The sequence below is a fragment of the Typopeltis vanoorti genome, chromosome 11 (genome assembly GCF_054136105.1).
Source record: "Typopeltis vanoorti isolate ZY-2024b chromosome 11, IOZ_Tvanoo_1.0, whole genome shotgun sequence".
NCBI classification, from domain to species: Eukaryota; Metazoa; Arthropoda; class Arachnida; order Uropygi; family Thelyphonidae; genus Typopeltis; species Typopeltis vanoorti.
The window spans coordinates 139,742,501-139,872,193 of record NC_143559.1 but is presented as its reverse complement, the minus strand read 5'-3'; the positions used below and the strand labels follow the sequence as shown (position 1 = coordinate 139,872,193).

The following is a 129,693-nucleotide window of genomic DNA, read 5'->3' as shown; positions in this document are numbered from 1 at the left end:
TGATCGGAAAAGATAGGAACTAAAGATATACAAATAACGAAACTAGTTAGTAAAATTATATGAAATTTCATACCTTGAACTTCATTCAATGCAGATTTTAATTATCAAATTTCAATATGGCTGCCATCATTGCCGACAAATTTTTGAAGTCATTTGTAGAACTCCGGGAACGCCTCGCATAATGATCCTCTGATATTGCTTGAGTTGGATTTGTTATTCTGAACTATTCAAACTAAATGCCATCAGTTTACAAAAGTGAACACACAACCTACTGAAATTCTCATCTCACAATTTCAAATATCAGAAATATAAAAAAGAATCAAGAATTTTCATCGAAGCTGTACATTGAGACCACATTTCAAGGCAAATGTAATGGATGTTATCAGAACTGCACAAATAGTACATACAAACAGAAAACCAGAAAAAACCTTCAGTTTACTGCTGTACCTGTGGAACATTGCTAGTTTGTGCTGTGACATTTCGTGGCACCGCTAGTGTCGAATCCCAGGTCTGCAGGAGTTATACATTTTGTGAAAGCAGACCGAACTTGACATACGTTAATCTTGACTTTTGTTTCATTGTGTGAGGATCACTAGCATTTTGCAAGGTTTTCTTCAACTTTCTTGTTTTCTTGTAATCGAGCGCAATTGTTTTCTTGTAAAACAATTGCGCTCGATATTGATAAACAATTGAGTTTTTGTTTGGTTCCAAACTACTTGATGTCCTGTGGTAGTTACCATACATATCGTTTTACCACACATATCCTGCTAACTACCACAGGACATCAAGTAGTTACCACACTACCACACATATCGTTTATTTTGTTGTTCCCTTTTGTAATTGGATTTGTTTCCTTTCAGAAGGCCATCTTATAAAATTGCCGGAAAAATTTGTCATAGCTATTGTCGATGTAACTTTTTAAGCTAATTTCTTCTTCTTTCATAGTATGACTGGCTTGCAGCACACCCATTTTGCAGCAGACACCTATTCTCCTTGGTAGGTACAACCGGTCAACATCATTTCGTGGATGTAATGCATGATATATAGTCATTACTTTTCTAGTTGTGCGGTCCAATTTGTCCAGGTCAACTTTTGTCACCTATTATGCCAGCTGTGTATCGGATCACTGGCATAGCCCAAGAATTCATTGCTCTAATTGGTTTAGTCCATTTATTTTTGTTTTGAAAATATTTCTAACTCTTTTGATGCATTCTGATGCTGCCTGTTGTTTAACTTTCGAGTGACGAATATCATTGCTTTTAATATTCCTAGGTATAATTAGATTTATTCAGTTCACATTGCTTTTATATGCACGTATTTCTCTTGAGCAGAATTAAAATTGCTAGTGTCATTAAGTTTTCAACGTTTAATAGATAAAATTGCACATTTATCAAAGCCAAATTCCATTTTGATGTCCTGACTGAAAATACGAACTGTGCTCAGTAAAGAGTCTATTTTCTGGACCGATTTTCCATATAACTTCACGTCATCTTATACAATAGATGGGAAATATTAATATTATATTTAGGAATTTCATATCCAAGTTTTGTTTGCTTCAAAATCATAAAAAAGTTATCAAAGAAATGTTGAAGAGGTAATGGTAACACGGAATCACCTTGGAAAATTCCACGTTTAATGCCATTACCTCTGAATCGGGCCTATTAACGTTGTTTCCATGATTTCATAGCAGCAGCCAGAAATGAACGTATGTGTTTGCTAATTCCAAATATTTGTAGTGATTTTAGGATCCAAGCGTGAGGGAGTGAAGCGAATTCTTCCTTATAGTCTATCCATGCCATGTTTATGTTAGGGTTTTGCATATTCAATTTCTGAGAATCATTTTATTAATAAGGATCTCGTCTTATTGTTCTTCTAGATTTTTGAAAATTGTCCGCGCGGTTAGCCGAGTGGTTACGCTTTCCGCAACCACATGCCTGGGAAAGGAGTGTCCTGCGTTCGATTCTCGTCGCTGACGTTAGGAGCAAAGGATCTTTCTCAGAAATCGCCAAGTTAGCCGGACGTGGACTGCAGGGTTTTTCTTCCCAATTTATCTGTGGTTTTTCCTCCCGCAAAGCAGGCAAAGGCAACCGGTCTCAAGAACAGAACACTTCACAGACAATCACAGATGGTTGAGCGCGGGGGTAAGGACCCCGCCTCGTAGTGAGTTATGAAACCACAAATGGGAGGCTAAAGCCCTACATGGGGTTGTACTGCAGAAGAAGACGAAAAAGAAGAAGAAGCTTTTTGAAAATTGCCTTTTTTGTTCAGTAGGATAAATCTGAAAAGTAGTGGGATATGGAATTTGCTCGGATTGCAGTGAACAGCTTAAGCATAGTTGTAGACATGTTACTGGACGATAGTTATTTGGGTCTGCACCCTTATCCTTCTCTTTCATGAAGATAAATGTGACCCAGATATCATCTATTCTTCCACTGAGCCTGACTGCGACAAATAATTTAATTGCTTTGCCATTCGATCATGTAGACTAGTTCCATGCTTTAACCAAAATCCATGTAGTTCGTCTTTGCCTGGTGCACTCCAGTTTTTTTTAATTTTCTAGCTTGTGCACAGACCACTTCTTCAGTGATAATGACATTTTGAATTTGTTTTTGTTTCATTTCTGATTCTATTTCCTTAATCCATGAGGCATCTTTATTCTGTTCAATAAGATTATCCCAGATTGATTGTCTTCCACATTTTGAGTGTTTCTTCTTTTTCTGGTGAACGACTGCTTGTGTTTGTATTTCTTCAGCGAGACTCTGAAAGTATTGACGTTGGTTCTGTCGAAATTGCACATTTTGTACACATCGGTTTATTCTTGCTTCGTATCTTTTAGTTTTCTGTGCAGTCGCTGTAATTCTTTGTTTTTGCTCTTCGGTAACGTCAGCAATTGTTTTGTTGGCCAAATTGCATGTGTTAATCAGTTTGTTTTAGATGCTATTATTTTTCAGCCGTCCTTCTTTAAAACTCTTTAAGTTGCTCGAATCGGTTCGAAGTTTGCTGACGTTTCGTTCCAACTGGATTTTGCATGGTGCAGATTGTTTCATCCTCGGCTTTTGCTGTTGCGGTTTGTAACCAAGCTTCACTGTAATGATACACGCTGTGCTGTATTGGAGCTGATCTCCTTTCCATTATGCTTACCTGTTTCCTTTATGCTGTGGTTGTGATGGTTTTAATCATAGCATTTGCTATTAACTATTAACTATTAACTATTAACATTACTGGCTTAACGGGTGAAGCAAAAGCTTTTCATATTCCCGGGTATCTTAATAGAGACTGTGAGTTGAGAGAGTTTATGAGCTAATTGCTCGCCCTGACTGGGCTAGGAGATTAATCCTCAGTGCTGGGGTTGAGGATCGCTTTAGGTCTTTTGTGCTTAGAATAGTCCATTGCATCATAGTCAGCAGCCAGTTGGATCAGTCTGTTAGGGTGCACAGTTGCTTTTGAGAAGAATTTGGTTGCTATAGTCTGCATGAAAAAAAAAAAAAAAAAAAAAAATTTTGATTTTTTATAGTCTGCATGAAAGTATAAATATAGGGGATCTCCGTGTCCCAGTGCAGTTGGACAGTTCGGATGAACTATGGAGCGCCCAGGATCATTCTAAGACACTTGTTCGGAATGCGTTGTAATTTGATAATATTCGAGTTTGAAGTATGACTCCAGGCCGGTGAGGCGTAGGTGAGTATTGGACGAACCATGTATATGAGAAGCTTGATTCTGGTGCTCAGCTGGCTGTTTCTGTTAATTAACGGGTAGAGCTGAGCTATGGTTTTTGATGTGCTTGCACAGAGAGTCTTGATATGGTAGTTGAAAATCAGTTTTCTGTCCAGTACTACACCAAGACATTTGATCTCTGTTTTCCACTGAATTTTTTTGTTAAATAGGAGAATATCTTCTTTAGGAAGCACTGATCTTCTAGAGAAGAGGACGGCTACGCTCTTCAGAGGATTCACCAGGAGTCGCCATTTGGCAAAATATTGTTCAATTTGCAGTAGGTTTTCTTGCAGTTTCTAGATGGCTAGGTGAAGCTTTAATGATCTGGCCAATATCGCTGTGTCATCAGCGTAAAGAGCTTTAATTGAAGATAATGGGTTGTGTGGTATATCATGCAAGTATAAGGAGAATAGGATTTGTGCTAGTAAGGACCCTTGTGGAACTCCAGCCAAGATGTGTTTCTGTGTAGAGACTGCTCCACTTAATTTCACTTGCATGTGCCTATCGTAGAGGTATGCCTTGATGAGTTGAATGATTCCGATTGGTACACCGGATGATATTAGTTCATATAGCAAACCATAATGCCAAACCTTGTCAAATGCACTGGCTAAGTCTAGGAAAACAGCCCCAGTGCATTGACGCCAGTTAAAACCTGTGATGATATGCTCCACCAATCTGTATATTTGTTGTGTGGTGCAACTGTCGGAAGCCAAACTGCTCCTCAGGCAAGATTTAAATGGAGTACTGAATCTTGAAGCCTAGTAAGAATTACCTTCTCGGCAATTTTTCCGAGATTAGAGATGAGGCTGATTGGTCTGTAATTTTGAGGCAAAGTGGGATCTTTTCCAGGTTTATGAATTGGTATTATATACGCCAATTTCCAGTAGGAAGGGAAATATTTGTAGTGAAGGATGGAGTTGATTATATTTGCTAGATGAACAATAGCTTTACATGGTAGAAGTTTTATAACTTTGTTAGAGATACCATCGGGTCCAGGAGCCTTTATATTCTTGAATTTCTGAATGATAGCATATATTTCAGCAGGTGAGGTGGGTGCAATTTGAGTGGAATGTGTGAGAGCTGAATTGAGCGAATATCTGACGTTACGGTGGATCTTGTAGATATGACTAATATCAAGGTGGTCGTATGCGGGTTTTCATTGTTTTTCAAGATGATGATTTGCTATTGCCTCAGCTTTATCAGCATCAGTTTGGATGAGACCTGAATCTGTTTGAAGAGGGGGGAAGAGGTTTATTTCTGTTTTTAATCTTTCGGATAAGATTCTATACAGAGTGATTGTCAGTGGAGATGGAGGTCAGTTTTTCTTCCCAGAGTTAAGTTCTATGAGGTGCGAGTGCATCTATCACTGCAGAATTGAACCCGTTTAAGATCCGCTTGTCTTGTGGCGCCCTGGTGTTGCGGTATCTTTTTCTAGCCTTATATTTTTCTCTAATCAGATTCATAATATCTTCAGGCAAGTGGTTGGATTTGTGGGTAGTTGCAGGGGTAGTAACTGCTGCACAGGCCGCTGTAATCTGTTCTGTTAGATTTTTGACAGCTGTTTCAATTTCCTCTTTTGATTTAATGATGGGAACAGGACCAATATATTTTGGAAGCACCTTGGAGAGCCTTTCCCAAGGAATAAATGAGTGAGGGAGTGGGAATAATTTTTCAAGATTTCCTAATTTTAACCGTACTGGGTTATGATCTGATGATAGATCATTGATTGTCATTAAATTGTATTGGAGTCTGATGTGCTGCAGTATGGCTATGTCCAATACATCAGCCCTACCATAAGTGTTGTGATGGGTGGAATCAGCAGGACCTATTACATGAAGGTTGTTGAAATCAGCATAGTTCTGTAGTATCTGTCCATTTTTGTTGGTGGAATGGCTATTCCAGGTAGAATGCTTGGCATTTAAATCACCTGCCACAATGGTAGGCTCTTCAGTATCAAATAAGGCGTTCAAATCCGAAAATAATAATGATTTTTGTGGGGGATGGTATGCTGCAAAAATTTTTAATTTGCCGACAGAACTCGTGAGAATCTCAATGCCAGTGACCTCAAGATTGGAGGCAGGAGGGATGTTTGTGGAGTGATGAGAGATAAAATTCTTGATGAAAATTGCCGTGCCTCCACCTCTGTGGGTTGATCTGTCAGTTCTGTACGATTGATATCCATAAATTTTGGGATTGTCTGCAGGTCTTAGGTGCGTTTCGTTTAGTAAAAGGACATCTGGCTGATGTCTGTGGACAAAATTTTGAAGTTCTAGGATCTTATTTCTCAAGCCGTTTGCATTCCAGGCTATTATCTCTAGGGAGTCTGGTTTTAATTTTTTACTGTTCATTAGTGAGCGCTGAAATGATGACTTGGGTGTCTTTTAGAAATCTATTAGTAGAACTTTGTGAAGGATTAGATCTGCTAAAATCTAATAGCATATTTCCCAAGATAGCGGTAATGATAGCTGTCAAATTTGGGCGTGATGCTGACTGTTCTAGGGATGTCTGTTTAGGGCGGGTTACATCCGCATATGTCCTAGACTGCTGTTTTTGAGTTGTTTTTTTGGGGGGCCTCAGTTTTCAGCAGATGGGCTTCTGAGTCTTTATTCTGAACTTTAGGAGGATGAGAAGTAGTCGCTGATGTAGGTGAGCTAATAGAAGAAGAGAATGTTCCTTCTTCAGATTTTCTATTACGTGGATTATGCAAACATCCTCTGTAGTTGGCAGTGTGAGGACCGCCACAGTTGGCCGGGGTAGATTTTGGCTTAGAGCATGTGTTCGTTGGGTGACCGACCCCACACTTCAAGAATTTAAATTCGGTCCTACACATTTTCTGGGCATACCCAAACTTTTGACATCTATGGCATTGCCCAGTTGAAGCTCTCTTCCTTAACGGTTCTACTGAGATTTTCAATCCACAGATGGTCGTCAAGTCATATATGTGTTTTGTAGGTTTGACTGATCTCAATCAACACTAGTGGCATTGGAGTCTTGTCCCCCCTGGTCATTCTGCTGACCTTTATTGGTGGTAAATCATTCAGCTGCAGATCTGTAGTGATTTCGTCTGTGAATACATCCTCAGGTACACCTCTGATCACTACCTTGAGGTTTTTTTCAGAACCAAGCGAGAATGTGTGATACTGAATTCCTCTGGTATTTAATTCGGATGTTAATCGACGATAGTCCATAACAGTCTTGGGGTGAATTTTAACACGATTTGTGACATTCTTTGCATTGTGGTATTGAGATCTTTAAGTTGTTCATTGTATTCCTTAGTGACATCCGTTTATTCTTTTCACGCAGAATAATCCGGGGGATCTTTTCCCTTGAGGAGGTAGGAGAGTCTGGGACAGAACCATCTTCTTCCATTACATCCACATTTGGTGGTTCGGAGGTCGCAGTTTTGCGCTTTTTGCGTGCGCGAACCTCCTGATAATCAGTGTGGTCAGTAAGGGAATGATCTTCAGCCGTTGTTGCTTTTTCAGTAGCGCTGTCTTGAAGTAGTTCTAAAAGTTGAGCGTCGTCTGTATCAACTTCTTGTATTTTGTGGGAAGCAGATTTCCTACATGCTTGAAAATTGCCAGGAGATGTTTGAAATTAAGTTCCTCATACGGTGCATCTATGGTTGGACCCACGTTTTGTTCTGTGGAACAGGACACGACTTTCCTTTTCCACAGTATTGTAATAATAGACAGTTTCTAATGCAGTAACTGACGCAATGAAACAATGGCGATGCTGATGGCAGTAGGCCTAGCGTATCGCCGTTGTTTTGAAAATAAGGTTGACTTACCTACTAAGTTGATTATTTGAACTTGTTTGAGAAAAAAACCGGTTGACTATACCAGTAGGACCATTCACTGCCAATAAATATACTTGTTGATTTCCTTGAATCACATTTTATATCAAATGTCAGAATCGCGGATCATATACAGGGTGTTCGGGATAAATTTGACATATTTATAATTAATTATATTTTTCCGTAAGTTACATGTATTAACACACACTTCTCTTCATTTAAAAGTTTGGACCCTTCTTCATTCATATACAAGATGTCAGAAAGGATGGATAGCTGGAACCCACCTGAATCATGGAAGAGAATAACTTGTATCATGATGATTCGTGCCCGCCATCAAAATAAGGATATTACGACTGCTGCCCAATGCTCCCTGAATACAGTAAAAACAATCAGGCATGAACTAGAGACTTGCAATGGTGACTACGAGGATGTAGCAAGAAGAAAGATCCCTAGCAGACGATCTGATTGCGTTCGTACAGCAGAATTCCTCGCAAATCTGCAGGAACAGGTGTTAAAGAACCCTGGCATTGGAATTCGGGCTTTGTTCGTGGAGTTGCTAACTGTAGTCAAGCCCTGGATAACAAGGGTAGCCAATGGTAGGCCGTATGTATGGCAGCAGGATTCGGCCCCTTGCCACACCTCTGGGAAAAGTCAAAAATGGTTGTCTGAAAATTTCTACGACTTCACCAGTCCAAATGTTTGGCCTCCAAACTCCCCAGACCTTAACCCCATGGATTATTTTGTATGGGGCGCAGTTGAAAAAGACACCAATCGCACTTCCAGTAATACAAAAGCCCAGTTAATGGATAAAATTAAAACAGTTTTTGCGGCCCTTCCCAGGGAGACTGTAGCATCAGCTTGTTCGAGGTTCCGAAGCAGAATTGAAGCTGTGATCGATGCTAATGGTGGTTATTTTGAGTAAATCTTGTTGATAGTATTGTAATTAACTCTGCCTGTAATGTTTTTTTGTCAATTCATTAAATTTAATAGATACAAAGAAGATTTTCTTTTTCCTTACGAAACTATCAAATTTATCCCGAACACCCTGTATATAAGCACTTGGCAACCGCCATCTTTTTTCTCATCATAGCATTTGCAGGACGCAGGACGCAGGACATATATAGCGCAGAGGGTGAAGCTTGACGCTTTCTATATTCCCTGTTGTCTGTTTCGGGAGCAGTGATGGGAGAGATTTGTGAGCTATATTAGCTCGCCCTGAGTGGGCAGAAGTGGTTATTCGTCGTTGGGTGTTAGGATGGCTTTCGGTCTTTTATGTTTCCAGTAGTCATTACCGTCATAGTTTCTGGCTTGTTGTATCAGTTGGTTTGGATGGATGCTTGAAAATTGCCTAGGGAGCGTAGTAGTGGAGAGATGTAGGGGATATTTATGTCCCGGTGGATCTGGGCGTTCCTGATGAACTACGGGGCGTCCAGAATCATTCGCAGGCATTTGTTCTGTAGTCTTTGTAGCTTGAGGATGTTTGTCTTGGAGGTATGGCTCCAGGCTGGGGAGGCGTATATGACTGTGGGACGTATAAGCATATAGGCATATAAGCATATATTTGAAATATTCAAATATATGCTTATATGCTTACCTGAGCTGGATCTCAAGGATTTCCGTATAGCGTATAAGCACAAAATATAACACACTAAAGGACTATCGCGAGACCGCAATCACTAATTAACAACACAATCATCAGCTACTTGATTACCTTTGCTTTCCGCTTATATCAAAAATCTGAATCAACACTCCGAATTATTCATAACAACTATTTAAATCACTGATCACATATATAAACACTTGACAACCGCCATCACGCACCAGCGCCATTCCATAGCATTTGCGTCTAAGAGGAGCTGCTTTAGCATACTTTTATGTGAAGTTTTTAATGGTGGTAGTCTTATAGGGTCATTTATGGAGTTCTTATGTTCCCATATCCCTGATTTCATTTTACACTGCACTTCTGTCAAAACATTCCGAGGTATGTCTTTAGCTTGATGCTTACTGAGTTGAATTCCAAAGTTAGATATAGCTACTTCCTGACGATTTTACTGGGATTGTGGTTTATTATGTAACTCTTGCAGCTCAAGTTCAGTAAATAATTTCTTACGAAAATGAAACTGATTTGGTCCATAAGTCTTTGTTCTGTTATTACAGATTCTGGGAATTTTTGTTTCCAAATTAAATGCATAGCTTTCTGAAACCTCGTTTTCCTGGTGTTGTTCTGTAAAAACATTTCTTAACCGTTTTCTTCAACAGTCCATTTCTTAGGTTTGGTTTTTTCCAGTTGCTTTTCAGCTTCCTGCCCTGATTGCCCAGCAAATAGAGCTGGGTCCTGTAGCCCACTTGTCACTTGATGCCCGTTCTCTTCTTACTTTTCACCATTAAAATGGGGGATGGAACACACTTAGTCTGGCTTCTTAGTTTAGACCTGTCAGATAAGGTTGTCCCTACTGGCAGATATGCTGCTGCCAGAATAGCTCCAAACATCACTGAAGTCGCGAGCTCCACCACCACGACAAGGCCGTGTTTCTTGGCGGGGGAGACATCACGGCCTTGTCGTGGTATAATAATAATTATTATTATGTGAGACCTCCAGTGTGTCAAGTACTCATCTAGAAAGGTTATAAATTACCCAATCCAGGTCTATCCTAACTTCCCTTAATTCTTTCACATTAGATGCACTCACTTCCCCGAAGGACAAATTATTCCACTCACTCACTTCTCTCTGCGAGCAAAATCTAGCTCTCCTGACTGAATAAACGTAACTTCCATGGATGCCTTCGTGTTCTCTCGCCACCTTCCATACAACGAAAAAACAAAAAAATTGATATCCTGTAACACCCATTCAAAAGTTTATAGACCTCTATGATATCACCACTCTTTCGCCTGTTAACCAGAGTCATACTGTCAATCTCTCCTCATAATCTAAATCCGATAATCCGGATATAATCTTCGTAACTCTTCTTTGCACTCTTTCCACAGCTGCTTTATCTCCATGGAACTTGGGAGACAAAATCTGTCAAAATATTTGACTTTAAATTCCTATTCACCAATACGCCAAGATCCCTTGCCTCTTCAGTTTCTTGTAGTGTATTCCCCGTAATATAATAACTGCTGGAGCCCTATTCACTCCAAAATGCGTACCTTTACACTTACTAATATTAAACTGATAACCATTTCGTTTGCCCACATTTGCAGTCTATTCAAATCATTTTTTCTTTTTGCTGAATATCAATAGCGTCGCTGATTCCCTGCGTATCTTCCCATCATCGGCAAAAAATAGAACATCTGATGTTAGATCCTTCCTGATGTCTTTAATACATGGATTGAATAATAACAGCCCATGAATTGAACCCTAAAGTTCACCACTGTTCTTTTATTATTATTATTATTATTATTATTATTATTATTATTATTATTATTATTATTATTATTATTATTATTATTATTATTATTAATATGAGGAAGAGGGCGCTTTAGCCGCAAGCAGTCACAAGCACGCTATTTCGATGCTCCCATACTTTAAGTTGCAAAGTAGATCTTTTCCTGTGAATTAAAATTTAAAGTATATCAGTGAACCCCGTTCTTCAAGACGAACATATAGCTGTAAAAACTGTAAGTATCTGTTAAGTAATAAGTAAATTATAAGCATTCAAATTTCTAAGTATACGTTGGTCAACTACGCGAGAAGAGAACAAAGGAAGTCGCCATATTAGAAAATTCAGCAAGATCGTCAAACAAGAAATATGAAGTGCTACAAATGCCAAGAAGACCTAACGGGGGAAGAAAACCATGTAACATGTAGGAACTGCCAAAGAAACATGCATATTTTATGGTCAGGATTGTCCGAGACTACTTGGCAGCGAAAATCAAACAAGAATCGTGACGAGTGGAAGTGTCCCCATTGCAGAGACAACAAAAGAACGTCGCCTTCGACCGCAGGCGTAAAACAGCCAACGCAGAAAACAACCGCAGGCAGTAAACTGCTATCAACAACAGAGGGAATTAAAAACAAAGAAAACAACAACGGAAACCCAGGTGAGCAATCGTTAAATGCATTACTTGAAAATAGATTACAAAACCCAAAAGACTGTTTAATCGATTTTGTTGGAGAACTATTTAAAAAAAATACCGCACAAATTACAGAAAAATTCAACCAATATGAGGAATTTATTAAATTTAATAATAACTCGATAGAAGGTATGTTATAGACCGTTAGAGAAATTAAAAACTACGTCAAAGAGTTAACTGAAGACAGCATAATTTAATTAAAGAGACAACGGACCTACGGCAAGAACTAAACTCTCTAAAGCAACAGTACGAGCTCTCAAACCAACAGCAGCACAAAAATGACCTCCTCATAAATGGTCTCCCAGAAATAGCTACGGAACATCTAAGAGACACTGTAATACAACTAAGCCAAAAAATCGGCTCTCCCATTGAATCAAGAGACATCCAGTCAGTGCATCGGTTACCACAAAAAAGGAAAAGAGAAAATAATACCCGTCCTTCTCCCGTCGTAGTGCGACTCACCAACAGCCTAACAAAAACTACACTCATAAAAGCTAGCAGGATTAAAAATCCAGTAGTAAAGGATCTGAAAGGAGACCACGACAACACCCCAATATACTTGTCTGAATACCTTACTCCACACTATCAGAAAATATTCTACCAAGCAAAGAAAGTAAAAACAGAAAACAAATACCAGTTTATATGGATAAGAGACAGCAAAATATTCCTTAGAAAGACACAAGACGCAAAACCAATCGAAATAAAATCCGTAGATGACCTCAATAGGCTGTCACATTGAAAGGAATATATGACAACTCGTAAAGAAGGAACAGCACACCAACCAACATGAATGCACACCATCAAGCGGACGTAATCAACCCGGAACATGATAATTGCCACATTCTGAAATCAATATCAGAATGGAAACAACTGACAATCCCCAAAAAAGGACTATCTATTCTCCACATCAACATCAGAAGCAATCCAAAATACTGGCTGACCCTGCAAGCTTATCTGAAGGAAGATATAGACGAAATAGACATTTTAATACTGACTGAGGTATCTACGACAAACGAAGAGGCAACCTCCTACCAAATGCCACACTTCCAACAACACAAACACTGCAGACAAACAAAACGAGGCGGTGGTATAATAATATTTACCAAACATAAACTAGAAGTAACAGAAATAAACTATAAATTAGAATACGCAGAAAACATATGCATCGAAATTAAAAACATCAAACAAGAAAACTCCCTGATATTAAACGCAATATACAGACCACCCAACTTAAGCACCACAAAATTCCTAGAAGAACTAAACAGATGACTTTCAGCCACGAAAGTAGGCACCTCAAAATACTTGATAATAATAGGAGACATTAATATAAACATTAAGAACATAAATAACAACACAGAACAATACCTAGACCTATTATCGGCATATAACATAACCCCATCCATACAGTCGTATACACGAGAAGAGATAGTCGGAAACACAACAACATCAACCTGCATTGATCATATAAATATAAGGGCCCCTCCAAACAGCCATACAGCAGCCGTCATAACATGCAAACTAGCAGACCATTATTTCACAGCATTGCAGTTACACACTGAACCAGAACCCATAAAAATCACAGAGACTACAAAACAGTATCAGAGCATTGTAAACGAAGCAATAGTGAACGATGAAATCAGAAAAACAGACTGGATGCAGATAGCATCTTTAGACTCTGCTGAAGCTGTATATAATAATCTTAAACTTGCATTTAACAAAATATATAACAAAGCATTAACAAAAATAAAAATACGCCCCCAAACGAAACAAAATCCATGGATAACAGACAACATACTAACAGACATACAAAGAAAAGATGCCCTATGGAAACAACTTAAGAAGTCGCCAAACAATATCGCTTTAAAAGCTGAATACAAAAGAAAACGGAATCTCCTAAAACCCAGATTAGAACGGCCAAAAGAAACTATTACAGCAACAAATTAACAACAGCGCAGAATGACATAAAGGAAACCTGGCACCTGATTAATGAAATGCTGGACAATATACACAGAACCACTGCCTCAGAAACAATAAAACACAGCTTTGCCTGCGACCCCAAATCCCTCAAACAGTTGGCAAACAACTTTAATCAGCACTTCGAGAACTCTGTCCAAAAGCTACAAGAAACAACCTTTCCTCACACATACGAACATTCCCCACTAGGTCCACGAGCAACCCAGTCGATGTGGTTCCCTACAGTAACAAAAGAAGAACTATCACTGGCAATTCACCAAATTAATCCTAACAAAGCACCGGGGATAGACGGAATCAGACCAAAAGACATCAAGAAACACTCAACCGACCTACTTCCAGTTATACAAAAACTGTTAAATAAAATCTTCGAAACGGGACACATACCTGAAACACTGAAGACTGCATTAATCACACCCATACACAAACAGGGAAAAAGAAACAATATAAGTAATTACAGACCTATCTCCACGCTGCCTGTAATCAACCAAATCATGGAGCGCATTGTACATCAGAAACTCTCCACATACGTTAAAAAATTTCAAATCATACCCAAAACACAATATGGCTTTCAAAAAAATAAAGGAACAGCAACACTCCTAGAAGATTTCATAGATCTAATAAATGCTGCATTGGATAAAAACAGAATAACATTAGTGGACTTCATCGACCTAACAAAAGCATTTGACACATTGACACATAAAACCTTGTTAACGAAACTTACCCATATCGGAATTGGAGGTCGTCTACTCCAGTGGTTTAAAGCATACACGAAATACAGAAAGCACATCACACGTAGAGGATCAGCACACAGCAAAGAGGTACATGTAACCTGTGGAGTACCGCAAGGAGCTGTCCTATCTCCCATTCTGTTTAACATATACACACACATGACATAAGCCAACTCCCCCTAAAAAAGTAAAATCTTCCAGTATGCAGATGACACGGCCACAGTATCCATTCACAACAATGCAAATATCGCTTACAAAAATATGCAACACGACATCAATCAAATCACTAACTGGTTAACCGAAAATGGCATATATATAAATCCTGGAAAAACAAAGCTAATGATATTCAAAAACCCCCAAACCCTGCCCATAGAAACTAAATATCTCACAATCAAACATTCATCATCCTATACACAAAGTGCAGAACCTAAAATCACAACCATCACACAGGTGAAAACAACATGCTATCTTGGACTTCACTTCGATGCTGATCAAAGTTGGAATAGCCATACAAACTACCTACATACCAAGCTTAGGATAATAGCAAGCAAACTATACAGATTAAAAGACATTGCCCCAACCCACATAAAAATACTAATCTATAAAGCATTATGTGAAAACATTTTAAGATATGCAATCACATCATACGCATTCTGCGCAGACTACAGACTTAACAGGCTACAATGGTTGCAAGATAAAATGATAAAACTGATATTCTGGGAACAACCCACTCTTATACAGGAAGCATGGACAAAACACAAAATATTTAAGGTGAAACACTTATGCCACTACACAGTCATGTTAAAACATTACTACAACCCAACATATTGAGTAACCAGAACAACATATCAAATAACAAGACCACAGTCAACAAACTACATAACATATAAGTACAACAATCAGTTCGGCAAAGCCACCCGAAACTTCTACGTACCTGACATGATAAACAAACTCCGTTCGACAACAGAAACCTAGGAACATACAGAGAGCTGAAACAGGCACTATATAAATATTATAGCGAGAATGAAAATTAGAGCAATTCCTGTTTCTCTCTCTCCCCCATCACACATGCGCACGTACACACACACACAAACCTATGACAACTCCCCCCCTCCCAAAACCTATCACTACAAGAACACAAAGAAACAAACACACCACGTTTAAATTTAACCCTATTTGCACAAAAATAAAATAAAAAAAAAGTTAAACTGTAATAGCAGTCGAAGTCTTACAAGCACGTACCAACAAACAGTAAAATCAACACCTGGCTTGTGACCAGTATAGGAACAACCATGAAACCACCACCCTCTGTCATCTTCCTCAGATAAGCTCTGCTAAGCTTCGAGGAAGAAAATTACCAACCTGCAAGAATCTGTTATACACATTTGTAATGCGTTATAAATATTATATATATATATATAATTACTACAGCAACTATGTATGCAATTCATCTGAGACATAAAAAATAAATAAATAAATAAATAAATAAATAAATAATGATAATAATAAATAAAAAAATAATGATAATAATAAATAAAAAAATAATGATAATAATAAATAAAAAAATAATGATAATAATAAATAAATGAATAAAATAAATTATTATTATTATTATTATTATTATTATATTCTAAAATCAAAAATTCTGTATAATCCTTATAGTAATTAGTGTAAATATTATTATTGTAACTTATACTGAGACATAATAAATTGTTTTTTTTTTGTTTTTTTTTAAATAAAAAAAATTATTACTTATTATATATATAAACAACAATAGTTTATATATAAACTTATATATATAAACTATTGTTGTATCTATGTATGTAATTTATCTGAGACAATAAAATGTTTAAAAAAAATTATTATTATTATTATTATATCATCCTCGAAGCTTATATGTAAGCTAATTTGAGGATGACACCAGTTGGTTATTATTTATTTATTTATTTATTTATTTATTTATTTGCTGTGTAGGGAAGCTACGAAATCTATGATTGAGAAATTCGCACGCACGCACACACACACACACACACACACACACACATTGTATGGTAATTTGGGTGCGTGTTTCATGTTCATAGTATGTCCTTAGAGCTCTTTTCAGGTTATTGTAGTTTGTAAGGTTTCTGTATTCAAAAGGTAATTTGTTTATCATGTCTGGGATATAGAAGTTTCGCGTGGCCTTTCCGTAGTGATTATTATATTTATATGTGATATAATTAGTAGTCTGAGGTCTTGTTATACGGTATGTATTTCTAGCTGTCCTGTAGTTGACATCGAAATAATGTTTTAGCAAGGCTGCATAGTGACATAAATGTTTTGCTGTCAGTATTTTGTGTTCTGCCATTGCAATGTTTATAAGGTCGCGATTTTCTCTTTGTTCCCAAAAGATCAGTTTTGTCATTTTGTACTGTAGCGCCATTAATCTATTTAATTTGTGGGGTGCACAGAAAGCATACGTTGTTATAGCGTAACTTACTATATTTTGGCATAGTGCTTTGTATATTAGCGACGTCCACGTGATATCGCGTGGACGTCGCTAACTAAATAAAAAAATTTTTAAAAAAATGGCCACCACACGAAATTCCAATTTTCAGCTTGGCAATGAAAGTGTTAACCTGTAGAGTTTGCCACTTATTCTTCGGAGTTTGTTGTGTAGATGGTGTATGTAGCTATTCCAGTTCATATCTGCATCGAGGTAAATTCCGAGGTATCGTATTGTTTCAATCTGAGTGATTGTAGTGGTTTTGCTGTTCTGTGTGTTTTTTTATGTTGGAAAGTGGATGTTGGATGTTTACATATTTGTTATCAACTGGTCGAGTCAGTGGATTTCTGAATATCGTTAATTTTGTCTTTTCTGAGTTTAGGTGTATGGAGGTTTTCGTGAGCCAGTCTATGATCAGATTTTTATCATGTTGCATATTTGTTTGGGCTATGCTTGCGTTATTATGGATGGATATTATTGCTGTGTCGTCTGCGTATTGGAATATCTTACCTTTGATTGGTAGCTGATTAATATCGTGTGTGTAAATGTTGAATAGAGTTGGGGAGAGTACAGCTCCCTGTGGCACTCCACAGGTTACTGGTAGCTCTCTGCTTCGATATGACCCGATACGTGTGATATGCTTTCTATTTTGAAGGTAGTTTGTAAACCACCTGTGAAGAGGTCATTGTACCACCACTGTAGTCATTCTCTAGTGGCAACGCCATGCCACCAGTGTGCCCTGTAGGGCCCTCAAGGAAAGAAATTTTATATCCTTCTGAGTAAGCAGGAGCTGTTTTAAGTCCTTATAAATATCTGCACTCCATACGCCATATTAAGAGATGGTGGCGCTGGTAAACCTCGGAGTTTCCCCATGCTCCTCCTGTATCTTACTAACTAGATCTTGGTTATTCTTGTAATAATTTACCTTATTAATATGGCTATTGGCTAGTTGGCGCTCTGTTCCCACTACCTGAGCATCAACTACCCAAACGTCACCATCTCTTTTAATCAATAAGTCTGGCCTACGCAAACCCTCGGAGGTCCTATAATGTGGTTCCACCGCGGTCGCGCAACTTTTGTTCTTAAAGCTGTTGTTCAGAATGGAGACCACGGCTTCATGCCTCCGCACGCGTACCCCATAGGTGTGGAAGCAACACTGGGCTATATGAGACAATGTCCCATTGGAGTGGCTGCCAGCCCTACAGTTTGAGTCGTCACTACCCCATCTAGCTGTGCAGGCTCGAGTAGGCAGGGCATTGATCCTCGTCCTGATAAGGTCAATATACTCGAACCCAGAGAGGAGTCTGGTGCCCTCCTTTACCCAGTCATGCTGAGGAGGCACCAGATATGACTCGTTTAAAGGAGCACTATCTACAGAACAGTGCAAAAGAGATGGCCAACTCTTGTGTTCTGCGGGTGCTGACTCAATTAAGGTACCTGATAATGATAATGATAATGGGACAAGCCCGCCTAAAGTCTTCTTGTTCTAATGTGCTATAGAAAGCCTCTCTGCAGATAGGGGAAGAAGATAGTTCTAACTTCGCGATTCTTGACAGCCGTAGCGGTGGGATCAGCCATCTAAGTGATGAAAATCTGGCAAATTCATACCCGCTGTTTACCACTTTTTGATATCTGTCTGTCAACCATCCCCTGATCCATGTCAAGAGTTTATATTCCATTCCCATATTCTCCAGTTTATCCATCAGCCTTTCGTGTGGTATCCTATCGAATGCCTTAGAAAAAACCAACATTATCATAGTGAATCCATTCCCTTTATTCAATTCGGCTGTAACATTGTTATAAAATATGATCAAATTGCTAAAATATAACCTTCCTTTAGTAAACCCATGCTTGAGTTTACTTGCAGAGTAAAGGATGTTTTCTATCCATTTCTATATGCGAATTCTTACTCTAAAATCTTCACTACCATGCCAGAGATATTGATCGGGCTGTAGTTAGACACATTAATTTTTGCACCAACCTTGCACAATGGAGGCGGTATCTGAATGCATCCCCAATTTAGCAATTTTTCAAAGATTCCCATGCATTGCTAACAGTTTTCCCATTCAGTAACTTATACCTTGGGACCAAAGTTAGTATTATGCTAAGTTGAACATAATTTCCAGCTTTATGGAAGCACACTAGATACATTCTAACCTGTTTTAATCGGAGTATCAATAGAATTAGATACTTCCCAAGAAAGAACACCATGATCACTGTCACCAATTGGTGTTAAATCCAGTGTAATAGTATACCCGTTACACGCGAGCCCACTTGCTATATCTGATAGCCAGGTTTCACTAATGCCCAAAATCTTAGGGCACATCGTATTCAATAAAGCAACGAACTCAACCCCTTTCTTTCTTACTAATTATACGAAGAGCCAAAGGCTTTTCTTTCTTTCCTGGCAGTTGTGTATACATCATAAATTACCATCTAGCGTATTCTTCTAATTATGTATGCAATCTATTTGGTCTTGTTCTAGAATTTTCTCTTTTCCCTCCACAGACATACTTAAATCGTCCAAACATGAAGCATATTTTCCACTCCTTCACCACATTCATAACCATGTTCGAAGACATTCATATCTTTATCACGTTTGCATACCATAACTGGACTTTCACACACACACACACACATTTTCCCCATTTCTCCCTTGGTGATCTAGTTTCCATTAGTGATCTAGATGGCATCAGTGTTACGTAACCAAGGTTGGTCATAGGCTGGAGATTGGACAAAACCATTGCAATTCTTTCTTTTTGTTTTCGATGTATGTCCTGAAATATAAAATACGTTTTCCATACAGTTTTTGAATAGTATGAATGTGCCCAGTGGGAAAAGGTTCAGAAGCAGATCCACTGTGTTATCATTAGGAACATTAGCGAAAAGACTGGTGGGTCCGTGTAAATCGGATATCTGAAAGCTCAATATTCAAATCGCCTGTTGTTCTGAAACATTCGTGGGACTAATTGGTATTTCAATGATAAAGATTTTTTTTTTAATTCTTGTGACTAATCCGGTAACGTTTTGATCAAGTCAGTTTTATTATGTGTATGCCATGTAGGATCCTGGTCTATGAATAAATAGCTGTTGGAAACTTCAAATATGGTGATCCTTATTCTTACGTATTTGTCTCTATTCGTAACTGCTGTTGAATTTCCTTTGCCTACTTTAACTACTCCTGTGTTTTGTCTCATCGCAGTTCTTTATGAACTGCTAACTTCAACTTCTGCATGCTTCTAGTGGTGATTTAGTTTTCGGTCATAAACCTGAAATGTGAATGCGGATGAGGTTTGCAGATTCTCTTAGAAGAAGGCCTATATTCCTTTTCTATGAGCGCTATGATGTCTACTAACGGAAAATTAGAACCTCTCGCTAAGAGATTATTTTGGGTGTCAGATAAGAATTTGGACGAAATAGTAATGACAATTTTGAGTGCCCCAGATGTTTATCTTGGTTGTCGTTATTTGGTGAAGCAAGTTAAATTTTTTAATAAAATTATATTTATTTTTATTGGAAGCAGTTATATCTTTGTTACGTGTAAGTCCATCAATAATATCCCATAAGTCTGCTGGTAGTGGCATTGCTAGTTCACTGTGTACAGTAAGCGCATGCTGATCTAAGTTTAATACCATGGTCCCTAAATCTCATCAGGAAAGTTAATCTGTTGATGTAGTTCTTGTATTGAATGCGAGTTGCTTTACATGTTGAACTTAAGACCATAAGCACTTACTTAAACTTCTATATGAACACGACTTTCAATTATTTATCAGTTTTGTGGAAAGTGTTCGGTATTTAGTTCACATGATTTTAGATAAATATCGGATTTAATAAGAAAAATCAATTATAACCCTTCAAGTTTCAAAAAAGACAATCATTTTATTAAACGTGAACCACATTATCCGAACTTCACAGTTGGTACAAGTAACCAGAATTTAAAAACATTAAATTAGTTACGTGTTACAACAATGCTAGTTGTTCTAACCATACGAAACCTCGAAGGAGATCCTCATGTCTCAACAAGTACAATACGTCCAAATTCAAGAAGTAAGCATAAATCAAGTTTGCCAACCCAAACAACCGCCACAGGAAGCTATCAAGTAGTTTGGCAACAAACAAAAAATGCCGTATATTGATCTTAATTGTTTCACAAGAGAGTTTAAGGAAGCTTCGCAAATGCTGCGGTTCCCACAATATAACAAAAATCAAGGCATAATCTTGATCATAATCAAGGCATAAGCTTACATAACAAATCTAACTGCTATGGACCTAGGATACGACACGCGATTTCACCGGTAACAACAGCAAACAGGAGAGTTCCAACACGCCTACAGTAATGAATCTCACGATTTCATTCTAGACACTTATAAGTGTTTACCAGTTGTGAAGTTCTGGTAACATTTATTACGTTTAACTGTTTCTAGTCTCTCTCTCTCTCTCTCTCTCTCTCTCTCTCTCTCTCTCGTATAACTTTTTCTAATATCCTGACGATCTGTGAATCTGACAACTTACGAAACTGATGGGTTTATATTTCTTCATTTTTATAAAACACGTTATTTATCAAAACCAAGTGTGTTCTCAATACCCTAAGCTTTTACAAAAGAGGCCTTCTTTAAAAAAGGGTGATACGCAGTCGAAATAATTAACCAAAGTCGAACGTGTTGTAATATTAATGTTGCGAATCTGCAGAAAATAACCAAAACCGAAAGGACATTTTCTACACACAAAGAGCGCTGTTTTCTTAGAGAATTTCAAACCACTATGTACACTACGCACGTCGTTATAAACGGTATCATCACGTGCACAGTGGACTTTCTCCTCTTAATTGGGAATCGCAGTATACGTGGGTGGTCTGTATGGTTCTCGGCTTCGACCATAATTGGCAACACTGTCGAGAGATTTTTTTCTAATTTGGTACATCTGTGATAAGCATCCATGTGAAATTCCAAGTCATTCTATCAAGTAGTTTGTCTTACACAGCTGTCTGAGGTCAAAACCGTGTCATGTCTGTATCCCTTGAAATGGATAAAATTGAGTAATTGTGTGGTTAAAAAAAGTCTTTGTAAAAGAAGGTTTAGGGCCAATAGAAATTGATTCGAAGTTCATAAAATTTTATAGGAAATCTTCTCCTCTCCTTTCGACAATTAAGAAATGGGCTGCGAGATTAAAAGTGACCGTACCAGCCTTGAAGATGATCCACGTGAAGGACTTCCAAAAAGTCACTGATCAAATGCACGGTATGATATTGGATGACCGGCCGGTCAAAGTACGTGAAATTGCTGAGACTACAGGCATTTCCAAAGAACGAGTTGGATATATTTTGCATGAAGAATTGCAAATGAAAAACTTTTGCGCAAGATGGGGTGCCTCGGTTGCTCACACCAGATCAAAAACGCACTCGCATGAAAATCTCTCACCAGAGCTTGGAGCGTTTGAACAAGAATAAAACTGATTTTGTGCTTCGATTTATTACTATGGATGAGACTTCGATTCACCATTACACACCAGAGTCCAAAAGCAGTCAAAACAGTAGACAGAAGCCGGTTTTTCAGCGCAAGAACACAAAGTTGGGTCCATGAGCAGGAAAGGTCACGGCATCTGTGTTTTGGGATGCTAAAGGCATTTTGTTTATTTATTAATTACACTGAAGAGGATAAAACCATATCCGAGGAATATTATTCCAATTTTTTTTATCAGACTACACGAAAACTTTTGTAAGAAAGGACCCTGTTTGCAGAAGAAAAAAATCATCATTCATGAGGACAATCCAACTTCCCACAAAACGTGTTTTGGCAATGGGAAAATTAAGGGATCTGCACTATGAATTGTTGGAACATCCACCCTTTCCCCAGATTTGACTTCCTCTGTCTGACTTCTGTCTCTTTCGAAATTAAACTCTTCCTCGCTGGTCAGCATTTTTCTTCCAATCAAAAAGTCATTGCAGCTGTAGAGGGTATTTTGCAAAAATTACTGAGAACCACCACAGGGACGGGATAATGACGCTGGAGCAACGCTGGAATAAATTTATTCGTCTTAAGGGAGATTATGTTGAAAAGTAAAAATAATTTTGAAATTATAAATTCGTTTTTTCATTCTTAGGCCGAGAACCTTTCAAACCATCCACGTAAATAAGCTACAGGTTAGCGCTAACAGTAGCGCATACTTGAAATCATTTACAAAATTATGAAACGATCACATACAGAAGAACTCCTCCCAACTTTTACACATCACCAGTAAAGCAATCGCAGTTGAGGATCATTTCAACAACATAAAAAAAGAAACGAAACAAATTAATTTCGATGCGATCGCTGAGAGAATGTTAAACACTTCGGTCGGACTCTTTAGGGTCATTCCTGTTCGTCGCTTCCTGAGAACCAATTAGATGACAACTTAAATTCGGTGCCCAAAACCAAGATTAATTAAATAAATCCAAATCTCGATCTGGGAGAAATTCAGATCACCCAATGAAGTTAAGTCTTCCACTTTAATTAAAACTCAAAAAGAAGGCATAAAATTCTTACAAAGCCTTGAAAGGAAAACTTACCTTCATCCAAATCGGAAACAGTTCTAACAGAATACTGCAACGCGCTGCCGTGGCTTCAGCTGTGATGATTTTTCCATCAATATTGCGTCGTAAACATTACTTATGCAAATATGGAAGACTACTCTACTTTTCGCAATACTCCTAGCAAAAGAATCAATCATAACTGGATCTGACCTAATTATGCCGCGCAAAGAATTATTCTAACAACAATTGGCAGTTGAAGAGCATTGCGAGCAAGCAGAAAGTATGTCGTCACTATTGTAATAAGTTTTACAAAATATATTAGCATACAGAACGCATTAAGTACAGAATAAGCAGCAATAATTCATTTTATGGCACCTTTCTGTACTGAATATTGCATGAATTTGCATTGTGTACGTAGCCACTCTTGAGGGGATCGATTGCGAGAGTAAACAGGAAACGAGGAATGGATTCTTTCAAATGGCAAATTTACAGAACGAAAACGAATCAATATCATGTGGAATGAATAAAATCTGGTTGGACGACTAAGAAAATATATACATATATTTTTCTTTCTTAGGCCACAAACACAAAAATATGTACATAAATGTAGTTTATGTAAATGTACCACGCTTAGCACTCTAAGTGATTCGGGAGATCTTGAGGCAAACTCACCCTCTCTTCCTTCAGAGCAAGGTTAGAGCGTTGTTTGCTCTCTGGACGGAATTTCGAGTAGCAGCAGTGCGTCTCTCTCTCTCTCTCTCTCTCTCTCTCTCTCTCTCCCTCTCTCGTGTCCCAAACGTGTCATATGGGGCGCATGGTGGCCGTTCGATTAGATTAATACCTTCGGCCTGCCTAGTGTCTGGATGCAACGCTATGTGACGTTGATGCTCTCTGGCAATATCAGTAATTGTGCAGCCTTCTTCAAGCTTTCTAATAATTCTTCCCCGCGGGAAATCATCCGGATGATGTGTTAGACACACTACAAAACATCCAAGTAAGCAAGTTCATTCCTTCACGAAAAGAGTTTCCATTTAAACACAATTCGCTTACCGCAGATTTTTGAGTTTTATCCTGTCGAGTGCTGCCACGCGATGCCTTTCCACAGGACTGGAAATCTGAATGAGTAGCTGCTTTCTACTCGAAATCGTTAGTCATACAAATTGCCACGAGCTCATTTGTCCGAATTTGAGGTTGAAATCTTCAGAAATAGTTTGTTTATGTGCATGTTAAGCCAATTGAAACATAGAAGAGGATGGATATACGGCAGCTGATATGAATACGAGGGTAACCGATGGACTGATACCAAAGAGTAATAGCATATGAAGAAGAAGAATCCTGAAGAAAGCAACTGAGTCGCGTTGACCCACAGAATTCTGTGCTTAGACCACTATTGTGTGATTAGTACATACATGATGTAGGAACATTTCTAGGAACATGATGTAGGAATTTATTTAGTAGTTTAGTGAATACCTATCTTATTATACCGTATACACGAATACCTGACAATTGCGTACTATATTAGTTAATCGGGCGATGTGAAATTTGGGAATGGAAAATTGACGAGCTGAGTGTCAAATTGGGGCTTAATTTATCAATTTGCTGGAGCTAGCTGTACTCCGGGAAATTTTAATTTTGCGATTTGTGAGTGTGGAGCTATAGAGTGTTTGGGTTCAGAGGTCATATTGCTAAGGTGCCCAGAATAGTAACAGAATCTTGCTTATTGAAAAATATGCTAAGAAACGAAGATAAGTCATTATTACTCTTCTCTATAAGTTCTTAATACTGCCACATTGGAATTACTATGCTCCAGTTCGGTTTCCTGGGTTTGTTGGGAATAAGGTAGTAGTGAAGAAGATCCAGAAGTGAGTGACCTGTCAAATGAGAACAAAATGAGCGTTTTTCAGTTGCACCACTCAGTTGAGAGGACATAAATAATAGAAACAATACATTACATGATTGCTTTCGAGGAAATATTTCAGCATTTTGTTGGAGGGGTAACAGTCAATAGGATCATCCTTAGGAATTCAGCAATGTGTTGTTAACAAGGGTCAGAGGGCTAGCTGTTTCGTTTGCAGAGTGGTGAATGGGTAGAATTCAATACATGCGTGTGTTCCGAGTACTTTTACAGGTCAATGACTTCAAGGAGAGGTATAACAGATATTGTTTGAAAGTGTGGGTATCTCGCGATGACCCTTCGGATTCCTTGGTGGTGTCCTTGTAATAATAATAATAATAATAATAATAATAATAATAATAATAATAATAATAATAATAATAATTTTTATTGATCTCAAAATATTTTAATACTGTATGCCATAATTCTCATAAGTGACATTTCAACATGTTATTTTGCAAAGTGCGACAGATATGGTCGAATTTCCACATTACATTTTTATTCAAAATTTCAATAATTATATTATTAAATTTATGATTGTATATTATGCGTTTACAAAACACATCGTTCTGTTTTTTAAGAATGAAATTCATACAAATATTTCGGTAGAATAGGATTACATTTTTACAGTGTTCATATGAAACAATAAATTATATATATTTACAATTTTTGCTTTAATGCATGTATCTAATCACGATATTTACAGCAGTGGAATGTGATAAATGGATTATTTTCTTTGTGTTGATCTCGGTCAAGATGTAATGTTTCGACCAAGATCAACCTTGCATCCTCGAAGCTTCCAAGTAAGCTTATACTGTATGAGGAAATTGGCTTGCTATCTCCTTACTATAATATTATCTTATTATCATCATCAAATTCCTGCCATGTACCCACAAGGGGTGTACAGGATAAAACTACATGAAATATTTACATCATTATTAACTTCCTATCTAAAATTTTCCTCCAAATCAGTCTGTTACTTGTCAACACTCCAACATTATCAGATCTTATATTTCTGTCATCTAAGGCACTTTTTATCGTATCAATCCACCTAAATCATGGTCTTCCTCTGGGTATTTTTACTGCCCACCTGGCATAGAACATTTGTATTGCTAATCCTTCCTCTCCCATTCTGTTTAAGTAACCAAACCACGTGAGATTAGCTCTGCTAACACCTTCCTGGATGCTGACAATATCAAATTCTTTCCTGTTTTCTTCGTTTTTAAAATAATTTTGCCATTGATGCTATCTGTTCACACCTATAATCTTTCTCAGGACCCTCATATCTGTGGTCTCTAGTCTTTGGTCAAGTGTTTTACTTCTGACCCAGCAGTTAGATCCATAAGTTAAAACTGGTTTGAACACTGTCTTGTATACAGCTAATTTAGCGTTTTGGCTAATTTCTTTCTTATGCCATATACATTATTCAGTTGACTTCCTACCATACCAGCTTTGTTGATTCTGTTGTCTATTTCAATATTTAATTTACCATCTTCACTAAAAATTGTGCCTAAGTAGCTGAAATGTTTTACTTGTTCTATAGGTTCAACATTCACAATGTAGTTGATATTTTCAATGCTTTTGCCTATTTTCACTGTCTTTGTCTTGACAGTGCTGATCTTCATACCATATTTATTCCAAGAATTATTCAATTTAGTCAGGAAATCTTGCAGACTTAGCAGATTTATTTAGAACAGTGGTTCCCAACATTTTTCCACTTGTGTACCCCTTTTAAACCAATTTCTATAAATTGTACCCCTTGTTTTTAAAATGTCGGTGATTCAAACTTAACATTTATTGTTCCATAACTAACGTTTTGCAATTTGTTTGCTTTATTTGTTTTCTGCCATTATTAATTAATTTTCATGTACTCCTGAATGGCCCAGCACATACTTCCGGAGGTATGCATACCACTAGACGTTGAACCGAAAACAGCATCATTCTAAGTTGACTGTTTCTTCAAAAATGTAATATTTGCACAGATGATTCATGAAAATGTTTTATGCATGCTGGTGGATATGATGTTGAGGTGATTTTATCTTACTTTGTGACATCATAGAGCAAAGATTGTCTGGCTCAAATGCTTTTCTACATGTATTATTTATCCTTATTATGTTAGGTCACATGTTTTTAAACTTTTATCATGTACAAATGTGTGAAAATAAAAGAAAAATATACCTTCTCTTTATTTTTGAAAGCAGCATAAAAGTTTTCATTCTATTTCTTCTTGTTACATTGTGCGAATATTAATTTATCCTTTCTTCTCACTCCCAAAATTTGTATTTGTGTTATCTGCACAGTACAATACCTTTTTATTTTCTACACCAAACTTTTTAAGAGTTTTAGTAACATGATGGGTTAAATTATCTACTGTCTCTCTGTAAAATAACCAAATTCTAACAGTCATAGTGATAGAATTTGGTACGACTGTTTTTTTCTAGCCGGGTCTACAGATATAGTAACAAAATTGTCACTTTTCAGCTCATTATGTTCTAATGACACCAACATTCTATTTGAGATTATCAGTTCGGGTTTTCAATTATGTGAACAAAATGTTTACAGATAACTCAAACAATGTCAATAGGTAGCATTAGACAATTTTTTAAATTAATTAATTACAGGATATTAGTTTCCCCATTTTCCCCCATTCCTGCCATTAATTTCACAGTAGTGATATTTTTTTACAATAAACAGAATTTCGTTAAGGTATAAAGCGATGGATTTAAATATCAAATTCTAAACAGAATAACTGAATAAAAATTTCACTGTGTAAAACACAAACAACAACAATGCACATCTTTGTTTATTTAAGTTTACAAATGCGTATTTTATTTTGCTGAAATACTATTTACAAATATATTCACCGAGGAAAACTCGAAATGTAATTACCTAAAAATATTTCACAATATTTAGTTTATACTCTTAATGGTTTCCAAAGAGTTCAATAAAGAAAATATTCATTACTCGCTGTTTCTTGGTTACATTACATCAAAATAGTTGGTCACACAAAAGAGTTTTTAAACCAGCTACCATGATAAGCACAGCTCCATACATTTGATATTGCATCAGTCTGGAAATGACACCATGCCTCCCTAAACATTCTGTGTATTCTTTTGTCATCAAATATACACAAACAGTTTTTGTAAAATGTTCGTAAATGTCCCAAAATAAAGAATCTTTATCTAATTGGATAAAATCTTACCAATGATGAATTTAGATGGTTAGCCATAATTCTTCCCCTGATACAAATTGCTGGTAATTCAGTTTCCAAAAATAGTAAATGCTTATCAGTGTCATATATTTTTGGTGAAAATCTCTCAGCTTCTTCACAACTAATAGAGAAAACTTTACTTCCACCAGCTCCTGTATCATTGAGCATTAGTTCCCCATCTTGGCATTTCAGAATATAACATGCATCGAGGTCCATTTCATAGTCAATTCTTCTTTGCAAGTAGGCGAGGATATCAGACCACTTTCTGCATAACTTTTACCAAGTGGCCCTGGATAACCACATTACAGTGTATGTATCTTCTAAAATAATAACAGATAACATAATAACAGCTTTTAGAGCTCTGTCAAAAGTTTTGTCTCATGCTATTTTCCTGAAGAAAGAAAATTTTAAAAATGTTTGTGGCACGAATCACAGCACGAATCCATATCTTATCTTGACCTGCTTCATAATGTCAGACCAATGATGGCACGGTTCCTTTGTCACAGCCCCCAACATTTACCATACCCCTATTTGGTTCATAGTGCCCCAACAGTCACGTCATCTGTATGAAATGCCTTGAAATTTCCCAGGGAACAGCTGGCAGTGAAGTCAAGTTTCCCGTGTCACTTCCACCACCATTTACCTTACCCCTATTTCGTTATTAGTGCCCGGTATATTACTCTGGTGCCTTCCAACCTGAACACACAAGCTTCGTGATGATATTATTCCTAGTTTTTAGCTTTTGGCAGATATTTCCCAGGTATTTGTATTTCCTGAAGGTTAAAGAGCAATCTAAAGTGACTCCGAGATATTTTGGGTTGGGGTTGTGCTTCAAAGTTTCTCCTTTGAATGAGACCTTCAGCCACTTATCAGCTTGATGATTGTTCAAGAGAAATGTGCAAACTTCATTTTTAGAGGGATTTGGGCAGAGGCGCCATCTGGTGTAATAGTTGTACAGAACTTCAAGGTCAGAAGTGAGCATAGTCTTAGGCTCTTTCAGGTGTTTAGTCTGAGTTGCCAATGCCAGATCGTCTGCGTATGCGAACTTTTTGGATAAGGTTTGTGGCATGTCACTAATGTATAAATTAAAGAGGAGCAGAGCTAGCACAGAGCCCTGTGGTAGTCCATTTTTAGTACTTTAAAGGGACTATTTTCATCATTCAGTTGTACCTTGAATTTGCACTTTGATGTCATGCTCTTTAGGATGTTAATCATCTTTGGGTCTTATACGACATTTTCAAATTTCAGTATGAGTGCATTCACCCAGACTGTGTTGTATGCAGTGGACAAATCTATGAATGATACTGAGTTTTTAAGGCCTTTTTGAAAAGCAGCTTCTATATGTGTAGTAAGGGCAAGTAGTTGATCACAGCAGCTGCGAGAGTCTCTGAATCCGACTTGTTCGTTTGGCACTATGGCATTAATCAATGGCTAAATTCTATCATAGGCTAATCATTCAAAATGCTTATAGGGAATATTTAGTAAAGATATTGGTCGATAGTTTGCTGCATCAGTGTGCTCTTTTCCAGGTTTTAGGATGTCAATAACTTTGCTCCTCAGGAATTCCTTTGGGATGCTCCCACTTTCTAGAATTTTACAGAAAAACTGCAAGAGCCACTTATGAGCGTTACTTCCAAGATTTTTAATGATCTCAGGGTATATACCGTCCAGGTCTGCTGATTTGTTATTTTTCAGTGATTCCATTGCTTAAATCAGTTCGTTTCGGTGAATGGTATTGTGAGGTTTTTATTTTGTTTGACACTTCTATAAACATAGATATATTTGGTCCTAATTTCTTTAGAATTGGACGCACTAATCTTTACGTTGTTAGATGTTTGCTGGATTCTAGTTGCTATATCTTTAGGAGTGATTTCCGTGACTTCTCTCTGCTTAGAAACTGATGCAGTTCAGAGTTTTCGTAGTGAGGCCTAAGCCTTGCGGCTAGAGTGGGTGAAGTCTAAATTTTCGGTTCTGGTTTTCCAACGTTGGCGTCGTTGTTCGTTAAGCATTTCTAAAATTCTTGTTCCAGTTTCAGGATCTGGATCTTTTTTGCATTTATGAATAGTTCCTCAGTTTCAGGAGTCCAGCATGGGGTGTACTCTTTCCGAAAACCTCTTGGTATACATCGTTTTGTAGCACTTATCAGTACTCATACACAAAGCGTTTGTAATTTTAAACTTCCTGTTGGACACAATGGATGTTAGATTCAATTTGTTTAGAGTACTGTTCCCAGTTAGCTTTGCCAAAATTCCACCTTGATCTTTCCATAGATTGTATAATCGGGATTTGTTCCATCTGTGAGTAAAGGATTATCCTCATCATTACAAGTGACAAAGCAGAGGTCAGAGGTTGAGTCCTGATCTAAAATTTCCAGAGTCTTTTGCGTCAAAAACCAGTGATAGCCCAAGGCTTTCAGCCCATTCCATCAGTCTGGTACAGTTGATATCATTTGTACAATAGCGCCAGAAGTAATGTTGACTGTTAAAATCTCCTATGTAGACTGCTGGATGTTATGATTGAATGCAGTTTGGTCAGTAGTATATCATATTCAAATGTCTCAAAAGCGTTGGTTAAGTTAATAAGTATAAGGAGAGCGAACTTCTTTTTATCGAGAGCTAAGTTTATGGCGTCGGTAAATGGGTAAATTCCGTAACTTCTAATAAGGTGATGGTGCTTTTTCTTTCCTGAAAGCTTTATTGATTTTGCGAGATAATGATGCATTTCAGTAATTGGTTCTCTAGTCAAGTGTGCTATTTTTTCTAGACTTTTTTGAGACGACTGGTAGTGTAGCTATTGGTCTGTAGTTCTGTGTATAATTTCTTTTACCATGTTTGTAAATTGGAGTAATCATTGCAGTTTTTAGTTGTTGTTGAATAATGCCTGTGTCGAATATTATGTTCGCGAGTTAAAAGTATTGGATTTATTTGTTCAAAGTGTGTTAAAAGGTCTGTGAGTCTTATTTTGTCTATTCCTGGAGTGGTCTTTGGTTTTAGTTGTAGGAGTGCTTCTTTCAGTTCCTGTTTTATTACGCGTGGAAAATGCATAGTTTATTCTTGTTGACTTTGTGTTGGTAATCTTTTGTTGATCGTTGGTAGATAATCTTTTTTGAGTTGTGTGATATTGTTTGTGAATTCATGGTTGAATGAGTCTGCTAGTTCCTCTTGGTTTCTGTACTCACCGAAACCTTTTGCAAAAAAATATTGTGCTGAAGTTTTCTTTTTTCGGGTTACCAATTCGTTGAGTGTAGCCCATGTTTCCTTAATGTTGTCGTTATATTCCATGAATTTTTCGAAGTAGTAGTAGTAGTATCTTTTTGCCCTACGAATTTCTGTTGTTAGTTGATTTCTTGTGTTTTTGTACAAGGTTTGTAAATGAGTGTTACTGGGTGAATTTTTTAGTCTTTTCCATAGATTGTCTTTTACAGTATTACCATTTAGAATATCATCATTTACCCATCTCCTGTTCGTTATCTCGTATGTGTAGGCTTTGTTTCTGTTTTTTTTTGTTGTTGTTTTTGTTTTTTGTATATTTCTGTGAACATTAGTTCGAAGTTTTCGTATAAAGTTATAGGGTCACTTATTTTGAGGACACAATACCTCGTATTTTTTTTTTTAAATTAAAAGTTGAGACAATGTATTGATCTGCGATTTTGGTATTAATTACTGATGAGGTATATGTATTGACCAGAACGTTCATGTTGATATGATCAATGCATTATCGTGGTAGCGACCTGTTGAATATATCTTCTCTTGTTGGGGAGTTAATGGTAGGGTTTATGTTGTACTGACTTAGTATATCGAGGGGTGTGTTAGTTGTTGAAGAAGAAGAGTCTGCTCTATTTATGTTAATGTCTCCTATTTGAACGAGGGCATGTGTTGCACAGGGTTCAATGCTGCATAGCCATGCTTCTACTTCGTGCAGAAAGCAGAGTGGATTTTTATATGAGGGATCTGTATATTATGTTTGTTGTGTATTTGATGATGTGTTTGTCGTTGTTTGTTATTTCCAATATTAGTGTTACCACATGTACGAAACGAGTTTGTTTTTCCTTCGCGTATTTTTCTTTGACATGATCCACCTCCTCTTTTGTTTGGTCTACATAAGGTGAAGGACTGATAGTTATTCATGTTGTATGTATAAGTTTCTGTGTCGTTTACAACTTCGGTCAGGATTAATAAGTCTATGTTTGTCAAGGTGTAGTTGAGCAGTGTTATCACACTTTTTTTAAAATTTATTAAAAAAAAAATTCAAACCAGCGATGCTTTTAACTTGTCATGCTTTTGTGTATGATGCTAAAGTCGGTCTGTGGAAATGTTGTTTCTTCAAAGAGACAAAGACTTTGAAATATAAAACATAAAATATTAGAAGTAGATGTCGTTCATTCGCAGCGCTTTCTCACACTTTTCATTTTCTTTAATTTTGTTGTTGTTTTCCAAAACTTGGAAGCTTCTGGATCGATAAACCTTCCGGCGAAAATTGTTGTTGCCGAACAAAGGAAGTCTTTCTATTGCAGAACAGAGCAAACGTCGATTTTATTTTGCTATCCCTTTGCATACACCAGGATTGAATGAAAGAAAGCTTCAAGTCTTGTTTTATTGATTCGGTAGGAGCACAGAATAGCCGAAAGTCGTTGATGTCGAGAATAAGTGGTGACACTCAGTGGATAGCCACAACCAATAAACAAGTAGCCGGAGTGGCCACACATCAATTATTTCTGACTTCTTCATTATTCATAATTCAAATTCAAATTAATGGTAGGGTTTATGTTGTACTGACTTAGTATATCGAGGGGTGTGTTAGTTGTTGAAGAAGAATAGTCTGCTCTATTTATGTTGATGTCTCCTATTTGAACGAGGGCATGTGTTGCACAGGGTAGCCGGAGTGGCCACACATCGATTATTTCTGACTTCTTCATTATTCATAATTAAAATTCAAATTCAAATTCATAATTCAAATTCAGTTATTGCACTTCTTAAAGAGATTTAAAAGAATAACACGGGAGAATGTCCTGTTTTTGCAGGAATAAAACAAGTGCACGGAATAAATCTTATTTCGGGAAAACTAATTCCAAACAACATCAGAGCAGCATCCTTCTTACTCTGAGCAGGATAAACTTTGCAACACGAGGGTGGTCGGCAAAGTTCTCGCCCTCGAACATAGATGGAAACACTATCGAAAAGATTTTTTTTTTCTAAGTTAAGAAGTCTGTCATAAGCAGCCGTGTAAAATTGCAAGTCATTGTATCAAGTAGTTTGTTTTATGTAGCTGTCTGAAGCAAACGTGTTGTCTGTATCCCTTGAAATAGATAAAATTGAGTAACGTGCTGTTTTAAAATTCTTTGTAAAAGAAAGTTTAACGTCAAACGAAATTCATTTGAAGTTCATAGAGGTTTATGCCCACACTTCTCCTTCGTTTTTCGACAATTAAGAAATGGGCTGCCGAGTTTAAACGTGGCCTTACCAGCCTTCAAGATGATCTACTTGAATGACGGCCGAAAAGTGTAGCAACACCAGAAATCATTGATTAAGTGCACGATATGGGATTGGATGACCGACGAGTCAAAGTGAGTGAAATTGTTGAGACTATAGGCATTTCAAAATAACGTGTAGGATATATTTTACATGAAGAATTGCAAATGGAAAAGCTTTGCGCGAGATGAGTGACGCGCTTGCTCACAGCAGATCAAAAACGCACTCACATGAAAATTTCTGGACAGTGCTTGGAGCGTTTTAACAAAACCAAAACTGATTTTGTGCATCGATTTTTTACTATGGATGAGACTTGGATTCACCATTACACACCAGAATCCAAACAGCAGTCAAAACAGTGGACAGAAGCCGGTTTTTCAGCGCCGAAGAAGACAAAGTCGGCTCCATCAGCAGGAAAGACAAGGAATCGGTGTTTTGGGATGCTCTTTTGTTTATTAATTATCTTGAAAAGGGTAAAACAATAACCGAAGAATATTATTCCGATATTTTAACCAGACTAGACGAAAAAATTCGTGAGAAAAGACATGGTTTGTAGCAGAAAAAATCATCTTTCATCAGGACAATGCACCAGCTCACAAAGATGTTTTGGTTGCAATGAGAAAAGTAAGGGATCTTCCAGATGACTTGTTGGAACATCCACCCTATTCCCCAGATTTGGCTCCCTCTGATTTCTATCTTTTCCCAAAACTAAAACTCTTCCTCGCTGGTCAGCGTTTTTGTTCGAATCAAGAGGAGATTGCAGCTGTAGAGGGGTATTTTGCGGATTTTCCTGAGAAGCACTGCAGGGACGTGCTAATGGCGCTCGAATAAATGCATTAGTCTTAAGGGAGATTATGTTGAAAAATAAAAATAATTTTGAAATTATAAATTCGTGTTATTCAGTTTTAGGCCAAGAACCTTTTAAGATCAACCGTAGTGTATCACTTCATTCATTTAAAATTTTCCTTCATATGGCTGTTTCCTCTTGAGACAAAACGTTGGAATAATGAGACTGGATAAAAAATATTTCTGATCAGTCAGCTTTTATTACAGAAAATGCTTCGATGAGACAGTAGTAGATCTGTTTTTCTATGAAATAAACACGTTTGCTTTCTATAGCAGCGCAGATTCTTTGGATTAACAAAATAGTACGCAATGACATTTATTGGAAAGTAATAAACTGCATAATAAACTTCATTTCATTCAAAAATAATAAATTAAGTAATGTTCAGCGTCACCTTCAAAATATGTGCTGTGTTCTGTTTATTTATTTCTACCTAAAGTGCGTGATACTTTGGTAAAAATTACCTTGAAGTTTTCTTGTCTCCCTGTGCACTTATATATCGAACGAAGTACACCGCAGTTCTATCCCGAAAGCACGAACAGCAGCGATGGTGACGATGACAGAACACGGTGATGTCCGATGGCTTGTAGCACAAATTCTGTGTTTTTTATTCATCAGAATTTGGTCATCGGAAAATCCTCATGTCCGAGAGATCGATTCTAGTATTGACACCACATGTTTATTAAATACGAACAGGATACGTGAAAACCCGAGAATTTTTGTAAGTTGTGCGACTTACATCATCATGGGCACTGGTGTATAAAAACGTTAAACCCAATTAACAAAGATTAAATTCACAGTCCATTGGATGTTTCCATAACATTGAAAAAATTGAAACATTCGTTACTGAATGTCTGTTGTAACGTTCTGTGCTTCACCTGTTTTATGTACGAGATCTGAGGAAGTTAGATTTTTTATGAATGCCGACATCACTTGGTGTAATATCAAACCTTGGTTTTGGTTGCACTGTGTAGGAATTCTAAGCATTTTTGCCGCTTCCTTGAATTTCCTTGTGAAACAGGTTTTATCAATTATGACCTGATCGTTTTTTCCCAAAGTGCTTTATGGCCAGTGTAAGTTGTGTGGAAAGCTGGCCTGGTTTGTGTTCTCTTAATTTTTCTACTTCTTTTTTATGTTCTGTCATAAGGATATCTCCTGACCTTCCCATCTAGCCTACGTAACAAATGCCACAAGAACAAATTTGATAAGAATAGATTTGATAGCCCTCTGGTCTATCAAATCTATTCTTATCAAATGGATCGATGTCGCTAATCTGCCTGTGACAGTTTTCATGTATGGTAGTGAGATTGCGTTCTTGAAATCTCGTTTTTCTAAGTTGGTTGTGGGAGCTGTGTTCAGGATTTTCTTGATTGTTTTTGACTCAAATCCATTAAGCGTGAGGTTCTGTGTTAAGTAGCGTAATTCCTCATTTCGTTTTTTTTCCGTGCTGGATATCTTTCATGCTCTGTGTCTCAAGGTTTTTATTATACCTATTTTTTGTGAGGGGTGGTGGTGTGATGCTGCATTAAGAAATCTTTCTGTAGTTGTCGATTTTCTGTAGACGGAAAAGGTGAAACTTTTTTTTCTTCATTCTTTTCTATGGGGATATCCAGGAAAGGTAATTTTGTATGTTCTTCTATTTCCAAAGTGAATTTTATATTTGGCTGTATTCTGTTAAGCTATTCTTTAAAAACAATTAATTCATCCGTCGTTCCTGGCCAAATGACAAAAATGTCCTTTTGTTTCTTTTGATAAAAATATCCTTGGGTTTCTTTTGATAGTTTTTTGGAACGTTAGTTTCATAGTTTTCCATGAAGAGGTTGGCTAAAGCTGGGGAGGGTGGGGAGGAAGCCCATTGCTAGTCCTTCCTTTTGTTCCCAAAAGTGTCCTGGAATGTAAAACACGTATTATTCATGCAGTGTTTGTATAGTTCTACAACGTCTGGGGGGAAAATATTTTCAAGGAGAGTCACTGTATCATTCCTCGGCATATTAGTGAAAAGGCTTACTATATGCAAGCTTGCTAAAACGTCTTAAGGTTCTATGTTTACATCCTTGACCTTCTCGATAAAATGTAAACTGTTCCTTATGAATGATTCTGTTTTTCCTATGCGTGGAGCTAACATGTTTTTCAGATATTTCGCCAGATTTGATGTCGGGAAATCTCTTCCATCTGCAATCGGCCTTAACGGGATATCTATTTATGTATTTTTGGCACTCAATAAATTCTTGGGACTAATGGGTGTTTCGATGAATAGAGTTCTCTTTAGTTCTTCAGGTCAGTTAGGTATCTTCTTGATTAAGTCATTAGTTTTATTATGTGCTCGCCATGTGGGATCTCTGGTAATAGGCTCATAGGTGGTAGAATCCTTTAAGAGGGTGTTCATCTTTCTTGTATAATCTTTGGAAAAGATGTAATGTACCGAGGAATGATACAGTGACTCTTCTTGAAAATATTTTTCCGCCAGGCGTTGTAGAACTCTACAAGCACTGCATCAATAATACGTTTCCACATTTCAGAACAAATTTTGGGAACAAAAGGAAGGACTAACAATGGGCCCCCCCCCCCTCACCAGCTTTAGCCAACCTCTTCATGGAAAACTTTGAAACTAATGCTCTAAAAACTATCAAAAGAAACCTAAGAGATGGCTACGGTATGTGGATGACATTTTTATCATTTGGCCAGGAACGACAGATGAATTAATTGTTTTTAAAGAATATTTTAACAAATTACCTTGCTAGAGAGCACCCAACTTTGACCTTCTTTGGTTGAAAAACTTCCTTCTCCACTCAGTCAAATTCATTTGCTGTGTCTATCGCTTCCTTAATGTCACCAACTACTCAGAGCACTTTAATTTCTTTTCCTTAAAATTGATTTTATGATGTCCCACTTCACTAACAGCAAAATCATCCTCCTAGGAGATTTAATGTGCACAACACTAACTGACTCCTCCTCCACTTGTACAGATCTAACAGGCAGAGATACTGAAACATTTGTCATCACCAACGATCTCACACAAATTGTTCACATGCCAACCAGAATACCAGATAGCCAATACCACTCCTCAAGAATTTTGGATCTCGTCCTCACAATGCCCCTTCCAAATACACAGTGAATGTTGGCCCACTAGCTTTATTCCGACCACAATCTAGTGCTCATCTTATCCCACACAGCCACTACTCCCATACAAGAGTAGTTTGGCATTATTACAGAACCAAGTGGGACAGCCTCCGCGACTTCTATGCCACATTCACCTGGTTGGACTATTGCTTCCGGCCTTCCAACCCAAACATATGCACTGAACGTTTGAACAAAGTAATTCTTTTTGGCACGGATACCTACATTCCCCACATTACTTTAAACTGCCGTCCTCTAGCTAAAAAATGTTCTTCAAAAGATGTGCCAATGCTGTACAAATAAAAAATTAAGGATACCACAATTGGCTCACATCAAGAACTCCATCTTTCTTTACTGCTTATACTCAAGCCCGAAATAGATGCAAGAAAACAGTTAATGCTTCCAAAATATGAATTTGAACGGGCATAAAGGAGGAAACCTTCAGCCTGTCCAAATGGCAGCCGAGCCTTTTGGTCTCTTGCCAAAGGAATTGGTCGTCGCTTTTGCCCAACAGTTTCCCCACCCCTATCATACCCACATGGCTCTATTGCATCATAACTCACTGAAAGATCCAATCTTCTGGCTTTACACTTTGTTTCAATGCACGCATAACTGACAATGGTAAATGCTCTCCAACCATTCCAGATGCCAAATATACAATGTCCCCCTATATCCTTTTGCTAGAAGAGATCAGAAAAATATCATTTCTGGAAATTTTCCATGTTACTCCTCTAACGTTATATTGATATGTGATAATCAAATCCAATCTTATCCCAAGAAGACGTGCTTGCTTCATTAGATGCAATGCGCCATACACCAACGTGGACGTCTCCAATGCGTTAATCATCGTTCATACATTACTCCTGTACATCGTTCATACATTACTCCTTGAAGACTACACCTTGGAATTACGTACAAATTAACACCCAGTGATACTCTAACCCTGATAAAATTAATACTTTCAGCATTTTTTTAAAATTTAACAATAATATCTACATCCGAAGTTTCGGACTCCCATCGGGTCAAAATATTAGTGGACAGTTAGCCGAATTATTTTTTTATCATATTTAGAATCAAATATATGAATCCCTCTCTTCCCCCCCCCCCCCCCCTGCATTGCATTTTACGACCAATATGTGGACGATGTTTTATGCAATGGGGGAACCAACACGCATTACCTCTTTACAAAGCCTCCCTTAACGACTTCACTATACAAACATAACACTAAAAATCCAAATATTTTCTAAACTTAACATTAATTAGAACCAACAACAAAATAGCAACAAAAATAGTCCACAAACCTACACACATCGGCAATTACCTCCATTTAAATCATATTCTATTAAAAACCGTTTATTCTTTCACAATTTGTAAACGTATGCAAAATTTCGACTACAAATAATTATCTTAACGTGGAGGTTAGAAAATTGATATTTAAAAACCGAACTTGCCCAATGCAATCAACGAATTTCGCCAACCGAACAGCGAAAACTCGTCTAATCAATCCTATAATCAAAGAAAACTTTCCAACATAAAACATCATTAAACTGTGATGTATCCAGAATACATACAAAGCTTATAAATATACATTCAAGCATACCGACTATAAAATATTTTAATCTCTATTTCACCCCTTCTAGAAAAAATGTTTTAATGCTAACTTATAGAACTCAAGTGGATATGAAATCCAGCATTATTTCAAAGCCCAATATAGAAACTAAAAACGATTCGTACGAAATTTGTGCGACGTTTTAATGCATTTATTCGAAGGATAGTCCTAAATGGTTCATAGTTCGAAGTTCTTTACATATTTATTTAACACAAAAAATATATATTTACATATATATTTTTTGTGTAAATATATTTTGATGCCATCCGATAAAAGATTAATCTTGAGGATTCTACAAAGGTATGTCAAAATTATAAGAAGTATAATACAGATGGTTTTAATGGCTAGATGAAATCTAACGGCAATCAGCTTTTGAAACCGTGTCTAAAAGTGTAGATGTCAATTAACACGGATCAGGTTCGCTCGTCTAAAGAACAACAAGAATAAGGTATCATCTGCTATTCTCGCGTGCTCTTCTCTATCCTTTATTGCTTCTTTTGCATAATAAAAACTAGCAGTTTCTGACAGTAAAACCTCATCCACCCTTCCCGTTGAAGAAAATATGTGGTATTAAAATGGCCAATTTTGGTCAGAATGAGCAACTGCCATTCTGGTGTTATAGATACACTATGTTCACAAAATGCATTAGGACACCTAGTTGTTGCCAAAAATGCATTTTAATTACATTTCTAGTACTAAGTGGGACCACGTTCGGCCTGAACAACAGCAACTACCGCGGGGTGTGTTTTCAACCGGCTTCTGATACACAGCAACAGGAATATTCTTCTGTTCCTCGCACAAAGCTACCCCCCCCCATTCCATATTGCTAATGATGGCCGCTGTGGTCCGAAGCAAATTGGCTTCATAATTCCTTCCAAAGGTGTTGCAATGGGGATCTGAACTATGAGTCGGCTAGTTCAATACTTCGACGTTGCTTTGTGGAAACCAGTTTCGACTGATTCCCACAAACCCATGTAGTAAATCCATGCTGCTGCATGCAGAGTATAGCTTGTTGTCTACCCATTTCTGTATGTGAGTTCTTACCAACTTCTCTAAAATCTTCACTACCACACCAGAGATATTGATAGGTCGGTAGTTAGACACATCAGTTTTTGCACCACCCTTGGACAATGGAACTATCACACATTTCTTCCATTCCTGTGGTATCATTCTTAAGCTGACAATCGAGTTTTAAATTTCTTTCGTTCAACGAAGGTAAATAATATTCTACTATAGATTTCAATTTCTATCTCTGGAAGACTGGAAGAAACAGTGCAGTAGTTGGCCATTGCCAATTGTAAACTGTCCTTCCCAGAACTTTCTTGCAACCCTGTGTCAGTCATCTCAGCTTCTGTGCACCACTTACGTCGAGGCCATTCACTCTTCCCTCTTCATCGTGGTGAGCTATTCATCACTCTCAGGAACATCGATTGAAATTGGCCATGCCACTATAGAACTGCAATTCAAGACCTGACCACATTTTATTTCAAATTCAAGCTCTCCATATGGTCTTTTTCTTGACTCTAGGAGGCGATTTATAGATATATTCCTTCGCTCCTCCTTATCCACAGTGTGTGTGTGTGTGTGTGTGTGTGTGTGTGTGTGTGTGTGTGTGTGTGTGTGTGTGTGTGTGTGTGTGTGTGTGTGTGTGTGTGTGTGTGTGTGTGTGTGTGTGTGTGTGTGTGTGTGTGTGTGTGTTTAATTTAGTTCTTGCCTTTGAGTCTGTGTTGCATTTCAGATTCTGTTTTGAGTGTCATGTGCGATACCACTTCATTCCTGACTCTTATTTGAGTACTAGGAATGCTTTAGCATGTCTTTTTCGCTCAAATTATGGGACTTGATTGAGTTGATCGTGACTGAGAGATACTAGATAGAATACTCACGTCTGATATTATCGAACGTTTCAATGCCATGTGTACGCCAAAGATTACATCAAGGCTGAATCAGTCATTATCGGTATAGCATTATTGCATTAGCACTCGGATCACGAATAAGGTTGTACGCTCCACGTAGAACCAGACTATGTCCGAGCATGCGGCACCCATAATAATGGGAAACTTCATGAATTCCTTGATTTTCACAACGCATTAAACTTGTTTTGAAGACAGAAAATTACTGAGGAAAAAGTTGCGAGGTCGAATTGAATGCATCACCTTATTTAGTAATCACCCAGGCACGGATGAGAGTTCCTCAGAAAGCTAGGGCAATCAAACATGAGCCAAGACGCGGTCACAAGCTGCGAGGAACGTCATGAAGTTCTCATGGACCAAGATATTTATGTAGCAGTGAGATATTTATGTATCAAGACGGTATGCGACTTGATTTTCAGTCCTGAACCTCTTCCTCAAAAAGTATCAATAAGTCAATACTTTCAAGGATAGAAATTTGGTCATGAGCAACGCAGCTGTAAAATGGAATTCCGTTGTGTAAAATCCGTGTTCTGTCCTGAATGCTTTTTTGCGTGGAAAGAATCAAGTGCAAAATCTAAGTTTGCTACAGTGGAAATCTCTCCACCTCTCTATGGGACAGATTAATTCAACTTCAAATGAAAAATCTTTATAATTATTCTTCATATCCTAGAAGACACTCGAACACATCTTTCTAAACAATGAGCATCGGTGATACAGACTGCTATATGGAGGCTCCACTTTGGAGGGATATCAGTCAACATCAAAGCCATGCAGATTCATATTTAGAGCGTTTACATTCATATATACTGCTGCCACTTGGGCAAAAAGGTGTTTCACCAGTCTTAGCACTGTCCGATAATGATGCAGCAGATACCTTCGATGTCCGATGCCATTCCATCGATTTCCGTTTCTTCTTGAGGAGATTGCAAAGAAGCATTTTACCATATCAATGTGAAATCTCAGTTTTGATCTAGGAATGCTGTTCCCTCTTCCAGAACATGAATTACTGTGATATGTTATGGGACGCTTTAACTGCAACACAACAACATTATGACTCATCACTACTTTATCATTCATTAACCAGCTGAAATGAAGTCTATTAAGAATAGTGCATTGTTATATCTCGAAGAACGTATTCATTCTCCGCAATAATGTTGCCAATATTATTGTAGCCTTGATATTTCTTTTCCAAAAAATACATAGAATGCACCGTGTGGAAAATAAAGCACATATCTGCATATAAAGTTTACATTTTTTTCTTCAAAGTACGATCGTCTCAGTTGCATACAAGGAATTCAAAGCTCCTTCCACTATTCATCTTTAGTGGAAGTGTGTGAAATGGCCATCAGATGCTGGCTGTTGTGTGATAATTAATTGTGTATCCAAGCTTTATACCAGACACATATACTGTATCGAATTAATATCTACAGTGCCTGTTTTGCGTAATCTATTAAATTGGTGTATCTCCCCTATTTAGAAGTCAAATGAATACAAAACATTAACATGTATTCATATTTATATTTGGAAATATAATGCAAGAACCCCCAGAGAAAGAATAATAAATTTCGATAACTTAGATCACACTATTCAATTTACTAACTAAATCTGAATACCATAGTTTGCATTATCGATCCAGTATGAATACGCACTCACGTTAGTAGACACATCCTAAAATTACACAATAAACAAAGACAGCGATAAGCTTCACATATGAGATGCATAATAGCTAATATGCGCTGTTTGTAGTGACAGAGCATAAAAATATAATTTGTATGTCTGGAAGGAATAGAAGTTAAAGTTCAGGCTGTTTGATAAATAAAGAGCACACGAAGCAGATTTTAAACCAATTATTAAACAAGAGAGTCATAGTCGGAATTCAGAGAAGTTGATGCACAGATGACGAATGAATTTCCAGTGTCAAATTAAATAGTATTTTAAATAAAACACATGAGTCATATACTGTTCAGAGAGCTGCAATATGTTTCCCCGGCTATTTCTGGCTGGATTATAATTTATGAAGTTCACATCAGTTTCCGTATACGTGGCCAATCCAGGTATAAAATCTCCACGCATAACTTGGAATGAGTGTCGAGCTGTTTAGCCAATCACTTGCCAAACGGCTCGACGCTCATTCCGGGTTCGAAGCTGTTTGGGATACATTCCTTCACCATTATCACATATTTGAATGCATACACAATTAACTGTCCATATAGGATGGCTCTCATTTAGCGTGCAGATTTTCTCATATTTTGGTCATCCACTACAGCGCAAGAACGAAACCTTTTTCTGCAAAAAATCCCTATTGTGGAAGCATCAGACTGTCACGAATTATAATAACAGTTACTGGTATTAATAAGGATCCCATAATAACTCGTCACGGACAAAGCTAAGAACAATATCTTTCTCGGTCATTCGCTAAAGCAATATACTTTTTTTCTATGGAAGGTCAGCAGGTAGGTAAAAGTTTTGTAAACGATGAAACGGAAGATAGAGGGATTTGTCGGGGGGAAAAAGAAGACAGGAGAAAATAGAAGTTTGTTCTTAATTGTCGTTAGTTTGTCCTTATCGAAATGAGATTATCATATTGACAACAAACTTGCAGTTTCGTTTAAATTCAAAGGTCTACTGAACTCAAAAACATCAGTATTATACATGGATCTTCAATTGTTTTAACACCTGTATCTTTTTGTTAAAGAAATATTATTATTATTATTATTATTATTATTATTAGAGAAAGAGAGAACGTTGTGTAGCCATACAAAGGCTGCACTGTGGTATCGCTGGCCTGTTTTTAATTTAAAAGTGTCACAAAGTAATTCTACTTGTCACGCTGAAGACAGTGATGTATAAATCACCGAAATCGGCCACGTAAAATCTTGGATGCTTAGAATTGAACAGAGTTCACCGTGGTCACCAACGAGCAAAGAACAAAGGACGTCGCCATCTTTATAGTTGCTCAAGGAAAGAAAGGTGAGTCATGAAGTGCAACAAGTGCCTGGAGGAATTATCGTCCCACGGAAATCATGTGAACTGCAGGAAATGCCTCAGGAATCTTCACTTTACATGTTCCGGAATTTCAGAAACATCATGGCAACACAAATCCAATGCCAAACGAGAGGAATGGAAGTGCCTACACTGCAGAGAGAACAAAGAAACGCCGCCACCCACGGCCCAACCGATTAGACCGGAGGCAGAATCAGACGATGAACTGAACAGACAAAAAATACAGATGAGTCTTATAATTTGAATTCCATAAATTTATTACCAGAAAAAGGTTTAGAGAATATAAAAGCCAGCTTAGTAGATCTTGTCCAAGAACTCTTTGATAAACGGAATAAACAAATAACAAAATTAATTAGCGAATATGAGGATTTTGTTAAATATAATAATTCAACAGTCGAAGAGGCAAACGGTAAAAGACATTAAAATCAGCATTAACGTACTAACTGACAGGCAACACAAATTGATGGAAGACACATCCGAACTACGTCAAGAACTTAATATCTACAATATCTACAATACGAACTTTTTAAATCAACAACAACATAAAGAAGTTCTTGTCATGAACGGTCTTCCTGAAACTGCATCCACAAAAAATCTCAGAGATGTAGTTTTAAAGTTAGGCCATGCAATTAACATCCCACTACGGCATAATGACATTGAGACCGTAAATCGGATTCCCAGGAAGAACAAAAAGCAAGGCTTTCCACGACCAACACCAGTTATAGTTCGTCTGACAAGTCCACAAGAGAAAATCTCATAAAATCCAGCAGACAGAAAAACCAGTTGCCAGGACATCAACGCAACTTAAGATAATACACCACTCTTTCTATCTGAGTATTTAACACCTTTCAATCAGAATCTGTTGTACCAAGCAAGAAAAGTAAAAACAGAAAAAAAAAATTATCAACTTTTGTGGATCAGAGACGAAAGATATTCTTGAGAAAGTCACAAACATCAAAGTCGATACAAATAAAAAGCTCAGAAGACACAGTTGGGCTGCTAGAGTGGAACGAAAGAATCCAAATTAGTTCAAAAAGAAGATTTCAACACAACAAAAATGAATGTGAACCATCAGATAGATGAAATTATACCAGAATACATCAGCAACTGTATTTTTGACTGTACTTTAGACAAAAACAAAATTGGCATGGTAGTCTTTATCGATTTAACTAAAGCATTTGTCACACTCACCCATCAATTTTAGTAGAAAAGCTGAGGCATCTTGGAATAGATGGGCATCTGCACAGGTGGTTTACAAACTACCTTCAAAATAGAAAGCATATCACACGTATCGGGTCAAACCGAAGCAGAGAGCGACCAGTAACCTGTGGAGTGCCACACGGAGCTGTACTCTCCCCAACTCTATTCAACATTTACAAGCACGATATTAATCAGTTACCACTCAAAGTAAGATATTCCAATACGCAGACGATACAGCAATAATATCCATCCATGATAACACAAGAATAGCCAAAAAGCAAATATGCAACATGACATAAATCTGATCATAGACTGGCTCACGAAAAATTCCATACACCTAAACTCAGAAAAGACAAAATTAATGATATTCAGAAATCCACTGACTCGACCAGTTGATAGCAAATGTATAACCATCCAACATCCACTTTCCAACATAAAAAACACACAGAACGGCAAAACCACTATAATCACTCAGGTTGAAACAATACGATACCTTGCAATTTACTTCGATGCAGATATGAACTGGAATAGCCACATAAACCATCTACACAACAAACTCCCAACCAGGTCCGCATTTACCATTAGGTGCATGAGGCGCAAGCTGTGGGCTTCACTCTCTATGGGGGGCCACACTTTTAATGTCATTTGCGATAAACTAATTTTGGAAATTAATGAAAGAACAGAAAGCTATTTCGACATATTAGACATGTTTGACATTTTTTGAAGGAAGATATAGCTCAAGACAAGTACAAGACTAGTATTAATAAAAGTTTACAAACTTATGGGACTGATATTGATCCAGAAATATTTACTGATGGAGTTAAGAAATTTTTAATAATGATAAAGGAAGAAAATTCTTCAATTAAAAATATGTACAGATTTATAAACGATGGATTAAGGTCTACTTTTCCGAACGTAGAAACAATTTTAAAAATATTTTTGATGATGCCTATTTCAAATGCAAGTGCTGAACGCTCATTTCAAACGAATAAAAAATCATTTAAGAAGCAACTTGCACCAAAATAAAATAAATGACCTGTCGTTATTATGCATTGAATCATATGTAATGGACTCGATTAATTATGATAACATTATAGATATATTTGCTAAAACCGAAGCCATAAATTTTTTTTTTAGTTAGTAATTTTGTTTTATTTAAATTTGAACTGATTTATTTTTATACTTTTTTAAAATGCAAATATATGTCCAATGTTGTATTGTGTTATTAAAATGAGTTATTATGGAAATGTTGACTTTTATTTTCAATAAACTAAAAAAGTTCTTATTTTGAGGCTTCATAATGATGTTGCGTCTAGGGCCACCAAAAGTATAAATGCCATCCTGCTCCCAAAAATAACTGGCAAGCTTAAAAGACATAGTTCCTGTACGCCTAAAAACACTAATATACAAAGCATTATGCCAAAATATACTAAGATACGCTATAACAACGTATGCTTTCTGTGCACTCTACAAATTAAATAGATTAATGTCGCTACAGTACAAAATGACAAAACTGATCTTTTGGGAACAAAGAGACTTATATCGACTTTATATACACTGCAATGGCAAAACACAAAATACTGACAGAAAACATTTATGTCACTATGCAGCTTTGCTAAAACATTATTTCGATGCCAACTACAGGACAGTCAGAAATACATACCGTATAACAAGACCTCAGACTACTAATTATATCGCATATAAATACAATAATCACTACGGAAAGGCCACGCGAAAAACTTCTACATTTCAGAAATGATAAACAAATTACCTTTTGAATACAGAAATCTTACAAACTACAACAGCCTGAAAAGAGCTCTAAGGACTACTATGAACTAGAAACACGCACTCAAAATACCATTCAAACTTAATGAAACACAATATATTCGCTCAGGCTTCCAGTTCAGCGACGCATCAATACATTCCAAATTATCGTGTAACTGTGTGCGTGTGTGCGTGCGTGCGTGTGCGCGTGCGTGCGTGCGCGCGCGTGTGTGCGTATGCGCGTGCGTGCGTGTTACAATGATAATAAGAATAAGAATAATTAAACTAAAAGAACTTGCGAGAGACACAGAAATTAGTGTAGCGATTGAACTCACAGGAAATAATGTTTTATTGATCAGAATCAGGGTCCCCTGGACCACATACACGATTTTCAATGTACTGACCATTCTTGTATACAACAATTTGCATCTGCTGCGCGACATGCTCTACAGCTGTGCATAAGGAGTCGGATTGGTTGTTCCTAACAGCCCGTTTTATGTTCTCTTTCAAGATATGCAAGTTGGGAATGCTACGAACATACACAACGGATTTCAAATACTCCCACCGCCAAAAGTCACATGGAGTGATGTCCAGGGATCGAGGTGACCATGCCGTCGGAAAGCACTGACCGATAACCCTCTAATTACTGAAATGCTGGCGTAAAAGGCGCTGTACTGAATGTGTGGTCGTGCTCCCTCCTGCCTAAAAATTATGGAGTCCAAACATTGTATTTGCTGCAATTCAGGAATAACAAAATTTTCCAGCATTCGTCGATAAATCTCTCCAGCAATGGAGCAGGTTACATGATTACATGTAGGGGTAATACGCTCAAAAAAAGTATGGTCCTATTACGAAATCGGCCGTAAAGCGACACTACACGGTTACTTTCCAGCGCCAAAATTTCCCTCATTGGCGACTTTTGGTACTGAACATTTTTTCGGGAAATTCATCTCCCCACGCCTTCCAAAATCTCATTATAAAATGTGGTCTCATTCCGCGTATTAAGTTTAGTTACAGATACCTCCAAAGAGGAAAAGTTAATTTATGGCCACCCATATATTATATATTTTTATAAAATATATATACTATATATTTTACAGTATTTATACATTTAGCATATAAATATATATTTTACAGTATAAATACTGTAAAATATATATATTAATTCATAAATATCAATATTATTGAACCGGAGAAACAATAAATGACCAACTACAATAACTATCGGTAATACATTATACAGAAGAAAAAAAAAGAAAAAAAAATCTGTACGAATTTCGTTGTTTAAAAAAAAAAATACAGAACTAAACCTTTTGTAAATATCTAGTCATATGTGTTGTAAGTACCTTTTGTTTTATTGTCCAGATTTCGCTTCCATACATTAAGACTGGTCAATACATATTATCATTATTTTGATATAAGCGCTCTGCATTTAAGGATTTTTTTTTCTCGAGATCACAAACATGAAGACTTAATATTCACTAATGCAGCATATGTGTGTGTATGACGTCACGTTGTTTGTTTTCTTCGCGTATGGAATTATGGGTGATGATTAGAGATAAGGGTTCGTGTCATGATTGGTGGTGCACTTCTGACAAGATCAAGATCAAGATAAGATAAGGAATAATGACGTGGGTGTGTGTTGTTATGAGATGTACATAATTGACGTCATTTGTTAGTTGTAAATAAGTGACGTTATTGTTTTGAATGGAAAAGGGAGATATATTAGTGGATAAGGAAACGTGTCGTGATTGGTGGGACACTTCTGACAAGATCAAGATCAGATAAGGAATCGTGACGTGAATGTTTGTTGTTACAGATTTTGGAATGTTTCGAATTTCGCTGGGCCCTCGTCTGTCAGTGACATTATGTGGTGTGTTTGGTCCACTTATTGACTTGTGGCTGTTATTTAGAGATAAGAGAAGTGACGTTATGTGTTTGGAAATTTCTGGGGAACATATGTCCCTCTGTGATATCACATGGTGTTTTGGTTTGGCTATGGAATTGTGGGCGATGTTTTTGAGATAAGATATCTTGGAATTTTCCCAGGGTGACACACATCCGTCATTGTCATCATGTTTTGTGTTTGGTTGTCTATAAATGGGTGTGCTAATTTTCGAATACATTTTGGGGTATTTCTTTCCTGTTAAAGGGTGGGAATTCTTAGAGTAGAGTAGAGTCTAGTGGCGGCTGTGTTTCGAGATTTTCTGAATAATTTAATTATATGCTGATGTCACTCAAACATACACTTTTTTTTTCTTTTATAGATGGCTGTGCTAATTTTCCAATACATTTTGGGGTATTTCTTTCCTGTTAAAAGACTATGGAATTCTTAGAGTAGAGTCGTGACGGTGCTCATGATTAGGCTTTTCTGAATAATTTAATTATATGCTGGTGTCCCTCAAAGACATCCACACACACACACACACACATTAGACATGAAAAGTCGATAATGTATCCAAGTTACTCTAATATATACCCTATGATTATTCTTATGAAAAAAAGAATTACGCTTACCAAAAAAAAATTTTGGTAAGCGTAATTCTAATATTCAATATTAGAATTACGCTTACCAAAACATACGATCAGTGATTATTGATATTTCAATTATCAATTGTTATGCTTAAGTTTAAAAAAAGTAACTTCCATTTCTTTCCAGAATGGGAACATCTTGGTACTATGTAGGTTTTCTGAATATTCCAAATTGTTGATTTTTAACACATATTCACAGCACAGAACACAAACACAAGTCTGAAAATGCAGTCGACTTTTTCATTATAGGTTACCGGGGCTAACATATATTCACAGCACCTGTCTTTTGCTGACCAAAATATATCCGCCAGCGATCGGTAATTGTTGTGTTTACTTGTGAACTTTTCTGACTGCATTTTGTACTTCCCACATAACATTCCAAACGTCATCTTTTGCATGACTCATATTCTCCCTTTGATATTTTGCGTGGTATTATCAGTTCGGGGCAGTACGACTGTTTTTCTAGTGTAGAATTCTTACGACACATATCCTAAAATTATTCATTCTTGATTAAGGATTTTACACACTTATTGTTTTCAAGTAGATGGCTTGTTTGTTCGATTGCATTTTGTGTAGCTAGGAAACTGGAATTTATTTCAAATGAATATTAGCTCTGCAATATATATACTTTGTTAATTTCTATGTTACCTTTTATTTGACTGCAGTATTATTAACAAATTGTATTTACCGAATCTAACATACTGAAAGTAAATAAAGTGAAAAAGACAATATTTGTTTTCTTATTCTTCTGACTTAACATTTGCACTGATGTTCACAATCAGCGCAAATGTATGATTTCCCACTGGTGCTTACGTGTAATCCATGTGATTTTCTTCATGTGACATTTCAAAACAAGTTGAACTATGGTTTTTCCATAGTTCAAATATATAAAACTCGTTTCTGTTAGTCCCTATTGAGTGTTGTCCTCTCAGCCCGACATATATATATATATATATATATTAACACAATTATTATATTAGATATTCTTTCCAATACAAATATTTATGATCACAACAAACAAGAAATTCATCAGCTTTTTCAAAGTTTTGAAATTCATGCAAATTTGGTTTTCATTATTTGGTATCATTTAAATGAAGAACGGGTATGGATATTAAGTTACTTAATGTTTTTTGATTTTTCTCTTCCAATGGCGAGTATTTTTTGATATATATACATGTTGATTCACTTGTTATCTGTATGCTACGATACCTTTTTATTTATACAACAAACTTTTAAGAGTTTAATAACTTGATGGGTTAAAATATCTAATGTCCCTTTGTAAATATCCAAATTCTAACAGTCGCTTTAAGTACGATTGTTTTTTTCTAGTCTATTGGAGGTATTTACATGTACAATAAATAAATTGTCACTTTTCAGGTGAAAAATCCTCCACTAAAATTCTGCCGATTAATTTAATACCCATTTCCTTTTGCTTCCAAGAGTTAACACAGTTTCACTGAGTGGATTTTCAAAAAAAAAATTCTCTGGTTAGTTTGTGGCATGAAATTTTACAAGGAGAAAAAAATGTTATTGTCTTACTTAAATTTGTATAACACATCAACAACACCCAATTTGTTCATTTAAATTTACGCATTTTATTTAAGTGAAATATTATTTATAAATTGTATTTACTGAATCTAACATAAAGAAAATAAACAAATTGAAAAATACAATCTATTTTTGTTTTTTGATTTTTCAATATTGTTCCTTACTCTTCTTATTGTTAAATTTGCACTGTTGTTCAAAGGTTCTTCCCATGCTTGTGGAATTGCCATCACGTGGTTTTTGACAATCTGACTCTCATTTTAAAGTAAATTTTCATTTGGGGATCATTGGGAATTTATTACTGTAGTAAACTTAAGTGTTGCATATTTATTTTTTGAAACCAATACATATACTTCTGAGAATTATTAAAAGCACAGAATATTTCGTTATGTTTCCAAACGCATTTAAAAGTACACATTATGTTTTCACATTTTGGGCATCCAATTTTATTTAAATCAAGAACAGGCCTCCCTATTAATCCCGTTAATGTTTTTGATTTTTCTCATCCTTTGGCGAGTAATATTTGATATTTGCATGTTGATTCTATCATCCAATTTCTTAGTTTGTCCAGAGATAGTGAACCAATTTCCCACTTCAGCTGACGGTTATATTTTGTTAACCAAGAATTCTGTTTTTTAACTCTTTCAGGTAATTCTTTCCAACTACAAGGTGATTTTGTCAATGCATATCCTACAACAATTCCATCAGAAATACAAATTTCTTTAGGAAATAAATGTGAAGTCTTATTTAAAAGAAATTGACAATCAATTAAAGCAATGATAACCGAAAATTCGTATTTTTCACCCACTGTCGATATTTCAGATTCGTTTTCCTTCAGTCTTCTTCTTAGATTACTTCATATGGCACCACAAATAAATAGTTATTTATTATTATTATTATTATTATTATTAGCTCTGATCTTATATTTTATGTTCACTTTCTGTTACAAAATTCTAAACAATTAGAACTTTTCATAAAGAAACTTTCAAAGAATTTTGTGGCTCATCCATTAATTTTACATTACCAAACACAAAACACCACAACACAAACCAGCAGCTGCAGTGGATGAACGATTACTTTAAGTCCAAAGTCACTCAACTCTATGGTATTTTCTTATAGTACTGTTTACCCTTACTATATGCCCTACCCTGACCGTTCCTTCAAAAATGAACCTTTTACAAAGATGACTCAATGACATGTTTTCTGTTGTTTGGTGTGTTTTAATCTTACTTTTTGACAGAATTGCATTAAGATATAAGGTTGTGGATTTAAATATCAAGTTCTAATCAGAATAATTGAGTAAAAAATTCCCTGTTGAAAAACACAACAACAAAAGCACACATCTTTGTTCATTTAAGTTTACAAATGCACATTTTATTTTGCTGAAATACTATTTACAAGTATATTCACTGAGAAAAATTCGAAACATGTAATTACCTAAAAATATTTCACAATATTTAGTTTAGACTCTTAACATTTTCCAAAGAGTTCAATGAATAAGATTTTTGTTACTCGCTGTTTCTTGGTTATGTTACATCAAAATAGCTGGTTACACAAAAGAGTTTTTAAATCAGATACTATGGTAACCACACTTCCATACATTTGATATTGTGTCAGTCTGGAAATGACACCATGCTTTCCTAAACATTCTGTGTATTCTTTTGTCAGCAAATATACACAAACAGTTTTCGTAAAATGTTCGTCAATGTCCCAAAATAAAGAATCTTTATCGAAAAAAAAAATCGGCTAACACCTTTTTTTCCCGTATATACAGGGGGTAGGTGAGGCCACTTTTAGCCCTATCTAACTTTTTGGAGACTGAGTGGGCAGTTCAATCTCCACTGGTACCCAATCAGAGACAGCTGGCCCAAGTCTATCACCAATTAAGTGGCATGCAGAGAAGAGAGATGGCTCTACAAATGCTGCCATCTCGTGGTCCCTAACACTAACACATGTATTTAATCTCTGAGAGAATGTGGGTTCTACAGTAGATTTTCTTGGGTTTACGGGATGAAAAATTCTAGTTTCCAAGGGAAAAAACCCGCTTGCCCATGCCAGAGATCGACTAACTCGGGAACCGGTCGAAAAAAGCTTAGAAAAATTTCCTCTAGTCGCCGACTAGATGCGAAACCTTCCAACATGCGGCCAAGTGCTGTGGTATGCAAATGCCACATCCACTGAGCTACACAGGCCTTATCAAATTGGATAAAATCTTGAATGTCTAATTTTACCATTGATAAATTTAAATGATTAGCGATAATTTTCTCCATGATACAAATAGCTTGTAATTCATTTTCCAAAAATAGTAAATGATTATCAATGCCGTACGTTTTTGGTGAATATCTCTCAGCTTCTTCACAACTAATAGAAAACATTTTCCTTCCATCAGCTACTGTATCATCAAATATTAGTTCCCCATCTTCGCATTTCAGGAAATGCGATACACCGGGGCTAATGCTGACCACCCTATCCTGTGAACGGTTTGAGGTCCGATGATTAATAAACCCTCGACACCCAAAGGTAAAAGAGAGTAAAAAGATGATGAGATGAGGTGAACATCTGTGTAGTGCCGTTGATTGCAAGTGAGGTTTGGTAGAAGTATGTTATAATTTCATTCAGGTGTTGTGCTTTGGCGAAAGCCGTGTTGATGTCTATGTGAACTACTGGTGGCGAGGTATCAGCGTACTGAAATATTTGAAATACTGAAATTCTTTTACTTCGTGTGGGCAGGTTATGAACATCGTTAATGTATATGTTAAATAAAGTAGGTGATAATATTGTGCCTTGTGGGACAACGTGTTTTAATTGTATACTAGGCTGTAACATGAGCCAATTTTTGTTACTTGTGCTCTGAACCAGGTTTCTCTTATCCCGATTGAGCATAGTTTAGTCAGTAGTATGTCATGTTGAAGTGTATCAAAGGCTTTGGTTAATTCAAGCAGTATAAGGACAGTGTACTTGTTATTATCGAGGGCTTTGTTCATCGCGTCGGCGATGTCTTCCAATAAAGTGATGATGCTTTTTATTTTCTGAAAGCCGTATTGGTTTTGTGAGATGATGTTGTACTTCTGTAAATTGTTCTGTAGTCTGGTGTGTGTTATTTTTTCTAGAATTTTTGAGATGACTGGTAGGGCAGCTATTGGTCTGTAGTTCTGAGTATCGTTTCTTTTGCCGTGTTTGTATATTGGCGTAATTATCGCAGTTTTTAGTAGTTGTGGAATAATGCTCGTGTCGAATATTATGTTTACGAGTCTCAAATGTATTGCATTTATTTGTTCAAAGTGTGTTATAAAGTCTGTGAGTCTTATTTTGTCTATTCCTGGAGTGGTCTTTGGTTTTTGTTGTAAGAGTGATTCTTTCAGTTCCTGTTTGGTTACGGGTGGAAAATACATCGTTTTTTGTTGACTTCGTGTCAGTAGGTTTTTGTTGATCTTTGGTAGTTTGATTTTTTTGAACTGTGTGATGTTATTTGTGAATGCGTTGTTGAACGAGTCTGTTAGTTCCTCTTGCTTTATATCCTGATCGAAGCTTTTTGCAATAAAATCTTCTTTTTTCGAGTCGGTAATTCGTTAAGTGTAGCCCTTGTTTCCTTCATATTGTGATTAAAGTAAATGTTTGGAAGTAGTAGTGTTTTTTTGACCTACGCATTTTTGTTTGTAGTTGAGTGTTACTCTGTGGCTTTTTTAGTCTTTTCCATAGATTTTCTTCTACGGTAATACTGTTTAGAATGTCATCATTTATCCATTGATTATTGTCTGTTTATCGCCTCGTTTGTGTAGGCTTTGTTGCTTTTTGTACATTTCTGTGAACATCAGTTGGAAGTTCTCATATAAAGTTCTCATATAAAGTCATTTATTTTCAGCAGCCACTAGGCTAACCGTCCGCGCGGTTAGCCTAGTGGCTGTGCGCTTCGCAACCATATGACTGTGAAAGGAGTGTCCTGGATTCGATTCCCGTCGAAGACGTGAGGAATTTGAGGATCTTCTTCAGCCATAGCCAAGTTAGCCGGTCTTTGGCATGACCAATAGGATTTTTTCCTGCTAGTTTATCTGGCGTTTTTCATCCCGCAAGCAGGCAAACCGGCCCCGTGAACACACACGGATCTACAGCCATAAATACTTAACCCTCTATGAGGGGGCTCAACTCATCCCAATAGGGACGGGGGAGAGAAGGCAGGAAACTCCATACGAATAAATACAAAAGTAGGCAATTCCAGTCTGCATTTTTTACAGCATTGTCGACAATGCTCTTTAATATAATCGTGTTTTGTCGACTTTTGTAGTGGTGGGAGGCACGGTAATAAAACGAAGTTGAGACAAAGTAGTGATCGGCAATTTTGCCGTTAATTACTGATGATGTATATGTATGGATGGGAGCCCGTATGTTGATATGATCAATGCATGATTGTGTTAGTGAGTTATTGAGTACTTCTTCTCTTGTAGGGGAGTTAATGGGTGGGTTTATGTTGTAGTGACTTAGTATATCAAGATATGTGTTAGTGGTTGAAGAAGCGTGGTCAAGAGTATTTATGTTAATGTCTCCTATTAGGATGAGCCTGTGTGTTGTACGGGGTTGGATGCCGTTTAGCCATGTTTCTAACTCATGAAGAAAGCTCAGTGGATTATTATCTGGGGGTCTGTATATCATATTTATTGTGTATTTGATGCTTTGTTTGTCGCTATTTGTAATTTCCAAAATTAGTGTTTCCGCACTTTCGAAATGAGTTTGTTTTTCTGTCACATTGTATTTTCCTTTGATAAATACAACGATGCCATCTCCGGTTTTGTTTGGTCTAATAAGTTGTAGGTTTGATAATTATTTATGTTGTATGCGTAAATTTCTGTGTCGTTTATTGCAATTTCGGTCAGTATTAGCGCATCTATGTTTATCATGTATAATTGAGCTGTGTTATCAATGTAAGCCAGTGTTTTTTTTATGCTTTTTATGTTCGTGTGTATGATAGTGAAGTCGTTATTGGTGCAAATGTTGTCTGTCGATTTCTTCGAAGACTCAAAGACCTTGAAGTTTATATTGTCTGATTGAATGTGTGGCTAGATTTCAGATCTCCAATATATAGTTTTTAAGGTGATTTTCAATCTTTTTCTTGAGGATGTGGAGAGTTACTGTTTTATAATGTGGGCTGTTTGGTCGGATTCACTTGTAATTATGTATATTCGAGTGTTTTCATTCTTTCTCATAAATACCTGTGAATCCTTAGTCCACAAGAACCCATAGTTTTTCTCTGTTTTTGGCTTCCTTGCTTGGAATAAAAGATTTTTAGAGTATGGAGTCCAGGATTCAGATATATAAATTGGTGTTGGGAGTTTCTTGTCAGTTAGGATCGTTGTTGTCTTGCTTGCTGCAAGAATGGAGCCTCTCAGACATCTGTTGGTAAAACGATCGATGATTGGCGGTCTCTCTTTGTTGTTGTTTTTTTTTTTTTTTGTGGGCCTCGGTGAATAGAGACAATGTCTGTGGTTGTGACGAATGCCAATTTTGGTGCCGATCAGTAGCACTATGTTGCTTAAATCTTCTGGCTTTTCTTTTCTTTTGGTATATTCCCTATATTTGAAGATTTTTTTTCGTTCTTTTTTGTAGTATGTGTTTGATTTGGCATTTCAGGATGTTTACCTCTTTCCGCAATTCTTCATTTTCGCGATTAAGGTTTTCTCGTGTTTCTATCGCTACGGTTAATTTCGTCTTTAGGTCTCGCACAGTTCCTAACATTTCTTCAATGGTCATGTTATTTAACTGTATGTAATGTTCATACTCCTGGAATTTTTGTTAATTTGTTTCTTTGCTTTCCATGTGTTTTCTGAGATCCCAGAGGATTGGTAGTGTTGTATTCGTCCACATCCAGAGCAATGCAACCCACCCCATCGTCGCTTAATGGCTTATTGCACTTGTTACAGTTCATTATGCTTGACCTTCGATGTCTCAGTGACCTTTGGACTTTCTTCCCTTTAGCAACTGTAGCGTGACTTTTAAAATGGCGACGTCCTTAGTTCTTTGTTGGTTCGTGACAGCAGTTCACTCTATCCATGACTATCAGCACACAATATTTGGTTAAGACTTAGCCGATTTCGATGAATTAAACGTCCCTACCTTCAGCGTAATAAGTAGAATTAAGCAGCAGCACTTTCAAATTAAAAATATCAGTTAAAACCACTTTAAACCAATAAAAACGGAACAGCGATAACAGCGTGCGTGCATTCGTTTGCCTATATAATAATATAATATAATAGTAATATATATATATTGATATAATAATACTAATAATAGGAAGAAGAATATAATAATAAATTATAATATAATAATAAATATAATAAAATAAGGTAAGGAACGCTTCTTACCTGGTTAGTACTAGTCTTTGGGCCAATAAATACTTTTCATGTTATTGTTGTATTAAAATATAATCACTGAAGCTTAATGGTTACATCAATTTAAAAAAAAAAAAAAAATTCGTAAATAACATTTTCGGCATAATGGCTTTCTCGCAAGAAAAAAAAAAAAGTTAGCTGCTAGAGGATTCCTAAAGAAAGGAGAAATATTAATCAGAACAAACTCTAAAGAAAAACAGGAGTTTCACTTGAATATAAATATCCAAGTCTGTTTTTAATGGAAAGCCCTTGTTTTCTTGAAATTGTTTATTACCGTAATTCCGATCAGTCAAGTGGAGAACAATAATTCCTCTCCCAACCAAAATAAAAAAAATCATTTCTTTTGTACTGTTCCCAAAATAAAATGTATTATTAATTAATTGATATTTTTAAAGTGCACTTTAAAGTTCAGTGCAATTTTGCATTTATCACTCAAAATGCAGAATGCTCATAATTAAAAAAAAAAAATACAGTCAACAGTTTCCGCTCTACTATTAAAATTTCACTTAACTGCTTTGTTAGCTTCTAAAGAGTTAGAGGAGAAATTAGTAAAAGATAACTAAATGATAAGATGAATGATGGTCAATGAATTGCTGGAGTATCGGCGATTGTTACGTTAGAGCTACCCGAATTCTTGTTCTTTTTTTTTGTGTCAACAGTTAACTGTGGTTTTCCTCTCTTTCTCTCCCCTCCCCTCCCCCAGCACTCGGTTTGAACAAACACTCTTTGAGAATTCTACTTTTATAAAAGCACTTTCATGACACTTCAAATTGGAAAACCAAACTTCCTTCAAGGTGGTAATTCATTCGCTTCAGCAAATGGAATGAGAGTGTGAATAGATTACGATAGAGGTGTTGATGAATGGCTTTATCCAATCCATCATGTTGACTTAAGCACTGTTCTTTGCCGATCTTTTTATAAACGAACTGCTAGTTTCACAATAATAATGTTCTTAATATGTATTGCTCAGCTGAACTGTGTGTACACCTGTTAAGTCAGCCCACTGCAAACAAATCATGTTCATCCTCTCTTCCAAATTATTTCACTAACTTGCGTTACATCACACGTAATACAATCAAAAACTTCGCCTATTATCATAGAAACGCTTTCTTGTAAAGGCTTACGATATATCGATACGCAGAGGCAGGAACGCTATGGTTGGGTCGTTGACAGAATGTCATCAGTGAAATCACATTTTATGAAATTTGCCACACTGAAAGAAGGCGCTTAGCCAATTGGAGAAGGGCGGCAGTAACCAAACTATGCTACTATCCATATGCACTTCGTCTCTATAATATCTTAATTTGTATATTGCATCGGGGGGGGGGGGGTAATGACCCTTCAAATATTACTGATTTTAGGTAAGTTGCTTAAAAGCATGCCAATAGGCGCACTCAAATTAATAATAACCACGCAGATTATTTTCATTAATCACTCTAGGAAAATAAAAGTGTCATTTTTAGCTCAAATGACCGCGAGTGATCCGAAATGCCAGCACTTTAACGAATCCAAATGATCTGTCATACTTTGATAGGGGTAGCGGAGGGGATGACAAATTTATGATTGTGGCTCTTTTATAAGAACAACGAAAAATGTCGCAAGCCAAGAAATTGTGTAATCAATGTTTCCTTACTATTAGAATTAGAGCCTCCGTAGCTCGGTCAGAATAAACGAAGTCTTTGATCGGAACGTTTAACCAGATAAAAGTATTGAACGTTTATCTGGTCTCTTTTGACGAAAGGTGAGTTAGCTGATCTCATACTGAGGTAGAAGGAACTTCATATGTTAAAGTTCGTTTCAGTTGCAATGGTCTTTTCAGTTGGGTTTGCAATCTTTGTCACATGGTGTTTGAACTTCAACTTCCCCTCTATTAACACTTCAAGATTCCTAGCCTCATCCCACCAATATAATACGACATCGGATATCTAATCACGCCGAAGCGTATGACTTTACATTTACTGACATTGAACTGACATCCACTTTCCCATGCCCATAATTTCAGCCTCTTCAAATCCTTCTGCAAAGATTGCATATCAGCAGCATTCCTGATTACCCTAGTTATCTTTGCTTCACCAGCAAATAACTGTATGTCGCTTGTCAAATCCTTCCCAGTATCATTAATGCACTGATTGAATAAAACTGGACCAAGGACTGATCCTTTTTGTACACCACTGGTTAAACTTAAATTTTGCAGATCAGATCCCACGTACACCACTTTTGAATATCTGTCAGCCAGCCATCCTTTTCATCACTAATATTTTATAATCCAAACCTATATTCCTCAATTTATGCAACAGGCTACCATGCTGTGTTCTGTCAAAAGCCTGAGGCAAAACGAAAAAGAAAGAAAATACTACGAGAAAATGAACACCTTTACAGGCTTCAGCATCGTCCTGGAATCAGACGCACATTAAATTGAGGAGAGTAGCAATTATCGGATTTCGAGGCTGCAAAAGAGATTTTATGAAAGCATTCCAAGAAACTCTTCATAGTAAGTACGAGGATTGTAAATAAAGTAGAGGCAACATGTACACAAAATGTAAAATAACTTCTTTATCAAGTCAATACAATTATATATTCCTTCAATGTAATCACCTGCTATGCTCTGCAGCTGGACACCATCGGCAAAGTGTTGCCTGTTGATATCATTGAGAGAGCGACCTGCTGCTGGGAGAACCTCATGCACATCACGAAACCGAAGACCTCTGAGTGGTTCTTTCATTTTGGGGAACAAGTCCAAGTTGCAAGGATATCCGGTGAATACGGAGGTTGTTCCAATACTTCCCTTGTCACTTGTCCAATGTCTCTATCACCAATTGCGACACACGACTTTGTGCATTGTCACCCAAAAAACACGGTGGAGTGCCCGTGAAAAAATGTGGTTGCATTCTTCTCATGCAAATGGCGCTCCAGTAATCGTCGACCGAATGTGCGTTAACAGTTTACCCACGGGGAACAACATGAAGAATGACACTGAGCATCGTAAGCGACTATCAGCATGAATTTAACTCTGCTGCTTTCCTGGCAAAGTTTTTTCCGGAAGGGGTGATCCTGAATGGCGCCATTTGTTAGGATGTCGCTTCAGTTCAGGCTCATAAGCCCTTGCCCAAGGGCTTATCCCCTTTGCGATTGCTGGCTTCCATCAGATGGAAGCCAGCAATCGCGTACCTGTGCCATGTTTGCAGCTCTGTTTAGTGACGTGGAAGTAAGCGAGCTGAAACGCTTTGGTGGTTTAGGCCAGTTTCCTGGACCAACTGTTGTACAGTCCATCGCCAATCAACCGCGAGGAGTCCACGAACAAGCTCAACATGTTCATGTGAAATGGCGGGTCGTCTTGCACGGCGATTATCATTCAGGTGATTTCTCCCCGCACGAAATGCACCCATCTTGCTCCATTCCAGTACGATAGGGCACTGGCAACAGTCCAGGATCATTGTTCTAATCCTGTGAACATACCTTAGTGCATTGCACACTGAGACGTTAACTTTAACCTCTTCTCTCCACACAAGGACACTTGTTAGAATGCACGGTGTCGCGTTATGTGCATCTACAGTTCATACAACTAGCGCGCCTCCATCTATAAAGAGTTACCAACTAGGCCTCCTGATAGTGTTGCCACTACTTTATTTACACCCTCGTATATGCTCAAGTGTGGACCACATCAACTATGGTGCAGAGCAGCAAACTAGACTCTTCAGTCACATATATAATATAAAGAAAGTAAAGAGCGTGTTTGTTTTGCGTTGTGCCAATGCTGCTAGAGCAACAAATGCAAACACCTTATGATTTCAAAACGCTGTCATCCGAGCACTTGCTGGAGTATCTTTCGGTCATCTTGAGAGAGAGACCAGGAAAACGAATGGATGACGAACCAGATATCCAGTAATGTTTCATAAATAATTCTATACCCAAAGTAATGAGCTATAACAACAACGACAAAACATAAAAACTTTTATTTCTAGCAGCCACTCCTGTGGTCTTATTAGATAACAGATCGGGTATTAGTGTACAAAAAATTGGTTCTCTTTGTTATTATATTATTATACAGTTAAACACTGAAGATAATTTCAATGAAAACAATTATACCAAAAACTATCAATGATAACGATATGTTGGAGAACGTTGTGATTGCATTTTAATCTAAGTGATATTAATATCAATTTGAGAAAAGATTACAACTTGCGAAATTTTTCAGTACAGAATTTGCTTTACAATTGGCCCACTTCGGTCGCCCAAAAGAAATAGCTTGTCGTCGAATTATCGACAAATGCGAAAACAAGTCAACCACCGAAAGGAAGGAGTATCAGTACTCGCTACTTAACCCCAAATATATGAATTACACTGTATCACACTTGTTACGTTTTGTCCCTGACTAGGATTTTGTCCTATTCAGGGACAAAATCTTATGCCATCGCTATCTTACTCTTCCACTTCTTCTTTTTCCATCTATTTTATATCCCTATAGTATTTTGGGCAGTCTGCGATTGTCCGTTTGACTTAATTGTTCTAATCATATTTGTTTAGATCTACTTTTATAGTAGGTAAATTGTTTTATATTCAGGGACTGTAAAATTTCTTCAATGTCATAGTCCCACTTGGTATATCGAGCTGATCTTTATTCCTGAGGATTTCATACGTGTTTTCAATCATCTTTTTTTATGAACCCATTCACTTCCATATAATATAATATAATTTGCCGAGGATATTTTTGTATGATCTCCTGAGCTACAAATTCCACACCGAATTCTTTAGGATACCTGTAGATAATACACTCTGGAGTTTAATATTACGCGTTTTACATACGTGTACAGACCTTAGTTTGTTTATAATTTGGATATGGGTTTTCCATTTTAGATTATGATCTACGTGTTTGTGCAGACTTTGCTTCCCCGTTTTGATTTCACTGAACCATGCAGGCAGGCTTAATAAATCAGATTTCCTGTTATGTTTTAGGGTTGGCATGTCGCCTGATGAGAAAACTATTTCCATATTATCAGCATAGCTGATAAGGATCCCTTTCAATTCCATTGAACAGAGGTCGTTTGTACCGATAATAAAAAAAAAGTTCCAAGGCTTTTACTTTTATCTAGAACTGAGTGTTGAGGTGAAAAGCCAAACGGCCATATTTTCTGGCGAAGTTAGGATAGCGAGGGAGCTTGCTCCACCTTTGCTTGGAGTTGTACTACCAGGAGGTCACTTACGCTTGGATTCGCCGATAGTTTTTCGGCATGAAACTCGTAGATCGTAGTTTTCGATCCCAGAGTTTCGCATACTGGCTGTAAAATAATAAGGGATTTTTTCCCCTTAATGAGTCTTGAGGAGTTTTGATGAATTGGTATTCATTCAATCTGCCGTTCCTTTGAACTGCTTGTTATTAGGTTTCTAATGAAAAGTAGTTCAAATAAAATTTAATTAAAACGGGGATCCCCTTTTCCTCCCCGTCCCTTAGGATGGGTTGAACCCTCCTAATGAGGGATGTATTTTATGACCGTAGATCCGTGTGTATTCACGGGGAAGGTTTGCCTGTTCTGAGGGACGAAAAACCCGAGTTTTCGTAAGGAAAAAACCCTACCTACGTATGAGACCGGCTAACTCACTTTTAGTCGAAAGAGACCAGATACCACCATAATGGACGGGAATCGAACCCAGGTCTTTCCAACCAAAGGGCTTCGTCTATACCGACTGAGTTGGGAGGATCCATTATTATTATAATTGTTAGTAGTAGTAGTATTCTGGCCCATCAGTCAAGCAATTAGGAGATGAATTTTACTCAGATTCGGTATTTGAAACTTTTGCAAAATGTTGGCGAACCTTTCCAGTTTTCGCTTCAACTAATTCGGGGCTACAAAGAAACAACGTGTCCAAATTATTACAATAACTCTCTGGCTTAGCGGAATTGGCAGAAGTTGTGGGTACAAGAAGAGGTCTGCACGGTTTAGTTTTATTTAAAAAATGGATCCGTTTTATTATAACATTTTCGTAAAGACTTTCGGAACGATAGCAATTTCGCTCTCTGGCTGAATGAAATTTAACAACTAAGATATATATTACATTGAAGTTTTAATTTCAATCTTACTAGTGGTTGTCGGGACAAAATTAGGTAGAACGAAACTTTTCCAGAGAAAAATCGCTATCTGAACAATTAAGCCGTATGTACACTTACATAAAATGTTCTAAAATCAACAAAATAATTATTACGATTCTGTGACCTTTCCATTTGTTGTCTGTATCCTGAGTAACGTTAGGTATTGTTACCTAACACTTAAAAAAAGTGTGCAAAAAATAATAATAATAACCACTTGGGCTGGCTGAGTGCACTCAGATTATTCCGCAAACTTCTTTTTCACAGTTTTTTCCAAGTATGCTTGCATAAAAATTTACCCGGAAAACTGAGTAGGAAAATTGCTCTGCAATTCTCGTTGAAATTGATTTCTATCTTTCTTTATAGATTAGGGACTCGGCGAGTGTAATGTAACCACTGCAGAACACTCGCATCTCAATATTTGAGCATTTCTGGTCAAATATCATCCAGGTTTAGGAATGTCTAATCACTCCGATTTACTAAATCGTCAGTAACATTTATCACTCCTGTTACAGATCTCCTTTCTAACCCGTCTCCAATAGCTTCCAGAACATTCTAGATAAAAAACGCTTATACAAATTTTTGTTTTGAATATAATTTCGTTCATTTTTGTTATAAGCGATCACCGTTAAAACATAAGGGTGCTCGCTTTCTGTTTCTGATTTTCTCTTGTATCGTGAAGATATTGCTATCAATGATAAGACGGGTTCTCCTCCTTGAGAATTTATGCATTTCTTTCAATTTAGAAATACAAATTCACGTCCTGAACAGAAAAACAGTACTTACAGTTATGATTTAGCCTTTGCTTTCTTCTCCAAATTTTTCCCAATGTTTCTGTGCCTGTATTAACAGGCTAATTGCATACTCTGCTGTAAAAAGTCCTTCCGGGAGCTATTTCTCTCTCTCTCTCTCTCTCTTTCCCCCATCTAGTGACTGAACATACTCCTGTATTTTTTTTCCCTTAGCAGAGCTTTCTGTGTCCAATTCCTTATTCTGTTGTTTGCGCACACCATTACTTGATATCGCCTGCCATTCAAAACGTTTGTTTCCACAGGTAAATTCTAAAGCTATTCCTTCCTTTCCCTAATCACTATTTCCAGAATATCTTCGTCATTGTTTTCAGCAGTGTGTGTCTATATATAATGAGGAATTGGACAATGACACAGAAAGCTCTGCTAAGGAAAAAAATACAGGGGTATGTTCAGTCACTAGAAGGGGGGGGGGGGAATAGCTCCAGGAAGGACTTTTTACAGCAGAGTATGCTAGCCTGTTAATACAGGCACAGAAACATTTTGGGAAAAATTTTGGAGAAAAAAGCAAAGGCTAAATCATATACTGTATATCACTTGTTTCAGATGATGAATTGCGTAGATTCTCCACTCTCTCCCCCCCCCTTTTTTTTTTAATCATAAGAGAATATAAAACTTATTTCGTGTGGTCATTTTAAAATGAAAGGAATAAATTACATCAAAAATTAAAGATGAAAAATTGCATCGTTAAAAATGCTCATTATCTAATGGAATTTCTCAAATGTCGTAATAACCATTTTCTTTTTCCTGAAAGAATGTTAATATTTAAAATGAAAGAAGTAACTGCTATAAAGTATTTAACAAAAATCATTTTATTCCATTTCTTCCCGCACTCATGACTGCAGGGATCGTTACGTTTTATATTTAATGACAAAAATTACTCTTCGGGGCTATGTTATCTGTTTGTTTTTCCTGCAGAAACTAGCATTTTAGTTACGCTTTACTACACCAGATGGCGATGCAGTATAAGTCAGGAGAAAGTAATCGTAACCAACACACAAGGAAAACATTTTATTAGACTTTTATTAAGTTAATAGCAATTAAATATGAAAATAAATTAGTTGTGCACGAACGCGCGCGCACACACGCATGCACACACACATCCTAATTGCAGTAATAAAATGGTAAAACTTTGAAATCTTGGCAAAATTTCCGACTGTCATCGTTTCTACTCGTTACATTTGCTTCAAAGTCCGCTATCTGTGGTGACATCTAGTGGCCCTGAAGTCAATAATCCAGTATTTACAGCGTGAGAATGACTTTCATGCACTGTAGTGAACGTATCTGTTCACGGGAGATTGCGGGGGAGTTGCTCGCCTGTCGCTTCGCACTCCGAGAGTTAACGCCAGATCTTTCACCTCTCTGACAAAACATGACACGAGCAGATCCGGCCGCTGGAGGACGCTACATCTGGTCATAGCAGCGAGCGTGATGGTCTCGTCATAGTGGATTAAAGAAAGAGAGATTCCTGCAACAAAAACAGAAGAAAAAACGTCAAAGCAACAGAGAAAATACCGAACATTAGTTAATCATTGGCAACAACAAGCCAGGATTTCATATATTGAAAGTTTTTCCACTTGGTTATACTATAAGCTAAAGATGCCAAGAAATTCTATTCTTCGTTTCATCCTTTATCCCAGTGCAAGCAAACAAAGTTTGCGCCTGAAGCATTTCAGGACAGAGCACCTCGCATATATAGAAGCTAATGATTTCACATCGCTTGCCTTAGTATCCCATAATGCCAAGCACACAGCCTAATGGACAACGCTATGCATTACGGGAAGAGCCACTACTACCCAGACCGGTTTCGACCTTTGAGGTCTCATCAGTGGGAGCCTTCTGCACTATTTCAACCTTGGTATCACCTCTGCTTCTGGCTCGCACCGATGAGACCCGAATAAAGATCGAAACCGGTCAGGGTAGTGGCCCTTCCCATAATGCAAACTTTGTTTGCTAACACTTCGATAAAGGATGAAATCAAGAATCTATTGTTTTGGCATCTTTAATTAGAATTTCAGATGATTTGATTACACACCCACCCCTCGCTATTAATGCTTCGGGATTCTATTCTTTTCCCCTCGTTTTAGTAGAGTTAAAGTGGAGCCATTTGAAGCAAACTCAAACTACTTGTGCAGTAGTAGTAAACTTTAAAATTATCTCGTGCGACCAATTCCTTTTATGGGTTTTTCCTCATTGCGTTATCCGAAAATCGTAGTTACCACGATTATCAATTTCCCTCTTTTTTTTTTTCATTGAGAAATAAAAAAAAAATCGAGTTTGTTCTAACCAACAGATGCTCAGGAAAATCTTGGAATGCGTTACAAAACGTGTAGTCTTGACAAAAATCCGAAAAATCGTGGATGTTACAAAATCAAGAACTCGCCAACACAAGAAAAATCAACTAATAAAGGAAAAACAGTTATTTGAGAAAAGTTCTCTTAAGGAATAAACGCTGAGCAAACAGCCGGGACGGTAGAATACATTAACAGATATATCGAGATATTAATAATGGTTCAATATAGTATGGAGTAGGGTTTTATGAGAAGAACCGATAGAAATCAATCTCTCGATTTGTATTCAGTCAATAAGCTAACGCAAGTATTATGAATATCGAGTACAGCAACTCGACTTTCTGCATGCTCAGCTGGTTGGACTCCTCACTCCCTGGGATCGAAATCCACCTTTGACATCGATGTTTGTGAATGTGTTTAGGAGGGTTGGGAAAACTAATCGGAAGCTAAAGCGCAGGCTGCGAAAAGAGTGTGAAAGTGCAGCCTATCAACAGCGAGGGGCGAATTTCACTCCTGAAGGCAAAGTGCGCGCAGAAGGACCCTCTCGCTTTAATCAGAGGTTGGAATTGCGATCAAAATAATTCTCAAGCAAACCGACACACCTTGTGTATTTGGCGACAAGGCAGCGACGTCTATGAAACGTCTGTTATACCACTGACCTCCTGCGAGCAGGGGGGGGGGTGAGGACCCTCCTCCCTCGGCCGAAGTGGATTAATTAAGCGAACCACCGTACAAAACTGGTGGATGAAAACGTGAGTACCATTCTGTGACGGCCGTTGTCTGCTGTCAATCCGTTACTATCGTTAACGGATCGCGACCTTCGAGTCCACTTGACGTAAAGCAAACTGATGGATCGCTTGCAATTTCTTCCATCGGAAGCATCCCATATTTTAACGTTCTGCTTCACGTTGCGTTTACTTCGTTTGCTCGTGAGGATTCCAAATTAAAATAAAAATTTCCTCTTCATTGGAAATCGAATAGAATTTTGATATTTCAACATCCGAATCTCTTCGTTCATTTTGTCGTTTCAAGAAAATAAATCTTCTTCCTTTTTTTTTTTTTTTTTTTTGTACTGGGCCTATTGGCCTCTTACGGAGCTATCCTACGCCCTTTCGAGCCGTCCCAGTCCCGAGGATGACGTGGTTTGCCGTATGCCTCCCAGCGTGTCCTATGTCTGTAGATGATGTTTTCAAGGGGCCAGTTTGACTGATTGCGGAAGAAAAGTGACGGGAATCGAACACTCCTATCCCAGGCAAAGCCACTCGCTGACAAGAAAAGAAATCAATTAAGAAAACTTGCTTGTGCTGAAAGATGTTTCTAAAACTGGATTATTGCTTCGCCATTCCAATATTTATTTCGAAGCCCAAATTTACGCATAAGCTGGAGCTTAGCCTCCCCTTAGTATAGATTACGTAAAAGTTGCATCGTAGAAATCGTACGTCGAACCCACAACTATCTTCAATCCGCCACTGTGTTGTTTTCTCTCTGGTCTTCGCATTATCGTTTTAAGGAGATCGTGAACATTTCTAATTATTCTAATCTTCGCAAATACATTTCTTATATTTTACGCATTTTTCAGGAATAAAAATGCGTTTATTCCTCAAAAAGTTCGCTTTGGTGGTTCTTTAATGGGAGCTTCCGAAATTGCTGGTTGCCACTTCTGAACAGACCACGTTTTAGATGCGCTACTTACTAATTCTTTCTAGCATAGCAACTGTCAGGCTGAAAACTAACATGTTACTCATCATTAAAGAAAACAAAAAAATCTCAGAAGGCACACTAAAGAGCTTCAACAATAGCCGGTATATATCAACACTTTCCTCTTTTCATCCTTTGATTTTAAACAAAAAAAAATGCTGATATTTCTTTGTCAAAATGATCAGAAAAATGATTCCCTTGGATTTAATCACAACTTCAGTTTTATTATCGAGAAGTCCCAAATTTATGATACAATTACGTTTCGACTTTTTGATCTGATGCAATCACCCTTTTGTGGAAGGGGGGATGCAACTTGAGAGAGAGATTTAGTCAATTATTCAACTACAGATATTTCTAACCATTTTAAAAAACTGTTTACAAGTGAATTAACATATTTCACTTTCCAAGCATGCATCGATACATTTTCTTGTAAAAATCTGTCGTAAAAACAAATACAGGCAGTCAGTCCTCGGTTTACGACGGTTCAATTTACGCCGGCCTGCGCGTGCTTTCTTACTGTAGTATAGTCTGACTGAGAAACGACGCTAGCAGGCACTCTAATGTTTGAGTGTTTACCGAGCTACTATGACGTATATGTATCAAATCTAATTTTACTGTTCAATCTACCTAACTGTTCTATTTAATGTTTTTTAAATACATACGTATTTAAATTGATAAAGTACATAATTACGCACCATGTCATAAAAGAAGTGCAGAAAAGTTAGCAGAACTCGGTGTTAAGAAGGCGCGGAAATCAATCACACTTGAAAAGATGATGGAGGTGATTCGAAGAATGGAAGATGGGCAGACACGTGCTAATGTCTGTAGAAGTATGAACTTACCTCCATCGACTGTTACTACAATTATGAAAAATGCAAATAGAATAAAACAGTCTGCGCAACAATCCACGGCAGCACTAAATGCAAAGCATGTAAGTTATAGCAAGGATCAATTTCATGAAAAAATCGAAAAATTATTATCATTATGGGTGGATGACTTCAATCAGAAAAACGTTCCCGTGACGCAGGCTGTTACAACTAAGAAAGCAAAAACAATTTTGAGGATCTTGAAAAGACTGATGGAGGCGAAGAAACATTTTTAGGAAGCAAAGGTTGGTTCATGAGATTTAAGTCTCGAAGTAAGTGCCATAGCGTCAAATTATGTGGTGAGGGGGCAAGTGCAGATGTTGAGGAGGCGCTGCTTTTCCTGAAAAATTTGAAGACCGTGTAGAACAAGGAAGTTATCCTCCTGATCTCATTTTTAATGTTGATGAGACCCGGCTCTACAGGAAATAATTGCCATCACGAACCTTCATTTCCTGCGAAGAACGTTCCACTCCGGGTTTTAAAGCTGAAAAAGGTAGACTTACGCTTTTGTTGGGTGCAAATGCCTCCGGAACTTTGAAGCTTAAACCAATGTTGGTGTACCATTCACAGACACCACGCGCCTAAAGGCCATGCTGCCAGTCTATTGGAAATGGAACAAGAAAGCTTGGGTTACACAAGGCTTTTTTATAGATTGGTACCCAAATTATTTTTGTCCTACCGTGCTTCGTTTCTGTAAAGAAAATGATTTGCCAGCCAAGGCATTGCTTCTCTTGGATAATGCCCCTGGACATCCTCAAAACCTTGCTGAAGTAAGAACACCATTGGATGTCAAGGTTTTTTACATGTCCCCAAACACAACATCGCTTTTGCAACCGATGGATCAGGGGATTATATCAATCTTCAAAGCCTGTTACCTCCATATAACATTTATGGAAATGGTAAGAGTCTTGGACACTTCAGGAAAAACTATTAAAGACTACTGGCGGTCTTTCGATATTTTGAAGGGCATTAACAACATCGAGGCAGCTTGAAACGAAGTGTCAGCAAAGTGTTTAAAATTATATTTTCATATAATTTTTTTCGTACTAAAAAGAGCATGGCGAAAACTTCTTCCAGCAATTATGCACGACTTCGAGGAATTAGAGCAAGAGGAGAATGTGATTGAAGACGTTACCAAGCTTGCGCGAGGGGTGGGATTGGACGATATTACAGCTGAAGTCTTACAGCCGCGATAAACCGTTTTCCAATGAAGACTTAAAAGAATTAGCCGAAGAATTAAGTCAACATCCAAAGGAGGAGAAAGAAAACGAAAAAACGGCCGATTTACAGCGTATCCTTGCAAGCATGGACACAATTTGACTGATGAACTCTACGAAATGGACCACGATTGGAAATGCGAACGTTAAAAGTAGTGTAATCGCATCTATTCGACCTTACACTGACCTCCTTAAAGAAAGAAAATCTAGGTAGTTAACAGGGGATCTTTTTTCTAAAAAAAATGCAGGTGATCCGAAAACCAGGGACTCAACATCGAAATATGTAATATCTTTTCGAAGTTTCATATGTGTTTTGTACATAATTTTGTTTTGTTTTCGTTATTAATAATTTTATTTTAACAAATATATATGTATGTATAATTGAAGCTTTAAATATAATAATGTTACGCATACTTTATGTGCATATTCTTTGACTGCGTGGAACATAACTCTTTGTACCTCCCATTAAAATTGGGTTCGTTTTACGCCTGTTTTTTCAGGAAAGGAAGCGAGGCGTAAACCGAGGGCTGCTTGTACTTCAAATGCTACATAATACTAAAACGAGCAACGTGAAGTATTTCTTTTCATAAACGCAGTATTTTCTTTTTCATAGCCAAATTTTATTCGCAATGGTCTTTTTTTCCTAAAACAACTTAACATCTAAAATAGAGACGAAGTATCATTTAATATTCTGAATATAATTTAGAATTTAATTGAATATCAAAATATATTTATGTAAAGATATTTGTATAAAAACAATATAAATATAAAATGCTTTACGTTCACTTTATGCAGAGGGCTTGGCAGATACATAATGTTTCATAACTGGGATTCAGAGCCATAAAAGTACGGATTTAATTTGGAAAATTAAGTAATGTCGGGCATATGAGATTAAATTTATTTAGCTATAGAAAGTTGGAACTTGAAGTTTCGAGTATCAGAATTTGAGAACATAACCTTCGGCATAGGACTTTACTTGCATTACTTAAAAGGAACGAACTCTTCACAGGAGCGTGCGGCTTTATATTCCAGCTCTTTATTGATACAGTGATGGGATAATACTAGAATTTTTTTTTAATGTTCGGCCCACAAACGAGAGGTTGGTTGATCAACCTATAGAACGTTAGTAATAGTTTCCCAACCCACTATCCTGTGTGGATAGTGGGTTGGGAAAGAAGGAACTTATTTAATTTAAACGCCTGCATATTGTATTCCTTCGGAAATACGTCAGGGGGAAGACTGTTCCACAGTATCAGGGATGGAGGAGGAGGAAAAGAAACTTGTTCTGCGGGTTTCGAGGTGTACTGTGAAAGAATGTTGGGTGGCAGCTGTACGTGTTCCAATGGGATTAGTACAGAGTGGGGGAATTATTGATGCTGTTTCAGATGAACATTTCCCATGGAAATATTTACAGAATACACATAGTGCGGAAACCAAATGTCTGTGCGAAAGTGGAGGGGGGGGGAGTGAGGGAGTGAGTTGGGTCATTTATCAGTCTAAATGCTCTCCTCTCTATTGCGTCAAGCATTTTGAGGGAGCTATTAAGAGCCCCACTCCAAATGTGAGAGTAGTATTCGATAGCTGGGCGGATTTGTATTTAACAGCTCTTTAGGGGTGAAGTAACGTCTTGAGCGAAAGAGAAAACCTAGTTGTTTTTTTTTTTGGAAGCTGAGGATGCAATGGTTGTGATGTGTTTATGCCAGGAGAGGCCTGATGTCACGGTAATTCAAAGAAGAGAAATCATCTTGTCTAAATTTGAGTGTTATCAAAAATAATGCTGGGGAAAATCGTTCTTTTTTTGGAGGTCATTGAATTGAGAATTGATGGCAGTGGTGGTTGATATTCTATAGGCTGAAGTGAGTTGTGTAGAGTAAGGTTTGTCAAATGGAAGGGAGGAGTGCAATGTGCTGTCATCTGCAAAACTGTATTGGGTTGCAGGTCAACTGAAGTCGGTGAGAGAACTGAACCTTGTGGAACCGCAGCATTAGTTGGATCGTGGCAGCATAAGGAACCGATTACTATCACACGTAGTGTGCATCCAGGCAGAAAGCTGGCAATCCAACTGCAGAAGTCTTGAGACGATCCAAATGATAGTAGTTTATTTAGTACGCCTTTGTGCCAGACCCGGTCAAACGCTTTGCAGATATTAAGTGCAACTACTTGAAATTCGCCAAATTTCTCCAGAGATGGGCGATATGCGAGAGTAGATCTCCTGTTGATCAGCAGTGACGAAATCCGTACTGATGGTCGCTTAATAGGTGGGTGAGTTAAGAATTGATGGTTTTCCCCATCCCTTTAGATAGGACTTAGGTGAGTGAGATAGGGCGGTAGTTAGATGACAGCGATTTGTTGCCATTCTTAGGAATGGGTTGAATATAGGCCAATTTCCAGGCTTTGGGATGGATAGCAGTAGATGAAGAGAGTGTGTACAGGCGGCGTATAATAATAGTCGGTTCTGGTACACAGACATTCAGGACAATTGGAGGAATACCATGAAGGACAGGAGACTTTTTTTTTTTGTCTAAATTAGACAATAGGTTTCTTATCTCATTCTGGCAAAAGGATATAGGGGCATTGCATGTTGGGCAGTTGGAATGACTGGGGGGCATTTGACATTGTCAGTTATGCGTACATCAAAGGCCAAGTGTGAAGCCAAGAGATTAATTTTTTCTGTAGGTGATGATGCAATAGAGCCATTTGGGTATGATAGGGTTAGGAATAGTGTAGGGCAAAAGTGACGACCAATCGCTTTGGCAAGAGACTAAAGGCACGGCTGCCATTTGGGCAGGCTGCAAGTTTCCTGCTTTTTACCCATTCAAATTCTATTTTGAGTACATTGATTGTTTTCTTGCATCTGTTTCGGCTTCAGTATAAGCACTGAAGCGGGTGAAGTTCTTGACATGAGCCAGTTGCAGTATACTTGATTTTTCATTTGTACAGCCTTGGCACATCTTTTGGAGACCCAGAGTTTAGATAGGGGACGGTAATTCAGAGAAGTTTGGGGAATGTAGGTTTCCACGCCAGTTAGGATTACTTTGGTGATACTTTCGGGGCATGTGTTTGGGTTGGAAGCAATAGTCAAACCGTGGGAATGGAGTTCTAGTAGTCTCGGAAGCCGTCACACTTGTCACTGTTATGAGACCAAACTGTTCTTGTGTGGGAGTTACTGTGTAAGCGTTGTTGCATGGGGGAGGAGATGAGCACTAGGTTGTGGCCAAAATCACTAGAGCCTGTCTGACCCTATATCCTGGTATTACACTTATTCTCTCGGTGAGGGCTTCTTTCTCTGACATGGCACTTTCATTTGTATTGAGAACGTTTTACCTCTGGTTTTTGTCTGTCGGATGAGAATCAACTGTCTGAAACAGCTGTGAAAATAGCGAAACCAGATCACTGCACCAATACGGGCTTTTGGACAGACACCGTATCTTAAATAGCGCAGGCCAACTCATCTTTAATGCCAAAGGGCATTAAAGTACTCTTATAAGTACTCTGGTAATTTTATTTTATTCATCATTTTATTTATCTATAAAATGATGAATATTGACTATCATAACTGATTTCAGTTCCTTATGAGCGATTCTGAGAAATGGGGATGCATTTCAGAGTGCAGAAAATCATTTCACGAGGCCTTACAAATGCAATATTGTGTAAAGATTTATATTTTGTTTTCTGTAGTGAAACCTCATAAATAAGCGTTGGTTCTGTGAACTGAATTGGACCGAGATTATCGTTAAACAAAATTTTTAGAATTGTAAAAAGCGAATCTTCGAGAATAAAAAAAAAATACTCCATTTAAGCACGAGGAAAAATTAACGCACAGGAATGGATTGTGACAACTAAAGAAACTGCTTTTTTCCAAGCAAATTCGCATCCCGTAGCTGACTATTTTTCAACTTAATGATATTGTAATAAATATACATACATATACATATATATACACACACACACATATACATACATATACACACAAACACAATATATGTGGTGATCAGCTTTTACTCGGTTGTTGTACATTTGAAAAAAATATAGATTTAATGACTACAAAACCGAGATAACAAAGATTTTAATGATAAATACTACTAGTTTCGGCATATAGCAGCCTTCTTCAGGTATTTATAAAGGAAAGGAATACTAATAAACATTGAATTATTTAACAAACTGGAAATTACAGGTACAAATTGCCTCACATAATCGATACATAAAAACGTTGAATTTTTTCAAGTTGTTCCAAAGTATGGGATATTACGATTGCAATATCCCATACTTTGGACAAACTAACAAATCTATTGAACAACGTATAGAAGAGCATAAGAGAGACATCTCTTACAAAAGATCTCATGCAACTGCGTTATCCAGTCATGTTCTTTTTTCAAATAATCCTAATGATGACCAACAAAGCCACTCTGTATGCTGGAATAGATCAAAAAATATTTTTCACTGTGAAGATGAGTTTGAAAGGAAAATCGTAGAATCAAGGGAAATCCTACTGAACCCGGTCCACTTAAATAATAATTTAAGTTATAACATCCCAGATAGCCATGCTGCAGTTATTCAATATTGGCATTCACGTGAACTTGCACGCACAATTGCAACAAACAATGGCACGCCAGTTGGAACAACTTGAAAAATATAATGTTTTTATGTATCGATCATGTGAAGCAATTTGTACCTGTAATTTCCAGTTTGTTTAAATAATTCAATGTTTATTAGTATTCCTTTCCTTTATAAATACCTGAAGAAGGCTGCTATATGCCGAAACTAGTAGTATTTATCATTAAAATCTTCATATGTTATCTCGGTTTTGTAGTCATTAAATCTATATTTTTTTCAAATATACAATATATATACACACACACGCACACACATACAGTGTGTGTTTGTGTGTGTGTGTACGTTTGTACGTTTAAGCCTATCTGTTTAAAAATATTTTCAGCTATATCGTTCAGTACCCATTCATATTTTCGCGCGCTTAAAGTACGCACGCAGGAGGAAGAAAGGAAAGAGCCAAGCGCGCAATGCGGAGGGGGAAATGGCTTGAACAAATGGGTACACACACAGGATCGAATGATAAAATTCGTGATCTGGAAAGCTGCAAAGAAAAAGTCAACGAGTGAGCGTGGGGCAACAGGATTTTACTGAAAAGACAGCGGGTGAAGGACTCATGGCCAACGCAGCTGACACGAGATCTTCGGAATATTAGGTTGTTTTGGAGAAGATTCGCTAATATTGTTGTTCACTTTGCGTATTTCCTTTGTTTTTATTTGCATGTGTGAACTGTTGCAACTTGAATGAGCTGTTGCACACAGGATGCATTTCATGTAAATTTAATACGAAATTAGAGACAAGAGAAAAAGTTATGAACAGCCAGTCAGCAGCAAGTTTTCAGATAATATTCAATTCTTGGCAGAAAAGAAGATTCATGAAAAGATATTCACAGGAAAACAAGCGGCTTTCTTACTAGGAGTTCTCTTTGATCTCCAAGTAGGACAGAAAATGAGTAATCTGTGGTTGACGGTTGGAAAAGAGGGCAAAACTACGGTTATCAGATAAGGGACCCAAATAGTAAATAGCACAACAATTCAAAGGACACATCCAGGCTTCACAGAAACATCAATTGCAATAACAAAAAAAAAGGAGATACGTAAAAAAAGAACTGATGAATTGTTGCATCCAAGGAATATGGGAAAAGATGCTGAATGACTTGTGGCATCTGAAGCGAAAACAATGTTTTTCCTTAATCAATAGACTATTTTTATTTTATTCTTTTGTTGCCAAAGGACGAAAAAGTGTGACGACGGTAAAGAGAAGCATGCTTGAAATTGCAGCAGTATTGCGCGCGTACACACACTCACACAATTAAGAACCGTGCTCATTAAGTAAGTGCTGGGTTTTACTAAACGAAAATTCTTCGTCGCAAATTCAGAGCGAGAAAACTGAAATGATGCACATCAACAAATAAGACATTTTAGAAATGTATTATTTTATTAATTGCATTCAGTTTGTTTTGTATCATTTTTTATTCACTATAAAGTGAAATACGGGCAGCTCCTGCTTTACGAGTCCCCCCACCCCAACCCAGTATCAGGAAAATCGAAAATATGCACGCATTAATTGCCTGAACTAAATGCCGAACAGCCATAATTGCGGCGTTTCAAACGTACCCAGGAAGTACGGTTCACTGCGTAGCTGCAAGACTGCGTGTCCTCAAGTTGGACCATTTTGAAGGATTCAAAACCCAGTCGAGATCGCACGAAATCAAAACGGTAGCAGGCGTCAATATTGACCGATGACCAATTGCAGCTTCAACAACCGACTTCTGCATACAAGGGAGAACTCGCAATCGAAGACGACCTTCGAACTGCAAAATGTGAAGAAGCTTTAATGGCTGAAACTGCTGTTCGTTCTTTCACTTTATAGGTACTTTTTCAACGAATAGAGAGAGAGATTAATTGATATTTGACTCACGAAAATGAAATTTCGAATGCACTAGAAAAGTTGCCGCAGATTAAAAAAGGCCTCTATTGTGAAATTTGTAAAAAGAAATCCACCCAGCAAATATTACACTCACACGGGTGGGTGTACGTACCCACTGCAGATTCCAGTGAAGATGAGGGAGAAGAATTTTACTGTAGATTGCAACAAGTAGTGTAGAGTATTGACAAAACCGATTTTCTATTGATATTAGGTAATCGGAATGCAAAAGTGGGCGAATAAAGAAGAACGAGGCATCACTGGAAAATTTGGTTTAAGTCTGAGGAATGAAGCAGGGGAAAGGATGTTGCAGTTTTGTGTTGAGAACAGTTGCTTTATTGCAAACACTTGCTTCCAACTACATAAAGAGAAGATTGTATACGTGGACTTCACTTAATGGAAAATACAGAAATCATATGCGAATGATGGAGAAGTGCTATTTAAACAGCAAAAGTAGGACCGGTTGCAGACTGTGAGACAGATCATAAATTATTTATAGCTGAAGTTAAATTGTAATTAAGGGCTAACAAGAAACAAATGGACAGTATCAGATATGATATAAATCCTATAAATGAAGCATTTAAAGTAGAAGTCGTAAAAAAATTAAAACGTTTGGAGAAGACAGGAAGAGAATTAGAACTACGGGGGAAAATTTGCAGTCATAGAAGCAGCAAAGAATACTAAATAAAGCAACAAGAAAGAAAAAAAGATGGTAAATGGTCAATCGATGGTAAATCGTCAGAAGAAGCCATTCAAATTGTAGAGGAAAGATGAAAATGAAACTTCAGAGAAACAATGAAAGGGTTAGACAACTGAGTGCAGATTTCCCAAGACGGACTACGAAAGATAAGGAACAACATCTAAACAAAAGGTGGAAGGAAATCGAAAAAAAAGAAGTATTATGGGTAGAACAAGAGATCTATTTAGAAATATTACGATAAATGTCCCATGGAAGAAGCAGTGGAAAAAATAAAAGATGGCGCAGCTGACAGAGTGTCAGTAGAATTATTGAGAACAGCTGGGGATGACGTAGCAAATATATTTGCAAATATATTTACGACTGCAATTTGCCAACAGGTTTGGAAGAAAACATACTGGCCTGCAGATTGGAAAACATCAGTATTCATCCTAATTTTTTTTAAAAAAGAACATCCCAGGGATTGTCATAATTATAGAACCATCGCTTTAACTTCACATGTAAATAAATTATACTGAAAGTTATCCAACAACGGTTGGAGCCATATGTGAAGAGAGAACTGCCACAAGAACAGGCAGGCTTTAGGAGAGGAACTAGAGACCAAATAGCGAACATGAGATGGATTATGGAAAGAACAAGAGAATTTCAGAAGGAAGTGAAGTATTCATCTGTTTTATTGATTATAAGAAAGTTTTTGATTGCGTGGATCACAACAGACTGTGGATTGTAATGAGATCAATGGGAATACGAGACAACCAAGAAGCGGCAGTAGAAACAGTCTTTTTGAAAAAAAGACGGTGTTCGAGTGGAAAACGGAGTGCTACAGGGTTGTATACTATCGCCCTACCTTGTTAATATTTATTATTCCTGATACATCCAAGGAGTCCGAAGACTCATCGCGGGAGGACACTGACAACCGTTTCAACCACTACACTATAAATTCACTATTTATAGTGAATGTTGTCAGAATGGCTGAAGCGGTTGATTCTATTGGTTAAAAGGGAAAGTAACAACCAGAATTTAATTTAGATCTTTAAGCTCTTACTTTAAACTTTTAACTTCAGCAAAACAAAAGTAATGGCCTCGGGCCATTTAAATGAATTTATAACAGGACATAAAATAGAAATTCATGAAGTAAAGAAAAAAAAAACGAGAATTCTGCAGGGTCGTCTCTGCCATCATACAAAAGGAAACGTTCATGGTTCGCTTAACGCCCCAATTTCGGATTATTTGAATAGTCTTTTACAGAAGCATCCTTTGGCCGATGATAGCAGGATATATACGGTTATTATTTATTTTATTTCATTATTTGTTTCTTTTTTGATATCTTGAATAATCATTAAGCATCTTCGCAGCTTCAACCACAGGCACGTTACCCGCATGATCATGTTTTTAAATCGCTTGCTAATATGAGTTGAAAACACCCAGGACTGCATGTTTTTAAACTGGCATATTTCCATTTTTTCCCGCTCTGACCACGAATGTTCGTGGTTAGAGCGGGATTTGAACACGTTGCTTGGGAAGTGAATAAATACAGTAATCAGTCGGTCACCTGCTTTACTACTTTCTGCAAGAGGCAAGGCTAGGAGTTGTAATATGTACTTAGCGCCACGTCACTTCCACTGAGCTGCACAGGCCTTCCTGTTGATATGCTAATGCTTTGTGGACACTTGCCAGTCGTTCGAACAGCCATCAGAACAATCGCAGCATTTACCGGGCTGAACGGCAAGTGAAGTTACTCTCTACTATATGGAGGAGATCTTTAAGGAAAGAAAAACAGCTTCTGAGGTTAGAATAAAGACCCTGAGAAGCATGTAGTAGAAATTGCCTTTCATTATCTTCACTGTTTCTAATACTCATACTGAAATGAACGACATTATCGATCCCTTAGTGTTTTTAGCCAAATTGCGAAGCTTAAGTTTTGAAATTCATCAAAGCGCTTGCGAGAAAACCTTTGAAAGGGAGTTTGCTTGGAAACTTACTTCTCATCAAGCTCCATAGAAAATTTCGAAGTTACATTATTTTCATTTCGCAGTTCATAATAATCGATCACTTTATTTTATTATCAAAAATGTTAACTTATGTAATAAGATCATCCATTCAATATTTGTTTTGATATCATCTTTTAGAACAGGGAAAACATATTGCAACTATGCAGTACAGTTCTTGGATTAGATTGTTTTGTGGGAAGGCGGGAGGACATTTAACCAATTATTCCTACTACAGATATTTCTCATTAGTTTTCGGATACGACTGTGTGAAAAAAATATTTTATACAAAATATTTTATTCACACAATCATATCCGAAATGAAGTGGGATTATTGTTCTAGAAATAGGTCAATTTCATCACTCGCTAAATGCGGCCATCTCGATGAGAAAGACGAGCTTATATCGAACGGCTGATTACGATCGTTTGCTGTAATGGTTACCACATAAGTTAGAAAAGTTTGCTAGAGAAAGAATCTTTAAATTAGGCATGAACTGGATCCGTTTCGATGTTTATGGTTGCAGCAAACTGTTGAGAATCCACAATCGCATAAGCGAAGGCATATCAGTACAATACTGACCAAATAATAGATGTTCAAAATTTCGAAGGTTACTTTTAACGACGGATCCGCTGATATGCCTTTTCATTCGTTGGCACAATCATTTTTTCACCGCAGAATACGAACCGATTCAAAACCCACAAACAACTCCTCTCGGGTCATTTTTAAAAGAAATCGAATGCCACAATTAGACGACTAAGACCACGACCGAAGCTCACATTCCCAGCAAGACGAAACACCTCCTCAGTACCTGACAGAAGTAAGGTCGTACCTCGACATCCGTTTTCCAGGCAGATGGATCGGCAGTGGAGCACCTGTAGCATGGCCACCGCGTTCCCCCGACCTTACACAGTTAGATTTTTTTCTTGTGGGACGTTGCGAAAGATCAAATGTTTGTACCACCACTTCCGGCCAATTTGGATGAGCTGAGTCCCAGAATTACTGCCGCCGTTGCTGAAGTTATTCCCGATGGGATGTTTGCAGAATTAATGGAGGCAGTCATCGAACTTGAACTGTCTGTGTTGAAACTTCATGAGGTACTCTGCATTCGCACGATAGTAAAAATTGTTTATCTATCGCTGTTTACCTTTTATTGTCATTCAAAATTGTATACCCCTTCAGAAACACCCTGCACAAGACCGCAGTAAAACCCACCTTACTGGAACTATTTTCTTTGGATTGCACATGCAGGAGAGGACTACGTAGGCTTGTCAGCTATCAGCAAATTTCTGTATTTCGACATGCGCACAAGACATTTGATAATAAAAAATAAAATAAAAACGTTGCGATTCCTAGCGGACAACGGCATGCAAGAGGACATCCCGATCAGCACTGGCTACGGAAGCATCGGTTCGTCGATTTCCTGCGCATGTGGTCATATTCTGGTGATGCAGCATGCGACGACATATGGCGCTTTCATTCTGTCAGAGTTCACCATCAACAGTTTATGGCGTCGGCAGTAAGAAAATCAACTGAAATGCACAATTCCGTGGAAACAAAAGGTAGCGCTCATCTTCGCCACCCGAGTTTACTCGGTGTGTTCATCTCCTTGAATATACTAACGGAAGAGTCGATTTGGGTGGGGATTTGGGCACCAGGAAAGTGTCCGAACGTGTCGCATCGTAATTTGAACTGATTACAGGAAATCTCGAAAAATGCGTGGCATTGCGACCGATTGGTCACAGTCTCTCTCTCTCGTCATTTCGTATCATCTTTTGTATTCCGCTTAAAAAGGCGAAAAAATAAAATAAAATTCCAATGCACGTGAAAACGAGTGTTCAAAGCGAAGCTGCGAACCTTCTGTAACTAAACGCAAACTATTTTGAGCAAATTTGGCGCATTCACTACTGCGCCTTTATGCGAGCGATTGTGTCTTGCTAAACAGAATTTTCACGTGCGCAATCACACACACAAATAAATACGCAGAGTTGGAAACTGTTCAACTTACCGACATTTGATAGAGGGGGCCTCCAGTAGAGGACAGCACGCAGCGTGCAGTTCCAGAAAGTAGCAATAGACGGCGCCACGTAATCATTGCTGATGATCACGGGATACTTCCTAGTAATGTAATTCACGATGGCTCTAGTCAAGGGGGAGGGGAGCACCCTCGGGAGCGATCTGGCCACGAGGCGACTGGCGTTGTATTTATGACGATGACTCCTCGCTGCCGCCAGGAGGCGTTTCAGAAGAGCCACTCGAGATAGCGCGTCCGCCTTCCACAGCGGCAAACTGACAGTGAGGCATCCTAGCGGCTTCTCTTGGCACAGCGACGTCGAGTCGGGATACACGGGGAGCACGGAGTGAATGTCGTCGGGAATGAAACCTTCCGTCATGATCAGGTACTGGCGCAAGGCACCGGCGATGCAAGCGATGAGGACGTCGTTCGTGCCAGTTCCCAATTTGCCTCGGATCTTGGCCACCAGGTCGGCAGGCAAGGGTTCGGACCACGCCAGCGCTTGGGAACCGCGGTCTGAGTCGGAAGGATGGCGCCGCACAGGCGAAGAACGCCACGGACTCGTCTCCTGAAGAAGCACTAACGGGATGGCCAAAGCTGCTTTGGCCGACTCTAAGAAACCGGACAAAGCTCCTCCCGATGCAGGAGAGAAGCCCGCGGCTGGCTGGACTTGAAGGTCTGTGCTAGTGCACGCAAACACGTCTTCAAGGAAGAAGTGGTCGCCGAGCAGATGGTGGTAGCGAACCACGAAGGCGTGCGACAGGACTGTGGTGAAGCTCTTCTTCAGTGGAATTACGGCCACTTGCCACGGAGGAAGGTCACAGGCGAGTCCACGCGAACAGATCTCGCTGACGTATTCGTGCAAATTCTCGTCGGCTATCTGCTGTCCACGCCACCTGTTGGCCATCATGCGAACTTGGTTATCCACTGAGAAACGATCACAGCGTTTCCATACGAAGCAGCCGTACCTCGAGGTCAGGATGCACCGTAAGTATTCCGACCTACCTTTCCTGGAATCTAGAAGTGTTCGGATTCTTTCTCGGATATCTTCAATATCTGGACATCCATCCACCAGGAGCATCACGGTCACGATGCCGAGGTTTCGCCACGTGCTGATTGCTGACCTCATGGACGAGTGCCAAGCCACTTGCAGTCCTTCCTCGGGATGTCGATGCGAAAGCGTCTGCTGCACCGCCATTTTGTATGCGACTGTAGACAAGAACAGCAGGCCCACCACCGGGGCCAGCAGCACGGCGGTGCAGTAGGCGATCATCCCCTGCAGTAAGCACTTCAGACCGCTCTTCTCCGACAGGTCAGTGAAAGTGACTGCAGCCCTCATGGCAACGCTGTAAAACCACCTGGATTGCTGCTCCGGACTGCGTTGTTTCTTCGCTCGACGGTACTTCATGGCGGCACCTGCAAAAAAATAAATAGGACCAGTTAAGTTTTTTTATTAAACTGATTTTGATTGTGCTGATTGTACCAAAGTTCTGACTTGTGGTACAATCAGCATCGTGTTTCGGCTTGAAAAGGAAGGAACCAAATTCTTTCCCAGCAGAAGCGTTCCTCCCTCTGGGTATGAAGGAGCAACATTTTGAGAATGGTATTTTTATTGAACATTGCAGTGTCCGTGTATTTGTTTCTGGTTACTTTATTATTCTTATTCCCTTGACCTCTAATTCTATTATTAAGTTTTGGTGGAAAAGTGTCAAAGCTTCATACGTAAATCGAAAAACTCGGAAATTAGTTTATGGTCATCTTAAAGAGGTATAAAATGGTTCGTAAAGTTCAGCAAAGCATGTTCTTTGAGAAGTTATTTTTATCCCAATATTTTATTGGCTTATTCAGCTTCTCTGTTGTTGTGCGTTACTGTTTTCGAAAAAACGATGCAAGAGAGACTGGTCTGTAACTGTTCAAGTCATTTTTTTCCCTTTAAAATTCTTTCCCATTTTTTTAAAATTCGATCTCTGATGAGGCACAAGTTAAAAATGTACGTTCCGGGTTCCGTAATGTGTATTCAACATTCCTTGACAATACTGATTCCATCGCATCCTGAAGATGCTTTTAGGGTTATGACGCTTCTGATGTCCTTTCCGCACGTGGTGAAAGCAGTTTAATTCAGATGGGTAATTTTTACATTCCTTAGTTTTAGCTGACTTCAGCTAATCTTCTACCATCGTTTAATCTCCATTTTCGTTGATATCTTTAAGTGCAGCAAGAGTTTCTTGACGCATGTCTTCGACTATTAATGCATTAACAAACTTCCATTGTTTTCTGGATCTTAGGAAATCCGTTCTCTAGCATTCGTTTTTACGTTCTTTTAATTTATATCTGAGCTGCAATTGTAATTTAATACGAATCGGATTCGCTAGAGGTTGACACAGAACTATTGCTCGAATTTTGTTTCTTCTTAAAGTGCTTTCAAATTAGCCCTAATAGACTTCCGGTGAATTCTGTCGTGTGGATGTCAATGTATCGTTCGAGAGCAAGTAAATCCATATTATGTTGAGAGGATCCGTCATTCCCATCAAGGTTTGATCTTGTTAATCGCCGTGTTTTTTAATATAACACAGCGATGGTAATATACACTATGACGATGTTCACATTTTCATTTTTAATATTATTATTAAATATAGAATTTTGAGGACAGGCAAATACGCCTTCAAATTTGTTATAATCTCTGCATTGATATTTTTAAATCCACTTCACATGGTGCTCCAACCCACATATCTATTACTATCAAGACATCTGGTCGACAGTTTTGTCTCGAAGTAATTCCGTGTGTTCTAATTGATCTCGAATACTTCTTGTATTAATATGCAACAGAGTTAATTTTTGAAACATCGCGACATACTGTACATTTACGAAAACGTGACACCGCAGTTATTCTGGTCAGCCATTTTTGTCTTCAAATCAGCTTTTATTTTGGCTGTTTTCAAGACTTCTTCAGCGCATCTGATCCGCCATATTTTTGATTTATTTTCTCTTCTCTTGAAGAGTTTATTTTCTTCGACTCAGCACTACTTAAGTGAAGTGTACCTTCTTCCTTACATTTTTGGCAATAAATGCTCATTTATGTATATCCGCGATATTTAAAAAATGGTCACGTGCTTAGTCGAATTCTACGCTTTACATTCTCGTACCTTTCCTAGCGTCTAATTGTTTCTAGTTGCTTTCCATTTAAATTTTGTCAATACAGACATTGCGTTGCTTTTCTGTCCAATAGGAACCCGATGTGCAGCCTCGAGATCATTAGAGTTAGTTACTGTAATTAGTCACAACTGTAATGATAAGCGCACTTTTCTTTACTATTTCATGTACTTTTCCACGTGACTCACGGGGAACACCAATCATTTTCATGTTTGAATTTATTGCGTATCGATTCAGGTCATCCGCTGTTTCATGAATTTTAAGTCCCCCATGCAGTTCTAATTTTGCGTTTCTGGTTCAGCATTTTTAGTTTTCAGTTCCTTATTTCTTGTGATGATATACAGAAAGTCTATTTTGTTTGAAGTAGACTTTTCCGATCTTCTGAAGATATGACGTCTCTTTTTAGCTCATTAAATCTGCCACACAGACATTGCAGTTCGTATCACCGATCTCTAGAATGCATGAGTCATCTACCCTGGAAGAAGTTAGTTGCCTGCGGGAGTAGTTCAGCAGTGGAATGGCGTCCGTTATAAGAAATAGACTAAATTGCCAAATATGATCCAGTTTGACTCTTTTCTTAAAAGCTTTTAACTGGCTTTCATTGAGACCTTCAGCGAAAACGAGAACGGATTTTGCATTTGCCCGCAGACTTACAAACAGATAGAAATGTCAGTAAATATCTCTGCACATACTTTGCAGCTGACTGTCATTTCGATAGAAAGAGTTTACTGCTAAAAATAATTTTCTCTGTTTTACGTACTCACCTTGTCAACGGCCGCATTTGACAGACAGGCAGAAAACTACGTCGACTACACGTTTCCCGTACTGCTTGCAGAAGTTTACATTTACTGAGGCGTGCGCTTCAATTAGTATAATATAATATTTTCGACAGTTAACTATTAAAAATGGTAATAATTCGGAGTACTATTTCCCATGAACATTTGGCACTGTAAGACCACAGGGATAATGCCGAAAATAATCTGCGAAGACGATCAAGAGTTACTTTTTAGGAAAACAAAATCGTTGATTACAGAACAGAATCTTTACCTGATGATTAGCCCGCATTTTCACAGTGTTTGCAGCATTCACAGCCCGTATTTTCACAGGGCTTCTCCCATTGCGGGAGATTTGGGTGTTCTTCTCCCAAAACGGGGACCCAGTCCATCTTGGGAGAATGAATGAACGTGTGAAGGAAAAAGACGATCGCAAACATCCATGGCGGGATTCGAGCCCGGAGCCTCTTGGCTAGAGAGTGGATAATAACCGCTCGGCCAATCAGGCTGGCAATCTTTGTCTACTTAACACGAAAATACACCAATTAGTTTTATGTTGGTATGTTAATATGATTGTTACGTTCGTTCAAAAAAATGAACCCTCAACGCGAAGACTTTCAATTTTAATAACAACGAAAAACGGATTCAATAATATCGTCTGGTATAGTGATTACAGATGCCACAACGTGGGAAGAGTAATCGAGTAGTTTTGGCGTGAGAGCGGGTTACAAGCTTCGCTGAACAACAGATGTGCAGAATTTAAAGAAAGACATTTGTGGCGTGCTCCTGCTTGATCGGATGAAAGGGAGAGAAATCAGTGCCCGGGACTTGGTCTAAGGAATCAGTTACTTATGACCATGTCAGATCAGATCGTATCTCTAAGATTCGGAGCAAAGATAAAGTAGGAGTGAAATGGATGAATCATCGAATTATGCGGTAGTCAGAGAAAGAGGATGATATGAAGAACAGGGTATCCCTCAGCATCATAAAGATGCATAAGGTGAATGAACGTGGCAAGTGTAGTGAGGAAAGGAATCGACAAGAAGGTTGGCTGAAGCATTAAAGCAAACCCTTCAGGATTATACAATTATGTTGCTAGTAGAAGAAGGATTGAATACGGCAGACTGGCTTTAGTTGCTGGAGACTGAACGAGTCATCTGCTGAGGATATAGTGCAAATATTCAATGAGTCTTTTGTCAGTGTATTTTATGTCAGGGGAGGGGAAGAATAGTGTTGAATAGAGAAGACAGTTCACAAGTGGGAAGTGTGTAGAATATTAAGTAACCTTGATGTTAATAAGGCAATCGCGCATTCCTGTAATACCCGTGATGTGTGATGCACATCACGGGTATTACAGGGATGAGCGAAAGAACTGGCAATGATTTTGATTTGGTTGTTCGACAGACGTCTGGCAACAGATACAACCCCAGAAGAATGAAAAACAGTTCCTCTGCCTAAGGGAGAATCCAGCAGTGCGAAACTATGGGCCAGTAAATATAAAGGGAAAGCATCTTCTCCCTCTCCTAGTACATTGGAGAGGGAGATGCTTAAACACGATTTATCAGGATTTCGTAAAAGCGCATTTGATGGAGTGCCGCACGAGAAACTTCTGGGGAAAATAAGCAGGATGGGGGTGAGTAGTCACTTAGTACTTTGGTGACGATCGAATGATAATAGTCGATGAGTCGTGTATGGGAGTGCGGGGTCGCAGAAGAGAACCGTGGGTATTGTACCACAGGGTTCTGTTCTGGGACGGACCACTGTCGTTTAACCTATGAATAAATGTGAGAAAGAAGATTCAGTTGTTTGCTGACCCAAATTAAGAAGAGCGATGGTAGAGGAGTTCTGGTGTGATGTTTTTAAGAAGAGGATTTGAATAGGTTGGTATTTGGAGCCGAAGAACGGGGATGTCATTTCAATGTTGCTAAGTGCAAAGTTATGCATTTGACCCGAGAAGATGGAACGAGGTTTATCGTATTAGAGGAACTCTGCTTCAGGACTTAAGTGAACTCGGCGAACAGGGAACTGAAATTCGGGGGTCACATCGCGAAAGTTGTTGCTATAATTGCTGCTATAATGCGAAGAACGCTGACATGGATAAGGAGGTAGTTGCACTGTATAAGGCGCTAATTAGACCCCATTTGGGAGAAAGATTACTCACCCGAATGTATGAGCGACGAGAAAACATTGGGAAATGCAGATAACTGTTTCAGGCCCGGAATATTGAGTACGATGTGCTCTTTAGAACTTGTCGAATGGAAGGAGGAGGATTGAAAGAGGAGCCTAGCGAATACGATGCAGGGGAATTGTTGCATAGCATAATAGGAGAACGACAGATCATTCCTCGAATCTGTACAAAGGTCATGTGAGTAATGTAGTAAAAAAAAAAAGATTATTTTGTGTGCAGATGGTGAATGAGTAGAATGCATTGCCAGAATGGTGTTGAGTGCTCTAATTCAAGAAAAGATAAGGGAGTTATTGTGGACCATGGATTCGACCTCTGATAAGCCTTCCTACTCCATGGAGGAAGTAATACTAAAAGGCTGCCAAATGCAGATCAAAAAACGTAGTGGGCATGCTCTGTTGGGGCTTTTCCCACACTCTTACGAGTCTTAACAAAGGCAAGAAACTTTCATTCAAATACGCACGTTAAATAACTTCAGAATATAACAAAGATCATAACGTTCACACCTGCATATTCACCTCATCCTTTTCTAAAACGGGATCTCCGACTCCATTTGCCGCTATTAATGAAATCAAACTGAATCGAGTCATTTAAATGTTGAACGATAATTGACTGATGAGAGGAGCTCCGCCATGTTCTCCTTTTCTGCTTCGAGAATTCCAGCTTATAGGCAAGCGAGTGGAGGTTCCACCTCGGTCTTTATAATTTCTCATTCTCAGAAGTGACTTCCAAATACTGGAATCGCTGCATTTTCGGAAATCTCCTGGTCTCTGATGCAGGGTATGTCGAACGCTTCTTGGGATCTGGCACAGATGTCGGGAGTTAAGGAGCTACCAGCTTGTAGCTGAACCGAGTCACACTCGCTCGTAAGAACGTACAGGACGAGGATGAAACAGTCCAGTGCTCATTTCCTCACGTTCAAACCGTACCAGTAGCAGTCCGGTTACTAGTGACCAGATCAAGATCAATAAGATAAGGAATCGTGACGTGATTGGTTGACGTAATTGTGCACGTGGCTTCATGGGATTGGAATGTTTGGAATTTCCCTGTGGGCATATTTGTCAATGGCTTCAGTTGTTGTGTTTTGGTTCGCGTATGGCATTATGGGTGATGGATGAGATAAGGATTCGTGTCGTGATTAGTGGACACTTCTGACCAGATGAAGATCAAGATAAGATAAGGAATCGTGACGTTGGTGTGTGTTGTTATGAGCTGTAGATAAGTGACATCATTTGTTAGCTGTAAATAAGTGACGTTATTGTTTTGAATGGGAAGGATGATTTTAGTCGTTAAGGAATCGTGACGCGAATGTTTGTTGTTGTTATTGAGATTGGAATTTCGCTGGGGCCATTGTCTGTCGGGTACATCACGTGAATAATTTAATTATGTATACTAATGTAACTCAAATACACTTTTTTTTTTCTTCTATAAATGATTGTACTAATTTTCCAATACATTTTTGGAGTATTTCTTTAATGTTAAAGGGTGGGAATTCTTAGAGTACATCGTGATGGCAGTTGTGATTAGGTTTGCTGAATAATTAATTATATATACTAATGTAACTCAAACACACCTTTTTTCCATAGTTGATCCGTATTTTCTTCTATATTCATCATCTAATCAAGTTCATATTTTGTTCATAATTCATCCGAATATTTCGATTTGTCTAATGTACGATCTTAAAGTTCAATGAATAAATTTTTTTCTTCTATAGATGGTTGTACTAATTTTCCAATACATTTTGGGTATTTCTTTCCTGTTAAAGTGTGGGAATTCTTAGAGAAAGTCGTGATGGCTCTCGTGTTTCGAGTTTTTCTAAATAATTAATTATATACTTAAAGTACCTGTCCTTAAACACACACACACACACACACACATTAGACATAAAAAAATCGCTAATGTATCCATGTTGATACTCAAATATATACCCTATGATTATTCTTATGGAAAAAAAAACTATTCAGTACTAGAATTACATTTACCAAAAACATACGAGCAGTTATGTTTAAGTTAAAAAAGTACTTACAGCTTTCAAGATGACTCTTCTAAATACGAATATTCCAAAATAGTTGAATTTTATATCCACAACACAAACACACAAAGAATGAAATTTCTGTAAATACTATAACCTGAACTAGTTACTTCGTCCTTTAGATAACAGACCATAGATGCTGTGGTTTCGTCATTTGCAATATCCCCCAACGAGCGATTTTCTTCAAAGGGATGACATGAGTCACATCCGTAAATTGGGTTATTGTCAAAAGGTAGCATTTCCTCAAGTTTGGATATTTCTCAAATACTTAGAAAGAAATCTTAGAAATCTGAGAAATACTTATTTCTCAAAGGGATTAGTATCCACATGTTTGAATGACACATATCCTAAAATTATTCATTCTTCATTACTGTCGGAATTCATTGGTGTAGTAAATTAATGCTTACATTTAATTTTAATTTAGATTACTATCCGATTGGTTCTCTGTATTAATTCTTTCCCACTGTTGCCCAAGCTTGGTGGGAAAGTCTATGCTCCGTTTTTGTTTAGGTTAAGTGTTATTTCCGGTTTCGAATTCCGATTGTTGTTAGAGTATGGAATTCTGACAAGTGAAATTATTATTATTTTTTTTTCAAATCGAATGGTTATTTTCTGTATTTTACTTCTAAAGGCATATTCTAACAGAATAACTGAGCAGAATTAATAAATATATAAAGTATATGTGAATTTATTTTCCAACACTGTATATTTCTCATTAAGTCTTATCTTTAAGGTATCTATCTCATCCGGTTGCCTTTTGTTGTACGTAGGTGAAAAATCTTGTGTTTTGGTTCAAACTCTTGGTTTCTGTTGGGAAATTACTAATATAAATTTCTGTTGGGAAATTACTAATATACTAACATTAATTTTACCTTCGATTCCTTGTGCTTTTAACCTATTTCTGTAAGTGGAATTTATTTATTTTATTTATTTTTTCTTTAGCATTAGTAAATTTTAAGTAACTGATATGAGACAAACAAGGTTTTGAACTCACCGCAGTTTTTCTACAGCAATCTTTTTAAGAGTTTTGTAACGTGTTGTTGGTTTTTAATATCTAACGGCTCTGTAAAATAACCAAACTTTAACAGTATTTTGACTTTTCAGGTGAAATCTTCACCACTAAAATTCTAGCTATTAATTTAATACCCAATTATTTCTTTTGCTTCCAAGATTTGACAGGAGTTTCTTGAAATATTTGAGGGCTTGCATGAACAAATAAGACTTAATTCAATGAATCAAAAAAAAATTCTCTGGTTACTTTGTGGCATGAAATTTCACAAGGAAAAAAAAATGTTATCTTCCTTCTTAAATTTGTATTACACATCTACGACACCCAATTTGTTCATTTAAATTTACACATTTTATTTGAACGAAATATTATTTACAAATTGTATTTACTGAATCTAACAATACAGAAAATAAATAAATTGAAAAGTACATCAAAGGTTCTTCCATGCTTGTGGAATTGCCATCGTATGGTTTTGACAATGTGACTCTCATCTGAAATTTAATTTTTCATTTGGTGTTCGTTGGGAATTTATTACTGTAGTAAAATTAAGGGTTGCATATTTATATTTTCGTATCCAATACATATACTTCTGATAATTATTAAAAGCACAGAATCTTTCATTATGTTTCCAAAAGCATTTAAAAGTACACATTATGTTTTCACATTTTGGGCATCCAATTTTATTTAAATCAAGAACAGGCCTCCCTATTAATCCCGTTAATGTTTTTGATTTTTCTCATCCTTTGGCGAGTAATATTTGATATTTGCATGTTGATTCTATCATCCAATTTCTTAGTTTGTCCAGAGATAGTGAACCAATTTCCCACTTCAGTGATGGTTATATTTTATTAACTCAGGTAATTCTTTCCAACTACAAGGTGATTTTGTTAATGCATAGCTTACACTAATTCCATCAGAAATACAAATTTCTTTAGGAAATAAATTTGAACTCTTATTCAAAAAAAATTCAGTCAATTATAGCAATGATAACTGAAAATTCTTATTTTTCACCCAATGTCGATTTTTCATTATCGTTTTCCTTCATTCTTCTTCTTAGATTACTTCATATGGCACCACAAATAAATATTTATTTATTATTATTATTTCACTGATTATTAGCTCTGATCATATACTTTATGGTAACTTTTGTTTACAAAATTCTAAACAATTAGAACTTTTCACAAAGAAACTTTCAAAGAATTTGTGGCTCGCCCATTATTTTTACATTACCAAACACAAAACACCACAACACAAAACAGCAGCTGCAGTGGATGAACGATTACCTTAAGTCCAAAGTCACTCGACTCTATGGTATTTTCTTATAGTACTGTTTACACTTACTATGCCCTACCCTGACCGTTCATTCAAAAATGAACCTTTTGCACAGATGACTCAAAAGACATGTTTTTGCATGCTGCTGTTATACTGTTGGTGTGTTTTTATCTTACTTTGTGTGGGAAAAGGTAAAATTTGTGTATGTGTTATCTGGAGAGTACAAACATTTTTCTATACCAAACTTTAAGAGTTAAGTCACGTTTTGGGTTAATTAGGTGCTCACTCTCTCTCTGTAAAATAACCAAATTCTAACAGTTCGGATTTTCGATTATGTGAACGATTTGTTTTCAGATAACTCAAATAATGTCAATAGGTAGCATTAGACAATTTCTAAAATAATCAATACATGGATATTAGTTTTCAAAGCTTTTTTTTTCCCTGTCCTGGCATTAATTTCACAGTTGTGATTTTTTTAAATAATTAAACAGAACTGCATTAAGATATAAAGTTGTGGATTTAAATATCAAGATCTAATCAGAATAACTGAGTAAAAATTCACTGTGGAAAAACACAACAACAAAAACACATTGTTCATTTAAGTTTACAAATGTACATTTTATTTTGCTGAAATACTATTTACAAGTATATTCACTGAGAAAAATTCGAAACATGTAATTACCTAAAAATATTTAACAATATTTAGTTCAGACTCTTAACATTTTCCAAAGAGTTCAACGAATAAAATTTTTGTTATGCACCGTTTCTTGGTTACATTACATGAAAATAGCTGGTCATGCAAAAGAATTTTTAAATCAGATACCATGGTAACCACACTTCCATACGTTTGATATTGTATCAGTCTGGAAATGACACCATGCCTCCCTAAACATTCTGTGTATTCTTTTGTCAGCAAATATACACAAACAGTTTTTGTAAAATGTTCGTAAACGTCCCAAAATAAATAATCGTTATCAAAATGGATAAAATCTTGAAAGTCTAAATTTTACCATTGATGAATTTAAATGATTAGCGATAATTTTTCCCATTATATGAACAGATGGTAATTCAGTTTCCAAAAATAGTAAATAAGAAGTAAATAAATAAAAAGCTTCTTCACAACTAATAGAAAAACCTTACTTCCATCATCTCCTGTATCATCAAGTATTAGTTCCCCATCTTGGCATTTCAGAATATAACACTCACCGAGGTCCATTTCGTAGTCAACTTTTCTTTGCAAGTAGCAGAGGATATCAGACCACTTCCTGCATAATTTTTCCCAAGTGGTCCTGGATAAATACATCACAATGTACGTGTCTTCTAAAATAATAATCGGTTTCCATCCTTTTAGAGCTAGGTGAAGAGTATTGTCTCATGCTATTTTCCTGAAGAAAGAAAATTTCAATGACTTTTGTGGCTCACCCATTATTTTACTTTACTTTCCTGGATACCAATCACCACAACATAAGATGATAACTTCACAGGATGAACGAATTGTTGTAACTGCAAAGCACTTGACTCATTTATTTTTCCTTATAGTACTGTTTACCTGACCCTTAACCCTGACCGTTCCTTCCAAAATGAAACTTTTGCACAGATGATTCACAGACATGTTTCTACATGCTGTTGGATAAACCATGACGACAGGGACGGATGTGTCACCCTGGGAAAATTCCAAGATATCTTATCTCAAAAAGATCACCCACAATTCTATAGCCAAATAAAGCATGACAATGTCGTTATGTGTTTGTATATTTCTGGGGAACATATGTCTCTCATCCTGTGATATCACAGAGGGTGACAGATGTCTTTCCTGCAATGCTCCCCTACCTAACCCCATCACCCTAGTCTCTCCCCTCCCCTCTCCTCCAGAAGATGTCTGCTCAGCCTAGTGGAGATGAGTGAGCTCATCGTTTGCGGATATCTTATAGTGATGTCACCTCCAAATGATACTGATAACTTTTTTGGGAAAAAAAAATTTAAAAAACGCGTTATTTATGATAACTTTTTAGGAAAAAAACGACAGCGAAACCGCCAATCTGACAAGTGAAATAATAATTTCACTTGTCAGAATTCCATACTCTAACAACAATCGGAATTCGAAATCGGAAATAACACTTAACCTAAACAAAACGGAGCATAGACTTTCCCACTAAGCTTGGGCAACAGTGGGAAAGAATTAATACAGAGAACCAATCGGATAGTAATCTAAATTAAAATTAAATGCAAGCATTAATTTACAACACCAAAGAATTCCGACGGTAACGAAGAATGAATAATTTTAGGATATGTGTCATTCAAACATGTGGATACTAATCCCTTAGTCATATGTAAGTATTTGAGAAATATCCAAACTTGAGGAAATGCTACCTTTTGAACAATACCCCAATTTATGGATGTGACTCATGTCATCCCCTGTGAAGAAAACCACTTGCTGGGGGATATTGCAAATGACAAACCACAGCATCTACGGTCTGTTATCTAAAGGACGAAGTTCAGGTTATAGTATTTACAGAAATTTCATTCTTTGTGGTTTTGTGTTTGTGTTGTGGATATAAAATTCAACTATTTTAGAATATTCGTATTTAGAAGGAAATACGAATATTCTAAAATAGAATCTTACATCTGGAAAGCTGTAGTACTTTTTTAACTTAAACATAACTGCTCGTATGTTTATTGGTAGGCATAATTCTAATACTAAATAGTTTTTTTTTCCATAAGAATAAATCATAGGGTATATATTAGAGTATCAACATGGATACATTTGCGATTTTTTTATGTCTAATGTGTATGTGTGTGTGTTTAAGGACAGGTTTTTTAAGTATATAATTAATTATTCAGAAAAACTCGAAACACGACACCCATCACGACTTTCTTTAAGAATTCTCACACTTTAACAGGAAAAAAAATACCCAAAATGTATTGGAAAATTAGTACAACCATCTATAGAAGAAAAAAATTATTTATTGAACTTTAAGATCGTACTTTAGACAAATCAAAATATTCGGATGAATTATGAACAAAATATGAACTTGATTAGATTATGAATATAGAAGAAAATACGGATTAACTATGGGAAAAAAGTGTGTTTGAGTTACATTAGTATATATAATTAATTATTCAGAAAACCTAATCACATCCGCCATCACGATGTACTCTAAGAATTCCCACCCTTTAACATTATGTTAAAGGGTGGGAATTCTCATCCCACCCAAAAATGTATTGGAAAATTAGTACAATCATTTATAGAAGAAAAAAAAAGTGTATTTGAGTTACATTAGTATATATAATTAAATTATTCACGTGATGTCCCCGACAGACAATGGCCCCAGCGAAATTCCAAACTCAATCGCGTCACGATTCCTTAACCACTAAAATCATCCTTCCCATTCAAAACAATAACATCACTTATTTACAACTAACAAATGACGTCACTTATCTATAGCTCATAACAACACACACCAACGTCACGATTCCTTATCTTATCTTGATCTTCATCTGGTCAGAAGTCCACTAATCATGACACGAATCCTTATCTCATCCATCACCCATAATGCCATACGCGAACCAAAACACAACAACTGAAGCCATTGACAAATATGCCCACAGGGAAATTCCAAACATTCCAATCCCATGAAGCCACGCCCACAATGAAGTCAACCAATCACATCACGATTCCTTATCTTATCTTGATCTGGTCACTAGTGACCGGACTACTACTCATGCTTCCACTTCATATAAGCTACCCTCTCCTTCCGTTCCACACATTTTGTGTGTTTACAAAACCCTCGCCTCACTTTCAGGCGAAATTCTTCTGCCCACTTCTCCCAACGTATCTAAAGCTTATTTTGTCGCACAAAACATGCGAACATGCAATATAACACATCTAACTAACGGTACAATTGGCCGAAATGCAGTCAACATAACCCCATTCTCAATCCCTTTCTTTTCGAAGATGCATCTGAGCCTACACGCTCCTTCTTCATACTGCTAGATTCCTGATGTTAACTATTCACCACGAAACACTGAAAGGTGTCCTTGTAAGGCAAGTCTATCTGCTCTTTAGAGTACGGCTTTCAAGTTATTTAATTTTTAGCCCTCCCAGTACGACTCATGCAAGAAAAGTTACTTTTCATGAGATGCGCCGAAAAAAAAGAAAGCAAACCTTGAGTGGTGTTGACTCAATCGCGTGGAAACTGATCTTCAACATGATGCAATCAGCCTCTGACATCCAGAGCCACTTGCAAGTCTCCAGCGGTCGGACAAGATCCTGCCGTCGAGGCGTAGCCTGGACGGATGCCTTCGTGAGACGTGCACTGCGGAACACGCTTAGAAGTTCCTTGCATGCTAATCCGAGTACTCTGTTATGTGCCGACGCTTTAGTGTACATTTCGTTCGACTTCATCCCCAGTGAACACCAAATGGAACGAGGACACGTTCGGTCTCTTGAGAAACTTCGATTTAGATTTCCGACAGCGAAAACACCGATCCTCTTGCAAATACATGAAAGAAGTCATCGCATCTGCATTAAGAGATGGGTGGACGATATTCAATTCAGCGTTCAAAGCCACAGAGCCGACAATGTTACGTAAAATAATCTTTTGGTTTCCAATGTGGGATGAGTTAAAATGCCGCCTTGTGCGAGAAGGAGGGCGTTGTTTATGAGATCCCATTGTGTTTCGGGAATTGAAATCTCCTGAACATCTTCACTGTTCGTTTTTGTCGGTCTACGAGAGAGATTGTAAATCCGCAGCACAAATGGATCAAGGTTAAAAAAAAAAAAAAAAAAAAAAAAAAAAAAAAAAAAAAAAATCCTGCTCTGAAAACCAAATACGGATTTTTTTAACTGTTCAGAGCTTCAGTAAGAAGACCTGAACAATTGTGGTTCATCACTGAAATTCATTTCCTACCTAAAAACATTCTCAAACAACCATACTCACGAGCAATTCGACCCCACCACTTTGTCCGAGAGCAAAAGCGCTGTCGATTCGGTGAAACTAGGTCCGAATTTAATCGAGATGTAAAGTTCAAGAGATTCAGTAGTCGACCCACGAGGCAAATGACCTTGTACGCGATTAGTTTGTCTAACCGATAATCAGAACGTCGTTTTCATCAACGAAAACAAAGTTCGAAGGTCAACTTAAGAGACGTCGATCGCGAGTGAAGCAAGTAACCTGATACGGTCAGACATCCGCTCTCTGAATCAACTGCAAGTAAAGAGTGCGCTCGTTTTTCTGCAAAAAAAAAACCAAAGTTGGACGATCTCCTGGAATACTTTCTCAACATCAGCCAATCGCGGTGGTTCTGTTTGCGAAGCAAGTCTTCGAAGTCTTCGCGAATCTTCGAAGAAAACGCGCTCTCTTCGCGAATGCAAGAGAGCGCGTTTTCTGAGCGTCCAGCAGTTGCTGGAAGAATTCGCGCTCTCATTGCTGCACAGTCAACTGCTGTACAGACTTCTTTGTACAGAATGCAACTTTCTAGCGACAATTCAAATAAAAACTAATAAAACTACCAATTCAAAATTAGTACCAATAAGCGCTTCCGGAGAAGTTGGAAAAAGTACGGGCCATTGCAAACTCCAACTGAAAACCGGAGTTCGCACACACACGAGTTCGATTCTGGTCTTGACGAGAGGAATCTTTAAAATGGGCTTCTTAAATTGAAGGCGAGCTAGCGGATTGTTACTCCCTCGGATTTTTCATCCCGTGAAGCAGGGAGATCGGCCAGAGAACACACACAATCTGAAATATTTATTGGCGAGCAGTGTACTCCCTCGAGTACCCTTTCCCTGCATGTAAATTCACGTAATAATAAAGTGGACGATTCTTATCTACAACTGACCTGCTTTAACTTTTCTTCGAAATAGTTGTTACTATCTCAATTTTTACGACGAGTGTGTGTGTTACCTGAGAATGAGTGCGTATATGTTGTGTGCTCGGACCACTTTTGTTTAAAAAAAATGATACGTCAAATATTTCTATGCCTACTACAAGCACCATAGAAAATAAAACAACTTTGCAGATGACGCAGCATGGATATTCTTTGCCGATTCTGTAGACAAAATGCAAAATCTGGCAAGCCCACATCTGAAAATAGCGACACTTTGGTTTCACTCGAATAAGATTACTCAGTGCTGGAAAACTCATTTTTGATTTTAAAAAAATGCACCCTCTTATTAGCTGAAACCCATTTCTTCATCTACACAATTGGAACTGTAAAAGAAACTTAAAAGACAACTGCGTGGAGATTAACAGCAGCCAAATTCGAAACCACGTGTGAAAGAAGTTTGCAACAGGGTAAGATTTGTGTTGTCTTTCCTGCTTAAAGAATTTAAACTTCTTAACGCTCACCTTCTTAAGAAAGTTATATTTCTTGTAGATGGAAATTTATTCAGAGCAGTGTTTTAAGCTGGAGAAAGCATCCATCAACGACACTTATACCCCCTTATGAAATAAAGAAACCAACCAGCACTAAATATAAACACAACAGGACGAACCTCAAAATACGACCTCTTAAGTAGCAGCCCTTTATCTCTCTATCTGACACGAATGTTATCAAAATGTGGTAAACATCAGCCAGACGACGCAGGAGGTGCACAACCCCAAAGAGACATAACACAAACATCACTTCTTTGGCCCCAGAAATTTAATATCCTTCTAACTCGAATAAAAACGAAGACAGCATAAACGAATACAGAAATCTGATCGGCGAGTCCGCAATATTTCGAAGAATGCTGATCACACATTTACTCTAAATCAACTTAGAAATTAATACCGCAATAGTGATGGAAGGTATGACATGCTGGCTCCTAACTGTGTGCGTAATATTTTATTCCCTTCTCAATCTCTCGGGCACTGTTAGTGTGTGCTGCACTGGGCTGCATGCAATGTTTATCCATTGCTAACCTGCAGGAATTGTGCCTTTACATTATTAAGCATGTCATCGTATGATTTCGAAAAATTTTATGAACATGTAAGTGAAAATAAAATAATATAAAATGAGCGGAGCTGCAAACTTCCGTTGGGCAAAAGTTTTATTGTGCGTATTCGGCTTTAAAACTAATTTAAAACCGGGGAGTGGAATCAATTTTTTTTATTATTTTTTTAAGAAAACAACTAGCGCTGTTTTGTTAGCAGTCGGGATATGGCACCGACCATCACATTCGGCGGTACTCTTAGGTGGGAGTCGATTTCATCTCGAGGTGTGAAACCACCACCCGGCTTAATGGAGGCCTGAAAAGTGGCTTGAAAAAGTTCCGTGTTTGGTCTCCAGAACAGGGCTACTGGGCGAATGTAAAAAATAAAATAAAAATTCAAAAAACATAGGATTAATAAAAAAAAAAAGAAAAAAAGAAATGGGCACTCACGATGTTAACGTACTAGAGGTCTCCGACCTTGGGTGGATAGGGTGCTTAAAAACTCCAAATTAGTCGGGGAAAAATCAATCTGACGGAGAGTAGCCCAATCTGAGGTGAAAACTCGCTAACATCACGTGCGCGTTGATGCAGAAGATGCTGTGGTCACCATTTCCGTCTGATAAAACGCCGAAGCAATTTTCGCTGCAACGCAACAGCAGCGAAAAAGCAGTAAACAAACAAAATTCAGATAAACAATCTACGAAATTCTGTCCATCAACACAGTTGTTCTCTGCACCCCTGACCCGACCGTAGATGAACGGAGCAGCATGCAAGTCGACGTCTGCGCAAACACAAATCATATTGAAAGCAAAATTCGTTTGCGGTATTCACGCATTTCATCGCTTCAAAACGGGCGCCCGAGGACTAAACTGTTAGCTCCCTCTGTTCAAAAGAGGGTTTAAAGTTCTATTCTGGGGAAACAAGGGGAGAGGTTGTGTCACAAACGTTTTCTGTTAAGATACTCCAAGAATATAACGAAATAAGGGAGGTAAGTCAGGGGCGTAGCTAGAGGGAGCCGTCCGTCCCGGGCGGCACTTTGCGTTTAAGAAATCTTGCCATACTGTCTATAGAACAGCAACTAAGTGATCTTCGACAATTTTGATAACGGAAAAGCAAGAAAAATAACATTTTAGAAAGTTGGAATTAAAGTTTTACTTCGAAAATAAGCACAGTGTTTTAATTTATTTCCCTCTACGTTGTTTTGACTTTTTGTAGTATTTTTGGTTGATTGAGAGGGGCGGCAAAAGCTCTAGCTACGGCATTGGGGCAAGTCGTTATTCAAATCCATATTTGTTTATACCAACAGTGTAAAGCACGTGAATGTTCGATAAGTAGTCTGCTCGAGAAGTGGGATGTTTAATTCGCACCACCAGATGAACGTTGCCTTTTTCATTAAAATTTAACCCATGGTGACCGTCAATCAATCAGTCTACTCCTTTCGGCTGTTCGCCAACCCCAAATGTACATAGTCCAAAGTGAATAGCGAACAGCCGAATGCATCATGGGAGGAGACGAGAATCCGTTCGGATCACGCTGAAAGCGCGTCCTACTTTATCATCGCGGCATTCAGGTCAATCAGCTATCGCTGTGGTCTCTATCGTGCGATTTATTATCTCCTTATAAAAAAAAGTCCGTGCTAAAAAAAAATATCAGTTGCATTTTTTGTTTTCCCATTTCAATTCTGAAAAACTGCTAATCCCACTCTAATTGGATAATAGTGTCAGCATTTTGTTTTGCTGAACATCATCTGAGGGGAAAATAATAAATAAAATAAAAAAAAAAAAACATTAACCGAACATTTATAAACCCAAAATAGCTTGAAAGCAAAACCTCAACGCTATTTTTACTGATAGAAACAGACGACCTTTGCTTTAAGAATTAATCAGTGCTGTCTGTCCTCGTGATTCTTCACTGGTGTCGTTGTCCCCCCCCCCCCCCCCGCGTGATAACAAGAAATAAACATTGCAAATGAAAGCCACGCGTTCGATAATGTTTGCACTCGCACAGTCGGCTTTGCCTTTGACCAGTGAACATTTTAAAATGTAAAAGTCGATAGTGATGCTCTGAATTTATTTTTAATGTCAGTTGAATTGCGTATAAACGCATTTCGAATCGGCCCCTCGTGGGCTTCCATCCCGACAAAATGAACAATTTAAAATCAGGAATAAAACATTTCATTCTGCGTGCTCTGAATCCAGCGATTTATTTATTTAGCGCGTGATGCACATTCAGAAAGCGAGTGAACAGTCGGAACTATTACACAAAGCAGGAAATACATCAAGGTCACATTCTGAGTCCAAAATGGGTTAAATGATATCCAGAGGCTAAATGGCTTAAAAAATGGCTTAAACGGGATGAGTTCATCCGTTTCCATCTCTCATGCCCTGTTCCGATGCAGTGAAGGGCAGCAGTCCATTCTTGGAGGGTGAAAGCCGTTTAGGGTGACATCCGAACAGCATATTTGCAAGAGTAGCAATCGTGAGAGAAGGAATGACCTCCACGAATTTCAAGATTAAACACTCTCTCTCTTACCATCGACATAAGCTGCTGGGAGATCAACACAACAAATTGACTAAGCAATTATCAAAAACCGCTTTTAATACAGATGTGCGAGCCAACACCTGATCACCGCAGCTTCTGTCAGTCTTCAATCCAACCTGTTTTATGGCAATTTTGGTGTGGATGATTGGGGAAATCTTACTGCTAGGCCGCCTTTCATGAAGTTTCAGGCAGATGCATTACCAGAGCAATGGATCGACAGCTTGTAGCGAGAGATACGTAGCTATTTTAAAACCTGCGAAAAACATTTATTTTTGCTCTCTTATAGGATATTGATAGCGTCTTTCTGTACGATGTCATTATACGTATTAGTCAAGAGCTGACGCAGTTCTTTGCGAATATACTGCATAGATGTCATCTAGGTCAGCTGCTTTCCTAGTTTTCAGATATTCAATAGCCTTAAGTTCTACAAATTAACGTTAAGGTTGGTGAAAAAAGGAGAGGGTGCATTCGCAGAATCATTAACTTGGTGCTATATTGTGTGTGCGTGAGAAGTTATAGTTCGGGAATCTAGTCTTATTATAGACCTAGGTTTGGTACTGGAATGCGAGAAGTGTTTTTTTAAAAAAAAGGGGGGGGGGCTATTGATTCATTTGTTTTACCTATCCTTGTCAACAGAAACATTCGGAAACGTTTGGAATCGGGAATGGGCTTGTTAATCAGAATACAAATTTTCTGCCGAGCAGATGAAAGAGCAATTGTGGCTCTTTGGAAAACCATGAAGTACTTTTCTGCTGATTGAGGGTCGTCTGTGAAGATGGTAAAGTTATCATTGTAAGAACGAACCACATGCAATGAAACAGTGAAACGATATTTTGAAATTCTGCTGCTTAAATCCGTGGGATTTTCGTAACTTGAATAAATTGTAACCTGCAAATCTTGCATCGGATATACGCCGGAAGCGGACGATGCATATAATCAGAAGAGAACATTCACATTGCAATCATTTCAGAATGGAAGAAGACGACGTTACGCCAGGGAAGAAAGAGTCCGGAAGCCATTGACCGCTTTAAAATATTCACGAAAACAGCTGAAAGAAAAATTCTAGAGTGTTCGAAATCTTTCCCATTAAAAATGTTTAGGAGAAACGTCATTAAATGTTCTTTGAGGTGGCCTGATTTGACCCAAATGTCCCTCCCTCCGCGAGCACACACAACTGCACAAGAAAGAATCCCCCCCCCCCCCATCAACTTTGCTTCGATTCACTCTTTTTTTTTTTCATTATTTTGTGAATCCCGCCCTGATAATGTTTCATGCCCGTTAAACTTTCGCACAATACGATAACAGTTTTCATAATCTGGAAATTCCGATCTACAGGTCAAAGATGGAACTTTTTTCGAGTAATTGAGGTCAGTAGGGTATTCTCGCACCGAGCGGGATCGTCGCCCAAATCAGTATTGAATTTTTACATAAACACTAAAAATTCACGAAGTCCGTGGTTAGACATTCCCATATCTTCTAACAGGGGATGTTCAAGTTAATTCTTTACTTCCAGCGTTAGTTAAGTTATCCTTTCAAAACAGATCTGTTTAAAGTGAAGAGTAATTAAAACAATTGCTGCGACAGACAGTATAAAAATAAAAAAAAAAGATGTGGAAAATATCAACTGCGCACTCTTAATGGCGAACTGTAATTGTTAATAAATATAACCAATTAAATAGGAATAAACCGAATCGTTCATTTTTGTAGAGACAAAGCAGCGAAATTTAAAAATGGAATAAAAGAAATTAAACAAGCACTAAATTAGCAGTATACAAGACCGCGTTCAAACTTTTATGAATCCGAGAGCAGGATTAGAATCAGAAATAAAATACACTTCAAAGATGGAAGACCACACGTATTAGAGTTCTGAGAAAGATTAGGGGAAAATGGCACCCTCTTATTACAAAGGGAGGTATTAGAAAAAGAACATTGCTAAAGGCCAAGCTAATCGAAGATTGTCACTACCAGGAAAAGCATCAACAGGAAGACCAAAGATTCAAAGATGTTCATAAGTGCTTTAGGAGTAAGGTTTCATCGAACCAGAGTCCTGCCAAATAACTCGGTAGAAAATCAAGTCAACAATACCATCTGATGCACCACGAGATTGGGCACTGGATAGAAACATAAGATCTGATAATGTTGGAGTCTTGACAAGTAACAGACTGATTTGGAGGAAAATTGTAGATAGGAAGTTAGTAATGATGTAATTTTTTCATGTAGTACTTTCATATCCTGTACACCCCTTGAGGTAGAAATTTGGCAGGAATTTGATGATGATATCCAGAACATAGAAATCTTAATTCCGTTAATGAATCGAATTAAAATTTTATTTAAAGAATACCTGTGAAAAAAAAAGGCATCGTATAAGGTGATTGAGATTCAATTATGAATATTAAAGTTCCGAGTTTTTATTTGTGATGAGAATAGATTAATGAAAACGATTTTGCATCCAATCCACCCAGCCATGCATGTAAACCCTTTCAGGCACTCACTATCTTGGAAAGAATTGTTGATGTATTTGAATTCCAGTTTAGTTACTGAAATTCTCAAAATTCATTTCTAGATTACGTATAAAAAAATAAACGAAAAAAAAATTGTATTTAAACTTGTCTAAAATAAAGATTTAATATCTTTACAATTTCAGTAGAGCGGTCATGAACATTGACATGTTTGGCCTGCATTAGAAGAGTCCTAGCAAAGAGATCCATCAGTCATTCCGTCCAGAATCCTGGACAGAATGACCACTCCAATCTTTGCAACCAAAAGACGCAACGTCGCCTTGAGGAGGAACGAAACAGCAAAACGTTTAAATGAGAAGAACCAGGAGAGAATTAACGCAGGGCTCAAGCAGCTGGAGGATGTTTACGAACAGTGCGTGGAATTATAAGCGAAGGCCACGTAGTCAAATGTTGAGAAGCTAAAAGTTTTCATTCGGAGGGCAAGGGCGGTTCCCATTTGTGGGAAACTTACCGAAAGAGACGGAGAAATACGATAAACCGGGAGGCCTATGTCGGACAAGGACTGCGAATAAAATGGATTATGGCCATGAAGTGAACACGAGCACGTAAAAAGCGAAAGAAGTTACAGTTCTACTCTAGAAGGCTTTGATCAAGCCACGTATCTGCTGCTGTGTGCTCGTGTGGACTCTGCTTTCGAGGAAGATGGAGCAGAAAGGATTACTCAACGAAGGGTAATTAATGAGCAACTACTGTCGAAACCGCTTTCGATCAGTGCAAGAGGTAAAATTGATGAAGACGCAATGCAGAACAGAGGAAAGGGGAACGATAAGGCCTTGAATTGGCTCAACATTAAAGCAGAAGAGATTTTTCTGGAGTGGAGGCAAAGACGAGCTGAACATTATGCCGTTTTGGAAGCAGAAAGAAGAGAAGTTTACTTGGAGAGTGGAATGCAGGGTTTAAGAAAACTCGAATTTATGCAGGATTTGTGTGCGCGCGCCCGCGCAAATGGCGGTGTAATAAGAGAGACAGATTGTTTTCTGCGTGTACCAAGTGAATCAAAAACTCGAGTGAAGATTAGTCTGACAGAGCGGCGAACAGTATCGTGGGGGCGCTTCATTTTACGATCGCTTTCCCCTTCGTGCACGCGTTCTGTTACCTGCGTGGGGAAGACAAAATACTTTCCAGGGGCTGCTTATTTCCGTGTTAGGGGATAAAAAGATTCAGTTTTAGAAATTGTTAACAGCTTTCAGAGCACTTTGCTAATGATATTTGTTTGGTCGACGGCTAATCAAAGCTATACGGGACGGAGGAATGTGGACGGCAAGTTACAGCGAGGCCGATCTGAACCGGAAAATAAAGCGTTCCCCGATGTACAAGTCGAAGGGATTCCGCAATAGGTGTTCCAACGTTCGCGTAACATAACCCGATGTTTCAAAAATGCAGATGTGCGAGTTGTCTCCACTAATTACGAAAATGTGCTTGCCGTGAACACGCTGAAGACACTTTCGACGTTTCGGTAATATTAGAATTACCAACAGCAGCCCGTGCGGTTCGTAAACAAGATTGCTTTAAGAAAGCAAAAATTATCATCGCGAAAAAAATAAAAGAAAATTAATGATTTCCCGGGCAATGATTTTATAACATATCCCTTCCCCACCCCCTCCATGCGTGCACCCGAGGATCCTACTTAATAAGAAACCGAGGAAGGTCCAGTGAGTGCAGGAGAGATTCAGACGTTACTCTAGTTCACGAATTCCTTTTTGTGAACAAACAGACACGTTCGTCTAACATCTGCCGTAGGAAAAGCAAACAGCGAAGCGTTGCAGTCATTTAGGTATCAATAAATTACGATGTTGATATGGCTTGGGGGGGGGGGGGAATCGTGATTGAATTTGATTAGATATCACGACCATGTTATGAACGGAGTGGATGTTCAGAGAATAAAAGTTCGAATTTATATTTTTGGCGTTTTGTCAGTTCACTTGATAGCAAAATGGCCTGCGGTTAAAATGACTCCGATTCCGCTCGCAATACGAGATGAACCCGCTGCAAAAAAACAAAAAAAAAAAGTTAACTGGAAGTGACTTAATGCAGTGATGGCGAACCTTTTTACCCAGGTGTGTCAAACATCTTTGTTTTCTCTTTTTTTTTTAATATTGACGTTGTTGATGTGCCGCTTGCATACATGCGTTATAAATTTAACTATTTAATAATAGATGGCGACTTCTACATATCATATTAAGCTATTTATTTAATAGGACATTGATATACAATCTATGAATTCATATTATACAATTAATTTAATAAACTGAAATTATTGAAATTAGTATTTTTCATCAGAATACCAATATTTTCAACATCCAAGGTGTGTCACCTGAAACCCTCAAATGTGTCGGTGCTGACATGCGTGTCGTAGGTTCGCCATCACCGCCTTAGTGGCTGCGGTAACTCCAGTTTCTTCTCATGCAAACCTTCCCTATAACCACAGCATATCTACAAACAGGTCCAGCGAACATATAAGAACCACGTCGATCCCACCAACGTCCAGGAGAAAACGAGATCAAACAGCACTCGATCGCCTGAAGTGAGCGATTAAGCGCAGTTTTCTTATTATTTAATGGTTCAGACGTGGATTACGGAAAGAAACCGTCGGGTGGTCATTTTTAACTGATCCGTGCAGCCAGAGGGGATTTGGGTTCTTCGTTTTATCACAAATGATGTTTGCCATCAATCATGGAATTAGATGAAAGTTCAAAAGGACAATCATTGCTGATCGAGGTTATTTAAAGATGATATTTCATCACCGGTGTTGGGCTGGCGCTTGAAGTTTTTTTTTTTTTTTTTTTTTTTTTAATAAGTGTTTGGAGACAGCATTCTTTGTACAAGCAGCAAAAGAGCCACCTCATTCGCCCTTCCTTAAGTACTCTGAGGTCAAAGTTCTGCGGATTAAAGTAGTGCGCACACATTCAATCGAAGCCTGTAACGAGATTGATGGGTTGAAGAAGCTAAATCGAATGATATTTCTCATTTGGCAGGAAGAGGATGAGTTTTGTTTTGGTCCGTTTCTCACTGATGCTGGTCATCACCTTCGTTCCTAAAATGCATTACAGCACAAGACAAAGAAACAGAAAAGCTTTTCTTCGTAGAGGGTAAAAAGTCGCTTTTGATAATTAAGACATTTTCGCCTTTACTTGTTGCGCATCCTTTTGCTTACATTTATCATTAGTTTTCTTTTCAGACTTACTTCCCTGGGTCGCCCAATCAAAGATTGCACCTCTTACAGAACTGCTCTGAACACCATCCTGTTAAACATTAACGCGCCGTTTCAGCAGTGGCGTGAGGCAGATCCTTACACATCCTTCGGAGCAGCCGCGCTTCTACTAGTAAGAGGAATGTGCTAGGTCCATCGCGTCAGTCAAGTCATAGTCAACCGCGAAATCGTGTTTAACCTACAGACGAAGGTACTTCCTTGTTCGACCGATGACTCCTCCGTGCAGAGGATAACAAGTTACTTCTAGAGGCAGAGCTGCTTTCGAAGTGGACTAAGCCTCCTGGTTGTCACGCAAACCAAGTGAACTGCGGAATTGTGTTTCCGGAACAAGGTCCGTGAGCAATTGAGCGTATCCCCCCCTCCACACAACGAAATTTTTATAATTTATATGTAAGCTTCCTTACTACAAAATGTTAGTACAAAATGGTGAATAATCCTATGTGTAACCTAAGAGCAACAGCTCATCTAGGTTACGATATGCATGAAGTTACAAAAATTAATGTAATACATTTTCATTATATACACATATGTACATTCACATAATATACATATTATTATGATATAATTACATAACAAAAAGAAAAAGTTGCATAACAATTAATTAGGAACAAAATAAAACAAAGCAGTTAAACAGCATTTAAATTTTACGTTTTCCACATCAGATTGGATCTTTGAATACAAATATGCTAAAAACCAACAATTTATGCAATTATTTTGAACAGAGCTTCCTCGTTTCTGTGGGAAAATAAATACTCTTTGATTAGAGTTTTGTATTTCTTTGGGTTAGTTTCATTTCTTATTGTTAAAGTAAGTAATTAGAGTACGTAATTTCGCAGTTTGACGATCGTCATAATAGTTGATCCGTTTTAATACAACGCAGTTTCTTCCGACACAGAAAAAAGGATTCCGTTTGCATAAAGGAAAGAAATTCTAGTTAGTGGGATGGTTCAAATTTTCAAACTACCGGAGGTAAAACAATGAGCCACAATCAAAGCAAATAATCGCGCTTATCATTTATCAGAAATACAAAATAAAAAAAAAAACACGTTCCATGAAAGAAACTAAAATAATTTCCTCGTTGTTTCCATTCATTTCCAAACCCGAACACAAGTTTGGTCAGTTAACCAGCAGTGTTTGGGTTTGGAAAAGAATGGGTTTGCTGTTCACGCGCTTATCAAAGAAAAGCAAACGTTTCTAGATTTTATTCCACTCAATTCGTGTTATCATTAGAAATAGTTTCCGACATCAAGGACTAATCATGGGATGGAAAAGAGTTCCAACAGACACAGCATCCGTGCCCTCAAACAATCCGCCAAACATCTGCACGCTCGTGGTGGATGAATGGAAATTGCTCGAGCACAGCACACACACAAAAACATACCTCGCTACGTTTATACACCTTTCCAAGATTGGCTTCCTCCCCTCTTTAACCCATTGAAAAATATTCTAATGTGATTAGCTTTTCTTCGTTGATGACGCGACTAATTTTCTTTCGAAAATTACATTCAATTGATGTATCTTCGGAGCCAGTATAAGACGACTTTTTAACCCTTTCTTCAAGGTTTGCTCATCTTCTCGGCAGCCCACACGGGGACTCATCGTATACGGCGGAAATGACCGCTCTGTAGCGCTTGTGTAACAGGTCTCTTAAGATTCAGCTTCTTATTTCTTGCTTCCTTCACTTCTAATTCAAGACGGCCAATAGATGAATTCAAAGTGGTCATAGATGAATTTCTATGACCACCGTTCTACTCACTTTGCTAGTCTTCATGAATCTTTGTGATGCTTCAAGTCCATCAGAGTCATTCTCTGTACTTTTGCAAGATTTCTGAATCATCTACGAACATTTAATGGCGGAGCCAGTGGAAGATTAACTTCGCTGTTAAATAGTAACGAACTAACAAACGAATCCCGTGAGATTCAAAGGTTAAACCTCTCTCTCTCCCCTTTGAGATGCAAGCTGCTCCCGTGAGAAATCAATCCGCATCCACTCAAATAGGCGATTATTCAAACTGACTTTCCGTTATTTGCAAATTCCACAATTATATCCCTGCCATGCACACACCCCACCACTGTCGTCATGTCATAAACGTGTAATAGTTTACTTCTCCTCCCTTCACCAAACCCGTGTGGACTTTTTATAAATTCCTTCATTTATTCTTTCATCAAATTATGTTATTTGTAATCAACCTCAGTAAAACTTGAATCGCCACTAAAGAAATGCAAATTGGCGTGCTGTCTTGTTTCGCTTTCATTTCCCTGATGAGGAACAGATCGGTTCCTCATCAAGGAACCGAATGCATGATAGATTCACTTTGTTCTTTTTCTTCTGTAATTTCCTTGGCGCTTTCTTTTACAATGCGCACAGAAATCTCACACACCCGCCTTGGAACACTCGTAGAAAGACAGTCACGAGACTTTGCATCGTCGGAATATGAACAGATCTGATGGCTTTCCGTTATTGCTCGTATGTAAAGTATTGCATCATTCAATTAACGATTCTAAATTTGTGTGCGTGTTTAAATTGGAATTTTATTGACCGTTTTCTTGTCTTACTTGGCTGTGATGATGGCGTTTCTCTAAAATACTTCTGTTACTTGCACTGATTTAATCCGTTTGATACCTAAAATACATTTCAAAGCGAATGACAACCTTCGGCATGAGAGCTGCCTTCGTACTGCAATTTCTCCAGCATATTTCCTCACCTTTTATTAGAGCTTTTAAGACTTCGCTGACATCAGAGAAGCAGTTTCGAACTGTTTAGAAAAATGTGCTTTGAATAATAATTTGTTTCCCTCCCTTCCAACATACACAGACAATTTATAGAATCTCGAAACTTACTTTTACTAATGCGAACAATGAAGAAAACTGGATTAGTGATCCTCTCGGCCATTTATCCTTCCTCGAGCAAAAAATTATTCTTTTCGAAAAAAAAGAAAAATTTTTTTTTTTTTCAGTTAGCAGTCCTGTGCAACAGAATAATAGTCACCGCACTGACTTACGCTGTGGCCAGTCACACTTGACTGCTTCGTTAAGTCCAAAGTTCGGCCTTCCTGTAACTAAACGCCAATTTCAAATTAGTATCGGGCAGCTACTTTTATTCGACGCGAAACATTCCCATAGAGTGCGACACACACAGCGTTAAATGCAAGCATAATTAAGTCTGCAGATCTCATTCTTATCGACTTCAAAGGAAACGATGGCAGGAGAATTGCCATGCGGTACTTTGTAGGCTGCATCATTTAGCCAAGTTTGAGCAGCTGTGGGTCCATTGTTTTACTTACTTCGTTAAAAAGAATAGGGAGGCGAGTGAGAAGCCGCTAGGACCGATATCGTTACTCTATTTGTTGCGGATGGAAATTCCCTTCTGAAACAGCATTAATTGCAATCGTAATAATTAATTATTAAGATTGCAATTACTCATACAATTAACTTCAGTAACGCAAAAAAAAGAAAAAAAGAAAAGCATAGCCAACTACTTGCTTCCTCACAATTTGGAGGACTTCACTTACGTTTGAAATATGGAGGTCATCTTACCGTCAAGGTCACTGCTGATCGTGATCAACACGTTCATAGACAGATTCACGAAGTGCTTTAAGTTGTGGTTATATTGAGGACCGTACTTACACTTTTCCCGAGACGTGCGGAGCCCCAACTCATTGCTTGGGGTCCTTAAATTGGCCCTCAGCTAGAGCCTCGTGCGCCTGTACATAAGTACGCTCTGGTTATATTCCGTAAATTAGAAGAGGGCCCTTCCGTATCGTCGAAAATGCGCGGTCTACATTTTGTTTCCACGGGCAAAACATACGCCTGCCTACAGGGGCAGTGGGGTTAATGCGAAAATTGTAATGGGATGAAGTACCCAAGCTGCTAAGAATCTTCCAAAGTATTTTCAGCGCATTCTCATTCATGACGTTATGGGTTTCTTAATCCCCACCCCAGAAGCTTCAATTACTAATAACGTTGGGCGCAATTAGAAGCCGACATATTTCAAGGAAGCTGCTTGCTATGATGGTGCTGTTGGGAATCCCTCGCAAAAAAAACAGTCATTGCAACCAACAGGTGGCTGTTTATAAATTGCTGCCATCTTCCTGTTTTCTCGGCATTTCGCTTTCTTTTTTATGAGCTTTGTGTGAATTAGGTCGATTTTTTATTAGTTATTTTGACGTCAAAAGGAGGATAATCCATCCCTATAATAAGCTAATCAATCCATATTGTGAGATGAGTGTTTATTATTGCACGTCGGAAAATTAACTCCTCTTTTGTGAAAATTCTAGTTTTTTAAAGGGGTAACTATTTTGCTTGTATAACAGTTGGAAAATTTTATGTATAAAACACGTGATTTCGCGTGTTGGTGACCAATTCGTACATCCTTTATTTCTTTCTCCCCTTCAACATGAATCGACTCTTCTTGGCTGCCCGCCAACGACAGCTCTTGCTTATGTGGTCGAACTATAACAGCCGGAGCAACTGAGGCTCGTGTATTATGACTTAATGGCTGGTTTGCCATCAGAATACACATTTGGTGGATGAAAGACCCACCTTCCGAGCATTCTTTGGTAGAAAGTTTTATGAAAGTCTAGATTAGAAGACTATTTTCGTGCGAGAGTAAAAACTAAAAAGCCACTTCCCCAGGATTTCCTGAAAGACTGCGTAAGAGCTCCGAAATCAGCAAATCTCATTCGCGAGCTATTTCGTTCACCGACGAAATTTGTGGTGGATATTTTTAATTGTGTTGTCATGGTAAGCCGGCTCTAATTTCCACAGAGGAAAAGAAAATGGCCGAAACGATTCAACCCAGGTCTCTTTGGAAGAGGGGCACTTTCTTTTCGAAACTGAATATGAATTGGCCTCGGAAACAAGTTGTCCCATTAACTGGAAGAGACAAAAAGGAAAAGCTGCCCAATTCTGTTCCTGTTTAAAGAATTTGGCAGGTCGATGTTCTCTATAAATGATACAATGAATTCGAATAATCGGATATTTGCTGAAAGTGTTTGAAAGTCCAATCGACTTTCAAAGACCTTAAATAAAACTGGCAGCTTTCTCAAAGCACCTTCACGACCTGCAACATCAAGACTGCTTTTTGCTCCAGATCCTCGTGTTGTTAGTGTGATATTAGTAAAGGATTCATCACTAAAGAATGTAAATTCCCACACAACAAATATGGCGAGTTGGCGTTTATCTTGAAAATCTTCGCCCAATTACGCCAGATTAATTACGTGCTGCAGCAGCGTGATTTTGTAAATTAGCAAAAATAAATAAATTAAATAAATAAGCGCTTCTGTTCTGGCATCTACACCGATATAGTTCAATGTGAACTTCAGATATAAAAGAAGACGAAATGGAATTCGGGTACATCAAATTCAGTGGGAAATTCGCGGCGAGTGTCACGCTTCAGATTACTGCCCTTGAACAAAGTGTGATATAAGAAACGATGGCTTGCCTCTTATTTTCGACAAATAAGAAAATTTCTTGTATTTGGGCATTAGAAAAGATCTTCGCACACATGCATAATCGTTGCGTCGCCACCTCACGCATCAACCACGCAAACGATAAACAAGCCTAATGTGACTGATGGCAACCATGTAGTTTGTGTCTTCTTTAACCCACCAGTGCTGCGCTGCGTGTTCACACCGTCCATTCCGGTCTGTTTGGTGTGTATGTTAATCAGAATATTCCTTTCCCTCTGGATGACTCCGTAAGTGTGGCTGGAAGCACGCGCAGCTGGTGGCGTACAACCTTTCGCGATGGCGTGCACATGAAGGAGGAACAAACATTTCACGCATAACACGGATATCGATGAATTGAACCGAAGCAGTTCGAACCAAGGGCTTCGGTTTAATTCATATTCAATGTGTCCAACCGTTTAATATCACGACCATTCAAATATATGCGCCCACTGCAGAGAGTCACTTTTCATCACTGCAGAGGATGAAAACGTGGAGAGATTTTACAGGGGGATCTACAAATAGAAATTGATGGGGTGCCGAAGCAGGATATACTCGTCATTGGAGAAGACTGGAATGCAAAGATTGGCAAAAATAACACAGGGTGGGAAAAGGATGTGGGAAAATTTAGATATGGAGAAAGAAATGAACGTGGAGAGATGCTTCTGGAATTTTCCACGGATAACAACCTGGCGATTTTCAATACCAAATTCCAACAAAAAGATTGTCGTAAATGGACGTGGCGCTCCTTCGATGGCAAACACAGGAATATGATCGACTTGATATTAATAGACCAGAAATGGAGAACCTCAGTTCAACAGCGCAGATCATTCCAAGGAGCTGATATTGATTTGGACCACAGCTTAGTGATTGCGAATATAAGAATAAAACTGAAACAGAAGTACAAAGGAAAGTTCCAGAAAGCTAGACACATCTGAAAACTAAATGAAGACAGGCTAAGAACAGCATATCAGAACATATTGGAAATTAAACTTAAGAGCCCAAGTGAAAAACAAAATATAAATACAAGAGCAGAACGACTGACTACAGTGCTAAAAAAAAAGCAGTAGAGGAAGTAATTCCTGAAAGAGAAAAGATCAACAAGAAATGGATAACTCAGGAAACCCTAAAATTGGTACAATAGAAAAGAGAACTGAAACTTAAGAGGTAGTTCAGAGGCAGCAGATGAGTTATACCGTCAAAAATGCAATGATGTATGGAAAGCAGCAAGATCTGATAAAGCCAAATGGTTGGAGGACCAATGCAAAGACATTGAACAGTACTATGCGGAACACAAAACTAGAGAGGTCTACAAACTTATAAGAAATGTCAATACGAAGTGGCATACAAGATCAGTAGCAGTCAGAGATGATGACGGTATTGATGGACAAGACAGAAATCATACACAGATGGACAAGATATTGCAGCGAACTATATAAAAATCAACTAAATGATACTGCAACAGAAGTAATCAAATAACTAAAAGCAATCTCTCCACCAGCAGAGATCTTTGAAAATGACATCTTCGAAGAGGAAGTGAATAAGGCTATAAAACATCTCAAGAACAACAACAAAAGTCCTGGAAATGACAACATAATAGGCGAGATGCTAAAATATGGGGGAGAATAAGTTGTGAAAGAAATGCATAAGCTGTGTAATGAAATATGGAGATCAGGGTATGCCCCCAGAAGAGTGGAAAAAATCGGTCTTGGTTGTTCTTCATAAGAAAGGCAGTGCTTTAGAATGCACCAATTACAGAACTATTGCATTAATGAGTCAACTTCTCAAAGTGCTGATGAAAATAATTACAAAATGCCTGAAGGGTCGTATGGAGGTACATCTTCCTGATGAGCTAGCCGGATTTCGAAAAGATGAAAGTACAGTGCAACAAATACTCGCACTAAGACTAATAGCAGAGAAAGCTCGAAGAAAGAACAAAAAGATAAACTGCTGTTTCGTGGACTTCCAAAAAGCATTTGATAATTGACCAAAATATAACATGGGCTGTCTTGGAATCCTATGGTGTGGTCAATAAATCGATCTGCCTGCTGAAAGATATAAACAGCCAAGCACAAGCAAAAATCAGAATAGCAGGTGAGACTGGAGATTGGTTTGCCACTAGTCAAGGCACAAGACAAGGTGACCCAGTCATCTTCATCACACATCTGGGAAGAACACTAGATAAGATTAAATAAGAAGGTGGAGTCATTTCAATAAATGGCATGAGAATAAACTACCTCTGCTTTGCAGATGACATCGTCCTGATTGAACAAGACGCAGCAAGGCTGGAACAGACATTACAAACACTATACACAGAAGTAAAAAGATATGGACTAAATATCGACTTTGAAAAAACTAAAACAATGATATTCGGACAACAGGAGTTACTGAACAGAGTTACGATAAGCAAATTTCAAGTGGAAAATGTGGAACACTTCACATATCTTGGATGCCACACGACGCATGACTTGGACCCCAAAAAAGAGATAAATTAGAATAACCAGAGCAACAATTATTTTAAAAGCCATGGAGAAAATATGGAAGAGCCGAGCTATAAAGATGCAAACTAAACTGCGCATTGTAGAAACCTGTATCTTCAGCAGCATGCTATATAGATGCGAGGCCTGGGTACTCCTGAGAGAATCTGAAAGGAGGATATTGGCATTTGAGAGGAAGTGCTATAGAAAGATCTTGAGAATAAGCTGGATCCAGAAAGTGAACAATGAGGAAATCTGCAGACGAATACAACCAAAAGAAAACCTGATACAGAAAATAATCAAAAGGAAACTACGTCTATTTGGCCATATATGTAGAATGAACGATGAGAGGAAAATAAAAATGCTACTGTTTGGGATGATTGAAGGAAAGAACAAAAAAAAAAAATACCAAACAGGTAATGGGGGACGATGACATTGTCAAATGGTGCGGAAACTATACAAAAACTGAGTCATCTTGCACAAAATAGAATGCAATGGAAGAATCATATCAAGATGACATCGGACACCTATGGGCACTGGACCCATGGTTGTTGATGACTTTAAACGAATAGTTGACCATCGGTGATTTTGGATGCATTTCATAAAAAATGTCGACCAGTGGTGCAGACGCTATTTTTATCCTTCGTTGCTTCTATGCGGAAGGACATTCAATGTTCATTGAACTACGATCCAGTGCGCGTTGTCCCACTGCGTTTAACAGAGTGGACTTCTTACAACGAATTTCTGGCATAATCTACAGCTGGAGAATGAAGTTCTTTGGTTAGCTGTACGCTACAGCAAATCGCGTGCACCCACATACGATGATCTTCGTTAGCTTTCCTTTTGCGAGTTATGCAAAACTGATCCACCACCAACGTGGAGTTAAACATACGAATGAGCAGAAGTGTGTTGAATTTGCGATGAGGAATGAACACGTGGTTGGCTTGGAAAGCCAAAACTCATTCCTTACAAAGCGAAGCAAGATAATCACCGCAGCAGAGCGTTTAAAAGAAAGTTTTCTTCTATGACTGAAAAAGATGTTTCAAAACTATAAAATGAAGTTTTTGGACCGGTTTCATGAAAATATTGGACACTGGAGATCGCACGGCATGCGTCCCTGCGATCAATTTTAGTCATCAAACTAGCCGATCCTCCCCCCCCCCCCTGGCCGATTGCTTCCAGATTAAGTGCGATTCGGTTTCTGACGTAGTCAAGTAGATATTCTCCGTTCAAAAATAAAGAAAATCCAGCCAAAAGGCTGCGAGTTCGAATCCCGCCGTGGGCATGGATGTTTTTGATTGTCTGTGAAAGCACTAGTGGTGGTGGTCCGCAGTAGTGGTGTAGATGGAAAGTTGAAGATAGATGACCTCCTTCGACGAGTCTTCGGACTCCCTGGAGGTGTTACATGATAATTTCGGTCTAACTGGAAATTCCATCCAAGATGCAGTAGTGGTGTAGATGGAAAGTTGAAGATAGATGCCCTCCTTCGACGAGTCTTCGGACTCCCTGGAGGTGTTACATGATAATTTCGGTCTAACTGGAAATTCCATCCAAGATGGAATTTCCAGTTAGACCGAAAGAATGTTATTTTTGAAATAATGGTCATCGGCGAGATTTTTTTTTTTTATCGTAAAACTCATTTCTTTGACTACGCGCTTCATTACTTATTGCTCTCTCACATGATTTTTTTTACCTTCTGTATCACAAGTAAGAATAATCACGTGATGCCTCTGTATTCTGGATCGGCCTGTGTAGCTCACTTCCAAGTTGCCACACGAAAAAGCCATTTCCCACAATGAGGGCTTAAGAGCTCCGAAATCAGCAAACTGTTTTGAAAAACGCATTCGCGAGCTTATTTCGTTGATTGACGAAATCTGCGGTGGATTTTGATTGTGTCCTCATGGAACACGGTATGTCTACACAGGCCTCAAGGAAACCGACCCTAGAATCCACAGTATTAGACAACAGTGTTAAGATTAGGGACTACAAGATGGCGGTATTTGTCAGCCAATGCCTTGTATAATTATTGATAGTCCAGGACTATCTCTGATTGGCTACTGGTGTGGATTGACCCACCTACTCGGTCTTCAAAAGTTAGAAGGTTAAAAGGCCTCGCCTACTCCTTGTAATGGAGTAAGAAGCTTTACGGATTTTTGTTTTTTTGCTTAGTTATATTTTTGTAATTTATTAAATTTTTTTTCAAGGTCGTTTTCCGGTGCATGAATCTACATGGAGGCGAGTAATTTAATACTTCTTTAATGTAAATATGTCTGCGATGTAATCCGTTACAGGCTTCTACAGAATTCATCGAAAGTCTTCACTCATCTCTTCACTGTTTAATGTGCCTGCTTCCGGATAAAAACAGCGAATATCTACAAGGGGAAGGCAAAATAGCAAAATATCTGAAAAAAAAAAAAGTTTCTGGTTTTGTTGTCCGAATACTGATCACCAATTTGGCGAGTGGTTTGATGATTCCGATAAAATTTAAATTGAAGTAATGATGCAGCCTGGGAGGAGGGAAGTTTCAATCGTTTAAATGGTTCACTATTATCTACTTCGCTGCGATTTCTAATGTCTGCATAAGTGGTGGGTAAATTCGTAAAAGGCTAGTGGGTCGCAGCGTAAACGTGAAAATAGTTCATGCGAAAAGAAGACGCACGAATTATTACTATTTTACGCCTATTTCCTTCGGGTTAATTATCGGATAGTTGAGTGGTGGAATGCTTACGAAAATGCCCTCCTTCGACACTAATTTTAAGGGTTTCGCGTGGATCATATTAATGGAATTTTAGTTCCTTTTTCACAAAACAAAACTCTAAGAATACAAGATAAAAAAAAAAAATATTCAATGCAATTTTTGTTTCTGTTTAGTATTGCTTAGAATAGCATAAATTATATATAAAGACACGTAATGAAGGGCAACCAAAAGTGCTCACTTTCTTGGCGAGTTCAATAAACGCCGTCGCCTGAAGGGAGAAAAGCTTTCACGACAATCAACGTCAGCTGTTTTGCTCTTTCGCCAACCGTTTCGGACATATCACTTTTCAGCACGCGAAAACCCGATCAGCTTTAAGACGGGAATACCCGAGCTGTAAAAATGAGAATCGGGATCTGATTGCAGAGTAATCTAAGCATTCCCAGTGACAATTCAACGCCGTAAATTCACTTGCACCAACCCCCGACAAGCGAGGTGTTGGTTACGCACCCAAACATCCATGCCCTTAGCTGGATTCCAAACTCGAACGTTGGAGAGCGGATAGGTATGGTGTACAGTATGCGAATATTAGCAGCTTTTTTTTATCGGTGCATCTGCATACATTCCTTATTCGCCAACACCGCGTTAAATCAGTGAAATGATTTCCCTGCGACTGCGCACTCGCAGGCAGTTCAATACTCAGCGAAATAAAAAGGCCTTCACCAACTCTCGCTCACGACAAAAAAGAAATATATAGATGGAACGCTACGGTCTCGTGCATCTGGATTAAGTCAGTTTTCCTTTCCAAAGCCACAAGGGTGGGGACATTTGATCCATTCTATTCTAGTTCAACGCCGACGACTGGAAACTAGAATAGAAACATCAAAACAACACGAAAAACGCTGAAATGAAAAACAGTCAACTGAAACAAAAAATTATAAAAATAAACGAGAAATGTCGATTTCAATAACTGAGGAATTCATTCATCGGATAACGAAGAGAACCTCAACAAACTGGAATAAAAATAAATCTGCAAACCTTTTGGTTTGCCAGTTACTGGATGTTGGAACTAACTTCAGTTTAAGGGATCTTCTTGATTCTCAGTGTTCAAGGATGACTTTTTTTTCGCATTGTTTTGGCACGTGATTTCTTGAACGGGGGGGGGGGGAGTGCGCCGTCATTCTCACTCTGGATTCGCCACTATTTTAGCAATTAATGAGCGATGAAGTCCAGCGATTATGCCCTTGACAACCCTCTTAATCACGGTTCATTAAATATTAAAATCGCCGCCTGGAGTGTCCGCTTCGTTAACGGGGGAGGTCTGAAAAGTTAAATGACCTACCGCTTCTTTTGCCGTTCATTGAGGATTGCTTTCATTCCTTTCGGCAAAGGCCGGATCATTCGGAATCCCTGATTAACCTTTTCACCTAAACGGTGCTGAATCCCCTCATGAGACGTCCCTTCCAGAATTGCTCCATCGTAACTGAAACCGAGCACTGCGTACCACCCTCGCTTTGAAAAGTCTTCAAAGATGAATATTTTTTAAAAAATGCTTATGGAAATAAAACAGATTAACAACGCATCCCACTGTATGGAAGCGATCACACTTACGATGATATATTTACGGGGGGGAAATGGAATCGCAGAACGAATTTTCCGGTACTTGCAAATGAGAATTGCTAGAGTGCGCCACTCCCTGTAAGGATGCATTTCACTCGATTGCTTTCTGTGGAGATCGCAGGGCGTAACTGAGGTCAGACAAAGATGCGGGACGGGGGCAAAGAGCTGCACAACCGCTCAGAAGTGACATAACATAAAATGGGCTGGCAGAAGAGTGGGAGGAGTGTGTAACAGGTGTGCTAACATAAATGGAGAACTGCATAATTCCAATGAATGCTGCGCTGTCCATGACAGCAATAATTTGCAGAGATGCCGAGACCCTTAAATCAGCAAAAATAACCATGTTAATGCTTCCCAAACTAGTTTTTTTTGTTTTGTTATTTTCCTCACACACACACACAGATAGAATATTAACATTGAACTTTGTCGACTGCCCATGAAAAGAGGGAGCATCTGCACTTGAATTGATTGTTGTTTTGAATTTCCCATCATCAACTTGGTAACCCTGATGGTGGTTGAGGATACTTCGAAACCGAAATATCGCTTTAATGAGTTATTCATTAGTCGGAAATTCTATAGCGCACGTGTGTGTTTTCGATAGCAGAAGATGCTGCTAATTATTCTGACAACGTTGAATTCAAAGTTATATTAGGGTAAAGGGAGCGTGTGCACCACAACAAAGTCATCGCCGTTCACAAAAGGGGCAACCTGGACAGAAACCTTCGCCCCCTTACATGTGGGGGAAGTGAAGGGCAAACAAGATTTCCAGAAGCAAACACAAGCATTTATTACCGTTGCTTTAATAATAAGAACGTTACCTGATGAGAAATCCGACGCCGAACTCGTTTAAGTGAAGAGTACGAAGTTCACACGACGAAACACATCCGGACGACTCGGCCACAGTATATCTCCGATGGTTCCTGATCGCCCCGCACCAGCGATCGTACCCCGGAAAATGAAGGCAACAATCACATCGCGACGATAACATCTGATGAGTCAACGGCTCCTGCGCAGAAGTGGAGAACTTTGGACGACTCGACGATAAAGGGCAGCTCGAGACAACGAGCGATCCGCTACGATTAGCCAATAATGCAAAACATGTAATCCGTTTGTTCGTCACCACGATTTGATTTGCACGTGTCGCACTGACTGTTGCTGTGAGCCCGAACTTCCTTCGCACCAGTTTTCTGACGAGGCCACACAGGTTAACAGAACCTGAGTTCTCTTCGCCTCCCGCAAACTTAAAAGCGAAGTTAAGAAAATAATTCACTCGTCATAATAGATGGGGTGTTGATTCCCTTTCACCTCTCCCACGGTTTCTTCCGAAGGTCAGAGCGCTAGGGAGCCGCTTTATCGTCGGAGGGTGAACAAGGTTCGCTGGCATTTAGCCTCAGGAACTCGACACCCCGAAGGACGATCGCTTGAAGGATCTTGGTAGGGAATTACTTGGGGGGGGACATTATCTTCCCCTCCCCGACACAAAACGTACGAGAACCTCTTTCACATTCGCGGTGTACTCTCACGCTTGCCGCACTTTAGTTCTCATTACCATCGGAAATAGGGTATTTGTTATTCGGATTGCCGCTTTGATAGGAAGTGTCTCTGCCCTCGTGCGGGCAACCTCTTCTTCGTTCGAACATAGAGATAACACTGTCGGAGATTCGTAAAACGATAACGTCCCCCCCCCCCTCAAATACTCGTTTTCTTTTTTTCCGAGATCGTTTTTCAAGTTCACTTCATGAAAATTGTCTTCCAGTATTTTCTGTGGCAATCACTTGGGGAAGGGGGGGGGGGGCAGCTGAATGAGACTCCGTGATGAGTATTTAACGGAACAAAGTAGGAATCCTTGCTTGAATTATTGAGCCCAAACATTTTTTTATTTTCAGTGGCTGAGTGTGTTTAAACAACTCGCGGGCAGTTATTTAAGTTAAAAAGAAAGAACCCTCCTCAGATGAAGAGAGGCGATTCCTTCCCCTCCGATTTTGGCTCCCCTCAGAATTGCCCAAAAATCTCTCGTTTTGCACGTTGCAGATCGACAACAGGCGTGCGCTCTTTTTCACTAATCGCGACCAGCATGTCGGGTTCTCTTGTCGAAAGAGACGCTCAGCTTTTCTTTCTTTCTCTTTGCAGCTCCACTCAGTCCCAGGGGAGGTTCCAGAAGAAGAGCAATCGAAGCACACACCCTGACGGTGCCGGAGAAAATACAGCGGTTGAAATGGTGGAAGAAGACTGCGTCAGAACTGGAGACGCAATCGCGTGGTCTCCCACGCCGATGCAATCACACCTGCGAGCTGTCGAGTAGCGCGTGTCGATTGTTGCGCACCAACATTCCAACGTGAAAGGACGTCGCGGAAGAGCATCTTCCACACCGTCTAAGTCCTACCAAGACCAATAAGTGGCGACAGGAACATGGCCGTTGAAACTGCAAGTTCGAAATCACGGAGATGACTGTTTTTGATTCCGTCGACAAGTTTCAGGAGTGAACTAATCGAGTGTTTTGGTGGCTGAACCCGTGACGGAGCAGCTCTTTTCGAGATCCACTTTTAGTGGGACCAAAGCAACATTACCTTTCGCTTTGCGACTGTTGACCATATTTGGGCTGCTTTTGCTGCCCAAAAACAACGCAGATTTAACACTGATCTCAGAAATTTGCCAGGCTGGAGAACGGCAGTTATGAGAACATGCAAGAGGATTTATATACAGTATATAATTATTTTATTTATTTATTGGAAAGGCTGATCAGAAAGATTTGCTTTCAGATTCGCATTTTTTAAAAATCAAAAAAAAAAAAAAAAAAACAATAACAGTTATCAACCATCCATGTTAAGTGCCAGCTGGAATCAACACGTCTTGTGACCTTACACCCGAAACTCACCAATATTTCCTCATACTAGAGTTGAGCGCTTACACCTTTGATCCAGGATGAATGTTAAAGGTTTTATTACTAAGTTTCAGCCAATCTTCTGTGGTTCTTCGTGGTGACTTTAGTGCAGCAGTTGTATGCGACCCATCACACCAACAGGGAACTGTTGTGAAGGAAGAGTTCAAAAATCAAATTCCTGTTGATTACGTTCTTCATTACCAGGACGATTTCCATCAAGAGACCAAATTCGCTCCATCGAGGAAACATCAAGCCACTGGCATTTCACAGGTTCTGTCATTCTTCGTACAAGGGCCCCAAATACGATTTCAGTTTTCTCAGAAGGGCATCAAAAAGGATATTTTTGCTCTGAAAGATCCCGAAGGTGCAGCCACTTCCAACAGGCAGGTACTCGCACTGTGCATCCTGAGAGTGGGGAGTAGCAGTGGCTGACAGTTAACGCTGTCACCGTCGTTACCTGCAAAGAAACGATCAGAAACCAATCCAAGAAACATCAAAAACTAAAGGTGAATCCAGCTTCTTCTTAAGTATAGTAGAAATGTTGGGATCATTCAGCCAACCAAGTACAGAAAGTTTTCCATGCTTGACAGAATAGAAAACTTCCCAACTGTCCAAGCAGAGGCACAAAAGAATCGAAATTGCCTGACGAAGCAGTAAAGACATAAAGTAATGATGCAAGTAATAGTAGAAGGTGGTGAATGCGATTCTACAAATATGAGTATTGCACAAGTGATGACATAAGTATATTGTTAAAGGGAAAAAAAACATAACGAGAAAGAGACAGACAGACTAGAGAAGGACTCACACCATGTATATACAAATTCATACAAGTTTCTGGAAAAAAATTAAAAAATAAAAATAACGTAGGCGATACAGCCACTATGAAATCAAACGACTACCTACGGTTGCTTCACTTGCAGTCGCACATAACCTTGTTTTTTTTGTTTTTTTTTCTTATAATGCAAGTTTAAAATAAAAAAAATGCCTCAGGTCGTAAATAGCTTTGTTTTTCTGAACAGGGAGATATAATCGCATGTTTTTCAAAATGCGTGCCCTCAGGTTTCTGACTTTATTTCATTTGAATACAGTATTTGTGTTCGAGTGATTTCTAAATTGGATTTCGAAACTACCAGCGAGTGTCTTCCTTCCCCCCAAAGCAGTTCATAATCTACAAATCTGTGTAAAACGATGAAGGCCGATTCTTACAAGCAGTGCATGCAACTGAAGTTTCTGTGATGCAAAAATATATCGAACGGGAACTTTTTTAAAAGTAGCGTTCGAAGGGTTGGCACAAATCAAAAGAAGTCCTGCTTCCATTGGCTTGTTTAGAGCAATGAAAGCAGGACATTAGGTTATGTAGTTCTTCCTAATGTGATCACACCTACTTCTTTCCATCTCTTGTAAAAATACCTTACACTTCGGAAGCGGATTCTCTTCACGATATTCTTCAATCTGCTCTCATCTTTTGATGTAGTTATTAACCTTTCGACCGCTATTGCAGCGATTATTTTGAAACCTTCGGTTATTATAATACTGTCTCAATACTCTACTCACGCTTGCTTGAGAACATTTCATTTCCTTAGCTATAAACAGTTCAGTTTGGCCTAGCTTCCGATATGCAAACGATTCCTCACACACACACGGATCAGACCTGCAGCTACTGAAATATTTCTACGCTCTCCTCAAAACACCAATCCGAAAACCTTGGAATATTCTAATATTTGGAACCGCCTTAAAAATTATTCTAATTTTGTGAATGTTTTCAAATAACAGTTTTCTTGTATACAAAACATATAAACCGGGCTTAACTGGTAGGAGGCTTTTATTGTAAAGTAATAGCCTACTTCTAAGTAATAGGCTTCGTCTGTACATACTTAGAGAAGGCACTTCTTTCTTTACTTGAACCAGTTACTAATGACTTGAGATTGAAGACAGTTATATTTCTATCATCTTCACGGCCACCGAACAGAAACATCACCCCTTCCGAAAAAAGAGCACTAAAAACTTTGAACGATGGAATACAATATTATCGTTAAGGCGGACAAAGGAACCTCCACCGTAATTTTAAATACCAGAGATTGTAAATCAAAGAGAGTTGCTCTCAGGCACATCCACTTATTGTGAATTAGATTCAGACCCCACCTGGACGAACCACACAGAAACAAACAACCTACTAAGCAATATGGACCATTGGCCGATAGATCTCAAAAGGAAATTGGAGTCATTACATCCGTTGACACCACGATAGTGTATGGTTCACCGAAAGTTCACAAAACCGGAATACCTCTTCGTCCAATAGCAGATGGGATTGACTCTCCTACCTACTATCAAAACACCTAGATTATCTTTTGAAAGTACATATTCGTAATACGGACACAAACATTAGAAATACACATTTCATTGAAAAGCTGAGAAACATCTCCATTTCAGAAACAGATATTCTTGATGGCCTGGATGTGGCGTCCTTGTTTACCAATGTCCCAGTAGATGAAGTCATAGACAATCTATTTCCATCAATTAATGAAAAGATCTATAAATAACTATCGGGTCTTGCGACGGGTGGCCCTCTATCCCCCGCCCCCATGTGCTGATTTCTCGATGGAGAAGTTTGAAAAAGACTTTTTCACAATTAAATCCAAAACCCATCAGGATGGTGGAAATACGTTGATGATATTTTCATCCTTTGGAACCATGCAGAAGCAGAACTACTTGAATTTCTAACTAAAATAAGCTCATTTCATCAAATATCAAATTTCCCTTAGAACTCAAAAGAGAAAGAAAATTACCGTTTCTAGACGCCTTAATCTCAAAACAAACGGATGGCAATATTGGCCTAAAGGTTTACCGCAAACCGACCCACACTGGCCGTTACCTGCATTTTCCTTCATCACGTCACAAAAGTTGAGTATTTTGCAGGTGTTGAAAAAGAGCGCTTCTTGCATCACAAGAGATGACAGCACTTTAAAAGACGAATTGGACCTCATCGAAACTCTAACTAACAATGGCTATCCAAAAAATTTCATAAATAAGATTCTTTTCTCCCACCCCTTCTAACAACAAACTCAAGATATCCACCACAGATCTTCAATTTCCATTCCCTTTGCTGGGTCTGTTTCATAGAAATATGCTAAAATGCTCAAACCTTATGAAATCCGAGTGGCTTTCAAACCGATAAAGACAATCCGCAACTTATTAAGCTCACCTGAGGACAAAAATGCTTTCCATAAACATCCTGGAGTTCACAACATTTCCTGCTCTTGTGTTTTCAACTATATAGGACAAACGTCTGGAAGTCTAGAGATAAGAAAGAAAGAACATATCGGGGACGTTAATATCAACAGAGAAGACAAGTCTGACTTGACGCTCCGTTTTTCTAATACCAATCGTAGCATCGAATGCGATAAAAGTACTATGCCGTATTTGGAAGAAGATTTTCGTTCCCGCAACATCAAAGAAGCTGCAGAGGTGGCCTGAACAGAAACCAAGGGATGATCCTTGGTTTCTGTTCAGGAAAAGTCTCATAAGATCGCTCAACACATCGGAGTTCAATTTTGCTGCCAATTACAGATCGTACATGTATAACAATGACTGATAACATACACGCTCCGTACGTGTGACGTAGCGTTTTACTTGAAATTAGATAATATTTGACATTCGTTTCTGTTATAGCCTGATATCCGTCACGGGTTTTATGATCTTTTTTTAAGCTGTTTTGTCACCAGACGAAGCTGCTAACAGTCAAGTCGGCGAAACTAGTGGGCTATTACTTGACAATGAAAAACCTCCGACCAGTTAAACCCAGTTGATGTGTTTTGTATATAACGAGTGGTCGAAAAGAACGTTACAAAGTTTTCGTATAATTTATTACATTTTTATGTATTTACAAGGTTATATGTAAAGTGCAGTACGCAGATTTACGGGATGCGAATTCATATTTCGTAATAATTATTTTCCACGCAATAAATGAAATTCAAATCATTCCACGCATTTTCTTCGATTATTCTAATTTGTTTGATTCGGAGGCGTATAGCGCACGTGCCATTTCTCTACGTTTCCATCGGTTAAAGCGATCCCTGAGCGGCGTAAATTTCAATCGGCGCTGGAAATTAATCGCCATGTTAAGAAATCGTCACTTACCTGTCGGGGCTCGAGGGTGACTGCGGAACACAACGCAACGAAAGTGCACGAGATGTGATGCGTGCCCATAAGTGGGCGAGCGGACGAAGGTGCTTCTCGCCGAAAACAAAAACAAAGGCTGCGGTTAATCTGCGACTGCAGCTTCCGGTTTTTTCTCTTTTATCTTCTGCTCGGGGTTTCCGGATCCTCGTCTGCATGCCATCGAAATCGGTTCCCGTCCGCTGATCGCCAAGAATGTGGCTGTGGAATCGCGCTGCGAAAGTGATTGCGAAGCTTCACGTGAAAGAGAGGCGACCTTCGATATCAGTCTGTTGCTTCCGAGGTCGAAAGTCCTGCTTTGAAACGAAGCGGCGAGAGCGGAATGTGCTCGTGTTAAATGCGCAACACCCACTTCGAAGGGGAATCGAGAATCGGTTGTGGGAGCATCTGCGTGGCGGTAAATATCAGCACGCGCTTTCCTTCGTTATCTCCGTGATGTCGCTGGCCGACATTTTCGTTTATCTCTATGAATGTGATTCCTCTGTCGCAGTGGTGCCGATTTCTTGATATTTACGGAGAAATGTTCGTTGCATAACGCAGGCGGAAAGTTTCCTTTCGTCCTTCCACGCAGCCGTCGAAACTCTGACGTCGCAACGGGCTGCGAAGAACAAAATTCATCGGGCAGCAAGAAGACGTCGCTGGCAAACTCGGTCGGCAAAAGACGACGGGAAATAAGAACTCACCTGGCTGTCTCCATTTCTTTTCGACAGTGTCGGACCACACCGTGCCGTGCCTTGCCCGCAGCACCAGGATGCGGGTCACACACGCGCAAGTCGTAGCGGTCACGGGCAACAGCTGCAGGTTTCCAGACCCTACATACGGGAAACTCGGCTTCCAAACGAGACGGTACGCAACGTGCGTCTGAGTTTTGTTGTTACGGGTGAGTCGACGGCATGAAAGCAACGTGTTCGCTCGAAAGAAGGAAAAAATAAAAGACCCCGCCTTCTCGGGTCAAACGTTCCTCGCGTGCTTTAAAAGGAAAGGCAGGTGAGTGCAACAAGTGGGTTCTGCGGCTTGCTGCGTTTAGCAAGAGTGAGGTTTGTTTCCTGTCCTCTTCCAACTCGCTGTTCAGAGAGAATGCTGTTATTGCTTGCACGCTCAGAAGTGAGAAAGAAGGAGTCATTTTGACTGGCGTGTTTCACTAGCAAGATTGCTTCTTGAGTTGTTTCTTTTACAACCGACTTCGTATCGACCTTAAGGATTGCTGTTCAGAGGGCGCTGCGATGCACTGCACGTGGAAATTCTTAAGCCGAGCAACAATAAAAAAATGTTTATTTTACTGTTGAAGCACAAAATTCGAAGAACACTCACGTTGGGTGTAAAGTCACTCCCCCACTCCACCCAACACACACCCACAGAGAGAGAGAGAGAGAGAGAAAGAAAGAAATCTTTCGTGCAATAACGATCGAAAATTAACTTGTAGAAATCGGTTAAATTTGTAATTAGCATTGCGCACCCTTCTTCTTCTTTTCTCTCTCTACACTCCGTCAAAAAAAAAAAAAAAAAAAAAAAAAAAATATATATATATATATATATATATATATATATATATATATATATATATATACATGTATGTATATATATATATATTCGATTAACAAACGAAATACGTTTACCCTTAGAGTCGCTATTTGCGTGGCGGAGTTCACTTTCGGATTGCAGCGAATGATCGCAAAAGCCGAACTATGAAATTGTTTCAGTTCTTGAAATGATCGAGTCAAATCAAGAACGAACTGAAACGTCCTGAAGGAACCCCGACATGTGCCAAAAAAGAAAAAAGAACTGTGTGTGGAGAATGGGAAACCCCGTATTGGACACCCCGATGTCATTCAGATTGAAAAAGCGACTCCTGAAATGTCAGAGTTAAAAATCTTCCCGCTGGTCAGGCCAGGAATGAGTAAACGATAAACTTCCCGGTTTGTAGCGTTTGACTATAAAGGTAAACGGAGGAATTGGAAGTATTCCGATGCCACACGTGGGACCTCAATCTGTTTGGTCTTCTGGGGATGTTAAAAACGAATCTGTTTCGTTGAATCGCACTACGCGAAGCCAATCGCATCTTTATTACGTTCAGAAACAACGCTGCAGAACGTTAAGGACATTTGGACCAGCTTGAAAGACAATTTGTATTTTTATTAACACTGAAGGAACTCAAAACGGATTCCATGAGCTCCGAATTGTGAAAGTACTCGCCTTGGCCACGTGACAAGCTCACCTGTGGGTGGATGGGAACAAAGCGTATTGAAAGTGGCCAACGCAGTCACGGCGTTATCGCAGGCACCGCTTGGGATTCAATACAGCGAATACAATCAGGCACGCAGTGTCACAAGTCAAGAATGCTGCGACTCACGCAACGTAAACTTTGAGTGCGTGGAGAGGTCAACGAAGGTTATCTGATTGGCGGATGGTGCATCACGCAAATGTGGAAATTGTTTCAAACGAAGATAATTGCTTCGGAGTTGGGAAACAAACACAGCGGCTGTTGTGTTATCTTATCGGGCGGATTGTTCGATTCGATAGCGGATTAATGTCTTCTCTTTGGAGCAACAAATTGGCATCAGATCGTCACATTCGGCAGCGGAGAGTTCCATCCGTAATTCGTGTTAAAAAAAAAAATCTTCCTTTGGTTTCAGTGAATTAGTCGGAAAGATTCCATTCAACAGGATCCTTGCTAGTTGTGAGGTTCCACGGTAAATGTTGCTTTGTAATTCCGAGGATCGGAGTATTTTATGTCGGACACGTCAAAGAACAGCCGACACTTACACGGGCAACAAGAACAGAACACGAAAAATTTAAAGTGAAACACTCATGCTACTACACAGTCATGGTAAAACACATTACTTCCACTCAACCTACAAAGTAACCAGAACAGCATATCAGATGACAAGCCCACAGTCAA

General features: G+C 38.3%; 1 protein-coding gene across 2 annotated transcripts; it reads right to left on the bottom strand.

The window, feature by feature from the left end:
- Positions 1 to 65,643: 65,643 nt before the first annotated feature.
- Positions 65,644 to 127,861, bottom strand: LOC150102117 (uncharacterized). Of its 2 annotated transcripts, none has more exons than XM_090400492.1 (3): positions 126,756 to 127,861; positions 81,885 to 83,306; positions 65,644 to 66,115 (listed from the first exon to the last, which is right to left on the bottom strand). In XM_090400492.1, exons 2-3 carry the CDS (start codon positions 83,296 to 83,298, stop codon positions 65,910 to 65,912), a joined length of 1,620 nt encoding a protein of 539 aa, XP_090256618.1. In that variant the 5' UTR covers positions 83,299 to 83,306; positions 126,756 to 127,861; the 3' UTR covers positions 65,644 to 65,909. The 2 variants fall into 2 exon arrangements, with proteins under 2 accessions (XP_090256618.1, XP_090256617.1); XM_090400491.1 differs by lacking the exon at positions 126,756 to 127,861 and adding an exon at positions 120,556 to 120,680.
- Positions 127,862 to 129,693: the final 1,832 nt, after the last annotated feature.

What these genes read in the sequence shown, in the direction of transcription:
- LOC150102117 (XM_090400492.1), bottom strand. Translation starts at nt 83,298, where the DNA reads ATGAAGTACCGTCGAGCGAAGAAACAACGCAGTCCGGAGCAGCAATCC. An exon ending in GCCCCCTCTATCAAATGTCG is followed by an intron (nt 66,116 to 81,884) that starts GTAAGTTGAACA and finishes TTTTTGTTGCAG; the next exon opens with GAATCTCTCTTTCTTTAATC.